Genomic DNA, 122,531 nt, shown 5'->3' with positions numbered 1-122,531 from the left:
TAGAGGCGCTTTGAAAGCAGGTTGGATATTTTTGTTTCTGGATAAAAAAAATAGCATCTCAGTGTGTATGCACATGGGTACCGTATATCGGCTACCGCAGACCTCAAAGTGAAGAGGGTGAGGGTATGGAAGGCGTTTCTCCCTTCCACAAAAAAAAAAAAAAAAATAGCATCTAGGTGTGTATGCCCATGGGTACCGTATATCGGCTACCGCAGACCTCCAAGTGAGGAGGGTGAGGGTATGGAAGGTGTTTCTCCCTTCCACTGGTGGAGTCTGGGATCGGAGTCTCTCCTCAAAATATGATGCATGATTCGGTAAGCTATCTTCATGCAGTTATAAGAGTTCAAACTGACATAGAAAGAAGTTTGAATATGGACAGAACTCCACGCTGATCTTTCTGTCAACAAAATAATAGCTTCTTCACAAACGTATCAACTATAACAAATTGTAAATATGAGCCAAATCAAACTTTAATACGATAAAATTTATTCAGCATATAACATCCAAATATTCCTAAAGGTCTGTAATAACTGTAAATAGATCAGAAACGTTGACAATTACAGCAGTTTGCATTCACCAGGTTTCACATTACAGATTTTGAAACAATCTAGCTTAAACAAGGAGCAACTTTAGAGGAGACGGTGGAAATTAATACAAAAAACGATCTGTGCGTAAATAGTTTTCTTCATGTTGGAATGCAACTGTAAACATTTTCTGGGTGTGGTAAGTAATGGATCCAAAAGATATTCTTAGAACAGATTCAACAAAGACACAAATCTAAACATCATACAAAGTATCATTTATTCAGCAGCACGTTAACACATTTTCTTGTGACATGTTGAAAAACTTTTTTTTTTTTCAAACCTAATGTGTATAGATAGTCAAAAGACAAACAGATTGTACAAATTCAAATCAAATGTTCTCAGTCACTTCACAAAGTCGAAATAACTTATCAAATTTGAATTACAAATGTACAATCTATGAAAAGTTGTTTGTAATAAAATCCCTCTGTATAACAAACTGAATATAACATCAATTGATTCTAAAACTTGCCTTATAAGGATACAATAACGATATCTAAAGTCAGTCTTCTTAAGATCTTCAAGTAGTTTAAATTTTGTTATCAGGTATAACAATGAAAATTTGAGTAGAAACTTAAACAAATAATAATGAGATTTCTCCACCAATGAAATTTATTAAAAGTGATATTTCTTCAGCCTTATCTTTGATGAAACACTACAACATTATTTATTTACTTCTAGAGAAACACATGACTGCTTAAGTACTTCATCAACTTCTAACACAATCCACAAGAGATTCTTATATCAACACTTAATCATTTCACTATCTGAATATTGAATTTGATTTGTCTATTGTGCTTTTATTTGCAAGAATGGCATGTTTAAGAGATTCTCAACAATGCAAAGATAATCAGGAATCACATATTTATAGGATTTAAACTAGGTTAAAGCAATGATACAAGTTAATTTTCAACATTACACAAAAATAATTTACTTTCAAAATTGTTTTCAAGTAAAAAACACTATCTACAAAAAGAAATTTGTAACATAATTCCAATTTCCGTATGTTTCGGGGTTAGTAGTCTGGTAACTTCTCTCCAGGGTATTGGACAAATTGGTGTGAATTTTGGCTGTTAAAAAGACCTTGGTGGGGTAATTCATCACAAAACATGGCACGTTGATAAATATTTCAGCAGCTGAGTAAACTATAGGTGATGAAAATAATCTGTAATCATCTCGGAGTGAGATGATGCTTATGTACAATGAGGAACCTTGTTATTCCCGACCTAATGGTTACAGCAAACGTTTTTTCACTATCTAATTTACCCTGAATCACATTATAACTTAATCATATAGCAAAATGGCCACTCATTTTTTTTTTCCAAAAGAAAAAAAACTGTTTTATAGGTTATCAAGATTTTGATATTACTTTACATAATATATTCAATGATACATTTCAAAGCTTGATATTCACTTTTTGTATTCACATATCAATTCTATGTAATAGGTACATTTACTGTCCTTTATCAATAGGCAATATGCCATTATGCAATAGGTAACAACAAAGCTTTTGTGTGTTTTTCCCTACATTTCTACAGTGGTAGTCATGGAAACGATATATACATTAGGCCTAAAATAGTACATGCTTTGCTACTACATGTTTATCAGTCAATTTGTCATGTCATTTTGCTAACAAGACAACATGACAAAACACTATTTGATGTTGTGCTCACCTGCGGAGCTTTAAGAGCTTTAATACTAAGCTTTTTTCAATATCAAATGATTATTAAAAGATCTTGTTTGATAAAGATCAAAGATTGGCATTAAAACGGTGGGTAACCAATTAAAACAAGATAAATAAAATGAATTACTTAACTTAGGGACGGACCTAGCGTAAATAATTGTCTATCAAATTTAATCTGTTTAACATTTAAAACACATGTATAATTATTTCAAATATAACAATGAAAACTATAGAAAATGTTTGTAAATATTTGTACAAAAAAGTAAAGCTCTCCAAAACTTTTGAATATATGAGATGTACAAAACAAACATAAATTGAATTGCTAACAAACACACCAAGTTATTCAGAGCTTGATCAGCTGTACATAATATCAGACTCATTTGTAAGAGTGCTACAGTTTGATCCTTATTAAAAGCCACTAATTTTAAAGAAGATGGATCTATCATTAGATCACAGATACGGTATAAATAGTAACATGGGTTTTATTGAAAATATACCAGTATGTATAAATGTAAATTCTACAATTTCAAAAGAAAGTGCCTTGTAATCAATCTTTTATATCCAAAGTTTGTTTTGTTTTTGGTTTTTTTTTAGAATAACAATGTTTGTGTTTCTGAAATTAAAAAATAAAATATGAGCACTATGATGTCTGCTTATGAATGTCAAAGCTGAAAAGCTTTGAACAACTGGACTATCAGTATTGTATAACAAACAGATGGCAGCCATACAGCTGGACCGAGTGGGATAATCTTACATTAGTGATATAAGGAGGGGATTAGGTTACATTTCAGTGTCACTAAACAGATGGTCATTACAGTCCAGTCCTGACGATTTACTGTTGTAGAATACAAATGATCAGAACTTTGTTATCACATTATTATCATTATCACAGACTGGTGGTATTAGGCATCTGAGAGTAAACGATTTAAAATGCTGGATGCTAAAAATCCCTACAATACTTATACCATATGCCCAAGGCCAACACATTATTTCTTACTGTAAGTCAGGGGTGGGCTTATCACAGAACCCAGGGGTTGTGACATTATTTCTTTATGTAAGTAAAGGGAATGGCTTATTATAGAACCCCTGGGGGCCAACACATTATTTTCGACTGTAATTCATGGGGTGGGCTTATTACAGAACCCCAGGGGGTCAACACATTACTTCTTACTGTAAGTCAAGGGGCAGGCTTATTACAGAACCCCAGGAGGTCAACACATTACTTATTACTGTAAGCAGGAGTGAGGGACTTATTACATGACAATGAAACAGCATTGGTTTACAATTTTATTACATACTGATTGACTTATTACCAAACATGGGCTTATAATTACTAGATAAATACGCCAATTACAATACAACCAGTAGTATGATAGCGATAACAAAAATCAGCTTCTGGCCTGCTGCAATAACTTGAATAAATTATACTACAGTGGAATAATACTTCAGGGATCAAAATAAGCATTTGAATGGAGACAATGTTGATTGGAGTTACAGTAAACTACTGGTACATGTAACAAGAACACAATATACTCTCTAAGAAGTAAAGGTGAATACACAATCAATATAGGTGAAATTTGATTTAAATATATTTTGTGTAAAAATACATGATTGAATAACATTAATTAACATAAGTATTTGATAAAAAGTAAATGTCTTTGAACTTTGATATCTTTAAAGCCAATAACAGTACATCTGTATACTTTGTCAATATCTAAATGCTGATTTATTAACATCAAAGTCTAAAGACAATTGTATCTTATATCAAAAATGATAACTATCACATTTCCTACATACATTAACTATATATAAAACATAGGCTTGATTACCATCAATCACAATTGCCTGTTCAGCTAGCATATCTTCACAACTTACACTAGAGGAGGCCAAGACAAACAAGAGTTATGTCCCTTCAATAATACTAATACGTCAATAGATGCTCAACTTCATTCAGATTGTTGCTATATCTTATGGCTTGGGAAATAAACCTCCAAAATGATTCATTTTGGGGAAAATCAAAATAACTTTCAATTTTAGAAAAATTATAACAATATCAAAATACATGTGTATATATGTGAGCTCTAGATGAGAAATATTTGGGACAAGGTCATATTATTTGTTTCTCTATATCAACTTAAGTGATATGAGATGCTAGATCCCATCAAGCTTCTTTTGGCAAGACTCACTCCAAATTTGGAAGACTTACCATTATTGGCTCTACAACATTACACAGAGCACCATCTGATACACCCAGTCAAAAGCTCAGAGGATCATACCTTGTTCAGATTTTCATGTTCTCAAATTGCCTTCAGCTGCTTTCTTAAATGTTCTGGCCAACTTGAACAAAAACTTCAAAGAATTGTAAGATGAGTTATGTTTCTTTTTAAAAATGGGCTCAATCGTACAAACTATCCTACTTTAAAACCATACATTTGGGAAAAAAACAACATTTCTCTGAGTGATTTGAAGCTAGCCAGTCATTTAAAATCAGAACCAGTCAATAATATATCACATTGTTATATGTAAATAATTCTATGAAGCACTGTCATCTTATTCCTCAACATCTCAGTGTGCCAGGTATGAATGGTGTTCTCTGTTCATAGTTCCTGCCCTTTTCTTCTGAAGCGGGTTATCAGCTTCAGCTTTCTTCATTGCATGAAATTTCCAGGAATTATTAAAGCATTCAACCTGACAATGATAAACACATGAAGTAAAGAATAATTCATCTCAATATGTACATGAAATATTTGTGTTGTTTCTTTCTTCTCTTTTCCTTTAAATTCAAAATGTTAAAATCATTCAGTACACTCATATATTACGGTAAAATTGAGAATACATGTGGGATCTAAAAATGAAATTAAAGCCTCAACATTAAAGACATTATAGATTTCATTTATAACGTGTATATGTAATATACATAAAATGGATTATTTCATAGTAAATACACCTGTACCTATGTACGCATTCTTTCCCAAAGAACAAATCATGTTTGGATATTTGCCTATTGCCATCATTTTACAGCAGTACCAGGTTGCCAATATAATAATGAGACTTGTCAATATAATAATGAGACTTGTCAATATAATAATGAGACTTGCCAATATAATAATGAGACTTGTCAATATAATAATGAGACTTGTCAATATAATAATGAGACTTGTCAATACAATAATGAGACTTGCCAATATAATAATGAGACTTGTCAATATAATAATGAGACTTGAGACTTGTCAATATAATAATGAGACTTGTCAATATAATAATGAGACTTGTCAATATAATAATGAGACTTATGAGACTTTCAATATAATAATGAGACTTGTCAATATAATAATGAGACTATAATAATGAGACTTTCAATATAATAATGAGAATATAATAATGAGACTTGTATAATAATGAGACAATATAATAATGAGACTTTCAATATAATAAATAGACTTGTCAATATAATAATGAGACTTGTAATAATGAGACAATATAATAATGAGACTTTCAATATAATAAATAGACTTGTCAATATAATAATGAGACTTGAATATATATAGACTAATATAATAATGAGACTTGTCAATATAATAATGAGACTTTTCAATATAATAATGAGACTTGCCAATATAATAATGAGACTTGTCAATATAATAATGAGACTTGCCAATATAATAATGAGATTTGCCAATATAATAATGAGACTTGTCAATATAATAATGAGACTTTTCAATATAATAATGAGACTTGTCAATATAATAATGAGACTTTCAATATAATAAATAGACTTGTCAATATAATAATGAGACTTGAATATAATAATGAGACTTTCAATATAATAATGAGACTTTTCAATATAATAATGAGACTTGTCAATATAATGATGAGATTATCATTGCAACTGATCCTGCTGTATTATGATGTCACTATAAACTTGTTAGCCATTCCATATTTCATCTGTTCCCATTACTGGATTTACCCAGTTGTATAAGAAGAGGTGAGTGTAAAACACCAATGAAAATAAAGGTATATTCTATGACAAAATATGCTATTAAACAGTATACCACGAAATTTTCTTTTGTCCTATTTACCTACAGTAATGAGGTGATCTTTTGTTCTACTTACAGGTATGAGGTGATCTGTTGTTCTACTTACAGGTATGAGGTGATCTTTTGTTCTACTTACAGGTATGAGGTGATCTTTTGTTCTACTTACAGGTATGAGGTGATCTTTTGTTCTACTTACAGGTATGAGGTGATCTTTTGTTCTACTTACAGGTATGAGGTGATCTTTTGTTCTACTTACAGGTATGAGGTGATCTTTTGTTCTACTTACAGGTATGAGGTGATCTTTTGTTCTACTTACAGGTATGAGGTGATCTGTTGTTCTACTTACAGGTATGAGGTGATCTTTTGTTCTACTTACAGGTATGAGGTGATCTGTTGTTCTACTTACAGGTATGAGGTGATCTTTTGTTCTACTTACAGGTATGAGGTGATCTGTTGTTCTACTTACAGCTATGGGGTGATCTTTTATTCTACTTACAGGTATGAGGTGATCTGTTGTTCTACTTACAGGTATGAGGTGATCTTTCTTGTTATCCTTCTCCAGTTCCTCAATCTCTGATGAAGCCAGCAATGCTAGTCTGATCCGGGGAATTACTCTACGTGCCACTTCACTCACAGATTTGTTTAATACAACCTGTGTAGTAAGATAAAACACACAATGTCAATTCATTTGAATGAAATTATAATAGATTAAATGAATCGCAGAATGTTTTACCTGAGGAGCAACCAAAAAATAAGGATTAGGAGAAATGACAGAAGTAATAATCAACATTTAATATAAAGTAAAAATATTGCTGTGAAAATTTATAGATGTACAGTATAACACTGTTAAAGCTAGTCCCACATGACCACACAAAATGCTGCTGAGTTGTAATTCACAATAATATTATAACCAATTTATTTGTTCAAACTAATAAAACCATAAAAATTCATGCTAATCATAGGCATAGTGTAGCACAAAAATCTTTACTAAGTATCTGTCTATAAGCATGTCATACCAATCAAGGTCTACCAGGTGTATTCACATGTATCACAAAACATGTACTATTTAATAATCTGCTAAGTCGGTATTCATTAAAATCATGTTTTACTGTATTTTTTTAGTCTGGGGTCTAATTTGATGTGTTTTTCAGATTGTTTAAATGATTGTTTGTTTCAACTTTGAGTAGAATTTGAGCAGAAAACAATGAGTAGTAAATTACACTGTATACCGACCAATTAACAATGTCAATCAACATACTACAAAACTACAGTATCTCCACCACTAAGAATACCTTTAGACCGTTATATACATGACTTACAGCATTAACGGTGGCCCATTCCTTAACGTAGTTGAGGATATCTAGCTCATCCAACTGTAAACCATCACTTCCCAATAGTTCCACTAAAGCATCCTCAGACAGCTCCTGGAAACCTTTGGACTTGAACACATTCTACAACAGAAAGATGTGAACCCGTAGAACTATCAGTGATGTATAAAATTATTATCTTTATGGTTTTTAACAAGTTTTTATTACAATTAGTCCAGAGAGCCAACACATAATCCCGGCCTCAAAGTATGGAGATATGGAGGGGCTTATTACAGGGCAAAAAGCCCATGGTACTAACACATTATCTCTATCTCAAAGTCATGTGGTAGGCTCATTACACTGCAATAAGCCCATGGGCCAACACATTTTCCTTTACTCAATGTTGGGGGATGTGCTTAGCATAGGGCAATAAGTCAATGACACTAACATGTTATCTCTGTCTCAAAGTTATGTGGTGGCTTTATTGCATGGCAATAAACCCAAGGGCCAACACATTACTTCTGACTCAAAGTCATGGGGTGGACTTATTGCATGGCAATAAAACCAGTAGTCAATACATTACTTCTGACTCAAAGTCATGGGGTGGACTTATTACTAGACAATAAGTCCAAGGGCTAACACATTACTTCTGACTCAAAGCTGCGGGATGGACTTATTACATGCAAATTAAGCCCTGAGGTCCAACACATCATCTATTATCTTATGGGATTATTGTCATGTATAGGCTTACTGCAGGATAAAATTGGTAGATCTTTCCTTGCATAGGAAAAATAACAGCGTAAAATATAAAGATCCTTTTTTTGTAAATTTATGAGCAGTATACATGTATTGTGATCCTTGAACCTGAACTGCAACCTATGAATCATCTGTTACACATAGTTCTGTGTTTGCACCATCTCTGACTTTTAATTCTTACATTAGCTTTGTAAGGTCACCTCTTAATTACTATCATGTGACTTATTGCTTTTTGAAGTTCTGTATCAAATCCATATGAAAACAATTGTTTGATCATGCAAGTATTTGACCCCTGACCTCTGTCTTATGAACACTTGACCCTGATCTCTCTGATTTCATCTAAGAAGACAATTCTGTGTTCTTTTAGTCATCTTGGCTGTATGTGACCCCTAATCTCTGTCATATGACCCCTGACCCTTACCTCTGTGTGTTCATCTATAAAGACAATTGTGTCGTTGCGTAAAACATCCTGGCCATATGTGACAGCTGCCTGTAAACACTCTGTTGCGTTCTGTACACTCAAATTCTCGACAAGGTACTCAGATGCCAACTGAGAATAGAAACAAAAATGATTTCAACGAATTCAGCAGAGGTTTCGGTGACTTCAATGCTTTTTAATCCTAAACAAGTTGACATTCAACTTCATCATGCTTTATATACATAACTGCATATAAAGAGTCATTATTGAACCATTGTTATAGTAGGTGTAATTTTCCCATCACATCCTTCTTTTTCTGAATGCATAAGCAATTCTCAGAACACTTCTGTTCTCATTTAACCATTGCTGGAACATTCATTAATCTATGTTCATAGATTTCTTTACTAAAATGATTTCTTTAGTTTTAATCGCAGTCAATGGCTGATTAATCTTTAGAACAATCTTTGTACAAACTCTAAAAGGATGTACATATTTTACTTGATACTGATTCAGAAAATCTTTTGAGAAATATTATGTCACACTTATCAAAAGAATTACTGAGAGCAAAACAAATCTGTTGGAATGATAGAACCTAGAGGAAAATTTTCAATACTTGCAAAAATATTGATAACATGTAATTATCAAAAGAATTTCCACATGCAAAATGAATCTGTTATTCTCTATTGGAAAGATAGAGCCTTGAGAAAAACTTCAATGTTTGCCAAAACAGTTTTTCAAAAAACAATAGCTTAACTCATACACATTAACAAGGGTGTTCCTAATAACATAACTTGTACTTACCCTTCTCAGCTCATCCAATCCATACTCTATGGATGTTGCCAGTATATCAATTCCCTAGAAAACAAGATATAAACTCCTCAGTTATTCAGGAGATGTTAAACAGGATATATTCATGCAATGAGTACAGCAGTACAAGGCTAGATGTAAGCATTATACACAAAGCACAATTATGTACTGGGTATGAAAGTAAAAAAAAAAAACGGTGGTCAAAATGTGATATATTGTAACAGTATTGGGAATTTTTTGCTTTGAACAGTATATTTTATGTACAAACTAGTTTGTTCAGACTCCTATATTCACTGCAATTCTACTGTTCCATACATATATACATATATAACTATAGTAAATCTTTATTTGTATCAAGCAAGACTTGTTGTTTGTTAAAGAGATGTTTTCTTTAATTACAAATAATTTCATAAAAGAGAAATTGTAAAAACCAACTTAAATTTTAAAATAAATCACCTTCAAAAAATAACAATTTCTTGTAATACATTATACAGATATATATTTTGAAATTCCATACCACTTTTCCGTACCAAACCAAGTCCCTCCCAAAAGCAAAGCAGAGTCATACCAGTCAGTTCTATAAAACGTTTTCAAACTAGTAACATTGTTTTAGTATTTTCCTTCAGTTAATCTAAACTCAATATTCTCCACCAACAAATTCAGTAAAGAATCCACCATTGGCACACAATGTTTACACAATTTAACAATAAATGCTATCATTAAAGATTTAATCACCTATGTATTCTTATCTGCATTATTTAAGCCACCAGGAAAATATTTCATTATAAACCAATTTCAAATGCTTGACCACACACAATTTGTTACAATTCTGAGTCTATACAAAGTTTAAGCTCCAGACAGATATTCATTCCTTAAGACCTAAAAACTTTGTTTCACCAAACCTTGTCCATGATTAACAAGTTTATGTACCCTCACAACAAACTTCCCACAGTTAAGCAAGAATTACTGAAACCTTGACTACAGGGCCGGCTAAACCATTCTCTAGACTTGGAGCTTTCCACAAACCAGGAGGGGTGAGCTTACCAACATCAGTAAATGACCCGCCGTGGAAACTTAAGTTATGCTGTGGAAACAATTCACATGTAAAATTTATCCTGTCTATGTTTGGCTGCTGACTTTAATTCATATATATATATATATATGATGATTATGCTGATGATGAAGATGCTCTTTATATTTGGAAAGAATCCTCCTATTATGGCAGTAAGAATGACATTTTTCTGTTTAAAGGAATCCTTTTATCTTAGTAAAAATCTCATTTACTTTTTATAAGAGATACCAGTAAATCAGAATCACAAGTTACTTTTAACAAAAAAAACCTGTTTGCAAATAAGGGATAAGGGGTCATTAAGAGTCCCTGCTATTCCTGTACTTTGCTAATGATTTCCAGCCACTGACCAAACCATCAGTAAGTATACTTAACCAAACTTACGATTTTAGGTGTAAGTGTTACACAGTTTGTGTAAAGAAACTCCAACATGGCTAGGAATACATCAGGTGACATATCAGACAAGACACATGGCACATCTTTATCTCCACTGGAGCCTCGCTGTGCTTGGTCTGCAAACATTGCCTTAAAGATTGCACATCGGGCTGACAAAATGGCTCGGTGAGCATATATTGGCTTTCTGTTTGGTCCAATTAAAAATTTGATATCACTGAAATGAATTGAAATATCATGTTAGGCAATAAAAAATTAGAAAGCTATTCAGATTAAATATTTGATTTCTTATCATCAATATTTTGAAGATTTCATAAAGGAAAAATTCTCCCATTACAGATTATCATAACTTTACATCTATTCAAAAAACAAACACTTGGATTTCCTTACAGAAATCCCTGCAACATTACACATCACATTGATGGAATATTAATTAAATTAGTAAAATTTTTACCTAAAGTTTAAAGTATTAACAAGGACAAAAAACTCTTCCAACAGATGAGAAATGCAAGCATGTGAATATAACTTACAGCACTAGTTACCTTATAAATTATGATAACATCACAATACCATGTGAAACCACTCTAACTGTATGCCTGGTAATAAGCCCACCAATGTGTATATTGCTCTTCATTAGAATTATTAACTGATGACATTTCATCATTTTATATAAAATTCCACTCCCTGATTTTCAGTGAAAAGTAGTGTATTTAGACCACTTGGCTTATTGTGTATAACTAAGGAGACATCATAAATAAAACATCTTAATTACTTTGATAGTAGAAACATAAGGCTCAACAATGCTCTGTCTTTTCCCATGATAAAAAGCAATGTTTAAATGTGATCTTGACTAAGGGAAACGTCAATGTCAAAAAAGAGGTAAAAAGTCATTCACATATACAAGCAAACATACCGAACATTGGAATCATTTAATAAACTCAACATTACATTAACAATGTGACATAGGATATAGAAATCATAAGTATTTGATATATATCAATAACTCACGCTATTTAGTAGTACAACAACTATATTTCACATAAGTAATGTCCCATTCCTGTGAAAATATCCGATATATAGGTCATACTTGATACAATTGTAACCGTAATCTATTTCTCTTTTTAGTATTTTATGAAAAGGACTTACAATATGGATTCGTAATCAGAACCTCTCTTATTTTCTTTTTTCATCTGTTGCGTTCAAGTAATAGATTTAATTTCAAACGCACTAAAGTTTATATGCTCGTGAAGTAACAATAGTCAATGCGCTATCATACCGTAACATAGTAAAGGTACGTGGGATAGTTTGCCTTCACTTACAAAACAATGCATCCATTGTATTATTGTTTTAATTGTACAACAAACTGATGTCACAACATTCATAAATCCACCAGTTATCTACTCAAAAAATATGAACTATCAATAGTTGTAGGTATGTGTAGGTCCTAAATAATAAAGAAACAGGGAACGACGATTAAATACAAATGGTACAGTTCAGTACCCGTACTGTACGATAGTCAAACTCGTTCTGTTAGGACAGGTGTTATGTAGCATAAATATGATCATAACATACCTGTGTTCTTTGTTGTTAACAAGCTTCTTCATCTGGATGGCAAAGTCCAAGATATGCCCCTTCATAATTCTTTCTCCTGCCATATTTATAAGTTACAGACACGAACATAAACCGATGATGAAGGTTCGTTTTCGTTTGTTGTCAAGCACCTGCTTCACAATGTACTCAAACAAGTAATGGTAGGTGCGTCAACCGAACCACTGAGTAATAGCGGAAATCGGCAATTATTTGGATTGTGAACCCGGAAAATTACAATGACCGTTATTAAGATAATAATTGTATTATGTACACAAATACAGTTTGTACTCTCTTCATGGAAAATATCAACATTTAGTATGAAACTTGGAACTGGATACAATTCGTCACTGTAGGAGTTATCGCTCTTTAATTATTTGAAGTCAAAACGGCATCCTGAAAATCGCATGTTGCAAATGGATCATTATTTTCCTGGTAACACACAACGAAAGACAATGGAAATAGTATGAGATGAAACGGAAAACAATTCTCAAGAAACTTACAAATTTTCATTAAAAATGATCCATGAACGAAGTCATTGAATAGGGTTAGAAATAGAAAGGTTATATAGTAAAATAACAAAACGTGAAAGACTTACGGCAACGTCACTGTAATGATATGGCTAAATTATGGAATTTATGTGCACGGTAGTTTTTCAATGTGAATACTGCATGATCCAGCTAATGAAACAGCAACAATCACGATATTAGCACATTATAACCAGATCAACGTTATCGATGCATTAACAAACACTGAATTCAGGGCAATATGGTTTTACATCAAAAAGTAAAAACGATGAAAATGAAAAACGCACCCGACTTTAATTGGAATTCATAGCATCAAGATTCAATGTTATTGAACACTGGTCTTAAAAATCTACATAAGTTACAAACATCTTCAATAGTTTATAGCAAACCTACATCTTAGGGAAATATGTTTTGTCAGTTTCAAAAACGCCAGTCATGTTTCCTTTGCGGATACAGAAGACTTATGGAAAAGAACTGTAAGTCTTTCTCACAATGAATTGGCAATATAGAAATTTCTATCTATACTGATGACATTATTCCCTTTAGTAGCTATACGCTTTTTTCAGCGATGTTTAAGGGCCTCAATTCTTCTTTTAAAGACGTCCTTTTCTTGACCGTTCAGAAAGTCCTCCACTGTATGTATGACGTTATCGTCTGACCGAAAATTGGAAATAGATGAAAGTCTGGTGGAACGAGATCATAAGAATAAGGCAGATGCTCAATCAATTCAAACTACAATCGTTAATTACAGCCGTATGCATGGCAATGACATACTTGTGAACAGGGGCGTTGTACTGGTGGAACAACACACATTTACTTAATTTCCCGCTGTGCTTGAATTTAATATTTTCTCTCAACTGCCTAAGAAGTGGTGCCTAATTTGTGTCACCGATTGTTTGTCCCTTTTTGCAGGTAATATACCATCAGAATCCCAGAAAACCGAGATCATAACCTTTCCTGCTGATGGAACAACCTTTGCAATCTTTGGCGGGGGTGAACCAAGGTGCTAAGATAGTTTAGACTGTTGTTTGGCCTTTGGGGTGAAATGATGGACCCATGTTTCATCCATAGTTACAGACCTCTGTAGAAAGTAAGCAAGACCTGCCTCAAAAAGGTTCAGATTAGCACGCGACAAAATCCGCTTAGTGTGCTTCTGATCAACTGTCAGAAATCTTGGTACCCGACAGACTGAGCTTTCTCATTGCAAGGTCTTCCTTAAGATTGGAAGGTACTCTTTCCTGTAAAATCTCAAATGTACTGGCTATAGATCTCGCTGTAACTCGTCTGTCAACAAGATCAATACCATGGACTTTATTGACAAGTTCTAGGGTTGCAACAGTGACAGGCCTTCCAAGACGGGCGTCATCACAAAGGCTATGCCTTCCAGGCTTAAATTCCGCCACCAACCTTTTCACTGTAGCATATGAAAGGGCATCACCCCCTAGTGTTGCTACCATATCTTTCTAATGCAAATATTGAATCACTGTTCTTCCAGCGATTTTGACCATTTTGCCTTGTTTACTTCAGAGTGCTGCTTCTTCGACATAAACTTACCAAATGGCACCAGTCTTCGGGTACACAGCCTTAAACAGTCAAGGAATTGTTGAGCTGGAAAAGGACATCCCTGCTTGAGTTCTTCAATACAAGGTTCACAACTTATCAGGTTTTTTGTTTAACTATTGAAGACAGATGTCCTTATTAAGTTCAAGATATATAATTCCATACACAATGTCTGAAATTAATGGTAATTTATAAACTGCAAAGGTAGGTGACCTCGGCATCAAGTGATGACTGATACTCAGTTACACTTCTCTCGATTCCTAGTAAGCTTCTGCTGAATTTCCATTCAAGACAATGTACACAATTAGGTACAGGACTCTTGTTATCAAGCTTAAGTACTAGTGCTACTTTTACAAATGACAATTTGTTCTTTGGAACATCAGTGTGAACAGTGCCTCAATGCATTGTTCATAAACTTCACTACTTCAAAAAGACAATTTAACATCGTTAATCATTGATGCGTCTGATAGATCTTAGGAACATCAGGCAGCCACCACAAACCCAGGTAGTGTTAGCCTTATAGGGAATTTCAGATGTTTTGAGATTAATTTTAAATCTGTGACCAGAATGCATATTTCTGTAGCCACTTCTTTTAAATAAACAGTGATGTGTCAACTTACACAAAAGGTTTCAAGAATTTGTGTACTTCAATAACTCTTAAAAAAAGCAGTATCAGCCATACGAAAGGGACATCATTTCCAAACTTAGGAAATCCAGGGATGATTTTGGTTGACTCCTTAGCATCGGAAATTTCACTTTCGTCAAAATTAAGATGAGGCTTTGCCACAGCAAGTTTATGCCAGCCTTTACCAAAAAAAGAAGCTCTTTAACAGCAATGGTATGCCATTACAACATCTTCCCATCAACCTAGTCTTAAGGATCTAAGGCTTTCTGGAAAATGTGTGTAATATTGGCCAAAACAGATCACAAACTAGATATGAAACCTCGTTGGAAAATCGATGAGAAGCAGAGATCGCCTGGTGGAGAGAGTCATGATTGGTCTTTCATGGAAAAGAGGCCGCAATACATGACAATATCACAATGCAATCATATATATCTTAACTGCTCAAATGTGAAATTGTATGCAAATTTTGTTAAATATCGCTTTGGAAAGTTAATGCTACTAGTTACTCTGTATTGTGTTTAGTACGGAAAAAAGTTTTTTTTTCTTTTCTTATTGTAGAACGACTTTTGAAACAAGATCTTGGAAGAAATACAATTGGTATTATTACTTATGCAGTCTTATCTAAAATGACTGAACCACTTTTTTAAAGTCATATTCCTTCATTATTCTGCTGTACTGTAATCAGATTACTATAAACAGCCATTGATCTATTTCTCCAATATCCTCATTTATGCCAGATTTAATTCCACTATACCACCATAGAAAAAATAAAGGTAGAATAAATATATGTTCTTTGGAAAATCATATTGAGCAATGTACTGTTTATAAACATCATTCCCTTCAAAAAAGAAAGGAGTGTAAATCATTGATGCTCCTGGTAAATCTCCACGACATCAGACATCCACAACAAACTTGTCTGCCTAATAGGGAATGTGAGACGTTTACAGTTTAATATGAAGTATACGTACAGAATACACACTTTCTCTTATCCCATTAAGGTGCTGCATTGTAGCTTTGTCATTGATAAATGATAAATAATTACACAAAGTAATGAAATTACAAAGATTAATGTCATTTTATTTTATCCACAAATGTACAACCAATTGTCATACACATTACTAATTAATAAGCTTTCCTAGTTATACTGCAATACAGTAATTTCATATTTGTAGCATAAAATTTTTATCAAAATCAAGTTTTTGGAATCATTTTTCTCATTACTGATGCAGAATATCAGAAATATTTGAAATTTTGATGCATATATAAACTAGCACATTTGTTAATGAAGAAAGCCTGCTCTAGTTTCAGTGGACAAGGGTCTGCCTCTCTCAGATAAGATGCCCATGGCAAAATGGTTTCAAAATCAGCAATTATGCAAAAGTAAAATTTTCAAAATATCTGAAACGAAATTCCACCCTAGGCATAAAATCAAGGTCTTTTTTTTCTAAACGCCAACATATATTTGTAACTCTTGCCATATATACAGGTTGCGATGACTGGTGTCATACTACACTCTTGGGTTGGTACTTTTATATAAATAGCAGATCAGAGAGGTATAACATGTACATGTCCATATATGGACACACTCTGTAATGACAAAGTAACTGCACTACTAAGTCACTATTACCTGTGTAGCATTAAATGTATATGAATATATAAGGACACAAACTGTAAAATATGGTCTTTTGACGCATATGTAAATATCTATAGAAAGTCAGGCCCTATATTAAGGACATATGGATAGACCCTGCATTCACTCCGGAAATCAACAAATATGTTAATAATCCATATAATCTCTTCACAATGAAACAGACTAGCATGACAAATCCTTACATCCTTAAATAATAAAACAGAAACATCTGAAAGCACTTAGAATTGGCATAAATTTGTTATATGGCTATACTGTATCTAATTTTGTATTGAAAAATGCTAATCACTTGTGTGTTTTTTATACTAGCTTTGATCATTAAAACTTTCTTAAATTATGATGAAAAAATAAGAAATTACAGATTTCATACTTGCCAAGAGTTTGAAGCACAAAACAAATTCAAATGAAAGTTAATTAAACTCTACACTAATTGTATCCATCGATAGGTTGAAATTCAAAAACACGTCATATAGTAATAGAAAAATCACCATGAAGCTTTGAAATAAAATATACATTGAATGAAAAATTATGTATATCATTTCTTTTCACATTTCATAAATGACGGCAGGCAAAGTCTATACAAGCCCTCACCTGAAACTGGAATCTGATTTCCTGTGGGAAAAATAAAAAAAAGTTGTCCAATCCTTCATTTCATGTTTTCTCTTATCTAAAGTCTTCCTGATACAAATGCTGTTATGTACATTTATGAGCTTATTTTTACATATGTTAATGAATGTTCTTAAAGTTTTGTCTACCTGTGAATTTCTGAACAAAGATTCCAGAACACATTTTCTTGACCTAAATTACATGTAACACCAAATTAAATAATACTAAATCTGTACCAGATAAACCCATTCTCTGTAATTTTTCTGATTTACATAATGGGAACACTAAGTAATATATATGTGTGAACACAACCACCAATAATTAAAACCCATCTTGTTTCTTGAAAAATGAATGAAAGACAAGCTGATACATTTCACAATATTCATGATTATACATGAATTATAAATAAACATTTTCAGGAAAAAATATTTTTTTAAAAAGGCATTTATTATCAATTTGTTATATACATACACTGTAGTAGAATTTATGACATGAAATCCCTGCATATATAAGACAGCAATGATAAAATAGAATTTGAAAAGGCAACTTCTGTATGAGACTTTTTAATTCAAAATGAAATTGAACCTATTTGAAATGTTTTATAGATATTTTAATTTGGAATATATATTTTACTTTATAATGTCTATTATGAAATAGCTCATTTGTAGATAATAATTATCAATCCATCTATTCAAAACAAAAAATGACTTTCAAGCTTGACACACTCTTGTTCAAGACAGGAAAGACTCAACACTTCAATCTCTCTAAGCTACATAAAAAAATCAATTTTTTGAAGAAAAAAAGCTTCTTAATACATGAAATATCGAAAACCCAATACCAAACCTTTTTGTGTGTGCAGTGTTTCTAATTTTTATGTCCTTAGATATTTTTCTGAAGTAAAAACTTTCAGGGTATGCCAGCAGAAATGAACACAAATTTATCCACATGTATTTGAAAAACATTCTACTTAATACATTTATTGATTTCTGTGCAAAATCAAATAAATTCTTATAAACAGCAAATTTTTCTAAATATCTGTATGCAGATTTTAACAAACAATCACAAATTTCATGAAGTGTGACCTTGAAAGCCAGGTAAATGGATATGGATTATCTGTCACCACAATAACACATACAATGCCCATGCAGTAATATATCATTACCAGATCATACTTAACACATGATTGATCCTGTTATATTGTAGCAGTAATTTGTAGTTAGCGATGAAAATGTAATATGTTAATAAAACCATATAGATTAACACGATAGTCATGACATAACAATACATTTATGGAAATTAAAGAACACTATGCCCTTGGTAACACAGTTCTGTTATGTTTCCATGGTATCACAGTATGTTAACTGTATATATGGTAACAGAATTATCACAGTAACACTATATTCACATTTTTTAAACAATGTCACTGTTTCCATGGTAACCCAAATTCTCATGGCATTACTGTATCTATGGTAACACAGTTTCTTAAGTAGCACTTTATCCTCTGGTTTAACATTTAAGTTTCTTGACACACATATTCCACATCGTATTATGTTTTATGGTATATGCGTAGATATATACAATAGGAATTGGACAGCAGCAAAGCCCCTATCAGCCCTCACTTGTACAATATAAATGCATGTAAAAGAGTGTCTAAGCATCATGAATGCTGCTGACAGACGTGCCTATGTAACCAAGAAATGGTTCTTTCAAAATTTATTCTGCATAGGATATCTGTAAAAAGATGTCAGTATTATTGGTGTATTAGCAGAAATAACAACTTAAATCCATTGTGTATCGTTACGAGAAGTATTGCATGAAGGATTACAATCTTGTAGTGTCTGTCCTTTACAATTTAACCAATAGCAATTGAGATACATGTAAGCCTTGAAAATTGTGTACCTTTATAACTATATATTATTATGCACCAAGACAAACTAGTTCTGAAAAAACATCATGTTACCGGTAATAGGTATGTCGTTATCTGTACAATGGTTGTGATTAACCCTAATACTGAACAGCTGATTCCCTACCATTTTTATTTGTTATCCTTGAAAACCATTATGTGTATAGTTCTGGTCTTTAGTGGATTCCTACTGCCTACAATAATAAACCTTAGATTAGGGTACACAAAAACATTCTAGCACCTTTAAATTACCTTGCTGTGCTTCAGAAGGCAAGAAGTAGGGACATACTGTTTGATAAAATGAAGATGCTCTCAGTACATATACCTTGTACATACATCTGATTTGAATTCCTTTTTATGTTATGGACCAATTACATAAGAATCAGAATTGTATTATAAATAAGTGGGTGGTGAAAAGAGTGTACTGTGTTTACTATTCATTACTATCCATACGTTCTTAAAATCATTTAAAACATTACCAATGATTTAATCTATCTAAAACTATAAAAGCCTTTTTACTTTCTTTAAATATACTCTCACATTTAAGAAATCAACACCACAGCTAGCCAATCAAAAGTAATGTAACATCATTTTTATGTTTGATGATTTTAAGCAATAGAAATGTTGGTTTGAAACAAGATTAAATTATTTCATCTCTGACAGACCTCTTAACACAGAAATATACAAATCCACATCTTAATTATGAACATCTATGCAAGATATCTAATGCTTTTGGGCAGTAAGATAAATGGCTGATACCAGATCATGAGAAGCTATCAGTGGACCACTCCAAAAACAAGTAAAAGTATGGTGGCTGTAAAATCGTTTCGCTACAACAATTCACAAACCACAAAATAAACTGTAAACTTAATTTAAACGCAATACATGATAGACAGTTTACCAAAACATATCATAAACTTAAGCATTAGACTAGTCTTTAGAATGAATACAATTACAGAAAACTGCCGTAGGACTTAAACACAATCTGTAATGTTACACCAAATGGCAACAAATGGCAAACTTTTCACCAGACTTTGGATTGGCCCACCAAATTTTTAACTGGAATCTTTATATAATAAATGTTCATCATTTGAAAAAAATACGTCAGAATTTTCCATTTGAAACCATCCATATTCACTCACCAATGCTCAGTGTATACATCATTGAGTATATAAGGTGTGAACGGTATTATGTACACACAGTATTTTGCAGACTTTCATCTGGAACATGTTGAAGTTGGAAGTGAATGGTGGACATGCAGTGGAATCATCAAATGGTTTTTATCAGAGGTTCAGTTATTCTCAACAGGTACTCAAACACATCAAACACACACACTCTGGTCATGACAGCAATGGAGTCACATGACTGGCATTTTGAGTCACATGACCAGGATGACTACGTAGTCATCAAACTCCTTTTGTAGTTTTGTGGCTTGTAGTAATCTTTTTAGTCTTGTGGCTTATGCTGGAATCTTTTCAGTACCGTGGCATAAGTTGAATTTTTTTAGTCCTATGGCCATTTACCCGTGTATTTGGAATCTTTTTAGTCCTTAGTCATTTACCCACACCATGTGACTTCTGTTTACATTGTGCCAACATTACTTCTGTATTGTGGTTCATTCTTTTTAAAATGTGACCCCATTTAATGTCATTTGTAGGTGATTATGCCTGGAAAAGACGAGTTGGATCCAAGAACTGTCTGTTCATATTACTGGGCAGGAGGTTCAGGTGGTGGTGGGTTACCTCCTGTTAACAACAAAATAAGAAAGAATCTGTCACCCTGCTCATTTTTAATCTATCACAAAGGATTGTTTTTAAAATAAATCCTTCCAGATTTACACTCACCATTTAACAAGAGATCCCTGATGGATTTTGGCATTCAGTGTTTGATCATTATGTGTTCATCTTTCTCTTCTTTTCTATCTTTTTTCTCTTAATTATGTAAAATCAAAAAATCCTCCAAAGTATAAGTGATAGTAATCAACTAGGGACCAAGGAGAACCTACTTGTGAAAGTTGATAAAGAACCATTCAGTACATTGAGAAATTGAAATAACATGCTTTCATTGTCTAAATTAATTATGGACATTCATCAGCCATTTTGTTTTCTCTGATCTTAAAGGGCACAACTAGTGACCAACAGGAATCAACAAATGAAATTCAAGACATATCAATCTAGTGAACACGGGTAACAATATATGCCTCAATAGAATCGTGGAGGTGTAAAAAGAATTTTTTCTAATTGTTCTTTGGTCTGATATTGAATGTACAAGACCATGACATGACAGGACTCCACTGTTTTGCTGAAAGTAAATATTTACCTTGACTCTGGTCAGCTGGGTTGTCTGTACTAGGTCGTCCCATCTGTTCCCTGAGTTGTGCCACTAAGTCAGGATGGCTTTCCTGTACTTGAGCAGCTAGCTGCTGACCCCTATAACAAAAAAAATTATACAAAATGTGTTCCGATTTCTAAAGTAATTTTTGATTATATTTGATATTAAGTCAACTTGCTTAGCTATGAGATATAAGAAAGCAATTAATATCTTTCTGCTAAAAACATTTTTATCTCTTTGCCAAAGTTTACTTTTTATTTAATACATATAATATTTAACATTTAATTATTTATGAATATACATTTTACAACCTACACATTAACTTTGAGAAATATCGTTTTACTACTTCTCACCAAATAGCGTAAACATTCTACAACTGTAAAAATCCAAGATGGCCACCTGTCGTCTATTTTGTTTCCAATCAGATTTACTCTTTTAAAAGCACAACAAGGTGCTAAGAAGAACCTATATATTAAGTTTCAGAGTTTTTGAGTACTAAAGAAAAGTTATTTACAGACAAACACATGACAATTCATGGACAAACAATGATCTGAACAGCTCATCTGATGATGGTAGACCGCCATTACTGGGAGACAATTACTCACACTTGTAGTAGTCCCATGTTTCCTTGACCGCCTCCTGCCTGGGCCCCCGACATCATGTTAGTCATCCTGTCATCAAATCATATCAAACAGTTTCAGATATCTTTTGAATACACTTACTCAACAAATATTAACCATTATATCTTATATCATTTATATCACAATTAATTATATAAATACATAAAAACGTCTTTGTCAAAGATTAGCCTGTATGTAAAACTTCATCTAATGATAAATACATCTTGATATCTTACTGTATAGTTGTTAATTTCGATGGCCTTATATTTCACAGAAGTCCCAATTTGGGCCAGTTCATGGATATTCAATTTTATGTCCATATATACAAACATCACTGTGAAAATGTTGACTGTTTATTTGATTTTCTGCTATCTGCATTGACCACAAACGTAGCCGAACTGATCACCCCCGAATATGATCAATTATACAGTAAACAGCAATTAAATTTTGAGCAATCAGTCAATATTACTTTGATATGCAACATATACAAATGTTTACACTTAGCTGAATATCTAAAATGTATTATTATAGCACAGTAATTGTGGTCTAGGAGGAAACTTTTACCTCTAGGATAGCTTTTCAACTTACATTTGTTGCAGTCCTGGGTCTTGCATGAATGTCCTAGCCTGTTAAATATCAAACATAAATATCATCATAATACAGCTTTTAAAAAAATGTTTATCAAAGCAAAAAATATCATAAACCACAGACTGATACCTTGATGTTGTTAATGAGGTGAAAATTTCAGTGTGTTGAACTTAATCATAAATTTTCCATTCACTATAACTTTTTTCTCATATGTATTTAAAGTGAGCATCATGCCAACACATTTACTTAATATAAAATATTATACAATGATACAACTGTATCATAATACCTCCTCATAACACTTTATAGAAATCTTTACATATCACATTTGTATAGCAAATACCTTCTTACAGGAGCCATATTTGTATATATGTACACCTGCCTAATTATAGAATCAAATCTGTTGAATAATTTCTTTTCATACAGAAAATCTGTATATAATAAATACTTTTCTATAACACCCAGATCTTGCTGTTTCCGTATGTTCATATTTCAGTGTAATCAACAACAAGCTTAGTTAGTGTTGCAAGCTACATGCATACTCTCCCGTGCAATAAGCATTTTTGAAGCTGATGTATTTTTAAAAACAGTGACCTTTGTAGCTGACCTTTTAACCATACACACAATCCAACACTAGGTCTCCTACTAAATTACCACTGTATCAAGTTTCAACCTAATTAGCTATCCCTAACTCAAGTTATTATCTAGAAACCAAAAATATATTTTAAGTAACAGTGGTCTTTATTGTAGATCTTTAACCTCAAGCACAATTCCACACTAGGTGTTTACTAAACTAATATCGTATCAAGTTTCAACTTAATTGGTCATCGAATCATGTTACCATCTGGAAACCCTTCAGACAGACAGAGATGACATTAAACACTACAGTCCCCTCTGGTTTCACTGACAGGGGAAATAATAAATGATCTGTATATTGATAACACTTGTTCCCTCTAGAATGTTTATGTGTACTATAACTTCCAACATATAACGTGTATATCATTGTCATATTTTCCCTTGCATTAGGAATGAACACTTTGATAACTTAACATTTTCTCTTGCACTGAAAATGAATACTATGATATCCTACTTTTTTCCCTGTGCTGAGAATGTATACTATGATAACTTACCATATTCATCATAGCTGGATTATTAAACATTGCAGCCAGGTCCATTCCAGGCAAGCCTGGCATTCCTGCTGCTCCCAGGTTAAAACCAGTCTAAAATATAAAGTCAGCATATGGCATATATAGATTATGATACTGTATTTATCCAGCAAAACAAACCTCAAGCCAAGTAATAATTCTACCAACATCTTTTGACATTTAGAAAAAATGATAAATACTGTATAACTCTCCAGTAATAAGCCCATTCCCTGATGAGTCAGTTAGAAATTGTGTTTTGACTCCCTGGGGTCCTGTAATAAGCCCATTCCCTGATGAGTCAGTTAGAAATTGTGTTTTGACTCCCTGGGGTCCTGTAATAAGCCCACACCCTGACTTTGAGTCAGTTAGATATTGTGTGTTAACTCCCTGGGGTCCTGTGATAAGCCCATTCTCTGACTTTGAGTCAGAGGTTATGTGTTGGTCCCATGGATAAGTGGAGACACTGTTATCATTTTCTATGACAAGATATATATTTGTTCAATACAGATCAGTTGCAATACCTGTGCAGCCCTTTCTTTTAATTTCTGTTCAGATATTTCCAGATTATTTTGATGAGTCTGGTTGCCAGGATCTAGATCAAGGGCCTTTCTGTAACACTCTAGGGCACTTTCATGGTCATCTTCAGCTGTATATGCAATTCTGTAAATAAATTATATTACATGTTACACGCAATGGATTGATCATTGAAAAACATACATGACAACATTCATAGTACTGCACATGATTTTCTTCATGTTGATTCCTATTTCTAAATTCAAGTTTTTCCTTAATTATTTGAATTCCATGCTCTTGATGTATTTTTCAAATCTTTCTTAGCATACCATCAATATTTGCTGTATTAAAAGGTTAATTATTGACATTTGGGAAATCAAACCAGATCCAAAATAATGAAATCTTCACTGTCCCTATCAGAAAATTGATACATGCATGTCCATGAAACATATGATTACCACAAGTCTATTTTTCATCAAAACTGAGCAGGTAATTTAAAATATATAGGAATGAAGAAGTGCTATTGGAAACAAAACTTCAAAGTCTAGGATAGCAAATAACACATGTAGTTGTATATCCCTAATCTATCTGAACTAACACTCACTATTGATCTTCCCTGTGCTGAGCCTATAAAGAGCATAAGACATTTGTTGATAACCTCCTTGCAATGAAACACCCACCACTTTTTCGAATTCACTAGCAATTGTCTATAAAGGAGATAAGATGAAAATCTGCCTTTCATGAGATTCTGTTGCCGATTGCGAGGCAGCAGAGTGACTACGTTGTGTGCTGTTTGTGCATGCCTGTTGTGGAAAAAGTGCACTGGCTAATATAGACAAGTAAAATAACTTTTCTGTATCAGTACCCCAGAATGAAATCTGTCTCATTCAATTCCATTCTTATTGAAGCATGGCTCTTATACAGGGAGATAACCAGATAGTCTCCCTTTAATGAACTTGACTCCATTATAAAAGAGGTAGACTGATAATCCTCCTAGTTTAATGAGACATTTATACCCATTCCAATCCATGCTTCACCTCAACATGGGTCCATAATGGGAGCTAAGGGGAAAGGCTCCCTTTAATAAGGCACTCCTTTCTTCCATAGGCTTTCCCATAGCATGCGTGTATAAAAAGAATGTAAGCTGATAGTCTCCCTTTAATTTAAAACTTACCCCATTCTTCCATAGGCTTTACTATAGCATGGGTCTATAGATAATGCTTGTTGACAATCCTTTATGGTGAGGTCATGTTTGTTTATTTTACTATATGCTGCTGCTCTGAAAAACAAAAGATCTTGGTAAGTGTTAAGTATCACACTATATGTGTACCTGGTAGATCTTTTTAAGACATCCTATCTTCCTAACTTTCTGTCACGCAAGTTCATAGTAACAATTCCATATACACAAGCAATGAAAAAGTATTTGAATTGGTATCATTCCAAACTAACACCTCAGCATTGCATCAATATGTTACTCAAAATTGTGAATATAAACCCTTTGATTTCTAGTTTAAACCTTTGTCAACTCACATGTTCAAAATTTATCTGAAACACAACACTAACAAATTAAGTTATATATCAGTAACCCACAACTATAAAAAACCCTTTTCTAAGGACACAATACAACTCATTTTTATTTTATTATTTAAATGAATGAATATATTAATCCAAATTGATTGTTTAAAATCAGATCCACAATCAAGTGTGATTTATGTCCTATGACTATTATAAACAGATTTTCTTTCTAAAGATATCCGTTATCAATAATTCATATCTATAAAGGGGGAACATTTCTAATTCAAAGTATTGATTTCACAGCAAAAACAGTTGTACCTGTTACAATAGTAGACTGGGTTTTTGTTGTCAAGCTTAATAGCTTGTGTATAATACTCAATGGCATCCGAATATTTCTCAGCTTTCATAAATTCATTTCCTGAAATAAACAAATAGATACTGTATCTATAAGAAAGAGTAAGAAAGGAAAAAAGATGAACCAAACAATTGTATCAAGGTTAAAAAGGAGTTTCAAGTTTAGTCAATCCATTGAACCAAATATTTAATTATTAACATTAAAACAAAAGCATTGATCTTTAAAAAGCATGTAACCTTTTGCTTTCTTTTCCTCTGCTTGTAATTTCTCCTCTTCTGTAGGCTCGTGTAATGATAATGTGGAAAAATCAGAATCGGGCTGAAAATAAACAGAAGACAAAAAATGGATCAATTAAGAAATAAATATATTATACATGATATCAGGTCTCATTTCATGCTGTTGTCTAATTTAAGCTTAATACTATGAATACCAAAGCAACGCATTCATCTACAATCACACTGTGTTAATCTTTTTTCCTATTATTTATGAGATCAGGATACTGCTTTTCATCTGTAAAAGTGATTAATTAACAAGTAACAAGCAACAAACCCTTATTGATTCTTAAAATATAAAGAAATTCAGAAGAAAATCTCAAAAGTATATTGGTTTACAATAGGTGATATATTGGAAAAATAAATCCCTCTCCCATCCTAAAGAAATGTTCCTGGTTTATTGTATAGAAAAGAACACAAATATGAAGATGTGAAGAAGAAAACTAGGTCTGTAACATTTTAGTGACAAACTAAAGCATATCAGTTTTTAAAAGATGGTTGGAAATACAAATTTGTACTGAAAGAAAACTCTGGACAAGACCAAAATGCTGACAAGAACAAAGAGCAGTAACTTTTTGAAATATCATAGAATAAAAATCCTGTTCAGGAAATATAATCTCATTTTGAGGTTTTAAAACCTACCAATTTTCAACGATATTGATTAAAAACAGAGGGAGGAGATATCTGGACAAAATAAAGACAATAAAAAAAATGGTGGACATACAAACACATGTATGTAAAATATGATACAGTCTTTAGAAAATTGTAAAATTCCAATAGAGAAGACACATTTTTTTGTATAATTATAAAGGCTACCAACTATAAGAGAAATCTGTGAAATGGATCAAACTGTTGTGAAGGAAAACACAACTTAATGTCAAGGTGATTCCATCTAATCAAGTTTGAAAAAAAAACAACAGATGAATACTGCGAGACGAGATCTCTGGACAAGATTAACATTATGAAAACAATAAGGGACCATTAACTCTTCCAAATTCGCTTGAATCAACTGCCATTCAAAAAAAAAAAACTTCATGTTTGAGAGGCATCTCTGAATAAGATTAACATTAAGAAAACAACAAGAGGTAGTAACTCTTAAAAATACAGTTGAACAATATGTCATTCAGAAAAAGAATAACCTTCATTTCATTGCCATTAAGTCTACCAAATTGGGAGGAAAATCGTAAAAATAAATGACAATGCAATAAAATACTATTTCCCATCTGATAATACAGTATTGCATTCTCAAAAATCTGGATGAGCATATAGAAAATGACAGTATGAAATAACTGGGACAAGTTTTAAACCATTCACAAGAAATATGGAAACGGTTATCATTACTATCATTTACAACCACACTCTACTAGTAGACACTGCATAAAGTGTACTTACCTCTAGACTAATTTGTGAGTTGAATATATCCAGGAGGTTCCGCTGTACTTGGTACTTAGCAATCTGACTTGGGTCTGCCATATCCAGCCCATAAGCATTTGACAGACACTGCAGTCCAACTGTAATCAACCATACAAAAAGTTCATCATATGTTACAAAATTCTCTCTTTTGGTAAATAGTTTTTCCTTCCAATGATGTCAAGAATGCACTCTGTGGTTGCTGCTTGAAAAACAATGCAAAAAGTCAAAATTGACAAAATATTCACATTTCCCTAATATACACAAATTTGAGGTTACTATGGCAACCATAGCTTAAACAACAAATAAAAATAATTACTAAATGTATAAGGGAAGTATTCTAAATCTGAAATACAGTGATATAAGTGTTTAATTATTTAAGAATTAGATGGATTGGGGGGGGCTAAAAAGCATTACAATTGTACATAATGCTATACAAAGGGCTAAAAATATTTATTCACATTTCAATTACAGCAAAATACAATAAATTTCAGACTTTTGAAAGTAGACAAAATAACAACATAATAAACTGACCTTCAAGACTCTCCAGGGAGTCTTCATCCAGATCCCCAGTTACTTTCTGATCCTCCATGAACCTCATTATGGAAAACACCAATTTCTTCACATCTGCCATTATTGTCTAATGAAACAGAAGATAATCCCAAAATTAATCTCATCTCATGTTAATTACATATGTATCATTTATTTTTCAAGATTCTTTCTGTCAAATAAGAGGTCAGTCATTCGAGTTCTATAAATGATGTCATGTTTTTGTTGTAGTAACAGCCAGGGTCTTTTTGAGGCTCCTTGTTGTAGCTGGTAGTTACCTAACTCAACAACATATGGGAGGTGTAATATGCCATCCAGAACAATCAAGGTAAAGCATCTTGGATAAGGATGCAACCAAGTCAACACAGACATTTTCCAGCTTCCTGACAACACAAATCATCATTAGATCTCCACATGAGGTTACATAACTAAACACTCTGACTAAGCTATTGCACTACTTTGTACAACCAATGCAAATAACCTTCCCCTCTCCTCATTCAGTTTATTCAGTATTGACCATGTTGTTCTTTTTTAATTTTTAGACATTCTATTAGAGGGATGCACTTACTGAAGACCAAGAAGATGAGAAGACAAAAGACCAAATGATCATGATTACTGAGCAGTTAAAGAAAATGTTTCACAACGCAAGTAACCAGTACCTGTAGAGCAGATTGGTCATGTCTTCTTTTAACTTCAAAAGGACAATAAATGGACATGAATGACTTGCTTGTTTACTATTGACGGATACAGATGTGGACAGAATGGCCAAATACAGGTTAGCCCTGCGTGATCCCGAAATATCAATTCATCTATGTTGTAATTAAATCAGTTTGTGTCCCTAATGTACACATAGATCTCCATACAGAATAAGTTTGAAACATAGAAAAAATTATCAAAAGTCAGACAAACACCTTATATTCATTCAAATAGTCTTGGCATACAAATTAGCACTAGCACTGTACATTACCATCCTATGATTTTGACATGGCAGTCATATGCCTTGCTATTTTAATTTAGAGAACACAAACGATAAAACTTTTCTTTCAATGTAACAAAAAGGAAAAAAGTCAATGTTACCAATTAATGTTACTATATATATTTAAGTAAATACATTTTACCTGTTATTTTTTTATTGCCATAGAATAAATCTCACATTTTCTTGATCTGCTTCAACACCAATGTAAAAAGGATTAGACCGAAGTAAAGTGCAGAAATGAAGTTGACCAAAAACGGATTGGTTTTGTCCAATTTCACAATATTAATAATTTAATCAATTTTTTTAAAACTGTTTATTGATGAAATATTGCTTTATTGTTCTGATAGGGAAACAAAAAGGCATGAATCGCTGAGAGTTTCTTATCTTAAATGACATATCCTTTGCTAAACAAAGTGCTTATGTGATTACTCATCATTAGCCTTGGATAGTGGCTTGGCTGACTGGAACTTTCTTATAGTATTGACTGTGAATTTTGACCTATCAATTGGTTGAAAAAAATATCTTGGACTATTAAATATCCTTTCAAGCAGTCTTGTGGAAAAAAGAAAACATCAAAAACAGAACATGCTAAAAATTGTACCATTGTCCAGTGGAATACCATACCTGCAGCAATATTATAGAAAAAGCTTCTGTAGATCTCTTTCAAGATCAGCTTATGCCAGCTATTCTTGATCCTCTAGTTCACTAAATAAATTCTTCTTTGTACATAGTTTTATTTTATAGCAAAAACAAAACAAAAAAAAATAAAATAGAAAACATATTTCAAATTTTTTTTCCCATGCATCCCCATGCACTCCAGGAAGTCTTCTTATTTCTTTGCTTAGAAGAAGAAAATTCAAACAAAATCAACGAAGACATATGTATACAATTTGAAACCAGTAGTGCCAAAAATTTGTTGATGGATGTAGATTTCAACTAATCAGGATAAAAGCAAATTTCGTTTCCTGTTAATCAAGTTTCTGGTTTAATACTAAGATATGGAAAGTTTCAGAGATTAAAGAACAACACATGAAAAAATCATTTCTTTATGACATGTAACCAGCGCTTGTGCAGCAAATGGTCATATTTACTTTACTGAATGAGGATTATGAATAAACTTGAATGACTTGTTTGTTACATTTGCAGGATGATGAAAACAGATTTGGCGAAGAGCATGCTACAGATTAATCACTAAATTTCAATTTATCTAGTGTATAAGTTAAATCAGATTGTGTCCGTACTGTACATGTAGATCTCCATATGTACATAATGGATTTGATATATAAAATTAGACAGAAATTCTTCGGTCGTGTACACAATATTCATTTAAATAGCCTCGGGAAGCACCTTTACAGATCAAGCAGTCTGACGACTTGACATGGCAGTCATATCAACATATGTCGACATCTTTATTTATTTACAGGATTTTGACGATAAAACTAAGTTTTCTTTTAATGTTAAAAGTTTATCGGTAAACATAACTTTTTAAAGTAAAAAATATTACCTGTTGCTGTTTTCCGCCACAGTATAAATCTCGAAATTTCTTGAGCTGCTACCACACCGGCGTGAAAAGAATTAGACCGGAAGTAAAGTGCAGACAGGAAGATAACCAAAAACAATTCAATTTTTCAATTTTACGACTTTTCCAAAATTTTCTAAAACTTAACTAATATTGTTGAATATTGTCTTATGCTATATAAGAGGTTATATTGGTAATTACTGATTATGATATTTTATATTCAATGAAAATAACGTGATTATTTTCAACAATCATATACCGGTCGTCAAACAAAAAGCACGCCATCTTTGAACGATTTCGTGGGGGAATCGTACAGAAAACGTTTACGCTATTCATGCGTTCGTTTGCGTAAAGCTTACATGCTAAGATGTCTTCCGAGAAGATAAATACCCGGGTCATCCAAGTGACTAATGTCGCGCCTGCTGCATCAAAGGATCAAATGAAGACACTTTTTGGTTACATCGGCAGAATCGATGAAATCAAACTGTATCCTCCTGAAGCAATCCTTCCAGATCCTGAGATGGACCCGATGATGTAAGGCATTTTATTTCCATTACAAAAGAAAAATTGATAAGGGCAGATTTATGGGGAACAGCCTAAGGGGCCATGTAACTCTCAAAAGTATATTATAAGATTAAAATGTTAAGTCGTTTTCGCGAAAGCGGGTCAAACGGTAGAACCGACTGCATTAATCGTTTTTGGGACGGTAGAGGTATCAGATTTTGAATATGTTCCTCGTCTAAATCTCTTGTCAGACCCTATCAAATCTATTCTGGAAATTAAGTCAGGTGCACCTTACTGCCGTCCTGATGTCTCGCACGAAAAATACGATATCATGCGTGTGCATACTAGAACACGGCGCTAACTAAGACATTTTTCTTTCTTGAAATGCCCTCATGATTAAAGTATCATGTTTTACAAGACACGTCCTGTCACACTGCTTCGGTTAAAACACAAAAAATCAATGTATTTCTTTCCATTTTGTGTCTGTGCCTGTTTCAATATTGCCTAGTAACCTGACTGGTGCACAACCATTACAAATACAAATAGCTTCATTATGATCTTTAATCAAGCACATGGTAATTTTAAGCATGTGTGAAATTAGCATACTGATCCACATTCCTCTTTAAACACCCCCAATGAATTACATAAAGTGTCTTCAGAAAATGTCATTTAAAATACTTAAGAAAGACGGCAGCATCAAAAGATATGTCCTTAATATGACTGTATTGTACATTTATACCAAATTTCATGTTGTTGTTCAAAAATTTGGTCGAGTTCGGTAGAGTTGAATTCTCTTTGGTCATTAGTGGTACATGTGTGTCACAGTTACAAGCAGTGTCTTCAAATTTATTATTTTGAAATATTTGATAATGTGATTGACATCAAAAGATATGATTTTACTATGATTATAATTGTTAATCATCCAAGTTTCAGTTTCATGCATGAAAAATTTACCAAGATATTGCAATTTTACTACAGCCATATCGACAGCTTGGCACACCTGTGATCATTTTATACAAATCGTGTGAATTATAGTGAAGTGTCTTCAGGCTGTATTTTTAAAAATACTCAATGAAGTGAGCAACATCAGAAAATGTTTTGTAAACATGTCTGCAAAGCACCTATGTAACAAGTTTCATGTTGATATTTCAAAAAAATTGGTTGAGTTGGGGATAGTTGAAATTCTCAGTCATCAGCGATACGTGTGTATTGTGTATCACACTCATGAGTAATGTCTTTAATCAAATATATTGATATAGGTCTACTTAAAAAAAAGTTGGTGGCTTTAAAAACTATGTTATTAGAATAATTACAATATATCACTATATGATTCTTCACTCAGTTTCATATAAGAACAAATGACCAGCATATAGTGTTTCCGATACATCAGCAATATCAGCATCTTGGCACACATGTACAAGTTTTTACAAATACATGCAGCATGGAACAAAGTTCAGCATTTTCAGGCTTTATGAAATACTCAATAAAATTAGCACAGGTACATTTGTAGTTTAGGCAAAGTTGCTATGTAAACATGATATGTGTGATTTATGAAGAACTTGCAGTCATACTTTTCAAAGGACCATATCAATAATTATAATCATCTATTTCATTCCCATTATACAATGTAACAGTTTCTTTTGTCACGATCTCGAAATTCCAGTCCAACAGCTAGTTCCGTAGAGCAGTGAAAAGTTTGACATGTGGCATTTATACAAATTTATGTGTCACTTTTTGTTTAATTGAGTCAAACAATTTTCAAATCCAAAGTTAGATTCAAATAATAAATAGTTATTATCAGCAATCCTCTTTGGAATAAACTGACCATTTACATGAGATTAGATGTTTTTAGTCATTCTATAGTAGTGACTAAAATTGATCTATGATGACCACATGTACAGCAGTCCATGACCACAGCAGGGAATTTACTAGACATTTTCAAGTATTACATAAGGGAAAGGTCCTTTGCAAGTTTGCGAATAAAATTCTGCACAATCAATCCCATTTAGGTACAACAGCTTTCTGAAAAAAATAGGCCAATGATGCTGGTTTGATACACAAAACATAGATGAAAAAATCAAACTAATTTCATATATTCACTTTATAATGACAATGTTGAATTCTACATTTTTGAATTCAGTATTTGTGGATAGATTTCAACATCTGTGATCAGATATAATTGGTTAGTGCCAACTGATTTTTTTATTAATAGTAGGTTAGCCTACCATTGCATAATCCTTAAAGATGTTAATTTTTAAAAATTGCATGGTTTTTTCTTTCTATTAATGCTTATGTTGTGTATGTCCAACTGATAAGTCCTGAGTACACAATAGCTTGAGTATTTGACACTTCTTATCCCCAAAGGACGACACACACACATTAAAAAAAACTTTTTGACCTAATACAAAGCAAAATACTATCATATTCAATGACTGTTTGATTGTGTTTTTCTTTTTTAAATTTGAATTTGAAAAGAAAGTAAATCAATGCATTAAAAAATTAAATTACATTAAATTAAATAACAAAAATAAGCATTTCACTGGGTGTATCACTGGCCATGGTGTGTGTGTCAAAACAGAATAAGCAATGAATAAAACTGAAACAATGTTTATTTAGCATTATTATTATGATTATTGTTCAGTATTTATAAATGAATACTAGTTGAAAAACAAATGCAAATAGAAAATAATTAGGAATTTTAGTGTTCACAAACAACACCACAGAAATAGAGACTTCATTGTTGAGTTTATCAGTGTTTACTTAAAATTTCCTCAAAAATTTTAGAAGCAATTAGTTGGTTTTTGGTAAACAACGTTGAAAATAGGGTCAATCTTTGATCCAAAATGTTTCTGTTCATAGAAACATGCTAAGTCAAACTATGGGATAAGTCAAATATTTCATTTGGTCCTGCTGACTTTGACTTATCTATGTTTTATTGTATGTAACAGAAACTTGACACATTAATGTATTGTTATATTAACAGCATATCTTTTGATGTCAGTAACTTAATTATGTATTTCAAGATATACAGTTTGAAGACATGGTTTTCAAGTGAGTTACACAATACACACTTGTACTGCCAATGTTTGAGGGAAATCCAACTCTCCCAAACTCAACCATTTATAAAAATATCAAAATGAAACTTGGTATATACTATGGTCATATGTACAAAATCTCTTCTGACATTGCTAACTTTAATGAGTATATATAATGATGCTCCACTACTACCCATGCTGTTTGTATAAAATATACACACATGTTCCAAGCTATTGATCTCGCTGTATTATTATAGCCATAACATGGTCTTTTTTTCATACATGCATATGATATTGAAACTTCATACACTTATGTATTATTGGTTTGAAAGCTCTAGCAGCATATCTCATTTGTGATATTTCTGCATGTTTTTCCAACAGAACATAACTGTTATTGATTTTGAATCATCAATGTATTAGGTGACAAAGTAATCAGTTCATTTTACATTACGTAATTTAAGCTTTATTTATCAATCTACCATTTCTGTTTACAGGCAAACAGAGAGCCATGTGTCTCCAAAGGTGTGCTACATCAAGTTTGATGATGTCACAAGCACTGGTGTTGCCTTGCATCTCACCAACACTGTCTTCATCGACCGTGCTCTCATTGTGGTCCCTGTAATGGATGGTAACTTTCAAATATACCTTATTGTCCTTAAAATGATGCCATTTTTTATTTGTAAAATATAAATGTAATATTACTGACATTGACTTCATATACACTTTTGTTACATCAGTGCAAATATTATTTATAAGATCACTGAGATACAAAATCTTAAGTTCACATCTCTAAGTATCGTGTTTAAGGCTCATAAAAATGACTTCTGTGAAAACAGTAATTTCACTTTGATTTAGTATTTCTATTTCACAAAGAAAGTGATTTTAGTTTTCTTCCCCAAACAAAAGAACATGTTTACAAAGAATGGAGAGATATGTTATTTTATCAAACTTAAATGCTGTTATTTACTGATACATTCATCTGATATATTCTAAGAAGTTTGAACCTTTATACAAACTGTAATTTCTAGAAATATGAGAAAAATAGCACTGTATAAGTTAAGCATATTTAAAATGTTTGTTTTGCAGGTAAAATCCCTGATGAAAGCATTGCTCTTCAGCTTGCTCCTTCTGCTGTGGCGGGAATGATGCCAGGACAACCAACATGGCCCAGTAATGTTATGAGTCAGGTAAATATAGATTGGGTGACCTGTACAAGGGTAACCTGTTATGGGTAAGGTTTGTGTGTAGCCCATTTGGGAAAAGGATAACATTTTGTCCTGGTTATAAGTCGCAACAGTTTGTAAGCCGCAGAGATGAATTTTACTGACTCCTTAGATTTGAACCACATATCAGCTGCAGGGGAATTTAAGCTGCACCCTTTCTTACAAAGTGGTAACCGTTGGGTTAACCATAGTTTGTTGATAGACAACAGATGGCAGTTTATCAAGATCGTCAGAGAAACATTTAATAAAGTTTGCTTATGAACTATTACATAAATAATCCTTCATTTTATTGATGTATTTCAAAAAACTAAAATTAGCAAATATTAAAGTAGTATAGTTTAGGTGCCCTCACAGAATGTCTATGCACAGATATAGGACCTGACATTACATATGGTTTACACTTTTGGTGTCTGAAAAGTATCGGGTCAGATTGCAAAGTTCTGGTTCTCAGACTGGTAATTTTGTACCTGTGTCATGAGCCCTATTATTAACACATTAGAGTAGCATGGTACAGCTAGAGATCATGGTAATGTATGTGTGCAAAACATTTGTGTTAGAATTTATTATACCTTCAATCAACTTACAAAGAAACAAAGAGAGATGAAACTTCGCACGGTTTTCAGAATTTTGCAAATAAAATTTCATAAAATCATCTCAGTTTTACTTAAATTAATGTTAACCGGAATGACTTTGCAGAGGATATGATAACTCATTTTAGCAAAGTACCTACATCGTGTGAATGTGAAATAATGTTCAAAATCAGAAGTCAAATTAAAAGCAAGCTCCATAACCATTTATACAACATCCCAGAATGCTTTCCCTACGAATGTATTTATTTAAGTAATAATCTCATGCTGGAATTGTTAACAATTCTCAAAACTTGAAAACTACAGTGGATGTAATGATAGAAATCTGAAAGAGATGATGCTGGAATTATTAACAATACTCAAAACTTGAAAACTACAGTGGATATAATCAGGGTTCGAAATTAACTATATACAACTAGCAAAATGCCAGCTAAAATCTGATAATTGCTAGCTGGAAAATAATGAAGTAGCAAAATTTTGCGAGTGGAAATGAAATAATCTGCCACAAAATGCCTTTCTCCGTCTGCCTTTAAATGAGTAAATAGGTTACAAAAGATAAAGTGACATAGATTATCAATACATTCGGAATTCCTCCAGTTTTTTCTTTGATAGTTATGTGTAAACCGAATAAAAAGTTGTCTTGGAAAACTCTACGATTTCTGTCTGCTCATCATGTGAAACGGGACATATCAGCTCAGATAACGAACTTTTCAAAAGGAAAGCATCTGACAGTGCTTGCGATGACCACGACAATAGTCAACAGCCAGAGCCTGGCTCTTCTGAAAAAAAAAATCGTCAAAATCAGGGCGCGTTTCTCTTGACGCTGCTGATATAAAATCACTGCCAAAACCATGTGCATATATGGCAGCTGTCAATAGGTGGTGGGTTGAGGGACAAAGAAAGAAACGACCCACCTTCTGCCAGTAGTGTATTTGACTTGGAATGGAGTGGAATGATCTTTGGGGAAATTAAAAGAACTGAATTGCATACGCGTTGGTAAATAAAATACAACAAAGTCCAGAACTCTGTTAAATAGTTGTCTTCATAATAATTTAAAAGTCCAGAACTCTGTCAAACAGTTGTCTTCATAATAATTTGTTGAAATGATCATAATGTGAACAATTTGTTAAATAATATAAATTTGGGTACAGTTACATTAATAAATGGATCTGTTCATATGAGAGTCAGATTAGATGTAGCTCATACATGAAAAAAAGAAAACTGATTAATTCAAAGTTTATATAGATTTAAAATATTGATACAGGTAGCAATCAGCCATTCTTATCCATTGTCTTGGATATCTTTTCCAATATCACTCAGTTCCTGAAAAACTCAATATATCAGTAAATAAAAGTCAAACTTATTCACCAAAAAATTGCTAGTTCATCATTTTTGCTAGTGGAAATTTTAGGCACTAGCAATGGTTTGCTAGTGACTAAAAAAGTTAATTTCGACCCCTGTATAATGATAGAAATCTGAAAGAGATGATTTCCTAAGACAGGATATTTTCTGTACCATCTGTCAATATGTTTTGATCTGCAGCACATCAGCTCTTAATGGGAAGCAAACCTGAAGCAAACCCAAGCATTTTACTAAAGAGTAGGTTACATTGTAATGCACTTAACTAAATAAACAATATTTAATTTTCCAATGAAAATTTCCTCATTTTCTTCAGATGACTGGAGTTGGGTCAAGCCAGATGATTACCACTTATGACCCACGTATGACAGCCTTGGGACTACCACAATACCCTCCTCTACCAGGGAACACTGACCCTACAAAGATAGAGGAAATCCGACGCACAGTGTATATTGGCAACCTTGACCAGACTGTAAGTAGATCATGATTTGACCAAGGAAATATATTGCAATGTATCAGATGTCAAAACAGGGATAGTTTTTGGTTATAGTTTCACACCTGTTAGTGCTACAAACATTTATTGATTTCAAAATAATTATTGTCACATTGAATTGAAAAAGACAGGAAAAACACTTAAGGTCATGGTTTCAGTAGTTGACTCAAATTCTTCAGACATATATTAGTTCAGGTATATTTAATATGGATAAAACCATGAAATAGTAAGGTCATTACTTATGTTGTTAAATCCTATATCAAGAAATTTTAATTCAGAACAGACAGTTTAAAAGAAGAACTGATATTTTCATTTCATTTTATAGTCAAACAATTTGGTTTGTTCCATAAAATTTTTGCATAAATCTATCCAAATCAAATGCATGCTTGAGAATTGTTTGAACTTTCTGATGCAGGTAGCTGCTGACCAGCTTCTGAAGTTCTTCTCTCAGGTTGGGGAAATAAAATATGTGAGGATGGCTGGAGATGAAAGTTTGCTGTCTCGCTTTGCTTTTGTGGAGTTTACAGACCAGAGATCTGTCGCCACTGCTCTCACCTACAACGGAGTTGTGTTCCAGGGCAGGCCAATCTCGTAAGTCCCAAGAGGATACATTGATCATAAGAATTCAGTGTCTTATTTGTGTTTATTTTAACTTGTTAAAGTATGTAAACAACATTTCAGTTTCCTAATGCTGTACAAAAATGTATTTGTCAATGGCACTTTTATAAAAGTGTGCTTTGCAGGATTACTTGATCACTCAGAGTGTTATGAAACTTTCAAAAAACCCAATTATTCCATGTAATTATAATCATGAAATAATTATTTATCATAAAATAATTATATATCATTACAATCAATTGCTATTTATAATAATGATTGTTGAAGTATGGTTCGCTGAAAAATTTTGATTGGCCCAACTGGAACATATAGTCTTGGTTTTATCAAACAGCCTGTTAAACTCCAGGAGTGGAATACAAGTCATTTGAGTTTCATGGATATGTCAAAAAGACAGCGTCAAAATGATTTTCAGGAAAAAGACGAAAGGCAGTTTCATTTTCAAATCCTGTCTTATAGTAATTGCTTGTACTTTGACTAAATAAGCCCTCTCCCCTACTGATACCTGACTATTACCTAGAAGAACAATTGATATTTTTTTTTTTTTTCCTTTGGGGGAGGTGGTGGAGGGAGAGCACAAAAGTTGGGAAAGGTCTTAATTACGGTAAAATATGGTATTATGGATGTATGTAAGATGACAGTGATGTTCATCATTATCATTTTCCAGTTATCAGTCACTGTTGTTTAGTATTAATAAATTGATACTGAATTGTAACTTGTTTCAGTGTCGGTCATGCAACCAATGCCATTACAAAACCTATAACTAAGACCCAGCAGGCAGCCCAGCGGGAAATTGAGGAAGCCATGAAGAAGGTGAAGGAGGCTCAGTCTCTCATCACGGCGGCAGTTGACGACAAAGGTAATGCTGCATCGTGAAAGCTCTTCATCTCTTAAAGGCAACACAGTTTGAGGTTTTGTATTTAAGGCATATGTGTTTGGATGTTTCAAGTTCAAGAATAATGAATTAAACACACACTCAAATCTTCATACAATTTGTTTGCTTCCACTAGATTTTCCAGTATAATATTTACAACTGTCCAAGATAACTGCCACCCACATCATTTGATTAGAAGTATTCAGTAGAAGGAATATAGAGTCTTTCCAACATGCGTATTATTTAAGTCCAAAGGTTTGTTTTACTGAAAGTTTCCTGATATTTATCTAGATCATAAAATATTCACTATGTTGATCTAGAGGTATACAACTCAATTAGTTAATTCTACCACATGAGTGATATTGTCATGAAATGTCTTATCTGAGGTTTATAATTTAACAAATATGTTATTTCATCATCATTCAAACTTATCTAAAGTGTTGCTTGACTTTTTTTGCATTCCAAAAAATTCAACCAAACATTTTCACTCTTACTTTTTACAGGACGAGACAGAAGTAGGTCACGCTCTACTAAACGTTATCGGTCTAGATCACGATCAAGGAGGCGCAGTCGTTCTAGATCTAGGAAGCGTGACCGTTCTCGTAAAAGGTCTCGTTCCAGAAGAAGATCTAGATCAAGGTCAAGAAGGAGATCAAGGTCACGAAGGTCAAGGTCAAGGCGGCGATCTAGATCAAGGTCAAGGACTCGAAGAAGGTTTGTTATATAACTTCAAAACTTCCACAAATGGTTTTAGTGATATAAGAAATTTTTTGTTAATGTTTCCTCTTATTCAGCAGAGGATGAAATGAAAACACAGGAGGCAGGGTATAGTTACTAAAAATTTTACTAATTCTAAAATGGATAACTATAGTTAATATGTACAAGAAATGTATCTACCCGGTAATCTATGTCGGAGGTTTTCAACTCAATAATATAATACAAAAAAACTGTGAACAATGGAGAAAATATTCAGGTCTTGGATAGATTTTAGCAGTTTGTGAAATTGATCCCATGTCATTGGAATCTTAGAAATTGTCTGTGGCAGGCATTGTTCGTTTACAACACAAGAGAGTAGTTTCAGTCAAGTGACATATTTTCACTTATCACCCATCTGATGGCAATTTGTTCTAACCAGCACATTTAAGGTTTATAATATCTCAGTCTTTTGAAACAATGTTAGTGATAACATAAAATGTACATGATAAAGCATTACTTTCTAATGACCTGTTGCATCTGGCAGAAGATGTTATGATAAAATGATCCTTTGCAATTCATTGAAACACAGAGTACATAAGATGACATGCATTATCGGATACTTAGAGATAAGGTTATTACAAAATTTCTGCTTTAATGTTTGTAAAGATGGCATGTCCCCTTCAGAACTACTGAACAAAATCCCTATAATTCAGTAAGTTTAAATGTTTTGTATTACATTACCACTCTTGATGATCAGTATAAATTATCATGATTTCACCTTAGCCATGATAATCCAATATGTTTATTGTGTGTGCAAATCATTACTACAGGTCACGAAAAAGGTCACGTGACCGATCTCGTCATAGGAGTCGATCCAAGTCAAGAACTCGAAGCAAACGTTCCAGATCAAGATCAAGGTGAGTGATTCAAAAATATGGTGTAATTCTAATGTGTGCAGCTTATCCACGTGAAAGGCATACATTCTGAAATTGTATCAAGTGTTGCTCAAATTTTGATCTACTTATCCAAATTGAGCATGATGATTAACACAGATTAATTCTAAAAACCAAAAAATAATTCTCAATTTTGTTTGACATCTCTGATTATATAGAGACAAAAAAATCTAAATTGAAGATTGCTTGCTTGTACAGATTTGGATGATTTTTGATCAGGATTTGAGCAACCAATCTTGGATAATAGAGCACTGTTTTGGAAACAAAGTGCTTTATTTCAGTTATACTCTCCCCACAAAAAATAATTCAAAACTGCTTGAAAACTTTGAAGAAAATTAAAGAGCACCTTTGAACAACCTGGTCATGACATTGCGATTTGATGCAAAGAACTGTTGTCTCCCTAACTATATCTGGTTGTTGAACACCTCAGATTATTGTGTAAAATAACTCTTATGTGAATAAATTACTATTCAGGTTTACCTAGAATAAAAAAGTTAGCTGATCCTACTAACCTAACTTGTTGCTTTCTAATCTGTAACCTTTAGTGCTTCTTGTTAGGTTACAAGTAAACAATTTTACAATTAAACACTACAACAATAACATCATCACATTTACTGTTTCACATGCCAAGGTTTTGTTAATCCTTACACAGTTTTTTCAAGCTTTTCGAGCCAGGTCTGATATGTTTTCTCATATTCCAGAATATTCTGATAGTGATAGGTAAGATTTTGTCTCGTTTCAGTAATTGTTTACTTGACCCTTAACATTGTCAAAGTCAAATCACGAATATGAAGGGTCGAGGCATAAGTGAAATGGGTATGTCCTTTCAAATAGAAGAATCAAACTTACATTTAGGTGTAAATAATGTGTTCAAGTTTCTACTGAATGCCTTATTTATTTCAAATATCACATCCTCTAAACTACTTCAGCAGAAATAGACCCTTAGAGAAATATACGGGTCTGTGCTAGCCGAGTCATTTGAGCAGTGGCCCATATGACCTCAGGTGAAGATCCAGGTGCAAAGTTCGTATTGTGCCAGTTTTTTTTGCATCTCAGGAAGCTGAAAAACATCTAGCTCTATGCAGTCTTGGTTGTGTCTTTGGGCAAAATATTTGCCCATATTACTCTGGATGGTATGCGACAGACCTCCCATATGTTGTTCAGGAGGCCTTTCCTCAACATGACACTGGCTGTTCATGGGGCAATGAATCAAGCAAACAAACAAAATTATTCAAAAGCAGAAATATAGGCTTCTCTTGGGCGTATCTTTAATTTTATTTGTTGTGTAAACATTATCACATGTGTAATATATAGATACATATGAAGGTGACTTGTCATGTATTACAACATGGTCATGATAACCTTTTATATCCTGTATCTACTATCATCTCTGATGCAGGAAACAAGTTTCTAGATACTATATCTATATCCTGACTTCACTTTAATTACATCATAAGAAGGAACTGTTGCACCCACTGAAGGTCATCATTACCAATTGCAATTGTAATTTCATTTACAGAAAGTTGTTTGCATATACATAAGGACCAGTGTTAATCTTGGGATGCCGTTTTATAGATATGAATGGGGCAATATATTTATAGGTATATATCATAACATACTGATGCTGTGTCACATTACACATTACAAACACGATACCGTCTCTTAACCTTGGTCTCAATTATTTACAAATTTTGGGCTGTGTTTCCACCTTAAGATAATGTAGGATTTAAATCCAAGCTTGAATGCATGTGCATTACAGTGAATATTTGTCACATACCATATAGGGACAACTTCAATCAAGACAGAAGCCATTGAGAACGAACTTTTAAGTTTCTAGATTTAATAAGAGGAAAGTGTGTTACTACTAAAATTTCTTTGTAACAATAAAAACTAATGATATATTTATAATTGTATTAATTGAATAATGTTACCAGACAAATTTCTGTTTGGTATCTTAACAGTAAATTCTAGTTGATCTGTGTCCAAATTTTCTAATTTTTGTTTCCCAACAAAGTTTCTTCTAAAATTTAGCTAGCAAACAAAGTCAGTGGAAGATGTTATGTTTAGGTAATAGTGCTGAGTTCTAGGAAATTGTTTATTACAGATCCAAGCAGGGATCAACTGAAAAGTGAGTTTTAGTTGGAAAAAGAAAACAATAATGTACAGAGTTTAATTGGTTATTTTAAATCTACCCCAATGCATGCTGTTTCTACACTGCAGGTGTTTAAAAATGAAAAATCTTGACAATTTATTGTGTAGAACTTTTTTATTAATTTGATTCAAGAAGTGAAAAGGGATCATATATGTATTGTTAACTTGTAGTTTACTAGTTTATTGTAATTAACAGTAAATAAATACTAAATATGAAACAGAATTGATTGCTGAGTTAATGTATATTTGTTTCTCAAAATTTTTACCGGTAGTTTATTTATTGCAGATCCAAGCAAGGGTCAACAGAAAAGTGAGTTTAATGAGACGGAAACCACATTTTTCATTCATAATTTCAATTTTGCTGTAGAAATAAACATATTTACATGCGAAAAAGTGAAGAAAACTTTTTGACATTTTTTCTTTAGTTAAAAAATAATTTTTATAACACATCAGAAGTTGTTGTTCACAATGGCTTGAAGAATAGTTTTTAAATTGTAACAGACTCTTCTTTCCTTTTTAAAGAAGTACTGACGAGAAAGGAAAGAACTATTTCCCCACCAGGTAAATAAAGTCCTAGTTTATCTACTGCTTTCCAATCAATCTCACAGATTTACTAAGTGAAATTTTAATACATTATATTATATACACTTATCACTAAAAGTAGTTAAATCCAATGGGAACACATCGTATTTGATGGAGAAATAAAAGAAAATACTGAGCAAATGATACACTCATAGTATTGTTGAACTGCTAACTAGAAAACCAGTTTTAATTTCATTATACATTTTCTGTATTGAGAAACCAGTTTTTTTTTTTTAATGATGACTCAGGCAGGGTTTCTTTGTTTCCTATGCATGTGGTGGTGAGCCCCTCTAAATGTAAGCTTTGTTTCCTATTTAGGGGTCCACTGCGGGGTCAAATCATCTTCCCAATCAGGTAGTATGACCCCCTCGCTCAATCCATCAAATTTCTTCTCTGTCTTAATTTTCTTCGCGTGCATGTCATCTCCTAGATCAGTGTTGTACCAGGTACATGTGATTTAACTTTGGTTCCCCAGATTTAGAATTAAACTTGTATAGCTTGTAGATAGCTATCGGATATGTCCTTGAAAAGTCAATAGAATTGCAGTGAGGTAAAAAAAAAATATAAGATACATTTTTTGCTATTGGTATCCAGTTATATTGTATTTGAGTGGATTGAAAAATCTTAAATTTATTGAGGAAGAATTTGCATTTATCGCAGTAGTTTCAATCTGTATCCAGGGATTCCTGAAAGGTTTAATCAGTCATGCTCCTTTGCAATACAATTATCCTAACAATGTTAGAATTTAACACAGCGTGAAATGACTTCCCAGAAGTGATTAATTTGACACTGATTAACATTTTCAAAGTGGGGATTTGGATGACATTTGGCATTTATAGGAAAATTCAAATGTTCACTTAAGCTAAATCAATACTTCTTTTCACAAAGGATAAAACCTTACCATTGACATTACAAATTTAGTTCTTTATATAAAAAAAATGGGAATACAAATTTTTATTTGGTTTAAGGGGGGAGGGAGAATGGAATAGTTTCATAAAAGACATACATCTGCATTTTGTATTGACCAAAACCTGTGTGATCAACTAAGCAATGGCCTAAAGCAGGAAAGTGTTTCATATTTGTTAATTATTAGTAGCTATGTTATTGTGATTGGAACATTTAAATGGGATAATTAATACCTAAATTATAAGTGCACACTGTTGTCATTGAGTATTGAGCTATATAAAGAGATATCATTTAATTTTTGCAATAGGTCTATGTATCTCCCATATATTGCTTGACCAGCTTAGATCATGAACATGTTTAATCCGCATGTTGATCTGGAAAGGGAGCAGTTTAATCTAATCTCCATGTTGATCTGGAAAGGGACCAGTTTAATCTAATCTCCATGTTGATCTGGATAGGGACCAGTTTAATCTAATCTCCATGTTGATCTGGATAGGGACCAGTTTAATCTAATCTCCATGTTGATCTGGATAGGGACCAGTTTAATCTAATCTCCATGTTGATCTGGATAGGGACCAGTTTAATCTAATCTCCATGTTGATCAGGATAGGGAACAGTTTAATCTAATCTCCATGTTGATCTTGATAGGGACCTGTTTAATCTAATCTCCATGTTGATCTTGATAGGGACCTGTTTAATCTAATCTCCATGTTGATCTTGATAGGGACCTGTTTAATCTAATCTCCATGATGATCAGGATAGGGAACAGTTTAATCTAATCTCCATGTTGATCTGGATAGGGACCAGTTTAATCTAATCTCCATGTTGATCAGAATATAGAGCAAAAAATGGATCCCAAGGTATTGTGCAGAAAAACAGGGCTTTGACAGCCGTAGTAAAAAAGTGTCCCATATTGCATCTACAGTAGCCAATCTAGACAAATTACCAGTGTCAACACAGATTTAACATAATGATATATACATCTACAGTTTCTGGTGTCTGATTATAGTCTGGTTTTAGTTTGAATGATATCATATACCCTTTTATATTAACTGGTCCTTTTGTGCTCACCTAATCTGAATTTCTTTTGTCCCTTCTTTAAAATAACACTAGTAAAAAATGACTAAATGGATTTTGACCAAATTTGGTCTTGATTATCCTTTAATGATGGTGACCCATTGTTTTATGGAGCAGCTGATCTTTCTCATTCCTCAATCTACCTCACCAGGGCCCAATCTGTGTTGCCTTCTGCCAAAATTTGGTATTAATACCATGTAATATGAGGTTGATAATTTGGGAAGCACATTTTCTGAAGCATCTTATAACTAGCAAAAAATTTAATGCTGTAACAGTGAAAGAATTGCATTGTGTAAAGCTAAACATGCATGACTTCAGTATTGGAAAGCTATATGCCCAGTTGACCAGTCAGAAATGCCTTGATCAGTGTATTCTGCACTGTTAATCAATTAAGTTTTCAGAGTATGCTTTTGAAATGGTCCTCACTTTTGAGAATACATTTAAAATTATTTGAAAGGTTGGAACATTTTCTAATTTGGAATTTTTCAATTCTTAAACTTGTATGTTTCATAGATTTTTCATTTCAGATTTGAGAAAATAACGTAAGAATTCATAATTATTACTTCTGATAAACATTATTTGGAGTAGTTCACTCTGATAGAACCGCGAAAATTGTAATAGATGTGTATTAATTCTGATATGAAATGCTATTTTGAGCTTTAGCGTAGATTATGCATTAAGTATACATGACTTATAATGAGCATTTCATCACCATTTTGTAATGTTTTAGTGATGTTGTTGAAAGTGACTTTCACAAATATTTGGTAATGGAAGGTTTCAGCAGAGGGTCAAACAGATGTATTGTGTAAGAGCAAATCAAAGCAATGTCAAAAAGATGCTTTTCTTCAGGCCCAAGAATATTTCAGTCACCAGAATTTTTAATTTTAACTACAATTGTAAGATGCGAGTGTTTGAATTTGTGTTATGCTTTTAAGGTGACTGTCATGATAATCCAAGTTAAATGATAATCAAAAAAATAGTTTACTTGTAATATACACTGCTGTTTAAGTTTAAGCTACTGAACAGCCTATAGAGACAAATTTACCCCATAAAATTGCAGGAGTTCGACCAGCTTTATAGTTAGTTGTATGGCGAAATAGTCTCACTGTAAAATATATTGTCTCCCTTACAGATTTGGGCGCCAACTGCAAAGATTGTAGTCAAAACAATTTATACAGTAGTAACACTACAAAGGAAACTATATGATATAGAGGTCTGACAGCTCAACCAATATAAGAGAGGGAATATGTAGGAACAAAACACAGTCATCAAATATGCTTTTATGAAATTGTTATCTCGGCACAGACTAACAAATGATGATTTAAGGATCTTTAGTGTTTGATTTGGCTTAAAGTCATAAATTTTACCTGTTAATCTTTACCAGTAATTGGTAGCAAAGAGATAAATCTTTCTTTTCCCTACCAGGGGAAAAGACAGCTAACATGTGCTTTGATACTACTCACAATTTAGGGTAGCTTAGCTTTGTCATTTTATATAAAATAACTTTGTCGCAACTTTAAAATGTCAGCTTCATGAAACATTGATTTTTTTGAGTATATGAGAAAAGTAATCAAACATGGATCTGTTATGTGGACAGGAATATGCCAACCTTCATGTAAGAGTTTGGCTGGCCAACACTCAACTAGCCTAAAGCTGACCAGCCAAGCTCTTGCACTGGGGTTTAGCTATCCCTGTCCACAGAGCAGATCCATGTAAGATTATATAATCTTGTATTTTGTAATCATTGTCATATGACTGTCTGAGAAAAAGGTGTTGCTATCCAAGGGAGTTAACTCATGAGAGCATAACGTTAGTTTTACCAGGAAACACATTGTATTAGAATGTGTTGTAGGCATAGAACAGGTTTTAAATATGGATTCTACAGTAAAAATCCTTCATTTTCCCAATCTTACCTTTTTCACAGGTGTTCATTAGATTTTAGTTCACATTACTTGTATGTGTATTGCACTGCCATTACTCCTGAGAAACTAGCACCAATTTTATATTTAAAGTGTAAATTCATGACTTTTAGATATTTATTATGAAATGAAACTTAATAGATCTATGTTTTTATTTTGCAGGCGTAAATCAAGGACACCTCCAAGAGCTTATTCTCGACGCTCAAGGTCAAGGTCAGAGAATTTCCAACATTGACTAAAATAATTATTTGTGTTGTAAGATAAGGTTGTCTGAATTCACAATGTTGGAGATCGGCTCTATATATCAGCAATATACAAAACTGTAAATTAGAATTGCACCCATTCTGATGAAAAATTACATTGCATTTTTTGGCATCTATTTGAGCCATCTTTGCTTACTACAGTGTGTTTGTATAGTGTAAGACATGGTAGGTCACATGGCCACTGTAACAGATTCTCTTGTCAACACTAGTACATACACATCATCTTGAAGGAAGTTCTGAAAGGGACAAAGTGTTATGATAAAGTATTTGATGTGACATCCACGAGTAGTAAATGAAGACTAAAAAAAAATGTTGAAGTTTTTTTTCTGAAATGATTAATGTTGTTACATTTCTTACTCTTCCTTGTTTTATTACTCAGATAAGTTTCAAATAAGACATAGGATCAGACTGGTTGTAAGAAAATTTTGTTCTTTGTACTTTTAGAAGTCGCAGAAGAAGCCGTACACCTAAGCGTTCACGGTCCAGAGAAAGGAAGAGGTCACTGTCACCACCAAAACTAGAAAAGGAAGATAACAAGCCAGGCAAGCAAAAGGATGCATCAGAGGCTCCTCCAGCACTTACAGAGTGAGTAGCAAAGCTATCATAGGTTTCTTCAAAATTCATTTGGTAGTCACCAAATACATGGAAAACATCAGGAGAAAGAAAACAGTAAAACAATATTGTTTGTATCCTAGAAAATATCAAAATTCTTGGTGATAGTATTGAAATTAGTAATGGTTTATACACAAGCGATTTTTAACATAGTTAAATATGAGAATGTAGGTTTAGTAGAATCTATGCAATTACACTCCAAAGAGACTGAAAGCGCTGTTCCTGTTGGGAAAGTTCAGCTTTTCACATTAGTGTTAAATTTGTTTATTCTTGCAACTCCTTATTCGCTAGACTGTTACACACATAAATGTGACATTGAAAATTTGAAAATTTATGTGAAAAATAGTCACATCTTTCTTGAACTCTGCAATATAACAAAAAAGTATAATTATAGTAATAATAATAGTTATAATTTTCCTTGAAACAGTAGAAATTCATTTGTTACATGTAGGAAATAGAAGTCTCCATTTTGATGTGTTTTATTTTAATTTAGTTCCCCTACAGAACCAAGCAACACTACAAAACCATCCCAAAGGTAAAATATCTTCGTAACAAACTCATGAAACCAGTATCTGAGTCAAAAATGGAAAGAACACGGAAAGTTCAGTGTCTGAGATTAGGGATCCTTTAGTAGGGTTCAAAGTTCACATGGTTGTAATAAAAGCACATTTACATTGTAGTTGTAATTTTTATTGTGATTACAGACACTTAGATTTAAGTTCGTTGATAATGAAACTTTTAGGGTTTTACTGAACTGCCATGTTAAAGCTTGAATGGAAATTGATGTCTATTATTATGATAGCAGCTGCCTGAAAAAAATTCTACGCATTTCTGATTAGTGTTGTTGTATGCTATATTTGTGCGAGATTTTCTGTAAATCTTGCGTATTTGTTTGTGTTAGTTACATTGTATATTTGTATATTGTGGTATTTGTGACATCTGTTTTTGAACAACTGTAGCATACCTTGTGACTGATTGTAATGGTATGGTGTTTACTGTACCACTGTAGCATACCTTGTGACAGAATGTGATATTTTGGTGAATACTGAACCACTGTAGCATACCTTGCGACTGAATGTGACCTTGGGACTGAGACAGTATGGCAAACATTAATTTATAATGTCTTAGACAGGAAAAATCTTTGGACCTTAAAGCACTGAATCATTCTCAGCAATTTTATATCATTGACATCAAATAAGGTGGGCAATTCTATGTAAAATTTGAAATACATGGAGGGGTCTTGAGACTCCATGCCCTTTGGCCAATTCCAGTATTATTGCTCTAAGGAAAACAAAATTAGAAACATTACTTCAGTAACATTGTCATGTTATTTTACAAATTGTAACTACTGTCTGATCCACTGGTAAGCCCTTGTTACATCTAAACATCTATTTTGTCATATGTAGTCCATCCCACCCTTCAGACGAGGTCAAACCAGAGCCTAAACTCAGGTAATCACAATATTTAGCTTTGGTTATGTCTGTGTTTGTCACTTCAATTTTCTATACAAAATTTGCATGTACATGGTGGTGGGGTTAACAAGTAAAAATATGCTGACACATAGGAACAAAGTCTTGTAATATTTGATATGTTTGTCGTATTTGTACATATTTTGTTTGTAAGAATCATGTGGTATTTTCTGGCAAAGAATATGATTTTGGTTGAAATTCAAAAAAATCTACTTAATTACATCATTGTCAATGTTATATCTTTGTCACAGTAATGTTTACCAAGGATAGAAAAGTAATTGTGTTAATTCACAGACTTGTAAGTTACCAATCATCCTTTTTGTTATGTAGAGTTATCTGCTCTTGTGGGAAAGCATTAATTGTTACTTCATTAGTTTGTGTGAGAAAACCATGTCATTTTCTCGTGACATTATTTCTCACAAAAAAATTCTTTACATGCTCACAATAGCAGATAAAGGATGGAATTCACAATTAGTGAAGATGGTAAAATAGATATGATAGATGTAAGTGGCTGCTTTTGTTTATCCGTTTGACCTACTGAACCAGGGTTTGATTATTTGATTATGAAATAAGGACTGACCTACTGATCATATTTTGCTCTCTGATGGACATAATAAAGCTTGATATCTGCAGGTCCGTCCTGATTTATGCATGAAAGTTGGAATTGAAATTGCTTTGTTACAGTAGAAAACATCACAAACTGATGAAATTCACAGTAGAAACATAGAATAGGTGTAATAGGTTATACATAGTAAAAGTGGTGTCAGAGTCGGTCAGTAATTGTTGTATTAAGGGCTGTTTAGCAGCATATTTCTTATCAGCTTAATCATTGTCACATAGTTTATTGCATATGGTTAGATCACCAGCTCTGGGCAGTTTGATGGAGTAGCCGTCTCGCCATTCCCACTTCAAACGCCTGTATATTTTTGTAATTGTTATACTGTGTTTGTTTGCATGTATTTTTTCATTGTACCTGTACACTTTTCAATTTTCACATCAGTTTTGCTTCATCCCTCCACATTAACTTTGTTTTGGTGTTATTTCCTCTAAGATGTTGTTAAATTACTATTCTGTAACATCATATATTTTCTTGTGGTTCAATTTTGATGGACATAAATGTAGCTCAATAAATCCTTAATCTGTCTAATAATTTCAACAATTCATGGACATTTATCAAAGGATTAACAGTATTCTCAAAATCAAAGAAAATAAAACCCTCATGACAATTAATGATTTAACAGTTAAACACTAAAGATTCTGAATCTCAAAATTCATAATGCAGAATTTCTTTGTCATCAATGCAGATATTCTTGTCACCAGCAAAGGAATTAGTTTTTCAGTTTTTCATAGATGCGAATATGATTCCAATGTTTTGGAAAGAAGATGTTTATTTCAGCACAAGAGTTCAAAGCTTAAACAATATGGTCAGAACTGCCTTTTGCCAGGATATATCTTTTGTGCATTATTCCGACAGTAGGCTCTGTGTTGAAATAACTTTGATTTCCTGTTGCATGAGTATGGTACCACCATCTTTCATTGGTTAATTAATGCCTTTTGAATGTTCTGTATTTCCATAAATTTTGCTCTTTTACAGATCTTCCAGTGAGACACGCAGCAGGAGCCGGAGTCCTGTTAGAAAATCTCCAAGTCCACGGAAATTGTCGCGTAGTCCTCCACCTAGGAGGAGCTCTCGCAGCCCCAGAAAATTGTCTCGCAGTCCTGTGAGAAAGTCCTCCCGCAGTCCTCGTAGAAGTCCTCGAAAGTCATCTCGCAGTCCTCGTAGAAGCAGGCGCTCTCGCAGTCGAAGCCGGAGCAGAGGGTGTGTATTTTTACATTAATGAAAACAAAAGATAGACAAATGATCTGTTAATGAAGTCAACATCTGAAAATTTGTAAATGGGGAATGCAAAACCAGTTAAATTGTTTAACATTTCATCCATACTCCGTTTTCCATAGAAAGACTGCTTCATTACCTGAGGTGTGTGCATGAGATTGCTTATCACGTTTGTAACAATAGAAGTCTGCTTTTCACTCTTGAAGTTTAATTCTCTTGGGACTATCCAACTTAAACTTGCACTAAAGTCAACCCAATGAAATCTTGATGACTTCTTGTTATTGTTCAATTTTTTACTTTTCTTCTTATTCTTTCGCCATTCTTATCTGCAGTTAATTTCAGAAAGTACTCTGTGGATTCACATAAACTTTGAAAATATGATCAGTATGATATCTAGTTGTGCACCTTAATTTTTCTCGAATGTGTAAGTTTCCAGATGGCCGTTGGGGCATGGGAAGTTGGATGGGGGTTAGGGTGATTTCTGCTATTGCTTGTAATTGCAATTCTACTTTTGTCTTACTTTTCTAGTCTCTTGGTAAAATGTCAAAATGAAAAAGTGCACCTTGAATAGTGTAAACATATAGCTAAGCAGGCGATACTAAAACTTAATGGCATGTATCAATAGAAATTTTGTTGAAACATAACATGATGCTTTTCTGCTTCATATGTTTAATGTAAAAGACAAAATAATCTGCTTTTTGTAATTCATTGAAAAATTGAACCTGTGATGATTATAACCATGATCTCTTGTAATTACAGGAAGAAGACAAGTAAGAGGAGTCGTCGTAGCAGGAGTACATCTCGCCGTAGATCCCGTTCTTCTTCACGTCACAAGTGAGACAACTTTATTATCTCAATATAATTTTCCCTCCACCTATTTCAGTTTAAAACTCAATGGTTTGAAGTAATTCAGCATCTGTTTTGGCATCCTATTTCAGATTTTTCTATGGTATAACTCTATAAGTATGCATCCTAAACCTTTTTGGCAGATACATTTATTAGAGGTCTAAAATTAATGTTACTGTGTAAATTAAGTTTCTTTCCAGCAAAGCTTTTTTTGTTGTCGTCCATGTAGATTTCAGATACTTTAATATGAAAGGAAGAATACTTCACTTCAATATTGAGTGTCCATTATTGAGGCAAGCATTTGCTGTGGTAATAACTAAAACAAAAACTAGAATTTTACATTTTTGTCTTAGCTGCAGTTGGTGATTTCTATTCTTTACTGTATATATACACTTAGGATAACAATTATATTTCAACTTTGGACAACTTTACAGAAACATGTGAATAATAAATACTGAAGCTATAAACAAAGAAACTGCAAGATGTTGCAGGCTTGCAGTAAATTGTAAGATGTGGCAAGTTTACAGTAAATTGTGTGATGATGCAGGCTTGCAGTAAATTGTAAGATGTGGATAGCTTATAGTAAATTGTGTGATGTGCAGGCTTACAGTAAATTGTGTGATGTTGCAGGTTTACAGTAAATCGTATGATGTTGCAGGCTTTCAGTAAATTGTGTGATGTGGCAGGCTTACAGTAAATTGTGAGATGTGGCAGGCTTACAGTAAATTGTATGATGTTGCAGGCTTTCAGTAAATTGTAACATGTGGCATGCTTATTGTAAACTGAAGGATGTGCTAAACTTATGTTAAGTATTTCAAAATAGCCACAGCAGGTGTTATTATGTGGCCCAAATGGGTTAACATTTACCATTCTATGGTAAATCATTGAGTAGAAATGGCAAGACGTCTGCCACACTTTCCCACTTTGTTGATTAAAAGTATGATGAATCTGTATCTGTTGTAAGTATTTGCTTTTACCAGTGGTGACCAAATATGTTTTCAGGTCTAGGAAGGACAAAAAGCGTGATCGTAGCAGAGACAGGGATCGTGACCGTGATCGTGACAGGGAAGGGAAGAAGAAACGTCACAAGGACAAGGATAAGGAGCGTGACCGTGATGACAAACATAAGGAGTCAAAGGCCAAGGATACAAAGGTCATACGTAATTATGATGAAGAAGAGAAGCTGCTTGAGAACAGTAACAGCGAATCAGAAGAGAAGCTTGTGAAATCAACACCCTCAGACATTAATCTACAGTCTGTAGATATGGATATGAGCGATTAGTGAAATGATGTTACAGGGACTGATTTATCCTGCGAGAAGTTCAGGATTTTTAGAAAAAACTCTTGCACATTTTCAATTTTCTTCTTAAAAATTAGATTTCAGTTTAAGAATGTGGTTTTTTGTTATGTATACTACAAAGTTACCCAGAATTTGTATTCTGATTAGCAATACAAATTACTGATCAGTTGATTCTTGTGAACAATTTTCTCTGCTATAAAGACACTTAGCCTCCATATAATGCTGGTTGCAAGGGCTCATATTTGTTGGCTGATAACTTGCCCTGATAAGAAGCTTTGCTTTCAGTCTTATAGTTTCTTAACACATGATGTAGTCTAAGAAAATTAAACTGTTTAGGAAAATGTTTGCCAAAAAACTACCATACATCACACTATGCCTTATTATTTCAATATGAAAACCTTGGCAAGCTTAAATTCAGAAATTTGTGGATATATTCAAAGAAAATTGTGCAAGAAACATAAAAAACAGAAATGCTGTCATTACAATTTTCATTCTGTATTAGTAAAATCATCAAATCCAGAGTACATTTCTTTGTTGTTTTCACTTGCTAACAGTCATTAAAAGGACACTCAGTTGTTTTATTGTTTTATTTCATCACTATGGTTGAATCATTTTAAACATAGCTGAAACATTTCAGTCTCTCATGTGTTGCATTCTTCTGTCCCTTTTCATAATTAATGAATTCTATTGTTCTTTAACCCATATCTGGCAATAAACACTGCTGTGTTCATAGACAACTGTTAAAAGATGTAATTTTCAATTTTAATGTCTTATATTCACCAGCAGTGTATATTGCTTTTCAATAGAATTAATTCCATTGTCCTGTGATAAGCCCACCCCCGACAATGAGTTTGAAATAATGTGTTGACCTCCTAGGCTTATTGACCTGTAATAAGCCCACCCCTTAAAATGAGTCAGAAGTAACGTGTTGACATCCTAGGCTTTTTGTCTTGATTAAGCCCATCCAGGACATAAAAGGTCATTTTTTGATGACCTGGACTTATTAGCTCACCTGGCCAAGTGAGTCTATGCCATAGCGCAGCATCTGGCGTCCGTCCTGCATCCATCAACTTTTCATTTAAACGACTTCTTCTGAAATACCGAAAGGCTTAAAGTTATCATATTTGGCTGGAAGGTTCCTTTGATCAAGCCCAACAAAGTTTGCATAAAGAAATTACCTTTACCCATATTCAAGGTCACAGAGGTCAAACATGTTAAAACCTTTAAACGACTTCTTCGAAAATACCGGAAGGCCTAGAATCATTATATATGGCTGGAAGGTTCCTTTGATCAAGCCCAACAAAGTTTGCTAAAAGAAATTACCTTGACCAATCTTCAAGGCCACAGATGTCAAAGGTGTTAAAACCTTTAAATGACTTTTTCTGACTAACCAACTATCTAGGATAGTGATGTTATTCTAAAATAGGTTCTAAATGATGCCTGGTAATATTTGAAAACAGAAATGACCTTGAACCATATTGAAGGTCACAACGGTCAAATGCGTTAAACCTTTGAACAACTTCTGCTTAACCAAAAGGCTAAAAGTCGTAATATTTGGCCAAAAGGTTCCTTTTATGGTGCCCACATAGTGTGTGAAAAAATAACTTGACCCATAAAAATATTTAAGGTCACTGGGGTTTAAATTTGGTAAAATCATTAACAACTTCTGATTGACCAAAGGCTATCATATTTGGCCAGTAAAGGTTTATATACAAATGTGTAGAACCTTCCAATGACTTATTAAAGGAATATATTTGGCTGGAAATTTTCTTGGCATAATTTGGAATAAATTATAAAGACCTTTCATGTGATGTCACACTGTTCCGAAAAGTAGATTAGGCCAAGCTCCCTGGAGGTCTGAGAGACTTGAGCTAAGTAATGAGAAAAACTACATGTTAGCCAATTACTTATGCTCTATTCACAGCATTAAAATACAGAAAACATGATCGGAAAGAGAATTGCAAGAGCTACATTTTATTTCATAATTATAGCATAAATAAATAAGAAATTCTAAGTTGATCCTATTTGCTATGCAGTATTTAGGGGCCTGCAGTAAACTGTTATCAGTATATCTCCAGTAACCGGGGCTTCACTGACCATGGTGGCATCACTAATGATATGCATGAAATGTTTTATTATTGGTTTTGAGTTAGGATTATGGTTTATAATTATATGTACCTTAATTTTTCCTGTCTTTATATTTAATTGTTGCTATATATTGTGCAAGTCTCAAATATGTTGTATCTGTGTTTGTAAACAATGATCTAAAGGGCAAGTAAGCTTCTGCTGTCCTGGGTCATCTGTCCAGCTATAACTAAGAATTTTTCTGCTATATTGTTTGACCATCTTCTTTCCTTGATTTAAAAGAAAGCTATCAATTATATTTAACTGGAAACATAAGAAAATCTCAATTCAACTTTGCACAGACGAGGGGGTTGACTAAGTGACAGAACCCATATGGAGTAATTTGTCATATTGCTTTAAGCATCTACTGTGAAACATATGCACAGATATAGTACTGTTGGTCATAAAGATCCAGGTAAGCGATACAGGCCCTCTTGGCCTTTTGTTGTAGGATACTTACATTCTGAATGTTGGTTCTCAAAATGAATCAAACAGCTGAAAGCATCAAACAGTCTTTAATATCATTATGAAAACACTATGAATGAAAGAAATGAATTCACTTGAAACAATGAACTAGTCTTGCACACAATCTACCAGTTATGTTAATACACCAAGTACTTTTTGTATTCTAAAGATAAGTTCCCATCACCCAACATCATGTTGATACAAGACAAAACTAAATACTTTCTCTTAACAAAATAATGCACCACTTCAATAAGTTCCTTAATGTCATGAAAAAAAGCCCATTCAAGCCTTTCGGCTTGAGCTGCATTTTAAGGCACATCGAAACTCAACATTTTCAGTTATCTCACTTCAGAAACTGAACAATTCAAGTCTCAAAATCAATTTGATTTAATTTGAAAATAATATGTATATATATTTCAAGATGATAATTTGCCAGAAAATATGTACATTTTGTATCTACATGTACACGTTTCACATTCCCTTGATGAAACTGATTAATAAGTGGATCAAAATATAATCAACATTTTGCTTGAATTTATAGCATGGATGTTTTTATTATTATTATTTTCTTGGGTAATAATGACTTGATATCTGAACCACTTACTGTAATGAACTGAATAAATGTTTTAACAAATATTGTTTGTGCCAAAAATTCTGAAAACAAAATCAATAGGATTATCTACAGTGTCCAATCTATGGAATTTTATGGAAGAAAAACGCATATGTGGTAATAATCAGCTAATACAAGTATCTATGGAGATAAAAAATAACTAAGTAATATATATGTAAGATAAGTTGTTTTCAGCCCAAACTGCGACAACATCAAAGATTAAAAGACAGTAACTTGCCCACTAGGACAACATCCCATATACTTGTACTTGAAATTTCTTTTCATACTTTTTCATGAATATGCATGATCTAGATATTATTGGCATAAGCTGAAGCCATACATGTCCCCCCAAAAATAGCAATTATGATAATTCAATTTAAAAGGATGATTCCATTAATGTTGTATAAAAAAAGATGAAAAGTACATATGGAATGACAATCTATAACCTTTAAAACCATCCACAAATTTTCTCTTGGGTGACAAAAAAAACAACATCCAGACATTTAAAATTACAATACAGTTAAAAAAAAGTTCATGCACGTGTAGCTCTATCATAATGTAGGTAACACAACAAATTTAATTTTTTCTAAAATCTTTGACTTCAAAAGTAGGAATTTGTTTTAGCTAGGGGCCATGATTCAAAAGTTTCCAAGGGGAAATAACAAAGTACTATAAATTTGTTACAAATGATACACTTAAACTGACCTAATTGGTAACTTTCAATCATCTACATCAGTTGAGACAAAAAAATTAACATTTTCGAACTTCTTGTTCATATGACCACAATTTTCTCGAAGTTGAAAATTGAAATTTAATCTAAAATTTTAAATCTAAGGGAGGAAATCTACCTCTTCCTTGTGCTCAATGTTCCACAAGTAACTGACTAAAAAACATGTAATCACTTCTGATAGTATTCATGATGCACAATATCTGTCATGACATTTATTTTCATATCTTGCTTGTGTATCAAAAGTTCATTCAGTTGGTTGTCATTGAATTGTCAGCAGCTACATACAATATATATATCCATTCCTTTGCATCTTAAGAGTATTCAACAAATGTTTTTTAACAGTTTTGTGAATGTTCAAGTATTTGTCTCTTTGGTATGAAATCACTATAATGGGTTTTTATTTTCTAAATCTGTCTGATGAGAGATAGAATCCGTTTTTGCTAGGATGGAGTTGGAAGTAACCGTTACCCCATCAGACCTCTGGTGTTACTTGTTCTCATTGAAGGCCACAGTTACGCCCACTTTTACCGAATGTATTTGATGTGGATGTGTCCATCACTTTGAGCAATCCATAACCAGTTTAAGTTATCGATTCCAACTGCAGTTGGGTACATCAGTCCTTCATCTTCGGTCATCAAGAACTTCTGGAACTTTCCATCTCGTGTTAACTTGTGTATGGCGTGATTCCAGAAGTCCGAAACAATCAGATGGTCGTCTTGATCTCTACATAGCCCTCTTGGATGGAATGTATTGGCCGGATCTGGTCCTATAACTCCCTTGTATTTTGTTGCTGTTTCAACATTAGCGACACATCCAGGTTGGTACGGCTTTGTTGGAAGTTCTTTGGAAGTATTCAGAACATAGACGGCTTCTGCAGTGTGGACGCTGTAGATGAAATCTTCTTTGTATTGGCAACATATATTTTGTACGGTTTTTGATTTAACGCCGTTCTTGTCATATTCTTGAAACATCATTATATTGTTTCTGAAAGAATCATCAAACCTTTTGACGGATAGAATCATGCCGGTGTGCGAGATGCGAAGACTTTGCGATGGATGGAACTGGTCATGTTTAAAATCAGCAAAATGGCGCACTTGTCCATCTGATGTGACTCGTTTGATTACGTAACTGTCTGCTGGACATATATTCCACGATCTGTCATTGGAGTAATGTATTTAACATTGGTCATCAGTGGTTCGAAGTTCGTCAAGGTGCAATCAACCTCTGTCGAATCAACAAGGTATAGCTTGTTTTCTGTGACTACAAATGCCCTCTTTGCATCAATTGGAGACATTTGATTGATTTGTGAATCACAAAACTTGAACTTCATGATTTTCTCGGGATTGCTTTCAGAAACAACTCCAGTCACATGGCCAAACCACTTCTCCAAATGGTCAGCAGTCCCTGGTTCCATTGTGAATGTCACCTCATTCCCTTCAAGAGAAAATTCAGACATATTCCTGGTTGACGCACTGGTGGCTTTTTGAAATATTTCTAAGACATATACAAGCTTCTTGCCGTCAAAATCTTTACTGCTCAACGGATTTTTTCAAAAATGTTCAAAAATCGCTCATCTTTCTGCTTCGAGAAGGGACTTGTCCAGGTTTTGAAGTTGTTTTTCCTGCTGTGTTGTAACAATGGATTGTTGATGTTGACTCCAAGATTCCAGCATTTGTGATAGTTCCATTTTTCTGTCGTCGATTTCGGCCGATACATTTTTACAATTTTTGCGCACATTTTCTTTCTGCATTGTTACGATTCTGATATTCTGTTGTAGTGTTCTTAAGGTTTCTTCCTGTGTTTTATTCATACGTTCATTGAACTTTTCCCGTTTTTCTGTGATTATATCATCAATTTCACAAAATTTGTGATTAGAGTGATCCCCAGCTATGACACATGATGTACATACAAGTCGATCACATGATTTACAGAACATGGATACTTCATTATGTTGGTGTATAAAACAAAACATTTTTTCCTCCTTCAAATATTCTATAGCTGTTGTAAGGCTTTCTTCAGATACGATATTCTCGGTCTGTTCATTGCTACATTTGTCTGCCATCCTTTCAATCTGGGTGCTGAAATAAGCAGAAATGAAGCAGTTTAAACGAAAATAAATTATCGACAGCAAGAGAACGTTTACCAATAAACAAGCTAGATATCAATCTGATAGAGTTGGCTGCTAGAAAACAACTATAAGGTTAATATATGATAGATTTATTGACGATTCCTGTGATGGTCACATAAACCCTTTAGAGATACTTTAGGTGCTGAATAGGTTCCGCTGCTCTACAATCATTGTAGGTAGCATGCCCAGCATATGTGGTGCAAGAATGACAAGGAGCCGCAAAGCGTGGCATAACCCCCGCACCTAGCTGTTGGTATAAAACCATCATATGATATATATACTTGTATATAACGGAGTAACAATTTGTGACATCACTCAATTATGTCCGCTACTATCACCTGAAGATCTAATACAGTGAAAGCGCTAGTGCAAAATGTAACGTCTTCTTTTGTCAATTACCAAATAAATTTTCTCACATCTACTTAAATTCAGCATTATATATTTACAGTGTATATAAATATATCTTGTATAGCAAACCTTATAGTATGAGTTAATATTTTGATGTAGATCCTGTGTGTTTTGACTGTTGATATTCGAATAGAGCTTGGTATTGTCCATGAATAAATGTATACAACATTCTATAATCTCCGGAGCAATTCAAAAAGTCACAAGAAATCGAGAAATTTGATTGTAACAGAAAAAAAATCAATAAATGTCCTCAATAAATGACACAACTAGGGCACTAAGCCAATATATACAGAAAGTTTTGTGGGGTCGAGTGTTGTGGTTTTGAAGTTGTAGCCCAGAAAGGAAAGTAATCACTAGATTTATGGTTTTTTTCAGATATGTTTCCATGTTGACACACAACTATATATAATGAAATGTCGTCAATAGCAAAAGGCACAACTGGGGCATTAACTTAATATATACAGAAAGTTTTGTTGGGTTGAGTTTAACGGTTTTGAAGTTATGCTCCGGAAAAGCCCTCGAACCCATGGACGGACGGAACCCAAATTAATATCCCCTACAAACGCGTTTCGCGGGGGATAAAAACGGTTAACACCTTTGTGTGATAGTGGTAGGCAACTAAGCTGGGGGTATGCATGTCTTTTTTTTTCTATTAGTAAGTAACGATTTGCTTTCCTATTGATCGGTACATGTTAAGCTCTGCTTGATCTTTATCAATGGCGGTAAGGACTGGGTGGCCCGTTGTCAGTATAACATGACAAGATGTCATGTTTTTCGATGTAAGGACGTGAAATCTAATTTAAACAAAAAGAAGCAAATTAAAATGGTAGCTGATATTGATTTCAACCATTTTATTTCGGTAAAATATGTTGTTCATAACCCAAACTGTCACAGATTAAAATCAACATCATTAGGTTGCGATAAATCACAATTCAAATTATGAAAAATAGCAATAATTTGGTAATTTGTGACGTCCTTGTGTGGAAGAGGACACTTGAGTCAAAATATAAATATGAATCGTATAACAGTATGACCTATGACCCGATTAATCGGTACAGTATTTGGACCTTGCGACCTCGGGTCGGTATATATTTCTAAGAAGCCGAGATTACAGATCGTCCACTGTTGTCATTGCCTTGCCCTTTTGAAACAGTAATAGAAATTACTCTAGACCGAATACAATGGGCCTTACGTGTGCTGTTTAGTGATGTAACAGCCAACTTATATCCGTGTGCAAAAATCAAAATTATGCTAATTTTAATCGAGAAAAATACGAAGCGGTCTCTGCTTTCCGAATAACATAGCTGTGTATTCAGCCTTCATATGAGGCTGGTTTCCAAAATAGGAGAATTCTCTGCACTTCGCTCTTGACTTAAAATATTTCCGGTACAAATGTGGCATAAATTACTTACAAGATAATTAGTATGAGATTTTATATAATTGATCAACCTTTTTATACAACACAACTTCAGTTTCGTTCATTATTGCTTTACAGACTACAGCAGGTAGATCACCTGAAAGCCCATTGGTGGCGTGGCGTTATACAGCTGTACTCTGACTGAGACCGCTGTATTAGCATTGCATGGTAATAAAGTTGGAACGTATCAATGATGAATAATAACATTCAAAACTGGAAAAAAAACACTGGATCCATATGGATATATAATTAATTGTTAATATCTTGCAAAATACCTTTGTTTCGTGTTGAAAACTGTATTCTTCTGCCCAGACAATTACGGTGTATGAATAAAACTTCCTTGTTACTGCACATTGAACAAACAGCTATATCAGATTGACTGACTGGTAGAAACATGAAATGGGTAGGCGGGGCTTGTATTTGGAGTTTCTAGCCTATTGGAATATATTGCTATAACCTTGGCGTCTTGGCAATACCACATCACGTAATACAAACATGAAGTGATAATGTATAGATGAGTCGTTTAGACGGACTGCTGTGTATATCTAGTAGATAGTTATATTGCTTTCTTACCAAAGTATATCTATTTTTTTTTCAAAATAAAGGATTTCATACCTAATCAAGGAAATGAATGATAAAATATACACACATTTCCACGTAGCGGCAAAGCTATAACCAACACAGTTCACGCCTCTATGTGAATATCAACAATCACCGGAGTTTTATTTTAACATCTCAGTGTTTTATTTATTTATTTTTCTTCATTTACTTATCTATAAGTTTATCGTTCTATATGATTCGTTCGTTCGTATATATATATATATATATCGAGAGAGAGAGAGAGAGAGAGAGAGAGAGAGAGAGAGAGAGAGAGAGAGAGAGAGAGAGAGAGAGAGAGAGAGAGAGAGAGGAGGGAGAGAGGGAGGGAGGGAGGGAGGGAGAGAGAGAGCAATTTAAAAGGCATATGTACAGTTTACGACTGACATTTGTAATCATTGGTGTGAATATGTACTGACCGATTCACTTACAGTGAATGAAACAACTAAGGGTCAAAGATAGTTTTTGGCCTGTAATTAAAGGCAGTGCCTGCAATACATTGGCACTCTGTATGAAATCAAAGTACAAAACAATTTAGCAATAGTGAGAGATCAAAGCACTGATTGTACTGATTTCCAAAATAATGCCGTATAACGTTTATTTTGAACTGTACCGAAAAAAAAGTTGAATTTTTGGAAAACATTACTTCTTGTTATCAATAATAAGTGTCCACAGGACCACAGGAGGTTTTTAAGGAAATTTCACGATTGTTTGAAAATATTACATTGAATTCTTAGGTTTTTTTTACATGATTGACCCCTGTGACCTTGAAAGTGGGTCAAGGTCATCCATATTAACAACAATTATAGACAATTACATTAGCTTGATATGTATGAGATATCAAGTCTCTAGGTCTTTCCAAACTTGAGAAGAAATTTCGTAAACGTTGGCACCCTACATTGAAGATTTGAAATTTGACCCCTAAGGAATTTGGTCTTTTGTGGAAGTTTTGTTTATACTAATCAAAAGCAAGTCTCTACAGAAGGTCGCTAATCAAATCACGTAACTGTTTTCCTCTTAAAAAGTAAGAAAACGTCATTCATTGATATTAATATAATTTACCCCCGTGACATAGAAAGTGAGTCAATGTCATCTATATTAACAAACCTAATAGACAATTACTTTGGCATTATGTGTGTGAAATATCTTTCCAAACTTGAGAAGAAGTTTCTGGCAGTTCAACTGAGTGATCAGGCCTTTGTATTTTACCTGTAGCATGTTGGAATAACATGCCAATTACCTAATTCTATGGCCATTTAAATAAATAATTTTGGGTACCCAGCATGTCTCGTGCCGTGGCAGTTGGCATTCACATAATGGTATGGATTTAAGTTTTAATGGATCACATAGGCCACATTGCAAGGTTACAAAGGACAGTTGCTTTTTAAATGACCTTGATTTTTAGGCTAAACGTACTCAGTACGAATAGCCTATTGCGACGGCCTTTCAGACAAAATTTACCGATCCTGGCCTTCTCATTGGCTGAAATATCGAAAAGCGTTAGAGCCCTCTAGCGGCAATTTATTTTCTGTGTAAATAATGCCGCGATCTTTCAAATCGCTATTTTAAAAGCATCCACATTTACTTTTTTTAAACAAACAATACGATTACTATATATTTAAAACAAAGAAGCACAGTGTGATTGAACTATTGGTAAATTTTGAACAATATATTTTACGGAATTTGCTCACGGACATCCCCGACCTCTGCTGCTGAAGAAGATCGAGCTGACGTGATTCTTATCGCCTGCTGTGAATATTCCTAGAAAACAACAATATTTACCTTAAGTAAGCAAAAAATGGTTTCTTGTATCTTCAAAGTTTATTGTAACTGCATGACTTGATTTACAGTGTATTTACTGTATGGCGGGGCTTATGAATCCTTCTCAACATGACGTAAGCGTACAGAACAATGTATGTGCGAGTTGGCGCCATGATAAGATGCTAGTCTTGGGCTTGGTTTGAATTATCAACTAACAGCACTTATAAACAAACAAAACTAACAAACAGAACATCAATTTTAATTTAATCCTTGTCGTTGTGGCGAGATCGTCTTAACATATAACATCACTTTACCTCATTAGACGTCACAAAATTAGACTGTTCGTCCTACGGGCACACCTGCCGATAAGACACTTTTTCAGGATTTTCACACCCACCGCCGTGACACTTTTTCAAGTTTTTGAAGACAAAAAGTTTGCGCTTCGTAGGCAAGGTACATTTGGTGCTAATGATTTATGACTAATATATTTTTAATACTGTACTGATCATGATGTTGACTTTGTTATGACTCATATTTTTTGTCTTTTAGTTTTATTTGATGAAGGTTGATTGTGCTGATTTCTCAAGGTTTGTTAATGTGTTTCAAAGTTCCTTGAAATGAAAATATTCCTTCAAACAAAGCGCGTATAAAACAACACCCAAAATATTCATGTTTATAATTTTCAATTAACTAGAATGAAATATTTCCTTAACATATTTATTCATTTTGCGTGTCATGGTGACATTATCTAATGCATTGGAGATCAGAAATAGTAGTAGCTATAGTGAAAATATTGTAAATTTTGTATATATATGGAAGTCTGGTTTAATCTCATAGAACTATGTCTTTATAGATATAATTACTGGAAGAAAAGTCTAACCATGACACTTCAAGGAAGATAGGCATGTAAATACATTAAATGTAATTATTTACACTTTTATCTATCTGAAATGCTGTGTACACCTTATCTACTTTCCTCAACCACAAATATAATTATAATAAGTAAGGACTATTACTTTGCAATACATTTGAAATAAAGAAGTAGGTATAAAGTTCTTTCGATTTGTCTAAATCCTCATATTGATTGGATAGTAATTGTAACATCTTGGGTATTTCAAAGGTTTTATTTAGTCAACTTCATCATAGAGCTATTTATCATTTGGCTTGTTGGCGATAAATGTATGGTTGGTTGTGTGTATTTTTACCTATTTTGATTTGTTCACATTATTGGCGTCAATTTTGAAATAAGAATTAAAGAATCAAAAATCGCTTAAAATTAAGAAAAATAGCCTCTGGTTCTCTTATTTTAGTAATTTTTGCATTCCAAAGTGTAGGAGTATGGGGAAAGTAATATAGCATAGCGATTATTTGTAAACATTTCCTACTACGTTTAGCCTCTCAGTACTGTCAGTGCTTTGATTTTATATGGCACAGAATGTCAGAATTGATCACAACAATAAAAATCACTGTTCGATTTTAGGACTATGTAAATTCGAGTAAGGCAGACGGTGCGAAACCGTTGAGAGTCCCTCGATTCAGGGAATTAGCATATACGCCACTTTAAAATAAATTGGCCTATCGACAACTCAAAGATAACCAAGCCTACCGAAAATCAAGGGAGGCTACTCTCACCATCTCCGACAAACAAAATGTCGTCTGCATTAAACGTCATTCCCGATGATATCGGACTTAACTATACTTCTGACGTATCATTGAAGAAAAAAATAAAAGCGAACGGTTTCGTGTCTGGGTCGTACTTTCAACGAGTGTCCTTCCAAACAATAGACGATGATACAGTTGAAGTTAGTGGCCATGAACCACTATCCACAATGAAAGAGCAGTTTACAACATCAAAGCTTTTTATGAAGAAACATACTGAATTACCTTTGGTAAGGCCTTTTTATAGTAAGCTTGCAATATTTTGGACCGGGCCCATATATATTATTATACCAAAAGTGACATACGTGTACATGCGTAAATAAAACTGAAATGCACAACATACAAAACTACGCGTCATGTCGCCACCATAGAAATATATTTGTGTTGGTGACCTATTTAACATCCTGGATTCCCGCTCTTCGGTTGATAGACGAGAGATCAGAAGCTATAAATCTCTTTTCAAATTTGAAAACGACCCCATAGCTGAAAGGAAAACTCCTCTTTTCCAAATCGCTTTTATTTTCTCTCTGAAAATGTCACCATTAGTGGATAACCAAAAATTGTCAGTATCAAACACATTTTAAATGAATCCAGTTGTTTGATCCCAACTTATCTTAAGATACTTGGTTTGAAGAAGTCCCATTTTATATTACAATGTACATGGCAATTGCTACTACAGGCCAACAATTATTGAGACTTCATGTTTTCATTTTCATTCGAACTCGCCTTAAATCAAACATGGCCGACAGTGTCACACTCGGCGTTCAAAATTTCACATTATGACGGCTCAGAGCTTTTTCGGATTCCATACGAAGGTGTTAGTTTGATACTGATAGTGCACGCATTTGTACATTCACATACATATTCTAAACGAACCCGGTACCCGCAAAATATACTTCAAATGACATGTCACATCAATCGGACCAGCTTCTTCATCTTCTGGAGGAATTTAAAGCTCCATCAATAGTGATGATTATGCTCTGTTATGCGCTAGGGTATGACGGGAGAGGGTTTTTTTAACAACGGTTTTTATTAATGTATTTATTATTCAGTTATTTTGGAGAGTATAATTATTAGGTATAAATGCTATTGTGGTGTGTTAGGGCTTCATCAAAGTATAGACTACGTAGTAAATATGTGCCCTGCAGTTCTCGTATCTTTAGGTAATCCCATTAGGAATTCCGCCTTTGTATTGATTTATATCGGATGTTTGTTATTTCCCGTGAGCTGTGCGCAAGGGCATGTTATACTGTTCCCCGTATGGCGTATAAATATAGGGTAGGATCTATATTGTCGAGGAGATTTAGATTCTACCTTGGATATATCTAACCAGGCCCCACTTGTATAAAATATCTCAATTTCAGATTTCCTCAAGCCCAGATTTTCCTCAGCTAATATCTTCTTGAAAACATCTTGTATGAAAATTCCGCAAGGAATTTCAGGAAATCCTAGCCGATGCCTTCCTCCTGTTCCTTGAGAAAATTTTATACAAGCCGTTTTTGAGGAGATATCAGCTTAGGAAAATCTCGACTTGAGGAAATCTCAAGTAGAGATGTTTTATACAAGTGGAGCCTGGTTTGTTGTTTCGGAATGTAAGAGTTTGTGAAGTTTTGAATACATGTCGCCTTTCTAGCCTAGTGGGCTAGTGGAAATTTCCTAGTTGAGTGTCCAGCTGGAAACCAACATTACAACGTATTTAATTTCATGATTATATATGACTTGTGAACAAAAAATTCAAGTAAGGTTGTCTACTCTCTTTACATCTCATCAACTAATCTGCTTGTCATACTGGTTCATGAGAAGTTTTTGCAAAGATCTTTTATTACAATTTATCAAGATTGTTAATGGATGCAGGCTTACAGCCTCTATGTCCTTATCAGATACTTTTAAAAATTAAAGTGTACATTATTTCAGGTATGATATTACGGGTTATCAGTTCAATGGTAATATTACCATTTTTCCAGATAAGATAAGTTAACATGCAATTATATTTACCATTTTGATTGATGAAATACTGTCATAAATCATTTGTACCATAGAAACATACATTAAAGTGATAGAAGAGTTCATACGCACGTGTATTGTTTTTTTTCAGAATCAGTCAGCTTTGACTAAGGTTAATATCTGAATATGATATTATTGAACAACCCAGTCCACACAAGATTCGAACCAGATATACCATATTGAAATACCTGCAGATGAAATCTTCCAACTAACCATGGTGTTCAACTATCCTGAGCGGTTTCTTGAAAGTCTTTACTGTTTGTGGGAGGATGAAGTATTTTGTGATATCCGTATCCAAGTGGGAAATCAAACATTTCAGGCCCATCGCATCGTGTTGTCAGCAGGATGTGACTACTTCAAGGCCATGTTTGAATGTGGGCTGATGGAGCGAAATGCTGACTGTATAGAAATCCATGATATGGATCCACTTGTGTTTAGCAAGCTTCTCAATTTTATATACACAGGTAAGTACATGCATCTGTTAAAATCTTGTCCCGATAATGAAGTCCATACAGGTAGTTTACTAAAGCTACAGTACATGATCAGTATTGCAATATCTTCCTGTTTTTATTTGCCTACAGAACCTTATATCTCTTGAAGATTGTACTTTGTTTAGGTTGTTTATGTGATCACCAGCCAGAACAAAGGTTTTATGATAATACATGTACATACTGAATAAAGAAACTTCAAAAGGAAAGAGCCAATGTCAGGTGTAAGTAAATGGGTGTTAAGGAGGTACTTTGCAGGTAGCATTCTTGACTTTGTCATTTCAGCCTAAATAAACCATATTTTGACCTTACAGCACCAAGACAGTTGGTGAATCAACATAATTAATGAACTATTCTCTTTTTTTTTCACTAACAGGAAAGGTTGACATAAAAGAAGACAACTGTCAGGATGTCCTTGCTGCAGCAAATATGTTTGGACTTCAGGAGATAATTGCCATTTGTTGTGTTTTTCTGAAACAGAAGCTTCACCGTGAAAACTGTCTTGGTATGAAAGATTTACATAACTCAGAAACAAAATAAAATTTCAATCACAAATTAGCATTTCTCCAGACCAAAACACTCCATAGATTCCCTGGAACTTTAGATTAAAATCTGTGGACATGTAATAAATTATATGGCTTACACTCTATAATAAATCTTTTGCATTATTTTTTTGCATTTATTGCTCCATGGATAGCCACAATCGTTTAGGGTAGGGGAACACATTGTAGTGACAATTGACTACTTCAGTGAACAACATATAAAGAAGGCCTGCTGCGTTTTGATTTCTGTTTTAGAAGTACAATATCAATACTTACTTTTAAGACCAATTTAAGGTAATAACTTGATTTTTTTAATTTTCTCCTTTCATTGCAGGTATTTACCAATTTGCTGAGACACATGCTTGTGAGGAACTGAAGGTGGATGCTGAGAAATTTATCAATAATCACTTTCTACACTTGTCAAAGGAAGAGGAATTTTCAGGTCTACCAGTTGATTTACTTATTAAGCTTTTGAAAAGTGAGTACCTTTGTATAGAAGATGAACACCAGGTCTTGCAGGCAGGGCTCAACTGGGTCCTTCATGATCCCTCCAGTCGCAGGAAACATATATTTGATATTCTCCATCAGGTACGAATCCCAATTATTCCAGAAAAACAGCTATTGGACATACTGGACAGTTGCAGTGATCTTAGTACAAAAGTTGTTATCCAAAAATTTGTACAAGATTTTCATTTAGAGAGACAAATTTCGTTGAAGTTGCATCAAAACAGGATTAAACCTCACATGCTTAACCCAAGGAAATGTGCTAGGAAGAACATCTATGTTATAGGGGGAAATAAACAGTCTGATGAATGGAGATGGAGTGATGGTGTTACCGTGCCAACTGTAGAAAGATTTGATACACTCACCATGGACTGGACAAGTATGAGTGACATGCAATTTCCAAGGAGTAGTCATGGTGCTGTGGTTTTGAATGGACAGATATATGTAGTAGGTGGAGAAAATGATTCATTGATCTGTGATAATGTAGAATGTTATGACCCAGCTAGTAACAAGTGGAGTTCTCTCCCTTGCTTAAACTATCCACGATGTGGTCTTGGCCTTTGTGTGTCTAATGATTGTATTTATGCATTTGGAGGATGGGTCGGAGAAGAACTAGGTGACAGTGTGGAAAAGTATGACCCTGAGACCAATCAATGGACTATTGACTGTATTATGCCAACTCCAAGACATGCCATGGGTGTTCTGGAATGTGGAGGTACCAAATTATCTTGTATAATGATAATCATTCACTTTTGAGTCTATAGAAAAAATATTGATCTGAGTGGCAATCTGTTCGTTCTTTGTGAAAGTTTTGTAAAAGATATTTCATGAACTCTTCAGCAAATTTATTTCATACATTAACACATTTATATTATTTTATCGCACATCAAAATCTAGACTTTAAAGCAACACGCATGATCACTTTGGAAATATAATCATAGTTTAGTGTAGAGATTTCTAGTTTAACACCTGACAAGATGAGATGTTGGAATGCATGTGTCAAGGTTATAAAATCAAACGTCACACTAGCTGGAAACTGAAAGTATGTATACAGAATATCTACTGAACCTCAACATAATTGATATTTAACCCAAAGTATTGGAGCAAAACGTTTGGTGATCATTGGTCAAGGACAAAAGGTCAGACAAGAATTTTGCAATGAATAAAAACACAAATACATGATTTACTGATTTTGGATGTAGGAGTTTATCTAGACTATGATACATACATATATGTAATCTATCAGAAATTTATAATTGAAGGTGTTTGTGACATATACTGGAAAATAATAAAATTGGAAACACTTCTGAGTAGTAAAGAAAAAGTCCTTTCATATTAAATCAGAAACCTTACAATAAGATTCAGTAGGCCTATTCATTATGAGACATCTGAAGATTTGATATGAAAGGGATTTATATTACCAGTAAAAATACACATACATTTGTATATGATAAATGAAGAATAATGACAGTACGGACAAATACATCGTCAAATTTTGGAGGCATTTGTCATAACTGTCATTGTTATGTCATTGACCTTATAAATGTTTAAACTTTTACAATGTCATGAAATACACATACATACTTTTCCATTTTATAAAAACCAACTATAATTACTTGACCTTTAGACATAAAACTTCCCCCGTAATACAATAGACACAATTATTTACAACATATGATAATTACAACAATCACACCCGTACTCGTTCTCCCTCTCAATCATTGATGATGAATAATGTATATCCAAATGGGTTACTAAATAATTTATCAACACTAAATGTATCTGAAGTCACAAGCTTCAACAGGCATTTCTGCCACACATAGATATGTAGCCTCCTCAACAGCCTGGTTCATTCATAGACTAGGCAGTCTCAAATGCTCTCATGTAATAATATTGAAGTTGACAATGAAACCACTATTAGTCACAAAGGCCAATAACAGATATGACACACTAATAGATCTCTGTTAAACAGGCATATTATATGACACATTCACGTTTAACACTATTATAGAACTTGTCATGGATTTCACATAAAGCACTCAGCTGTTTGAGTTTTCAACTAATTTTATCATTATTTTTTTTTAATTTCAGAATATTTTATTGTCAAGATTTTGATGACAAATGGAATTGAGCAACAGGCATAACCTATGAAAACCCTTCCCATGAACATAAACATAAACATAAACAAGTATTCTGACACATCAATAAAAAAGTCAATAAATTATAGAATGATATTAAACATTGAGACTTGAACATTAGAATCTAGAATATACTTTAAAATGAATAAATAAATTAGTTAAATGAAAAAAGGAAACACAGCCATCAGTTAACATTAATTAGTGAAAATTTCCTTTTTAATTGTGTCAAGATTGAGTAGAAATGTCCCCTTAAATGGAGATAGGCACTGACTCAAACTCTCCATACACTCTCACAATCCTGTGCCCAGTCCATAAAGGTTCCAGTTGATGATAAGACATCCACTTTCATTTGCCAATCTCTCTGTTCACCTGTTCACATATGCATAACTTACCTAATGGCAACTACATACTTCATTGAAAAAGAGAGCATTATTCAAATAACCCTACTTACAATTATTGCAATGGTATGTGATATTCTGTAGAAGCATACAATTTTCAGAGAAGCTAGTAACAAATGTGGATAAGCTACAACAGGTGTATTTTTAAGAGATGTAAACAAAACTGTAATTCTAGCTCAAACTTGGAAAAGTAGGGACAAAATATCAACAAAAGGAAGATTTCATAAAGACCCTTTAAAAATGCAATAAGTAAGGTCATATCCAGGTTGTCAAAAAACCAACAAGCATGATACAACTGCAGGTGTAATAAAAAGCATCAAACAACAGCAAGCATCATGATAATTAATGAGCATCAAATAACAGCAGGCGTAACAACAAGCATCAAACAACAGCTAACAGACTAATGTGCAATTAACAATAGTATATTTCCTAATGAGGTCAGTGAGGGAAGATAATTTGTTTTTTTAGTGACAACCAACAAAAAAATGAATGTAAATTAAACATATTTAGTGATATGAAATTGACACCATACTAAGGCGTTACATACCAATAAGAAGATATGATCTTGGTGTATTGCATGAACTTGCATTCACTCCTAACTTGTCAGTGGTTAAACATTTTATTCATATATTTTTCAAATATATATCGATCATTCTCAAATTTCATATATGTCCCCTTGTTGTGCCTGTGTGATTTTGGGACTGACCAGAAAAAGAAAATGGCTGTGGGGCCATATTGGATTTAGCAGTTATAAGTTATCATTATTATTGTTTCTTAAGATGAATTTTCAAATTTCATATAATGAAAAGCAAAAACAGAAAAAAGAAGGGAAAAGATCACAGTTTATATAAAAAAAAATACATTAAGATCACCAAGATCTCTTGCTATTCTGTTCCAGGTCTGATTTATCTGATTGGAGGTTTGGACGCAGATGAAACTGACTTGACCTCAGTAGACAGTTTTAACCCTGTAACTAAGGAGTGGCAACAGCTGCCAAGCCTCAAGGTCGAGAGGTCCCATCTGGGCGTGGCTTCTTTGGATGGTATCCTTTATGCCATTGGGGGATTAAACCACTCTGAGGGTGACCTCATGTCTGCAGAAAGATATATACTTGACTCTGTAAGTACATCTTAGAATTATGATAAAGGTCCATTCTAATGATCTAGCCATAAGCTCATGTCATGTTATAAGCCCAATATCTATCACAGGTTTATCAGAAATCTAGACAGATGCTATACCATTGCAGCATTTAATGGTTACACAACACACACACCCTTTCAAGTGAATGTGTTTTACAAGTCAGTTTTGCCGCAGTTTGATCTCTATGACAACCTTCTCATTGTGTTTGGCTGGTAAAAATCATAACTGTCACTGTTAAGGGTTAAGTATTAGAAGGTCTTTGTAGTGGAAATTTGTTAAAAGTGATTGGATGTGCCCACTTTAAATGCAAACTATTAAAACTGATCCTATGTTTATAAATTTGTTGCTACTACACTGGTTCTTTGTTTTTTCTTTCCTCAGGATGGCTGGGAAGAGATTGCTCCTCTGTCAGACAAACGATCAGCTCCTTGTATGGCCGCGGTAAATGGTCATCTCTATGTGATTGGTGGACAAAAGTGGACAGACCGGTTTTCAAATTATAGACATTACTGCAGTAATCCTGTTACACTGGACAGTATGGAATGTTATGATCCCAAAAACAATGTCTGGTCAAAGTTGCCCTATATGCCCATGGACCGTTGTAGGGCAGCTGCTGTGGTCCTTTAACCTAACCTTTACTGGCAGTGGGTCTTTAGCCTCACTGTACTGTCAGTGTTCTTTAGCCTCACTGTTACTGGCAGTGGGTCTTTAGCCTCACTGTTACTGGCAAGGGGTCTTTGGCCTTACTGTCACTGGCAGTGGGTCTTTAGCCTCACTGTTACTGGCAAGGGGTCTTTGGCCTTACTGTCACTGGCAGTTGGTCTTTAGCCTCACTATTACTAGCAGTCTTCTATAGCCTCACTGTTACTGGCAGTGGGTCTTTAGCCTCACTATTACTAGCAGTCTTCTATAGCCTCACTGTTACTGGCAGTGGGTCTTTAGCCTCACTGTTACTGGCAGTGGGTCTTTAGCCTCACTGTTACTGGCAAGGGGTCTTTAGCCTCACTGTTACTGGCAGTGGGTCTTTAGCCTCACTGTTACTGGCAGTGGGTCTTTAGCCTCAATGTCACTGGCAGTGGGTCTTTAGCCTCACTGTTACTGGCAAGGGGTCTTTGGCCTTACTGTCACTGGCAGTGGGTCTTTAGCCTCACTGTTACTGGCAGTGGGTCTTTAGCCTCACTGTTACTAGCAGTGGGACTTTAGCCTCACTGTCACTGGCAGTGGGACTTTAGCCTCACTGTCACTGGCAGTGGGTCTTTAGCCTCACTGTTACTAGCAGTGGTCTTTAGCCTCACTGTTACTGGCAGTGGGTCTTTAGCCTGACTGTTACTAGCAGTGGGACTTTAGCCTCACTGTTACTGGTAGTGGATTTTTAGTCTTACTGTTACTGGCAGTGGGACTTTAGCCTCACTGTTATTGGCAAGGGGTCTTTGGCCTTACTGTCACTGGCAGTGGGCCTTTATCCTCACTGTCACTGGCAGTGGGTCTTTAGCCTCACTGTTACTGGCAGTGGTCTTTAGCCTCACTGTTACTGGCAGTGGGTCTTTAGCCTGACTGTTACTGGCAGTGGGTCTTTAGCCTGACTGTTACTAGCAGTGGGTCTTTAGTCTTACTGTGACTGGCAGTGGGACTTTAGCCTTACTGTCACTGGCAGTGGGACTTTAGCCTCACTGTTACTGGCAGTGGGACTAGTCTTGCTGTTACTGGCAGTGGGACTTTAGTCTTACTGTTACTGGCAGTGGGTCTTTAGCCTGACTGTTACTAGCAGTGGGTCTTTAGTCTTACTGTTACTGGCAGTGGGACTTTAGCCTTACTGTTACTGGCAGTGGGACTTTAACCTCACTGTTACTGGCAGTGGGACTAGTCTTACTGTTACTGGCAGTGGGACTTTAGTCTTACTGTTACTGGCAGTGGGTCTTTAGCCTGACTGTTACTAGCAGTGGGTCTTTAGTCTTACTGTTACTGGCAGTGGGACTTTAGCCTTACTGTCACTGGCAGTGGGACTTTAGCCTCACTGTTACTGGCAGTGGGACTAGTCTTACTGTTACTGGCAGTGGGACTTTAGTCTTACTGTTACTGGCAGTGGGTCTTTAGCCTGACTGTTACTAGCAGTGGGTCTTTAGTCTTACTGTTACTGGCAGTGGGACTTTAGCCTTACTGTTACTGGCAGTGGGACTTTAACCTCACTGTTACTGGCAGTGGGACTAGTCTTACTGTTACTGGCAGTGGGACTTTAGTCTTACTGTTACTGGCAGTGGGTCCTTAGCCTCACTGTTACTGGCAGTGGTTCTTAAGCCTCATTGTTACAGGTGGTGGTTTTTAGCCTTACTGTTTTATGGGAGGGCGGTTGTAGTTCTTTATAGCCTTACTGTTATTGGCATTGACTGTTTTGTAGGAGAGTGATTGTAGTTCCTCTAATAACCTCATTGTTCCTGGCACTGGTTCTTTGGGAGAGCTTAGCACATAGTGCTGCTTTTGGTGCTTGTATTGGTTTGGAGCAATGCTTTGGTAAGATTTGGTGCTTGTTACCAGAAAAGGTTTCGTAGAGTTCACCATTAGTTAACAGACAAGCTTCTGTAATATTTGTTAATGGTCTGCTGTTGACAGTATTGTAAAGTCTGTACCTAAATGAGCTTTTATTTCTCAGCAGAAATGTTTTGCTGGTAATGTAGTAAGTATGAGAAAATTTGGTGTATATGAACACACATGATGTATATACACAACATAATTTATATGAACAATCTAGTCAGGTGTATTAACACTATATATATATAATGTGGACACAAATAATTAAGAGATAATCAGTAAATATTTATAAGGGTGTTAAGTCTTATGAAAAACAAAATTTCTATACACATACATAAGTTTAAAACAGATAATGCATTTTTATCAACAAATTTGATGCCTTTAATAGTCCTTATGACATGGTCATTTGGCAACTCTTTAAGCATTTATTTTGTCATCTTTTTTGGTGAATGTTCGGATCTAGTTGCTAGTACGGGAAATCATTTGCATTTTTGCTCGAGTTACTATAACTGATTTATGTGTGTTATAGCAACACATAGGAAAATAAGTTGTAACCAGTGCCCTGATATAACATTTCATGAATGTTGTTAATGAAAGAAAACTTAATTATGAGACTGTGTTAAATCCCTACTAAACCTATAAGTGCTCTTCTGATGCTCTTTATGTGATGGCATTGTTACATGTGTGTTTGGATATTTATGCTATTGTGTTTGGTCATCAATGGTGCAAAATAAAATTCTGAAAAGTAAATTTGATTTGATATATTTATGTTCTCTTAAATGGTCATGATTGAGAGAATTTACTATTGTAGTCATGTTGATTTGAAATTTCATATATCCACGGTTTTCTGTATTTTTAGTTAATTTTACAAAATAGTCATAGGAGTTTGAATATTTTATAAACTTGGTTTTCTGATCCATACTGAGGTATTTTTCTTTAAGATGACTTCTAACAGCTTTGCCTATCAAGCCCATGACTTTACAAATTCTAGACTGTTCTGAGGACGGCATACCTAGTGTGCCGAAACTAGTCAACTAATAAAGTTACAGAAGATCTTCATTGGCGTTGTCTGGTCCTGCTTACCGATTTTTTAAATTCTAGATTTGTTTTTATTATATATGGAAAAGGTAATAATGAGTCAAATTGTTAAGAGGCTTGATGTTTTAAGGATGAAACATACTGGGGCCATAGTGGACAAGACTGGTTTCATTGGTTACAATGCCTCCAGGTCACTGGCAGACAATCTTGGGGCTCCTGGAGTAGAAATTAGAACACCATGTCAAAAGCTTGATAGACCTTGCAGAAAGTATGTTCAAGTACTTACCCAAACCACCAGGAATTCATGGTGCAGTGTCACTTTTCAACAACACACCCACAGACAAAACACTCGGTATCATTGAGGTCCGCCTAGAGCAAGACCGATCATGGCCAAAGAACACCAATCTCCATATCCAAGACATCATGGGTTTTTTTTCAGAATTGGTGCTTACAACAACATACGTTTTCTTCAGAAATATCGTCTATCAGCAACGGACTGGCAGCCCATGTCTCCGATTTTATTCATGGAGCTATTGGTGAAAGAGGCAATAGCCACGGGCCCCGATAGAATAAAACCCTAGTCTGTAGAAACAATATGTTGATGACAATGATAGTACTATGCTGTGTCTTGAAACCATAAAAAAATGACGGTACTACCAAAGAATTAGTTTACACGAAAAAGACATACACAGACCAATATCCAAACTTTCAACACCACACCCCTTTAACAGAAGTTGGACGTTGTACGAACTTTACTCGGTAGATGTGAAATGATTGTCACAGAAGAACACGACAAGAATCAAGAATAATACCTCATCCATAGGGACATGAAAACATGTGGATACCCTGACTGGACATGCCAGAAAGTTATCAACAAATTTGGGGAAAGCAAATAAAAGCCTGGGAGATGAAACATTATGGAAAAGAAAAAAAATGAAAGGACAGGTAGTCACGACTGCCAGAAACCATTCAGATGATTGATCATGGTCACTGTATTTCAACTCTCCGAAAGGGCCTAGTCCATTCTTAGGATAAAACATCCACAGAAACCTTCCCAGAATGTATATACAAAATTGGGTGCAAGAACTGTTAGGCGTCTTATATTGGAGAAAATGGGTAGGAACTTTGGAGTCCGACTTCAACGAATATCAAAAAGATGTGGAATCTCGAGAAGACAAAAGGTTCCACCAGATCAGTGTTGGGAAAATTCCAAAACAGTCGACAGGGAAATCAGTTTTTTTCCAAGGAGGCTCTCTGGGTACAATTCAGCGTGTAAAACTACCAAATAGAGACAAAATGCATGGACCTCATACTTTCGCACATCTATGACCAAGCGTTTAACAAAGCGACTACGGTACATTGTTACCATCTTCTGTACATTTTTGTAATATGTTACCATCTCGTCACACTATTTTATACCTTTGTGCACATAGGATTATAGGACAGCCGAAACATATCATTACCATGTCCTACATTACTCATATTAGTGCTAGTACGTTTTACATAGGTAATTTATCTGATAAAGGTGACAGTGAAGTCATCTAAAGCCACACTTTAATTTTCTACTGGTCGTGTTACGAGAACATCTGTGCTATAAAATATAACTAGTTTTAAAGATATGTTTGGAGTATGAAAGTAATCTATCGACAGACACTGCAAAGGACAATAACTTTTGGAAATATATTTTGAATAAAAATGCTTTTCGAGCGAACACAACACTATGTTGTGATTTTTCAAGACTAGCAAGTTTCAAAGAAATTGATGATTAAAAACTAGGGAGAAGACATGAACTTTTGAACAGTATAAAAAGTATTACAATTCTTTTCATGACATGATTTTGCTGATGTGGTTTTGCTGTGGTGCACCTTCCCTTACAAGAAACCATAATTCTCATTCGTTCTTTATATCTTTATTTGAGGACATCACATTGCATATCACGTCATGAAGCTATGACGTCACCATGGACACAGTGTGAAACTTTGAACACTCGATCATAGCTCCACTTGGTCGTACCAGGGACGTATATAACACGTAGTATACATCCCTGGCCCCACTTGTATAAAACATCTCAACTTGAGATTTCCTCAAGTCAAGATTTTCCTCAGCTAATATCTCCTTGAAAATATCTTGTATGAAAATTCCTCAAGGAATTTCAGGACATCCTAGCCGAGGACTTCCTCCTGTTCCCTGAGAAAATTTAATACAAGCCGTTTTTGAGGAGATATCAGCAGAGGAAAATCTCGACTTGAGGAAATCTCAAGTTGAGATGTTTTATACAAGTGGGGCGTCATGTAGTATTACGCTTGTTTAATGTAGTGTGATAAAAAGGTATTTTATCTTTTTTTTTTGAAATAAAAATAATAATAACACCATTTTAAAGAAATACGCAAGATGCCGTGCAGACCAATGCATAAATGATTGTCAAGTACATTGCACCACACATAGGATTGGAATATTGGTCCACGTTTTTTCTTCACCTACAAGAAAACTTGATTACCAGTGATTTCCTCAGTGTCTTGGGGATGTTCTTTTAATGTACGAAATCTTCAAAATCAGCTGCTTGCTGGTATGGAGTGGTGAATTCTATGGTATCCATTTGTTAACATTATCAGTTCGTAAAAGCTATTTAAAAGAATTATTGAGATATGATGTAAAATGTATTTAAAAGTATGTTCTTAACTGAAAACTACCAAACGCATCAAGGCCAGGACGAATAATAATCTTAAACATTAAATTCAAATTGAAATTAAATTTAAACTGTCGTAATCTTAAAAAAAAAGAAGATTATTTTTGTTTGTTTGAATGTAAATGGAAGAGCCGCCAGGTTTGTTTACAAAATCGCACCTCTCTTCCGGACTATTGATGACCCGATTTACGTATATTATAGTAGAATATATTCAGTAACTTCCGGTTCGTTTCAAAACGATTTTGTTTTGCCATGTGCATCTTTATTCCCAATAGGTAAGGTTGTTTAACATAGTTTATTAGATATGAATTGTTTAACCGTATTATTTAGTCGTAAGATTATGTAAAGACACATATCATACAACTTGACTAAAAAATGGTGACTGGTCGAAAGTGAAAACTAAAGAAAGACAACATCAATACCCGGTGTTCTTCGTAGGACTACACAGTATCACACAATCTTAATGTTGTTAGAGCGATAACATTGCAGCTAATTCTTAACAATATGAAAATTAACAAGAGTTGTAGATTAAATTTCCCAGATTACTTCGTGAATGCAGCATGTACATATATATAATGTTTGCTGGATAATCTATCGACTACGGTTATATCATTGCTGTCAACTCTTCCTTGATGTACGTTTATCTTTTGGAGTTGTATTGTATTGCACGTTTAAGATGGGTCATGTGCACAGTATACAGAGTTTTGGCACATGTCATCATACAATGTTCATTCATGCACATCTGCGCTGTTTTGCCAACCATTAACCATATAATCCTTTTTTGTGATAAGAGAATATAATAGACAATCATGAAAAGTTGTATTGGGGTAAAACAAATTCACGTGGAAACCTTTCATGTTGTCATATTGTACATGAAATTGGTATCGCGCCATAGAGAGGATGATCAATAATGAAATCTGTGGTTGACCCTTCCAGTGCGAATTGTATTACGGTACATGTGTCATAATAATCTCTAAAAAGACCCAACCATGAAATCAGGATTTGTAAAGTGAATGTAGTTGTGAAATAGAGTCGAAATTAACCCTTACAACAATTGTACCATTTTACAATATATATGAACCAGATATTTATCATGCAACTGCAAGAACGCTTTTTGGATGCATTGTTAATCCAGCAGAAACACTACAATTAAAGTTATGATTAACTATTTGAATATTTAGAATGCAAAATGATAAGTGAAATATGAAAAATTCATTTTCAGGAATAGAGCACACATTCTGTCATGAGTACTGCACAGGTTCCATCAAAGGGTCCCACTAAAGGACCTAAAAAGGGATCTTTGACAGTAGAGGAAATACAGGTGGACAACATCACTCAGGTAAGAATTATGTTTCAAGTGAAAAAAAAAAAAATCAGACAGGTATCACCATAACTGATGAGTTTATATGGCGCATAAATAGCTTAATAAGTATGTCAATAACATCATTGCTACTTAACAACATTGCACAGGTATGGACAAATACGGGCAACAAAAATAAGGAAAACAGGTAAAAAATGTATAATGGGTAAGAAAATTGAAATGAACTGTGTAGGTTAGGGTGATGCTTGGTGCAATATAGTGAACACTACTTCAATTTAGTGTCATGACTGGGATGTGCCTCATACACAAGTACTCTTTATATGTCAATATTCATGATAACTTGATTGATAAAGAGTTTAAATAACCATTGAAAAATACTAATAATGCAAACAGTGATGAAAATGGGACAAAAAGAGGAAAGTATGATAAGTGATTGTCATATGTACTTTTAGCAATCATGGTAATTTTAGAATGTCTGTGTTGATTAAAGGATTTTTATTTTGTTGAACAGTTGGCCCGACAACATTGGTCCCAGGAAGCATTGAAGAATGGTGTAAACTTCAACCCTCAGGTAAGTATTAGGAAGACAAAGCAAAGGTTTTGTAACTTCTTCATGTAGAGAGAGAGAGAGAGAGAGAGAGAGAGAGAGAGAGAGAGAGAGAGAGAGAGAGAGAGAGAGAGAGAGAGAGAGAGAGAGAGAGAGAGAGAGAGAGAGAGAGAGAGAGAGAGAGAGAGAGAGAGAGAGAGAGAGAGAGAGAGAGAGAGAGAGAGAGAGAGAGAGAGAGAGAGAGAGAGAGAGAGAGAGAGAGAGAGAGAGAGAGAGAGAGAGAGAGAGAGAGAGAGAGAGAGAGAGAGAGAGAGAGAGAGAGAGAGAGAGAGAGAGAGAGAGAGAGAGAGAGAGAGAGAGAGAGAGAGAGAGAGAGAGAGAGAGAGAGAGAGAGAGAGAGAGAGAGAGAGAGAGAGTGCTTTTCTATAGTTTTTGTTGATATAAAATATCAAGTTTCATTTCATTTTATAAATTATGCTGATTCCAAGTGATCTATGTCGGCATTTAAAAACAATTTTTTTCTTACAGATAGTGGCAGATATCTACAGAGAGGAACTTCAAGGAACAGGGTAAGTATTTGATCTGTTTGAAATAGCAAACACTAATTCACAAATTAAATATAACAATTAGCATAAAGTAGAGTTTATTTTTTCATCACTGCTGCACATGTTCAATCAGTTGAAGGTGCATGATTACTACAAACTAAAACAAAAACATGTTGGCATTTTGACTTATATTTGTGAAATTTTATTTGCAGGTTTTCTGTAAGAAGAACAATGATGCTAGAATTCAGGTAAGAGTATTGTATACATAAAGGGCATTTTATATACAATATTCAAAAGAAAAACATATTCTCCAAGTGTTAGAAAGTTTTTTCCATGAAATATTGCTGTATAGGTATTCTATTTGTTATTGATTTATTACTTATACATGAATAGAAACCTTTATTTCGTGATAATAACAATTTTTCTTTTGTGTATTTTAGTCAATACCTTGAAAACTACTTGTGGCCAAACTACAGTCCTGACAAGGTGAGAATTGAAAGACAATTTTTTGACCAAAATCTTTGTTATCTATTTCTTAAGCTTACTCCAATAGTAAATAACCTACAATTATAAGATGATGAGAATTTAAAGACAAATGTTTTCCACCATATTCTTTGTCGTCAAGTTCTTAAACTTTGTACATGTAGTAAATAACTTAAACAATTATAAGATGAAGATGATTTAAAGATAAATGCTTTCCTCTGAAAACCATATCTCATCAGATTGCCTTACATAAAGTCATATTGGTTCTAGGTATGACATTTCAGGGACCACCTCCACCGAGGTTAATTTTCCCTGTCCTTGATCCATATTATTATCACCCTGTCATATAAAATGATGTTCAATGTACAGAACTACTTGTTTTGTGCTCGAAGTATTCAATGCTGTTTTAGTGTACCAGTTGGAACCATCCAACTTTTGCAGAATATTTCGGGACAAAATAAACATCTGAGATGTTAGTCAGCTCAGTAATTAACTGAAAATGCATCAAGTTCTTTGTCAAATTTGTCTATACATTACATCTTCCATTCTAATGATGTAGGTAATTTAATATTTCTTGACTGAAGTTAGGCATGTTGTTGACACCTCAGTCAGCAAATATCATGTACAAGCCAAAGTTCAAATCTGTGCCTTTTGTTTTACTTTCTTCAACATTTTTAGTCATCATATAACAGCTGCCCTGCGTCAATGCAGCTATCTTGTATATCTTATAACTGCTTCTGATATGGAGTTACGCCCTTTGTTAATTTTTTCTCAGACCAAGGTTTGTGAGGTGGTATGGGGCTATTGATTGCTGGAAATGCTTGATGTTTTTATTTTTACAATATATATATATGTAATTATTTGCAGTCCAACAATGCACATATCACATCTACAGCTCTTATGGTGAATGAGAAATTCAGAGAGAGAGTTCCGCCATGGGAGGTAAGACAAAAAAAAATAAATTTGGTAGTCAATCAACTCCAAATTGAGAAGGAATTAAAATATGATTTCATGTTTCCATTGAAAGGAGTATTACCTGAGAAGCCAAGATTTTGAAAGGACACTATGTTAGAATGATTTTCTCAAAAGAAAAGTGTACCTTTTATGTTGCATGTTTCAGTTTATAACAACAAATTTGGTTAACCCCTCGTGCTGTAGTTATTTAAATTTTTTGTTCATATCAACCTGTTTCCTACTTTAGTTTTGTTCAATATTTTCAAGAGATCCATTTATATTAGATCAGGACATCAGTGTATTACCGACACATATAGATATATACATACAAAACTTGCCTAGAAAATTTTTGGTTTTGGCATTGATATCCTTACACTCGGGTCACTTTCAAGTAAGTGATTGAAATGGTTGGGCCAGTTGAACCTGGAAGAAAAACACTAGCTATAAATCGGGATTGAGACTTGACTGCAGAATATTTGGCACTAGCAGTTTAAGGGGTCCAGTTGTACCTGTCTGAAACTAATTTGCTGAATATCGTTAGTTTTCAGAATTTCAGCACATATTTCCGTGAGCATTGTGCTATAAAGTATGTGTGAAATGCATGGTATCTTATTTTAGCTCATTATGCTAGACAGGAGATTCTTAAAATGCTCATTTTGAGCTCTACATATATCAGTTCCAACATCCAGTACATGTGCGTTTGTGTACCATGGAATAATTCCAGACCACCTGAACTGTTTCAACAGGGTTTCAACAAGCTGACCTAGGTTTTAAGGATTGCACCTTGTAATTGCATTGTTTGACACTCAGCATTTAGGACATTATTTTTTTTGCCAGGAAAAGAAGGAACTATATTTCAATAGTTCCAATTAAACATATGGTTAGTAACCATGGTAATTTCTCATTGAAGTTGGTGCTTCATAATTATCTGATTTTACGGGGATATAATAGTTTTTATAAATCATGAAATTACCTATCAAGAAAGTAAAGGAGAGAAAGTAATACCATCAAATTTGATATTAACACTTTCACCTGTTATAAAATGAAGATAATGTGACTATTTTGTTACAGATACCACACTTGAATTTCTTGTCCAGATTGACAAATATGTTACTATTATTTCAGTGTTTCAGAGCCAAACCAGAAAACTTTGAGGAGTTTTTTCATCAAGTATTGAATGTGTGCCTGGCTGAACACACATCCCTACTGGAACATACACACTTACTCATGTTCCTAATTCACTGCTTCAACAGTCTGGTGAGTTCAACTTATCATCTATGATTAATTCTCTGTCTTATCTCCTAGAATTGACAAAGGAGTGTAGACATTGTTGTTTCTCTGTTACAAACACTATTTCTGCCATTTTGTGCTTTCATCACTAAAAGTTGACAACGGAGTGTAGATATTGTTGTTTATCTGTATTGCATCTAGTGGTAGACAAAGTTTCAAACTTTCAGTCAATGAATAAGAATTTCTTGAGACATAACATAAACATGTTTTGAATATGAGGCAGCAATTGGGATGGAGAGAATAGGAATCCCATTCTGATTAACAGATTGTTTTTAAAGTGAATATAAGAGTGCCGGAATCAATATAGTTCACATGTAGATGATTACTTTGGTCCCTGTGGTAGGTTTCGTCTTGCCAGATAGATAATGTCCCCCAATGTTATAGCACTTAATTGTGATGGAAACATTGACTTTTACCAATATTTCAATGCTCATGAAGAGTTTCAAACTAAAATCTTATGGAGGGATTTGTAATTTGGTAAAAAATAATCCAAACTCCCATATAATGTCCCTTTAAATATACCAGTAACATGCTGTGTGCATGATTTACATACAGAATTATGTATTATCAGGAATAAGTGTTGAACTTCACTTACAATAGAATATTCACTCTCATGCAAGTCCAAGGACATAATCAAATTAAGAAAAAACCTGGAAAATTGAGGTTTTCTTGTATTTTCCATGTATCTCAAAATAAGCCAAGGATCAGGGTTAGGCTTTTTATTTCATTAAGGACAATGTAACTTAGTAGCTTGGTGGAGAGCTTAGAAAAGACAAAAATGTGTTTGACACTGAGAAGTGGGACCTATAACATATCTCTTACTTTCCCTTTCCTCTTCTTCATTTTGCTTGTAGTGGTGTTGCTAAGGGCACTTGAGGTAGTGTTTTAGGTATATTATTATCATGCATATGTAATATCATACATGTCCAACATTTCACTGAGATGATGATGTATTAGGTTATCATCTGTGGCCAGTGTTGTCTTAGAATCATTTGTAATGTAACATAATGGTTTTGTTTTAGCTCTTCATGTTTACTAGGCTGAATAGGATTAGTCATTTAGTCAGGGCAAGTCATTTTGTAACCATTCTCATTGTTATTACATACATATTTTTTCACAGGAAATGGACCTGATTCGAGAACAAGTCCAGAAGTTGGTGTCTCTACCAATATGGGTTAACCTTCTACCAGTATGTATTTTTGTGCTGTGTTTTCAGATCTTTGTGTAATGAAATATGAAAGAAAGATAGCAGGAATAACCTGGATTGTAAGGCCATTGTAGCATTAGGTCAAGGTCATAAATTACATCCTGATTACATGATACTGTTGTAATGAAATTTTGACTGCTGGATTGGCTGAGCTTTGGTTTCACTTTTCATTATAAGAAAAGTAACTTTTTCAATTTGTCTATGATCCTTGTAGATATATTTCATTATTTTACAGTTACTTTGGATATAAACTGGCTTTTAATGGTAATGTTTTGATTTATGTACATGTGACTAAAAGACTAATGTTGAAGGTCATTTGTAGAGGTCAGATCAAATGATACAAGTTTTTTGACACTTCATAGTTTGATAATAAATGTGCTTTTTACATTTAAGATTGTCGTACAATGTTTTTTTTTGTGTGTTTCAGGGAAGAAGAGAAGAACTGTTCAAAACAAATGCTAAATACAAGAAATTTTACAACCTCATACAGAAAAATGATGCTAAAGTTGGTGCAGAAAAGTTAAAAAGACTACAGTTTGAGCGGAACTTCATGTCTAATTTGATGAAAAAGTTCTTTAATATCTTGGACTCAATAACAGAATCAGGTATTAATAATTTATCAGTTCAGATGTGTTGTGTAACAGTACATAAAATTCGTATATATTCAAACTGCTTGTGCTGAAAAGCCAGTGAAATTCTGTTAGCTTAAAATTTTAACTTTATTGTAGTCACAATCAGAAGTACCATATTATATGCAGCTTAAGTTTTGGATAAAATATATGATTTTGTTCACTTTCATGTGTAATTACCCACAATTTTCAAATTTGTAATGTGTGTGGCAGTACTTTGTGCCTCAACTGTGTTTACCTGGAGGTTAACTTCAATATAATGTGGTTTGATAGAGTTAAACTTTGGGAAGTTTTATAAAATTAGTTGATTATTTCTGATGTTTTCAAAACTTGTTTTAACATCAATAGTCTGAAATTTAGATTTGATATAGCATTTACCACTTTGTCCATTAAAACAGGAACAGAATCATGGGTGGTGTGTTCTACTTTTACAGGAAAGTTAGCCCATACTAAAGTACAGTATTGTGAACGCTTTATGGAACTTATGATTGACATTGAGAGCCAACTACCCACACGACGATTCTTCAATGCCCTAATGGACGATGTCCACCTAGTAGTCAGGTGCCAGATGTCCATGTTGGTCAAAAGAAAGGAAGGAAAACTGTTTGGTGAGGTAAGCTGTGAACTCGCTATTATAACCTTTAAGAATCTAACACAGGTAGTTACAGAACCTTTTATATTTAATCAATTGTCTTGGAATGCAGTCATTTGTTGATAGAAACAACTTTTCCAAATCATCTGCAAGACCTTAAATTTGACGATGGATAGCTAGTCAAAGTATTTAGAAATGAGTTATATCTGTTTTATAAAGTCTAAAGTGAAGATCTTTTTTTATATAAACAAATACCTTAATCATTTTGTTGTGTGGATGTAAGTAAGATCTCTGCAGTTTGAAATAAATCATGAAACGAGGAAAGTTTCTAATGAGTCAACAAAAGACAGGATATGATATGATGTATTTCTACTTTGTATCAAATATGATGATAAGCAGATGATAATTTCACTTCAACAAAGAATGTTTTCAATTTTATCTGAACTGTAATATATGTCAACTTTCAAATTTTGTAATGTCTTTGGCTAGCTCCTTGAGATGCTGCAACGGTATGCTGAGTTTGAGATTGATGACCAGACAGGAGAAGCTCTAACAATCCATGACAGAATAGACCTCCATTACAATAGGGTGCTAGCTCTACAGGTAATCACATACAAAACTCAAATTGGTGAGCAGAGTTTTTTAAACTTTAAAAATTAACAAATCTGAAAAAACCAGATTTGGATAAAAGAAAATTTTGTGAAAATCTATCAGAAGATTTACTTCATAGAATGATACTTTTGAATGAGAGCCTGAAATATGTCTCCACACATTCAGAACTGTACAGACTTCATGATTGGCTGACATGGATGAAAGTTTCATGCACACATTTTGTTTTTGTATAAAATCAACTTGATTATTGAGCTGTCGTCATAATTTTGTCAGATTTTTGTTTTTGTTTGAATTTTGTTTTCTGGGGAAGGTCTGCTTTCTAAACATAAGATAGGAATATGTTATTGAAGGAAGAAGGCAGACTTGTTCAGAAAATTGTATTACACAATATAAAAACTATATCCTAAGGTTTTAAGTGTGAATCCAACAAAGTTTTTTTAAATATGGAAATTGATTAATGAATTGTAAAAGTGTTTGATTAACGTAGTTTTTAATAATGATGTATTTTGGGGCTTATCTCTTTTTTTGTATAAGGTTGTAGTTGTACTATGTATTAAGATTTTAATGATTAAAATAAGTTTGGCTATATTACTTGTTAATTGAGCCAATCTCAAATTCTTGTCCTAGCTATTGCAGGTATTATCATGATCAGTAAAGGCCTGATGTAAATTGCACTTGCTGAGCTTCATTTATCCAACAACAGACTGGAAACACTGAAAGGAATATAATGTAGTGTTTTATGTTATGAGGACTGAAAATCATTTTGAAAAATCCTTAGTGTATTTCAATGCTGTAGGTTTTACAATGCAGCCAGATTAGATTTGCTATTTATCAGTGGCTTCAATAGGTTAATAGGTAGAACCTTTGATTGACTGTACCACCTAAGGTGATGGTTCAGGCTGTGTGGTTTTGTCTGTAACCAGGTGGTTTTGTGTCTCAGGAAGTTGAGAGGACAACCGTCTTTTGCAGTTGTACACATGTCCTTAGTCAAGATAACCTGGTTTGTTCTGGATGACATGTGAAGGGCCTTCCCTATGTTGTTCAGTGAGATAGTCACTGGTTACTGCAACAAGACCCTATCTCAAAGTGATTATAGCAATATACCCAGTACACAAAGTTGAAAACAGATAAAAAATATTATTTTGGATGTCTTTTTATTTTTGGAGTATTAATGTATAAAAATGTTGATGGTTAAGCCCTGTGTTTTGTTTGAATTGTAGAAAGTTGCCTTTCGATACTTCTCAGATGACCTGCGAAGTTTTGCCATTTCCAATGTTGCAAGTGTAGACAGCAGAGAATCCTTGTTGAAATTCTTCAAATGTTTAAGGTACTTTGTGATGAATGTAAATCTTTTAATTAAGCCATTCTTAGATTATTTGTGATTAAGAACCAACGATGTCATCACTAGATGAAACTTTTCCTGATTATGACTATATCAAGTGCCAAGGAACCAATTTATTGAGCTCCATCATTAGCTATAATGGCTATAGTTGCTTGGGAATTTAGTAGTATTCCGGTTATATCTTGTAATTAAAACACCATTTTCAAAGAAAAGAATTCTAATTCCATCTTGAAAGGAAACTAGGTGTACGGCACTAGGTGTAGGGCAACGAGAGTGTGAAATATGTTTATAAATCTGCATTGTGTTACAGAGAGGAGTTTTATGTTGTCTAAATCCCCTACTGACTGCATTTGTTTATTTTCTCTATCTTAAACTTACAGCAAATCAGACCTACACAGAGTCCTGGCCTACATACACCAGCTACCGATGATTAAAGAGGAAGAAGAGTCGACACAGAAAGAGGATTACATGATGGAGCTGTTGGTATGTGATATAATAATAATACTGATTTACTCATTGAGGGGTACTATCAATACTGTTTTTTTTCTGAGCTTGATTTAATTGCAAATGAAAAAAAATACACGATGTTATGACTTATTTAAAGCTGTAATTAATGTACCATGATTTAAACATAACCAACACAAAGTCTTGAAATGAACAACTAAATTAAACATGAAAATATGTGAGTTGGAGATGTGAATTATGAATAATTGCATGAGGGGAGTTTTAGAATAAACATAAAGGTTTATGTGAAGGGGTTGGATTATTAATAAAAGATAAATATATGGGTGAGTGTGATGTCTTCTCAGTTTCTTTATGTTTTCTTTGGTAAATGTTTCTATGTTTCTGTGTTTCATACTACAAACATTTGATCACAGTAAGTATCTCCATCCATATATTAAATCTGTCAGGTCACTCGTCATGAGAAGAGAAGATCCCAGCTTGAACAGATCAATGAAATGCCACTGTATCCTACAGAAGACATTATTTGGGACGAGAACATCGTACCAACAGACTTTTACTCTGGGGACAGTAAGTATGAATCAACCACCGACCAGCAGATCTGGATTAAAGTTGACACTGAAATTTCTTCTGTAAAGAGATAAGACTGATGGAAATATGTCATTGAGAATATTATCATATTGTTCTGTTTTATATCCCCCATATTTTTACCTTTTCTTTCTATCTGTGATCTTGGTTATTCAAGATTTACTGTATACATTTGAAATGCTAATGAAAATAAAAAATAAAAAAAAAATTAGTTGTTTTCTAAATTGTTTCAATGTGACAGCAAAGACTGCTTTTATGATATACGACGATTACTTCTAAAATTGATTTTTTTTTTTCAGGTTGTCTTGCTCTGCCAAAGCTCAATCTGCAGTTTCTGACATTACATGATTATTTGCTCAAGAATTTTCATCTGTTCAGATTGGAATCTACATGTAAGAAATTTTATTGTAAAACAAAGTGTCATTTTTGTTGATGGAAAAGTCTTTAAAATGAAAAGATTGAAGGAGTGAAACACATTTCTTCATGCTAGGTTGGACAGATACACTAGGTATAGTAAATGCAGAATTGGAACCTAACAGACCAGCAATCGTTTCTCCGTTCAGACCAGATATATGTAATCTGAAACCTGAAAAATGATACATTCCTCCATCTTTACAGATGTAAAGTATCCTTAAATTTTACCTTATTTCTATTACAGATGAAATTCGACAAGACATTGAAGATGCTGTGTCTCACTTAAAGCCATGGTAAGGTTGGATGGTGAATTCTTTAGTAAAGTGTTTTAGTTATACTGAAATAATGTTGATTAGATTTCACATTTCTTTAGAACTGAAATATCTGTGAGCTTTTTGCCAGAAACGTTCCTTTACTAGGATAAATAAGATACCCGTTCACTAGATTTCTATCCTGTTACCGGTTAGTGTCGTCGTTGTTGAAGTGACATGTAGTTACTGTATAAGTAAAAATTAACAGGAAGGCAGAGGATGGCAGCTGTCTGTTTGGTGGATGGGCACGAATGGCACAGCCAATATCAGGCTTTAATGTTGTGGAGGTAAGTTATACTCTTGTGGTATGTGGTAGTATCTGACTCTGTGTTGGAATAATTATATAATGGCCCCACTCTTTTAGAAATTCAGGCAGTTATATTTTAGTTCAATGTTTTGAATTTTTAATTGATAACACAAATTTCTTTAATGTCAAATGTATGTATTCGACATTTGCTGCATATATTTATCTTAACGGTCTTAACTGCACTAAGACTAAGAATTTAGACTTTTACATTAAGATTCCCAACAAAAAATATTAGATATCTTTCAAATGTAGATTTATTACATTGCAAGTCTTTGACTGTCTTTGATCTTTAGGTGGCAAAGCCTCTAATTGGAGAGAATCATCCAGCCCAGGTACGAGCAGATGTCACCGTCAGTCTCAGTGTGAGGGAACATGTTAAGAACGAGTGGGAAGGTAGGTTACTTCTACCAGGGTTTAGAAACATTTAAAATGTTCTTTTGATATTGGTAATAAATGTAACATTTCTGTAGAGTATTACTTTTTCTTTGAGTTCTTTCTCTTTTCAATATTTGGAAATTTCAAGTGAAAACAAAAATACCTATTTCATATACTATTTGTCTTCAAGAAAAAATATCCCCTAAAAGCCTTATAAAATGAATAAACAGTGTTAGAAATCCTATATGTTGAATGGATGAAGAAAACCCATTTCTTTTGACATGTTTATGAATACTTATGTGTTTATGTACAGGGCTGAGGAAACATGATGTGGCATTCCTTATCACACTGCGACCTACTCTAGCTATCCAGCAAAAATACAACCATGAAATGCCCTTCATTCCACAAGTTGGACTTGTGTATGTCAGAGGCTGTGAAATTGAGGGCATGCTGGATGCAGAGGGCAAGGTCATTGAAGAAGGTAATACCAAAGAATGATTAAATATGAATCAATATGATTGAAGAAAAAATCATATCATCAACCAAGCAAGTCATAACCACAGAAACACTGAGATTTATAACAAGGATTCAAGATGGATGATAAAATCAATTAAGGACTGTAAATATTTTCCGAGTGTAAATCATATATATATTAAAAGTAATAAAAGAAATTTCTGCCTGATTTGTATTAGGCTTCAGATTCAAACTTAGAAATGCTAATGATATTTCTGTCCTATTCATATACAAATTTATTTGTTTACCCTTTAAGCAATGACTTTGACTTTGTAATTGTTGGCCATTTTCCAACATAAGCAACTTTGCTTTTAAAAGTCTATTTTTCTAGAAAGGTTGGACAGATTTTGATTTATTTTACATTATGAGCAATGCCATAGCAAACTTGTATATCATCAGCCACCTAAGCAGTGACTTTAACAGTAAGAGGTAGAAAAGTGTCATGAAATAACATGTCTGTCATTACTTTGTATTTGATTTTAGGACCAGAGCCTCGTCCAGATATACCAGGTGACATGAGGACATTCAGAGTCTTCCTTGATCCTAATCAGTATCAACAGGACATGGCCCGTGCTGTGGATGGAGATGAGGTAAAACTTAGACATTGATTGTCTAATGTTGACACTCCTGCAGTTTCATTTATATCTGTTTTTGAAATAAAACTATTGGACCTGTTGGTTGTTTTTATCCAAGCAACAATGCCATTTAATCATTTGTAGTTTTAAATGTCCTGTTTTTGGTGTCTGGTCATTAGTTGATATAAAAATTGTAAATCTTGATAAGTCTCTGAGAGGAGGCAAAACTTGTTCTTCATTCTGTGATATTACAATTATAATATGTGACACTAACAAGCCATACTTGTTCCAGGATTGAGCTAGTATAGGCTTTATCTATTGGTCAATCCTGTAAGTTGTTTTATCAGTAAAAGATGTTTAAAATATGGTTTAACTGTTACAGGATGTGTATGAAACATTTAATGTGATAATGCGAAGGAAACCCAAGGAGAACAACTTTAAAGCCGTCTTGGAGACAATGCGTGATTTGATGAACACATCCTGTGTTGTTCCAGACTGGCTTCACGACCTTATTCTCGGCTATGGTGAACCGAATGCAGCACATTATTCACAGTGCGTAATCCTTCTGTCACTTAATGTAGGCAATTAGACAAAAATGAACAAGATTGAAAATCTGTCTTTTTGATACAAAAGGTAAACAATTGTAGTAGATTCAGACACTTAAAACATTGCAGTTTTTTTGTTATTTTGAAAATTAACACTTATTGGTCATGAGTCATTCCTTTTATTTCAACAGAATGCCAAATAAGATTACCTCCCTTGATTGGAATGACACATTCTTAAACATAGACCACCTGAGGGCCAGTTTTCCTGACCACAGCGTAGGAGTCTGCACAGATGATGTCAACAAACATGTACCACCATTTAGGTACGGTATAAAGTTTCATTGCTTTTCAAACGATTTTTACTCCTGATTTACAAATTGAAATTTTAAGGACAGTTACTTTATGTAAGCAAAATTAATTGGTATTGAAAACAATACTTGATATATTTTAGATTGCTTTGTTGAATTGGTCTGTCTTCTGTTATACAGTTAATCACTGTCTGGTACTGGTCTTTTATTTATAAGCATATGGATTGGCTTGCTCTTCGAATATATGAAACAAGAAAAATGAAAATCAAGTAAAAACATGTAAATGTAGGTCATCATGCTAATTGTGAGTTTTGCAATAAAGGAACAAATTCAGTTTACAACACATCAATACAAACATGTAACCTTTTTTAGCAAAAGGGTCTGGCAAAATATACCACGGTATCATTAGTGGATTTTCCAACTTAAGTAACTTTAATTTTAAAAGTCTTCTTTTCTAGAAAGGTTGTACATATTTTGACTAAATTTTGCTTAGTGCAATGACATGGAATAACCTTATACATCATCAAACTGTCAATATCATTCATCAAAACATTCTAGATTAGCATTGCTTATAGTTGGGACTCATATTGATGCAAGCAATCACACCAAATGTTGTTTCTTTACTTTGAAAATTTCATTGATGGCCATTTTCAACCAGTGAGTATCTTTCATTTATCATTCATGCAGGTTAAAGTTCCCGCAGGAAGAGGAGACAGGGAAGAGGAAAGCTGATACAGAAGATGCAAAAGTGATGAAAAAGATTATAGTGGAACCACACACCATCCCAAACAGAGGACCTTACCCCTACAATCAACCTAAAAAGTAATACTATATGTTGTATTCAATTTGAAATGAAATAAGACACACAAGTAAACTCTATCAGTGATAGGAGATCCTTTTTATTATGACAGTGGATATTAAGATATTCTGCTTTTTCCCTGTGGTAAATATTTTTACAAGACTTTTAGTTTCTTGCACAGATGTTGCTATATTTTGTATTGAACTAACATTATATTCATTTCCAACATGAAATAAACTGACCATGGTTGACAACAACAACAAAATAATGCAAATCAACAATTGAAAATTCCTTTATTGGTCGATTTCTGTCTAATGTCAAATTTATTTTTGACTAAATTGTCCCTGTAACTTGACAGACAAGAATCTGGTCATTCAAATAATTGTGGCATGAAAAATTAGAATTAAAGACATCAGATATATAAGTGGAATAGGAGTTTGTTTGGCATTAATGATACAAATAGATTTACAGACAGTATGTGAAAACTGTTAGATAGGAGTTTGTTTGGCATTAAAGATACAAATAGATTTACAGACAGTATGTGAAAACTGTTAGATAGGAGTTTGTTTGGCATTAAAGATACAAATAGATTTACAGACAGTATGTGAAAACTGTTGAATAGGAGTTTGTTTGGCATTAAAGATACAAATAGATTTACAGACAGTATGTGAAAACTGTTAGATAGGAGTTTGTTTGGCATTAAAGATACAAATAGATTTACAGACAGTATGTGAAAACTGTTCGATAGGTGTTTGTTTGGCATTAAAGATACAAATAGATTTACAGACAGTATGTGAAAACTGTTCGATAGGTGTTTGTTTGGCATTAAAGATACAAATAGATTTACAGACAGTATGTAAAAACTGTTCGATAGGTGTTTGTTTGGCATTAAAGATACAAATAGATTTACAGACAGTATGTGAAAACTGTTGAATAGGTGTTTGTTTGGCATTAAAGATACAAATAGATTTACAGACAGTATGTGAAAACTGTTAGATAGGTGTTTGTTTGGCATTAAAGATACAAATAGATTTACAGACAGTATGTGAAAACTGTTCGATAGGTGTTTGTTTGGCATTAAAGATACAAATAGATTTACAGACAGTATGTAAAAACTGTTCGATAGGTGTTTGTTTGGCATTAAAGATACAAATAGATTTACAGACAGTATGTGAAAACTGTTAGATAGGTGTTTGTTTGGCATTAAAGATACAAATAGATTTACAGACAGTATGTAAAAACTGTTCGATAGGTGTTTGTTTGGCATTAAAGATACAAATAGATTTACAGACAGTATGTGAAAACCGTAGAATAGGTGTTTGTAACAATTGTATGTTTATGTCTCCAGGAACCAAATTTTGTTCACACCAACCCAGATTGAGGCTGTGCGAGCAGGGATGCAGCCCGGCTTGACAATGGTTGTAGGACCCCCTGGGACTGGTAAAACTGATGTTGCTGTACAGATCATCTCCTGTCTCTATCACAACTTCCCCGACCAGCGTACAATCATTGTCACTCATTCCAATCAGGTAAGGTTTGACAACAATTTTTGTAGACTTCTAGATTTAGAATCATCACAACTTTGTAGACAGTTTTATGTCACAATACAGGCTCATTTAAATGTGATACCAAAGTTAAATATACATTGCAAGAGACTGTTTAAACAAAAATTTATCTCTCAAAAAGAAACAGAATAGAAGATTTAGTAAAGTGTAAAAGTCCTGCACTTGAAACCTTTGAAATTCTTCAAAGTTTTGCAGTTTTGCGCATTTTTCTTTGTCAGAACTCTCTCTCTCTAATCCAGATTGATAACCAACCAGTGAATTCAGTTAAATTGGCAAAGGCAAAGTAGAATATGAGAGTTTAATATACTACTATGTTGATTATTGAAATATTTGTCTGTACATTCTTTGACAGTTTGGTGTATAAGCTATTTGGTTCCATTGCAAACATGGAATCCATGTAATTCAACAGTACAAGTCCCATGCTATTTATGCTTTTTATCAACAGAAATCTTGAGTTCCAATTACATTTGCATTGTGTGTAAAAGTCAACACAGATGTCACCCTGAGATATTGGAGTGAAATATTAATGTTATGACTTCTGTTGACCTTTAGGCTTTGAACCAGCTGTTTGAGAAAATCATGGCCCTTGATATAGATGAACGCCATCTGTTACGTCTTGGTCATGGAGAGGAGGCCTTAGAAACTGAGAAAGATTTCAGTCGGTGTGTAGGTCGATTAATTAACAAAAATTAAGATTTATTTGCACCTTTTTCATTATCTGTGCTAATAAAGAGCACATCTTTATTTAAATCTTGTACATTACAGTTTATCAGGAAGCTTTCTTATCATTGATCAAAAATTAGATTTGATGCTAAAATTTTACTAAAACTTTGAAAAATTGGCAAACTTTTATATCGTAACTTTGAAATACAAGCACTATATACAAACTTGGGCAGGTATAAAAAAACAAATACCATTTTTTGACAAGTATATTCATATGCAGATGGATTCTATTAAGTATCATATTTGTAATTGTACTTGTGATGTGTTAATGTCGGAAATAAAATATTGTTGATAATATCTTGATGGATATCATTGAGAAAAGTTCAAACCTAGTGTTATGTAAAATAATGTACACAAATCTTTGTATTATGTTTTATTTCCCCTTTAAAATGACAATTATTGCTAAATGCTTATGAAAAAGTTACCAAAACTTAACCATCCTCTGTATTGTATATGTTATATATTTCGTAAGGTATGGCCGAGTGAACTATGTGTTAGCACAACGCCTAGAGCTGCTGCAGGAAGTAGGGCGGTTACAGGACAGTCTGGGCGTACCTGGTGACCTTTCCTACACATGTGAAACAGCTTCCTATTTCTTCCTTTACCAGGTAAGTAAACATCTGTATACAAGTCAGTGATGTTAGTTGGTTCTCTAGGAGAGATGTAATCTGAAAAAGAACTAAACAGAATCGGATGACTATTGAGATGTTCTTATGTTTCAGGTTTTAGCAAGGTGGGAGGAATTTCTCAGCAAGCTTCGTCAAATTAAGGTAAGAACCAGGATAGTTACATGTCTTAAATGGAATATGCTTAAAAATCAAAATAAGTAGAGATGATTACTTTAAAAAAAGATACATATTATTTGACAACGGTCAACTCTGAATTTGATATGTTTTCCATATAATATATAATAATAGGTCTTAATGTTTGCTAACCAAACATAACTAAGATTTTACGGAAAAAGAATTGATATTGTTATTATATTTGACAGGATAAGGAGCCAGAAAACATCAAAGATTTGTTCCCGTTTACGGTATTCTTCAGCAACGCCCCACAACCACTTTTCAAGGGGCGCTTCTATGAACAAGATTTAGACATAGCAGAAGGCTGTTTCAGGCATATAAAGAAGATCTTCACACAGATTGAGGTATATTGTAACAGATAGGCTTCTTAGCATTTTATATTGAGCATAGATACATATCTGTATTTTGTGCCTTCAATCATCAACCATTTACCAAACTCTGCTGTTCCATATCATTCAATTACCTTTACATATGTCACTAAAAACATCAAGGCACTGCTGTGCTTCCAAAGGTAGAAACATATACAGAAAAAGGTTTAGTTGTTGGGTTCTGAACAAAAAAAATCTGTATGTTGAGCAATGATTATCCAGATAAGCTCTTCTGATTTTTTGTTACATCTCTTTTTTAGCAATTCCCATGAATGAGATTATGTTGCAGAATGTGACGGAGATATATAATTGATCTCAGATATGTATCAGTATTTAAATAGACTATCTTAATCTTTGTTGTTTAAAGGAGTTCCGAGCATTTGAGTTACTACGCAGTGGTGCTGACAGGGCAAATTACTTGTTAATTAAGGAAGCCAAAATCATCGCCATGACCTGTACACATGCTGCACTTAAACGTCGTGATCTTGTAGCAGCTGGTTTCAAGGTAGCTTTTACAAATTAGTATTATTAACTTTTTGTGATGCAGAAAATTTTTATACCTACTGCAGTTTTGGATAAAACCTCATCAGGTTCAGGTATTATCATAGTGACTGGTATTTAACACATTATACTTTCTCTCTCTTGATAGAACACATATTCCTACACATTGAGCTGCCTTATAGAGCTTTAATTTATCTTTGGCATACTTAACATATGTCTCAGTATTGCTCTAAAACTTTTGCAGAATATTTGATAAGACACACAATTTTTTCCTTTCAGTAAGTAAAATATTTTGAACTAAAGAATATATTTTGTTTCAGTTTGACAATATTTTGATGGAGGAGTCAGCCCAGATTCTTGAGATTGAAACATTTATTCCCCTCCTACTACAGGTAAGTTTGTCTATACTGATCATACAACATTCATTGCCTTCCTGCTACAGGTAAGCTTGTCTATACTGATCATACAACATTCATTGCCTTCCTGCTACAGGTAAGCTTGTCTATACTGATCATACAACATTCATTGCCTTCCTGCTACAGGTAAGCTTGTCTATACTGATCATACAACATTCATTGCCCTCCTGCTACAGGTAAGCTTGTCTATACTGACCATACAACATTCATTGCCTTCCTGCTACAGGTAAGCTTGTCTACACTGACCATACAACATTCATTGCATTCCTCACCCTATTCGTAATGATCTTACTACTGTGGTAAGTTGATATGATTGGTCCAATTAGATATTAAATATACAATATATTTGTTTTGTATCAATTGAAGTATTTCTTCTTTATTTTCAAAATGAGACCAACCTTTTCAACCAATTTATTCATAGCCATTAAAAGAACAGATTTTAGTTTTAAAAAAGCAAGTTTAACACTACCTGATTTTACACATCTGTATGATGATAATACTATAAACCAGTCTTAGAAGTAACAAACTTTTATAAAATCAGTGTGTTTAAAAGTAAACCTTACTAGAATATCTTATATCTTGGTAGAACCCAGAGGACAACATTAACCGTCTGAAGCGCTGGATCATGATTGGAGATCATCATCAGCTGCCACCAGTCATCAAAAACATGGCCTTCCAGAAATTCTCAAACATGGAGCAATCACTCTTCACACGCCTTGTCAGACTGGGGGTGCCCACAGTCGACCTTGATGCTCAGGGTAGAGCTAGGTCAAGGTCAGTTGAAAAATAATTTTATTATTTTGGTAAATCCACTGCAGTGCATGTGTTAAAATTTGCTCTACTCAGTTATTTCGAAACATTTCTTCATGTTGATAATATCAGTTGAATAGATGTTCTTATAACACAACTAGCAGAAGATTTAAATGTGAGATTTTGATGACTACACTGTCACCTTCATCAGACAAATGACCAGCATGATGTGTTGGAGCAAGATGCATGTAGTGTACAAGATGGTATGGAATAGGTCTCAACATCTTGTTATATCAGTGCTATTATGCTTCACACTGGTCATTTGTCTGATGAAGGTGACATTGAACTTATATATTATCCTCTGACAAGTATTTGCCTGATGGGCAATGAATAGCAGAATTCTAAAAAAATTAAAACCTTAGAACACAGAAAAAAGTGATTGTTATCAACCTTACTCATTAAATTGTCGCAATAATGACTTGTTACCACTGGAAAGTGAAGATGTCTACCTACTGGTAATTTTAAGCTGGATGTAATTGTCAAACATGATGGTTTTATTTACAGCATTTCAAGTCTGTATAACTGGAGGTACCGTAAACTAGGGAACCTACCACATGTCTTGGTGAACCCAGAATACCGACTAGCAAATGCAGGATTTGTACATGACTTCCAGCTCATTGACGTCCAGGACTTCAATGGTGTAGGGGAGACACAACCCAACCCATACTTCTTTCAGGTCAGTTCCTAAACATCTCAGAGTTTCTTTACATATATAGCTTGATATGATACTTCCTGTCACACATTACTTGATATGATGCCAACACAATAGTTCTATATCTATTGGTCAGTTATCACTTTGACTAGACCTTGTATTTAGGTCAGTTTCTCGGTCGAGAATAGGATGAATTTTTACACAGGTTCTTTTTTCATGTCTAACTTTGATTTTTGTGTGTTTTGAACTAAACTTTCCCTTGAGGTAATATCTACTTTATTGAATTTTTGGTTTGACTTTTTGTTCGTTTTCCATCTAAGTCGGAAACATAAAAAAATTGTCTCAACATCTGTAGCATGAATTTGTAACTTCATAAAGGAGTTCATTCTTATAACATGTGAATTTGAGTTTCCATTTATTTCTATTTTGAAAAAGTTTACTGAATTAGAATTACTGTACTGCAATTTACAGACATATAACTTTACACTTCATTCATTTTCAATGTAAAATATCTTGATGCCCAACAGAATCTGGCTGAGGCAGAGTATGCTGTGGCACTATTTATGTACATGAGGATGCAGGGCTATCCCGCTGATAAGATTGCCATCCTTACTACGTACAATGGACAGAAACATTTGATACGTGATGTTATCTACCAGCGGTGCGGAAAGAATCCCTTTATTGGACAGCCACACAAGGCAAGTTACCCTGGCATGTCAATTGCAAATTCTGTTGATGAAAACCAAATTTAAGTTGTTTTTTTACCCAAAAATGTTTTTTGTCACCTGTCGGAATATGTTTGTTTATTTTGAGAGTCAATTATTTTGGAGAATACTACCTGGTGTAGTTGATTGTTGATAAATCTTGTGCCAAATATTTTACTGAAAAATAACTTTTTTAGTAGGGATATGCATTTGATGTTTTGTGAAAACAGTAGAACTGTTCCTAAGTTATGTTTGTTTATCTCCCTTTACAGGTGACCACTGTGGACAGATACCAGGGCCAGCAAAATGATTACATTATCCTGTCACTGGTCAGGACCAAGACTGTTGGTCACTTACGGTCAGTCTGCAAGCACTCTTTCATTAATAAGTCTATAGCAATAATTCATCGCCACAATCCATAGGACAAACGCTGGACAACCGTCTTAATCTCTGTATTCAGGACTGCTCAGATTCCTATACCTCTAAACTTATATTTTTTTTATGCAAAATTCAGTTTGATTCATGCCTTTAAAAACTGTTGCTTATCCTGAATATATTGAGCTGTTCAAGGCTTTGGTTTTAAATGTGTAGTGGTAAATGTCTGTAAGAAGACTAAGTCAGTTCCTTGTTTAAAAATAGAATATACCCAGTGCAGATTCAAGCATAGATAAAAAGTAATATATTATTTGATTTGTTTTATATTAAATGAAGAATCGATTTGCCTTTGCACCTGTTTTTTAAATTTTGAAATTGGAGGTAATATTCTAATATTTTTCCTGAGATTAAGGATTATTTGTGAGTGATGAAATACATGTGTATATGTATCCTTTGTTTGCTTCAGAGATGTGAGACGTCTGGTGGTGGCTATGTCTCGAGCTAGGTTGGGCCTGTATGTGTTCGGCCGAGTCAGTCTATTCAGTAACTGTTTTGAATTGACTCCAGCCTTCAATAAGGTAAAATATATCCACTCCTGTACCAAAATTTACTTTGGAGGAAAACATGTTTTAGAAAGACATTGTATCAATATTGTAATATTTTCATTTATTTTGTGGGTGTTCTTAATCCACCAATTCATGTTTCCATGATCTGTTAAAGTTAGAATAAGATTGATGGAGCTATGTTTATCCATTAAATCAGGTGCCCACAAAATAATGTTTGTTTAAAAAGGCAAGAAAATTTAGCCCCATGAAAAAATATTAATGTAAGGATAATAGATGTAATTAAACAAATATTTGTTATATAATGGTCCTAGTCCAAAATCTATCAGAGGTATTGAAATCTAGGCAAAGAATATAAGGCTTCATGCATTTTGGGGAAACATGACATTAATAGATTCATTCAGCCAAATTCTTTTCAGTCCGTCCATACTTCAAATTAGTGAAGGGATTTTATTTGATCATGGATTATCCAGTAAGCACTTTCTTGTTGCTGTTTACTAATTTTTGATTGTTTTAACTTTCAGCTAATGTCACGTCCTCAGAAGTTACAGATCGTTCCTCAAGAGATGTATCCCACCCAGCGTAACGTTAGTGACATATTCTTTTTGTTTAACTAGGAAATGTGTTAAAGATAAAATTGGGATAAACCCTTTTATTATCGGTATCTGGTTGTATTCTTGAATAAAAAAATCTCTTTATATAATATTGATTTGAAAGTCATGTATAAAAAAGGAAAATATTTGAATTATTGCACTTGTGTTATAGTTCAAGATTTTTTAACTGGGACTTATGTATAGGATTGAATGATTATGGCACAATTCAAGTTAATATGAAAAATTAAAAATACCCACTGCAATTTATCAAAACTTATCTTAAGTTACGCACAAATAAAAAGAAATAGCAGTATTATTTGAAACATAACTGTTATAATAAATTGAATGTTTTTATTTTTGTTTTTAGATCACAGAGCCACCAGAGGGCAATGTAATGGTGATGGAAGACATGTCTCACATGGCACAGTTTGTGTTTGACCTCTACAACTCCAGGGTCACCATGATGATGAGTCAGCGTGGCATGTCAGAGGTACATACACAGACAACATATTACTGTGGACCTTATAGAAACACTCTGAATGAAAACTGATTTTATATGAGGATGACAGATTTAAAATCATCATTCTGAATTACCTCTGTTCTTCAAACAAAATTGATATGAAAGTAACCAGAATGATGTTTAGTACAGGTTTTTAGATTTTGGAAATATTAATTTGATATATTTAAATTCTGAAAGCTTGAGGAAACTGCTTGATAGTTCTTAATCTAAATGGTGATATTAAACCAAAGAGCACAAACTGTCTCCTTTCTCAAGACAAATTTTCTAATTGCAAAGTTTAAAGGAATACTTTTTCATACTTTTAAGTATATAGAATTTTTCCCATTTTCACTGAAAATAGAATTAGTCCATACATATTTACTTCAGCTTAATGTTTTCAGGTCAGATTTGATTTAGAATTTTTGGATGTTCTTTTTTATGAACACTTGCTATGATCGTTTGATTTCAGGCTCAATCATTACAGAAACCTCCAAAGAAAAGCTGATGTTCCAGATAGGAGAGTGTCAAATAGGAACAATAAAGCCAAAAGTGTCTGCATCAACATTCCCAAATGTTGACAGTGTAAACAACAAAACATATCAGAGGCATATATCTAGATCATTATTGTATTTTCTGGTATGTCTGTGAGACCACAGCTCAGCAGACAATTTTTAGCATCATTGCTTTATATTTTGTTTGTGACTAGCTGGAACAGTTCTGCTATAAATACAGGCTTCTACTGAATACTAGATTGATGTTGATGGGAAAAGAACTTGGCAATCTGGAAACTTCACTGCTAGAGATTGCTGTTGATTACAGGGAATTGTTAAGTACTAGAAAGTCTGTGTATGTGAGAAAAGGAACAGAATAAAAGGGATTAGGTATCAAATTAGAGTTACATATGAAGTTAAGTAAAGAGGACAGGACAAAGTAAGGATGTGTATAAGGTGTGTGAATGTTAGAGGCTATTGCCCACATCAGTAGAATGAAACTTGAAGTGTGTTTAAGCTGTGACAATGTTAGAGCGTATTTTACACATCAGTAGACGAGGAAAGTGATGTGGGTCAGGATATAATTTCATTGAGTGAAATTCATCTCGCCTTCATCAAGGTGACATCCTGTACTAGGGGATTCATTCATAACAATTATCATATTCATCATCACTTATCACAGAATAAAAAGATGAACAAATAATTTCTATTCTTTTTTCATTTCCATTTATTATCAAATACAATACAAAATTACAGTTCTCAGCATTTCTTCATTATCAAATAGGATATTGTTTACCATGGGGAATACTACCCATTCTGTATTCACCGATTTTGATGAATATGAATATAAATTGCATAATTGCCCTGTTATCCCTTTATCAATGTATATGCTTACTTAAATGTGTAATGTGACCAAACTGAGCTCTGATTGGCTGAAGGTTCCCATAGTTGCTATTGTGATGTAATTCCAGTTTAGATTGTGTATCAGTCTAACGAAATGTTGTTTTCATAAGCAAAAATATATGTTATGGTACAAGAGTAATCTCATATTATTTCCATTCCATATATTCAGTTTACCTCACCAAATGCAAAAATGCCAAGTCTTGTTTTATGAATCTCATTTGAATGAAAATGAATGGAAGATCTTCATGATACCTGGTAATGTGCATGGCCATGGTGTAATCTTCCATATTTCAGAAGCTGAAATCAGGGCCACTTTGTTTTATGGTGTTAATGGTTCGACTGGTTAGACCAGATTTACTGTCTAGTGAATCTTGAAAAAGACTTTCATGGCCTGTATTAAAATATAGAGGTCCTGGATATAATCTAAGGTCTTATGAAGAGAGAATTATCTCTATGCTGTAGTATTAATATACATTTACAAGCAATTTCACTATTTTCAAAGTTCCTTGTAGGTTAGTAATATTGTTCCTTTGTTTCTTACTTAAACCTCTTCAGAAAACGAAATATATTGACAAATTTAGATAAATAGATGATCTTTTAAAATTACATCAGCTAACAAAATCAGCTATTATATGTTAATGGCTAATATTACTTGAATGTACAAATATTACACAGTACAATAATTCTGGGTAAAAGGGACAAGGGCTGGTATGAAACATGACTCTGACTGTATGGCCATGTTTGATATATATATATATATATATAAACTTGACATCAGCTGGGATTATAAGGACAGGGTCCAGTAGTAAAAATGTATCATTATGACATTTGGTCTAAAACTTCACTTTGGCAAGATGAATATTGATACAGTTATCAAACATTTTTGTGCCCTCTATACATACTGCCATGCATTGTTTTTAAATCTATGCATTCAATTTTAAAATACTGCACTGAAATCAATTGACTGCAGGCACAACGCAAAGCTTCATCTCGCATGTAGTGTTGGAAAAACTAGCTATTTGCACATCAGAATCAGCCTGTTAAAACCACTGACCATTAAAAAATCACAGTTATTTGGCAAATTATTTATAAATAAACCATTATATAGATAATGTACACCACACCAAAATAATTGGAATCAATTTACATAACAAATAGCAAATAATGTGACATTAATTATGAACAAGTTTTGACAGTGGTACTAGTCACTTTAGGAGTAACCAAAAGCCGAGAGCTATGGCTATCATAGTGCTGAAGGACATAATGTTGAGAAGGTATGGCTAACAACCCTTAGCAAACATGACTGGAACTATGGCAAACTGAGAGCTCATGGGTAACAAAGTTCAGTCTGCAAAAACTCAGCCATTCAAATATCCATGGGTCAGCAAGAATTGGGAGTTACATAATTTGGGCCTATTTTTACCATCTTACCAAAGCCGTTGTATAGCAGCAGACTAGAATCATTATACTCTATGTTATGTTATTATATGGTTCCAGTTAAAACTAACATTTGGCAAGAACTTCTGAGCAGAAATGACCATGGTCATGTGACCAAACTCCAGACTGGTCAAACTGGGAGATAAGGGTAGAGAAACTTGACAAGAAGACATACGGTGTTCTGTGATCATGTTTGTTTAGCTCCGTGATGACCAAGTACTGGTCAGTAGGGGGAACATACATCTCCTAAATCTAAGTGTAACTGCACACGTGTGTAATTGAGTGGGTTTGGATGACAGATCCGTTTATTAAACTCAAGTAATTTAATGTTAATATCAAGATTATGTGAAACGTGATTCATCAATACGAGAAATTTCAATAATGAAAGTATATACTATTTGGCATACTAAACATTTGATATAAATGAAAGTATATACTATTTGGCACACTAAACATTTGATACAAATGAAAGTATATACTATTTGGCACACTAAACATTTGATACAAATGAAAGTATATACTATTTGGCATACTAAACATTTGATATAGCTTCCTCTTTCCACTTACTGCCCTTTAACCTTTAGTTTTGTGCTAACTTTACTCCAATTTCAATGTTTAGCAAATTGAAAACTTCAATATCAAAAGAAAAACCCTTGAAACACATTAATGATAGCCTGTCTTATGACCTTGGTTACAACTTTCAAATCAACTTTTGAATTGACTTAATAATTTGTGGGAAAACGTTTGTATTGTATAGTTACAAAACTTTTTTTAATATTGATATGTATTCTAGTTGAAATTTGATGTTCAATTCAAGAGCATATATTTATTTCTGGAAAGCTTTCTTCGTGAACAATGTCTAGTCAGTTTCCAAATATATCTTGTCGAATATCAGGGCGTAGGGCTACTTCTTCAATGTGATTACGTATAGCCCACATGGAAATTCCATATTCAACCCTGCAGGCTATAGGAATATAGCATCTGAGTTCCTGAGGTATCGCCCAGTAGAAGGAAGGCAGTCCGCCTTGTAGCATGATTAGAACGCGTGGACCATTCGGGGTCAACACTATTCCAGGTGACCCCGACCCACCTTTTTGCAAGGTTGAACTAATGCATAATCTGTCTTTTTTATTCACAATAGCATACGCTTCGGAAACCTTGTATTCGTTTTCCCCATTGAATTTAAGACTTTCCTGAATATTTGGCTCATTTTCTTGGACCCATATCTGTGCTTGCTGCAATTGTTCATCAGAACTGGACAGGATTGGCACGTGTGGATCGATCGTTCTTTCGTCGTGTTCAGCATGTCCAAAACCAATAACCGCTGCAAGTCTGCCTGGGATGTCATTTGTAGACAAAGGAATGAGAGGTTCAGGGAGATTCTGATCATTCGTGAGATTCAAGGATAGAACAGCGTAGTCGAGATCATAATCATATGCTTCCAGGTATGGACGAAGCCTAAATACTGATCCAGGATTGAAAATCACGACCGTGTCTTCCCGGGCGAGGTTGTCCAAATTCCACATATAGCCATCCATTGTTTTCTCAACTGCAGTGTAAAGAATTATCGCAATCAATTTTGAAATCTGCCATATATTTCACTTCAATTAGGAACAACTAATGGTCAAAAACCATTATAACAGCTTGTTCTCTTGATCATTCTAAAGATTTGATATAAACAGCCGGGTAAAAAAGCGAAAAAAACGTTTTAAGTATTTCAGAAAGATCAGTTTGATACATGGAATTATTAAGGATAGATGGACGGACCATTGCCTTGTCGAAGTAAGATTTCAGCAATACACTCGACGCTGGTGGACTAAAGCTTTATCGACATTTTCTCAAAAGAAACATACCATCAATTCACGTGACTTTTAACTTTATTGATGAACATGTAATTTCAATGTTCTCGTCATAAATATGATCTTTTCTGGTCTTTTACTAAGTTCGTCTTAACTCCATTGTGAAGTTGTGAACTTTTGAGGTTGTTGAACCGACAAAACATCTATGAGTGTTCTTTTGATATGATAGCCACTTACGTATTATTTTGTTGACAAGATGGAATGTGGTCAATACTCTGTTCGCCCCCACTCTAAAGACAGTACAGGTTCCGTAGTCTGACTTTAACATCCCAACTGAACCGCAACAAGATAGCAATACCTTCATGACCGTCTCTGTGAAAGAGTCGTCATAACTCTTCATGAAAACGTTTTTTCCAATATTGGCAGTAGCGTCTGTAAAAGATAGCATTTTTCACTCACATTATTGTTAGGTCACCTAGCCCGAAGGGCTGGGTTTGGTTATGTTGTGGAGAGGCGTCTGTGGTTTGTTGTCTGTCGTCAAGTTTCCAAATTAAACAACTTCTCAATAATAAGAAGGCCTATTATACTATTATTCAGCTGGTAGGTTACTAGGATGCAGCCAGACAAAGTTTGTTAAAGGAAATTACCTTGACCTATATTTAAGATCAAAGTTAAAAATCATCAAATAACTTCTCAACAACTAAAGCTATGAAAGTCAAAGATGTGGAATAATGTATTCCTGAAAACAATAAATACAAGGTGACCGATGCAAGCCTATTTAGCTTCTTGTTCAAAAGATACAAATTTACAAAAAGAAATCGGAGGTTAAGCTGTATGCGATACATTCTCATATCATGAATGACCCTCGTTGAGTCCGAGTTGTAATACAATGAAGCACAACCATCACTGACAGATTAACAAGGATCTTTAACTATGAGGTATGGCTTACTGATATGTTAGATTATGTAAAATATGGCTGTATGAACGTAGGTTTTTTAATTCTTGCCTTGTGGAATAATTGCCGATCTTGTACGCTGTCTGATGCTTAGTCGTGGAAATTTGGGGAACATTTCGTGTTGGCGTGTTATCACTTCGTTCGAGATCGAAACTCCACGAGGTGTTCCTATAATCAAAGAGGAAACAAGGGCATAGCCATCGAGACACCCCGTCCATGTTCACTTGTAAAATGTATACATGTAAAGTGAGCAACATGGAACTGGGAAAGATATCAGCCAATGAGGTCACATCAGCCTTATTACATATGCACAGAATTTGCCGATAATCAAACTTGAACAAGGGTTTAAGGTAACAAGTCTACCAAGCAAGTCTCATCATAATTCATTTATTCCTTCAAAATTATCATGTTCCGAAAACATTTAGTTAGAGTGCAGAAAGATACCAGCCAATCAGGTCACAGCAGTCTCCTAAACTATGCATAGAATTTACGATAATCGAACCTGAACAAGGATTAAGGTTGTAAGTCTACAAAGCAAGTTTCCTAAAAATTCCTTCGTAAGATAATGTGCAAGATTTTCCAGAGAGTGATTAAAGAAATCAGTAAATCAGGTCACAGCAGCCTCATTAAATATGCGCGGAATTAGCCGTTAATCAAACTTGGGCAAGGGATTAGGGTAACAAGTGTACCAACCAAAAAATCCTGAAAATCCTACCATTCCTTCACAAAATATCATGCGTAAAGCAGCATCCGGACGGACGGAAGAACGGACGGAGGGATGGACGGAAGTTTGGCGGGGGAAAGTGACGCGATGCGTTCGTTTAAAAAATATCTACTTTTTTCTGACTATCAATGTCTGTCGATTTTACTGGTAAAATTGTTAACGGTTAGAAACCAAGTATTACGTCGACTTTGTTTGTTTTCATATAAGGAGGCTAAATTTGTTTACTAATGACCGGGAACGAAAACTTCACAGCGCTATTGTAACGGCATATTCTACACATGACCTTACTTCAATGGTGCAATAGTTTCAACTTGACCACTTTTGAAATTAAAATATGTCTAACGATGTTCTGATGATACAACCCATGTTGTACATCTGCATTCATATTCAAAAGCGTTTTTATGTTCCCGACTGGGAAATGCAACACTCTGGGATCATATTTAAAAAAAGAACACAGATTGCTACTAATCAAGAACAATTGCTCTATTTTGTATTGTAATTTTTTATGAGCCTCTTCTTCAACACTGACTCAAAACTTACGTTCCGAACGGCTTCCCTGGTCAATCTATGGAAAACAGAAAACATTAAATCAGAATTCAATAGTGCAAGGATAACAATTTCTCGCTATTGATGAGCTAGCATAATGAATATCACATTATGGTTCTGTAATATTTTTTCAAAATGTAGGAAACGTTTTTACTAGAATTTACATTGAGAAATATTTATTTAGTTGCAATTCTGCGATGATTCTTTTACTGCTATTTACACGATCTTCATTTATATGTAGATATGTGGTATGAAAAATTGTTGGTCAGAATCCTTCTTACGTGTATCACATTCATGCTTACTTTTATATTTTCTAGTTTGAACCAATGTTGGAGAGACTTCAGTCCAATTACGTGACGTTGACTGGAGGTCCCCTCGCAACATTCTAACTCTCTATACTTCAACAGCGATTCACATTCCACAGGGTTGCTCTCTGCTTTTTTCTTCAGCGTACACTGTACACAACTCCTCACACGAGCAACTTTCTGATTTCTTTCTATTATAGAAACGCATGTGTTCTCTAGAAACAAGCGTACATCTACGCCAACTCCATGAGGAATGTCGGTTTCAGTCTGTGAATACCTATACACCACTACTTGTACAAAACCTTCGTCAAGATATATCAGTATTCTCCAACAGCTGTCAATCTTAAATGAAGCTATGTCCCTAAAGAGAACGTTTTTCTCTTTCACTTTTACAAGTGGCCATTTCTCTATGCATGCAGCCATTAGCTGGCTAGCAAATACATTGCTCATTCCTGTACTTTGCGTGTCGAGGCAGAGGACACATGTCTTGACTTGCAGATCAAATTGCAACTCTCCAAGAACGGTAAGGAGTTGTGTGGTTTTTAACATACATGGTACAATCCAGTAATCAGGTCGTGTCATCGAATACTTTGATATTAGATTCAATTTCTCCATGAACATTAGCACGCTTTCTATCTCAGACGTGTTGAGGTTCACATCGAAGTTTTGAAGAATTTCTTTCACGTATTCTGGGAAAAGCTTCGCTTCAGTGTTCAGCATGTGTTGCATTCTGTAGAGACTGGGCGAGCAGATTCGCTTAATTACTTTCTCGGTAGCAATGATGTGTTTGAAAGTATTGATTGCCCATTGCAGATCTATTATGATTAAGTTCGTCTCACACATTCCATCAAAGAAGAGGACTAAGCCTTCCGCATGTAGGTATTTTAGAAAAGCAATTATCTCTGCATTTGACTCCATGGGACATTCGGTAGCTGCGTTTAACTTACAAAGGAAATCGAAAGTCAAAAACTTTTCTCCTTTTGCTTTAAATTTCATAATTTCATTTTCCAAGGACAACCACTTTGTTGGAATAGGGCGTTCCCACTTATCTTGAGATTTGGCCGCATCAAGGAGAGCCGTCTTTAAATATCTCATCGCTGGATCAATTGTAGTATTATCTACTACATATAGGCCAGCAAACTTAGTTTTTTCTATGCAGTTGAGTTCGGGAATAGAAAGGACACCCTGCAAAGTCTTCAGTCCAAACGTCTCTTTCTCTCTGTCTGTCTGTAAACAAATATCAACATGAATTTCACCAATACTATTCCTAGGAAATAAATCAATTACAGTTACAAACATATTCAAATGCGACAAAGTAGCTACCAGTAATCGAATCAGGTATCCGTTCACTTGTCACACTCAAGAGGTCGCCAGCACAAACAAATTGTACATAAAGTGACTATACTGTACTGAAACTAGACAGAGCACAGTTGGATCAAGACGTGCACGAATAAATATTTAAATTTAAATAAAATATTCCATTACCTCATGTCATACTGAATCAGTTGCAAGACAGTTTAAAAAGGTATGTCACACTCACAACTCACTTTGAATGGGAGCTTGTCTTTATGTGTTCCGACCAGAAATACTGGTGGGCAGTGAAACACCATCTTATCCCCATAGTCTTTTCTTATGGTAGAATAATCAAGAATTGATGCCAGCCAGAACCGTGCTTCATCTGGAAATAGTAAACGTCAAGTCTCGATAGGTCTTACTTTATATGAACAGTCTCGTATGAATTTTCATTACATAAACTATGTTTAAACTATGGAGCTAGAGTACCTTCCGTCTAAATTTTGACTTTTCTTTTCATCACTTGAATTTAGGCCATTGGCATCACTGACGAGTCATAAAAGTATGAAACAGTTGCATGATGCAGACTACTATAACTCTAATATTGTATTAAAAGACGCCATTCACTTGTCTTTTTTGTACAATCTTGTATACTGGTTTTTAAGGTCAAGTTCACTTGGTCATGGATATAAATATAGAGTGTATAACGTACCTGTTACAGATTTGTGAGCCTTCTCTGCTTCATCAAGGTCAACCACAACGATGAAGACACATTCAGGTGCAAGGAAAATCTGATGAGAAGAGTAGTAGATTTGTTCACCGGCGAAATCAAAAAGGGATATACTGGCATGGTCTTCATTTAGGAAATCATTGGATATACGAGACTCAAGCGTCGTCATAACAGTTGGACTCTCAATTTCCGGTAAAAATTCCACAGCATCTTCAAATTCGTCATCGCTGTCATTTTGTCTTATTTCAGTCTGTTTTTCGGGGGTTGAGCTGTTATTTTCCAAGTTATCACTAGAATCCCTCGCTGGTTGTTGCACAGTTTGGGTTTGATTTCCATTCGTAGTATTGATTTTGCGAGGATCTGTCGAATTGATGTCGTCCATCGCTTTTGCCAGCTTGTTGATAGGACTATCAAGTTCTGCACCTGGTGGAAGCAACAACTTTAACTTGTCATTGTCAAATTGAGTATGTGCTATTAAAAAGTGCGAGACAATATCTGTTTACACATTCATCTTGATTGGATCGCTGCCATTCAATGATGTAAACCAAAAACGGACTTCAGTGCCATAAAATCTTCGTGAGCTGTTGTGGTAGTGATTTGCTATATAATAATCCTTCGTTATATTATCAAAATAATACATTTTGAAACCTACCTAAGAATTCAGTTATAGGCTTTGATAGGTATATGCATTCTTTCAGTTTGCAGATAGGTTTTTCTTTCATACTAGCATGAAACAAAAGAATAATCCTTTTAATTCTTAAATAAAAGAGTAAACGGCATAAAGGTATGACTATAAATCTTAATGTTTCTCTCCTAGTCATTCTTAAGTATACAACGAAATCAAACCTTTGTTTTGTACTTTCCACTCAGCAGTTTGAAGATGAACTATTATCTTTTGGATGAAGAGATCTATGCCCTCTGTACTTTCAATTCCCTCAAGATCTTCATCAAGTAATCGCCGACATAAGGAAGTTTTGCCAGCTCCCTTGTGTCCCAGAACCATTACTCGAACATGACGATCTGGCGTCGTTCCACTTTGCAGAGCTGTTTTATATCTAAACACGGTATCTGCGTCAAGACGTAGCAACGATGGTGGTAATTCTATAGAAATAGACGAAGGCATTACACAAACGTGTCAAAGCAAAGCATTGAAAGATTCCAACTTGTTTCATATAATTGACGTACTGTCCAAATGCACTTCATATGACTTGTAATTCCAAATAAAAAGCATTTTTTGTAACGTTCATAATTTAACTTCCATTTGTTCTCATATATACTCAAATACATCAATAAGAGGGGCTGGAAAAAAAGTTAATTTCAATGTCATAGTGATTAAAAAAGGGATGAGAACTCCAACTGTGAACCAAAATGATAAAACTGGAAAAGAGGATTTTAAAATCCTATTATGAATTACGATAACGCTGGAAAAGAAGAGGAATGTTAATAAACCCATTTATAAATCGTAATAATAAAACTAGAAAAGAGTAAATTTAAATCCAAACATGAAAATGTTAGCGCGCATAAATGTTTAGGGTAAGGGTTTTCGGTTACTATGAATCAAAGTACTAAGAATACCGACTAATTCTTACAATAAACACAGTTCACCCTTGTGAAATTTCACTGACCATCATTCAAGTATACTATAGGCTCAATATCATGATCCTGTGTCGCTTGGTAATTGCTAAAAAGCCATTTAAAGATTTTAACGTTTGACTCCTGTGACCTTAAAAGTTTGTCAAGTCATCAATCTAAATACCAAGACTCTATACCATGTAGAACTTGAAAAGAAGACTTTTTCAAAAATATTTCTCAAAATAGCTCTTCTGAACTTCTGAAAAAAATCACATGAAACGTATTTTCTTGGTAAATATGTAGTTTATATTTGTTTGGCCTTTTTTGTAATGACGTTCAGAGACAAAACTTACCTTCAAATAGCTTAATTGCATGAATGCTGTAAAGTGAACGGTTTTTGACTTGCCTTTTTAAGACCTACATTCCAAAAAATGGTTTACCAACACCTGTAGGTATATGGTGAAAAGCGCTAATCATAATCACGAAACTGGGAATAAAAGGATGCAGTTTTATGAAGATACAAAACATTTATGTGAGTAGCATCATTCAATACAAATTCAGAATTAGATACAGTTGTGAGTACTGACAAACATGACATATCATACAGTTGTTTCGTGTTTTTATGGCTTATCAGTGATTCATACGACCTAAAATTTGGAAATCTTTGAAGCATTTGAGGAAAAATCCAAGGTGATCGAAAGAAACCTATTTGTTACGTTTTTATTATATCTGACCAACTGAAACATAAGGACATTCCAAGATCGTAGTTTTCGGCCGACAACCGCAATTTTAATGATAAACTAAACAAAACAGAAAATTAAGTAGCTATACAGTCTTAATGTTACTACGATTCGATCGACAGAATCATCAAATGCAAGTGAAAATACGATAAAAACATCGGGCATCTTAAAAAAGGTAGGTAGAAAAATGTTTCCTCTCATATCGATCGCTGTGGTGTCAACATACAATATAAAAGCTAGATAAAACCGACATAAAGTGAGACGTTTACCTTAAACACACTGTAAATTAGCAACTTACAGAAATAGTGATACAAATACAGTTAGAAAAATTAAAATATAGTAAAACTGCCCAGCAAAAATGTTAAAAGAAAGCTTTATGCATGTTAATAACTTACAAAAAAACAGTCGTAACTTTCGGTATAGGAGTTTCAACGCTTCAGACTCTTTCACCCGATAATAAATGGTTTTCATTTAAATTCATGACGTTGATAGAAACATAGTTTTTGGTTAATTAGAGAAAAAAAATACAATGGCTGAGTGTTATGACAAAGTTTGTTTATTGTTGCCTTGGACATGGTCAAGGTTATCAATTCTCGACAATTTTGTCAATCTTTGTGGCAGAAATGATAATTTTGTGTATTTTGATTAATCAGAAGTAGCTAGATTGCTTTCATAACTTTGTTCTTGATTTCATTTCTTTTAGCAACTGTTGTCGGACCAGCCAAATACTATGACTCCATTCTAAATGTGTGTTTCTTTTCAGAGGAAAATTATTTATAGGCAATGTTGACCGACTACGTAAAGACGTCGCGCCACAGCATAAGTTTTGAGCATAAAGGCAATGATACAAGAAATATCTACTAAAGAAAGCAGTGTGCATGTTGTTAATATTTTTAGATACATTATCGAATCATCACACCATTTTTGAATGAGAATGAGTAGATGCTATGTCTAATGTATTCCCTCTTAAAAGTAAAATGGCATGCAACTGCCTACCAGCATTTCCCCTAGTATTGCCAATCTTGACAAATGCCCTGTTTCGAAATGAATTGTTTCTTTTGACTCGAATTCAGAATTTTAAGGTGTCCCTTTATTTTAATAAATTTGCGCGTGGTATGGCAACGCAAATATAGACAGTTGTACAAGCTTACGAAAAATCTGTTGATCTGTTAAAAATTGAAGAGAATATGGACAATATGTCCGTCCAATAAATAGTACTTGAAGAGCTTACCAGAGCAAAAAGCAAAGACATCGTTTAGGCTTTCAATATCAATTTAGATAGAGATTTCGATTTTTTCAAAATACATGTAACAAGAAATATTCTCAAAGTCAGATCAACAGATATTCCTTCTAGAAAATGCATCGCTGAATACTTCCCCAAAACCTTATTGGCAAGCAGATATCCATTGACATTCTAGAATACCAGTTTTTAATCACCTTTATTTATTAAAAGTAAACACGTAATGCGGCGGCGACGATAATACCTGACTTTTGGGTTAAAGCGTGGTTGATCAAAAAATGAAACTTTCCGGTCTGTTGTTTTTATTTCCATCGTGACAACATACATTCACAGAAATACGCATCGACACGTGAAATTACATCCCTACAAACAATGGATTTCAGAAACCGCATAGGTTAGAGCTAACTAATCGAGACTTTCTACTTTCCAAAAAATACAAGACGTCTGACCGACCTGTCTTAATTTCAACGAGGGCAGTCTAGTGGAGTAAAGTTATACAAACCCAAACGAAAAATCACGTGACTGGCTTGACTAAAATTAGAGAAAACTTTTCTAGTTTGTGACAGATTTCTAGATGTTACTATAGTACACGCTTGAACTGCAGAAAAAAAATATATTAGATCAATCTATTGGTGCAAAAAAAAACAAATAGATTATATAAACGAAATTCCAAATCATCGTATATTACCAGCAGCCTGGATTCTCGTACGCACTGCTTTCGCCTTATCCTTTACTTCTTTACAGTCTACTTCCAGTAAGACGTCAATACTGGTCTCAATGATTTTATTCATCTGAAATGTTTGTGGTCACATTTGATGATTTGATGAAATTTTCATTGGACAATAGGTAAACAAATGAAAAAACTAATAAACATTTTATGAGGGAATCAACAATTTTACAACACAACATATTTGTTTTTGAATTTTGAAATCAGTATGAAAGTATAAACAGTACGTGGCGTTGACCGGCAGAATATTGGAAAGTGTCATAATTCGTCGAAAATGACGTTCAGAGGCCAAAGAAACCATCTTGGATATCATACCGACCGAAAAATAATTTAATGGCAATCAGTTGACTATTGGCACATTTTTGTCATGAATGTTTGATAATTAGAGACGGGGAAAATCACAATGGATATGTATTATTTCTCGGCACTTTTCTGTCATACAACAATGATATACACTGATACCCCATCATGCCATGCTTCTCCTTTCACCTGGGCTTATATATATCTGGACATTGCAACTATTCACAAGAATATCAACAGATTGAACAAAATCCAAACAAATTTCCATATCTATGTCGTTCATGCGCTATTTAATTTCCCAATGTAAAGAAAGAAAACACAGATGTTACCCCACCAACATCGTAAAGGGAAAGTTTATGGGAACGTCACAACATATACTTACTCTTAGAAGTGAACATGATAAAAGTAATTGTCATGCCAAAATAATATTCAGTATCGTTACAGGATCTGGCCTTGCCTCAAGAAACCATAAAGAATGCTAACAAAACAAAGGATCGAGTTCCTATGACGATGAAGCGTTATGACAAAAAAATTACTCATAAAGTCACTTTCATGCGTGACGTTTTATTGGATATTTCATATTATACTGTTGCTTTATATTGTGAATTTTATTCTAAAACAGAGTGATCAGTACCTAGCAGTTATAGATTTTCCGATTTGATACGTAATACTCTTTTTATTTTATCCTGGAAGGATGTGTAGTTTAATACATTATTTTAGTCATACTGTATCTAATTTTAAAACAGGTCAAAAGACCTTTGTAAAGTCGTTTAATTTCATTTTCAGATATACTGATGACGTGTATGTCCACCACCAGAATTCGAAATCAAGGAAATGACATCAGCTGCTTATCTCGATCTTATCCCTTCAATGAAACCAAAATGGACAGCTTTCTTCCAAGTTGTATGATATTCTATTATGAATTTCCCATTTCTGGACAGCAACATTCCTGCATCCGCAACCTCTATTTTTTACATGCCGCGATATCATCCACTGACGGACAAGCTCGTAACACAGGTTTTCAAAAGATGCAAATTGATGAAAGTTATGGGGAATGCTAACGGTCGTCACAGTGGTCTCATTGTAAATATTTTATTATTTTATTTCTTTGTGCGATATAGAGGTGGACGTGTTTGATGTGCGTTAGTTCGTCTGTTAGTTCCGTTATTGTTTACCTCGTTCTCCTTTAAGAACGTGACATTATTTACTTGGATTGACCAAGATTGACATGGCAGGTGTCGTCGATGAAGCAGAAGACGCTTACTCTTTCGGAACACGTGGTTATATTCTTTTTTTGTAATTTTTCAGCAGTATCCGTGTAAATGTGTCTTTTGCACAGTCCTTTGAATTATTAGTTTACTATGTGGTATCGATCCTCGCTATCTCGAACTCATGTAATTCTAAAACACCGTTGAATTCCGTCCAACCCGACCAAATTTCACACTAAACATTCGAATAATCCAATACTCTGACTATACTATAACGGTCCCTCCGATTTCAAGATTATGAGGTTCGGTTGTATTTTGAGGATTATACTTCCAATAAGATAGAGAAATGAGAGATGGATTGGGTTTAATTTCTGAAAAGTTGGGCAATAAACAATTAGTGTCATTTTACCTGTAGAGCCCGTTTTGCATACAGCGAGCAACACAAACTGTCTATGAGACGCAATGTTGACAACGTTTCTTCTTCAGTCGTCTGATTGGTCAGGTCTGATTTAACACAGCTCTCTGCCACCTCGGCAACCTGCTTGATGATACCATTGTCAAAAATCATCTTTCTGTTTTCCTCTAGGATGCACAAGCCATCTAGAGTATCAAATAGTTCTAAAACTTCGGTGTAGTAACCACTCGCTCTGTCCACTGTTACGTTGTGACCACTGTTTGGAATAGCTCTTTTCAAAAGACCTATTATGTATTCTAAATACTCTTCATTTATCTGGAGATGTTTGACGTCTTCCTCTTTCACCATGTGTGATAAGGCCATGTATGCTGCAAGCTTGACCTCTGCACAAAAACAGGAAATATTTCAGCCTAAAAATGCAACATATATGATAAATTGCAATTGAAGATAATAGTGTCACAAACACAGTTACTTAGAGGAGAGCACAATCCAACTAAAATCATATCCCTCATTGTCCTGCGAGCATTCTAACATGAAATGAAGTATATACATTTCTATTACAAAGTGAAACGGGGAACCTATTTTAATTAGATAAATATTTGAAAAGTTTTTGCCACAGATTTGAAACTTTAACCATTTGCTTACTGTTAGAAGATGTTTGTCTCAGAATAGATGCAATGGTATATACTCCGCCGAACTCATATAACCTTTCCTTCTTGACACCTGAACGAGCGCACTGTTGTATCACGTCCAATGACGAAAATATCAAATAGCTGCCATCCTAAAAAATTAATGATTGACATTAATTCACTTGCTTTACTTGCCTTGTTATGCTTCATTAAAGGCCTAACTTTCATGTATCCAACGATTTTATGGAATGGTTATTATGGTCATTACTTTATCCTTCATTAGTTTATCTTCACTATTTCCAAATTCAATATTCTACTAATTTCCGTTATAGCCTTAATCAGACTCTTATGTCGTTATAAGTATAACAGTACAAGCAACAGAGGAGAGCAACATACAAGAGGAAATGTTTGGTGGATATTTCTGTATCTCATATAGTGTTCTGAGAAATTATCGTGTTATAACGAATTATTACTTAATACCTTTGAATTGTGCTCTGGTAATAAAAGAACTTGTTTCAGATCCTGCACGACGTAATGAAGGTAATCGGTACATGTCACGGCGATAGCAAAAGCTTTACTGGCGAATGCCAACCGCCATATCAGTCGTCTGGATAGGTAGAGGATCTTGTCTACGTCATCACAATTATCACTGGCAGCAACGGTCTCTAGCATGATATTGGTCAGATACTTGTTCTTGGTACAGTTCAGCGCAAACTTGAAACAGTTAACTATTGCTCTGACAAAACTGAAACATACAAATGTTGTGAAGATGCATGATGATTTTCAATTCTTTCTGAAACGAATACTTGCTCTATAATGAATAAATACCAGGCACATGACGTTCAGGGAGAACTACACATATAAAATGTTTAATTATTAATTAATTTCAAATAAGAACTTGTTGCCAAATAATGCCCCCGCTCCCCAATAACAATAGTTTTGGAGGGATTGTCCCAACAAGATTCCTCCAAGAGGTCTTCATTTGGTCACCATGGCAACCAAATAGAAACTTTTTTTTCAAAAATGATATTGTATTTGTCACCCCCACCCCCTTTAATTTTTTTACATGTCAATTTTCAACTTAATAAAATAATATCTTAATTTTGACCAATCAAACAAGATATTCCACAACGGAAAATCTACAAAAAGGGGCATAATGCTACCAAATGTTGTCAAAATTTAACGAAAAGCGAAAGGACACAAAGTTTATATCATAAAGATGTAGTATGCAAAGTTTGAAAAATATATGGTGTCAGCCTTTCTTACACTTGACGCAATATTCTGGACAGACGGACTGTCGGACGGACGGACGGACAAGGTGATTCCAATGTTCCCCCGAACTTCGTTGCGGAAGTATAATTAACATAGTCTGAACATGAGATTCGAATCTTACAGGTCTACATGGCACGCAATTATCGCAGAGATTGGTGTGAATACGATATATCAAAAGTTGCTTTGTAAACATTTCAAAATATTTCGTAAGTTTCTTTACTCCTGAAGTTGTGTACTTCGTCAAAGAAATGCATACATTTTTATCTTTTGCTTTCATGAAAAATCTATAGATAAAGAATATGAATCGATTTGAATTATTTTGGGTTAGTTTTGGAATATGTTTAAACTGTGAATATGTAAGTTGAGAAAAGTTTTTTTTTAAATTACTAAACTTTTTTATCTCTACAAGAATGTTTGTTTGCAACATTTCATAATATTGAATTGTTAGTGTTGTTGTTCTCTTGTAAAAACGCTGGAAATTACCTCTCTTACAATACTGAAATATACATTGGCAATACCTTAAAAGGCAATCTTTGTGTTAGAGATAATGAAAATAAAGCAATATCATTGACATTATATGTCGATATAAAAAGATAAAAAAGAAATAATGTTAAGTCATTTACCTAAGTGGTACAAACATAATGGAATAAAGAAATCACCATACCCAGAATTTGCCAGATGGTTACCAATATATGTAAGGTCTTCTCTCGTGGTTCTGGCATCTTTGAGAATCGTCAGTATACCTGTTACCCAGTTCAGAATATCAGGCAATGATTCAATGCTGGTGTTTTCAAGGTCCCTCTTGCAGTCGTCTATGAACAAGTCCAAATTCTCTTCTTCGTCTGTAACGTCGATGTTACATGAATTAACATACAAAAACGCTGTTAGTGATGAAGTTAGTATGAATCGAAAATACCTACAGAAAAGGTGTTATAAATATGTATAAAGAAAACAGAAAGAAAATAAGCTGGATTGAAGTACGATAAGCGGTAAATATCATAATTTATTTTAAAGTATGAACTAAAAGGGCACACACATGCCTTTGAATACCAGTCAAGCGGAGACAAAGAGAGAGAGAGAGAGAGAGAGAGAGAGAGAGAGAGAGAGAGAGAGAGAGAGAGAGAGAGAGAGAGAGGAGGGGGGTGTAAATGAAATGAAAAACGAAATAGCACAATTTGTTTCATTAGCGAAACAGAATAAATCAATATGAGGAAAGTGGTGAGTTTCCCATACTAGGGCAGGGAGTACAGGTCAAAACACGTGGACCTTCAAATGTCGCATGACATCAAAGGCATCAACTATCATATACAAGGCTCCATCTGTTAAAAATAAAAGATAAATAATTTTCAGTTATCTTTTTTTGTGTAAAAACGAAAACTTAAGACCGATATTAACATATATCACCTGCAGCGTATTCCAGCTCCCGTATCCACCTGTCCCTGCATGACTGGGTATCTGCTTTCAGTACCAACTGATTTATTCCGAAGGACAGGTCACCAATGGCACTAATTGTAAACTTCTCCTCTTTCTGGTTGATATCGCCGCTGTGAAAGGTTTTTCTCCAATCTCTGACAGAAAATTTATTATTAAATGCAGCCTTCGCATGATTTTATAAATGATATTAAGAAATAGATATTGTTTCTTTTTACATTTTTCGTTAAAAGCGGTTCAATATTGACATCACATGTTTATATTCAGTCAACACCTTAAATATGACATTCAGTTTTTCTATGTATGTTTATGTACTGAACAAAACCCAACATTAAAACCAAAGCAAAATGAATGAAAATTTAGGAGCGAGGGTGATATTTCATTTCTTAATCTCTCATAAACATTATACAGGTTATCGAATCTATCAATCACTGAAGTGATTGATCCACTTAGAATTGTGCCTAAACTGCTCGTCGTCAGAAAATATAATACAAAAAATCTTCAGTTTTAAGCAGTGGTTGCAGACATGGCAAGGACATAACACATACTCTTCATAGTAAT

The 122,531-nt window shown here is 34.0% G+C and overlaps 5 protein-coding genes and 1 pseudogene across 10 annotated transcripts; 3 read left to right on the top strand and 3 right to left on the bottom strand.

Moving 5' to 3' along the window:
• Nucleotides 1–4,337: 4,337 nt before the first annotated feature.
• Nucleotides 4,338–12,707, bottom strand: LOC132550369 (BTB/POZ domain-containing protein 19-like). The gene is made up of 7 exons (XM_060214421.1): nucleotides 12,625–12,707; nucleotides 11,044–11,269; nucleotides 9,585–9,638; nucleotides 8,787–8,915; nucleotides 7,622–7,753; nucleotides 6,829–6,954; nucleotides 4,338–4,953 (listed from the first exon to the last, which is right to left on the bottom strand). Exons 1-7 carry the CDS (start codon nucleotides 12,705–12,707, stop codon nucleotides 4,831–4,833), a joined length of 873 nt encoding a protein of 290 aa, XP_060070404.1. The 3' UTR covers nucleotides 4,338–4,830.
• Nucleotides 12,708–16,402: 3,695 nt separating this feature from the next.
• LOC132550338 (small glutamine-rich tetratricopeptide repeat-containing protein beta-like) lies at nucleotides 16,403–31,358 on the bottom strand. Its single transcript, XM_060214383.1, has 12 exons — nucleotides 31,287–31,358; nucleotides 28,792–28,897; nucleotides 28,240–28,358; nucleotides 26,812–26,893; nucleotides 26,539–26,638; nucleotides 25,880–25,984; nucleotides 24,714–24,852; nucleotides 24,178–24,267; nucleotides 23,048–23,085; nucleotides 22,445–22,510; nucleotides 21,828–21,937; nucleotides 16,403–21,253 (listed from the first exon to the last, which is right to left on the bottom strand). Exons 2-12 carry the CDS (start codon nucleotides 28,889–28,891, stop codon nucleotides 21,216–21,218), a joined length of 987 nt encoding a protein of 328 aa, XP_060070366.1. The 5' UTR covers nucleotides 28,892–28,897; nucleotides 31,287–31,358; the 3' UTR covers nucleotides 16,403–21,215.
• A 231-nt stretch (nucleotides 31,359–31,589) lies between these two features.
• On the top strand, nucleotides 31,590–55,177 carry LOC132550346 (splicing regulatory glutamine/lysine-rich protein 1-like). Of its 5 annotated transcripts, XM_060214392.1 has the most exons (19): nucleotides 31,590–31,835; nucleotides 35,335–35,468; nucleotides 35,927–36,027; nucleotides 38,326–38,481; nucleotides 38,918–39,093; nucleotides 39,843–39,976; nucleotides 40,495–40,705; nucleotides 41,518–41,604; nucleotides 43,745–43,768; nucleotides 44,078–44,101; nucleotides 44,314–44,352; nucleotides 44,692–44,727; nucleotides 48,438–48,488; nucleotides 48,983–49,123; nucleotides 49,644–49,685; nucleotides 50,557–50,601; nucleotides 52,214–52,438; nucleotides 53,213–53,287; nucleotides 54,302–55,177. In XM_060214392.1, the coding sequence occupies exons 1-19, from the start codon at nucleotides 31,669–31,671 to the stop codon at nucleotides 54,579–54,581; spliced, it is 2,148 nt and encodes a 715-aa protein (XP_060070375.1). In that variant the 5' UTR covers nucleotides 31,590–31,668; the 3' UTR covers nucleotides 54,582–55,177. The 5 variants fall into 5 exon arrangements, with proteins under 5 accessions (XP_060070375.1, XP_060070376.1, XP_060070377.1 ...); XM_060214393.1 differs by lacking the exon at nucleotides 43,745–43,768; XM_060214394.1 differs by lacking the exon at nucleotides 50,557–50,601.
• A 3,875-nt stretch (nucleotides 55,178–59,052) lies between these two features.
• LOC132550317 (uncharacterized) lies at nucleotides 59,053–60,590 on the bottom strand (annotated as a pseudogene).
• Nucleotides 60,591–67,247: 6,657 nt separating this feature from the next.
• On the top strand, nucleotides 67,248–76,988 carry LOC132550340 (actin-binding protein IPP-like). 2 transcript variants are annotated; one of them, XM_060214386.1, is made up of 6 exons: nucleotides 67,248–67,313; nucleotides 68,594–68,966; nucleotides 69,367–69,495; nucleotides 69,867–70,751; nucleotides 73,471–73,691; nucleotides 74,094–76,988. In XM_060214386.1, exons 2-6 carry the CDS (start codon nucleotides 68,717–68,719, stop codon nucleotides 74,337–74,339), a joined length of 1,731 nt encoding a protein of 576 aa, XP_060070369.1. In that variant the 5' UTR covers nucleotides 67,248–67,313; nucleotides 68,594–68,716; the 3' UTR covers nucleotides 74,340–76,988. The 2 variants fall into 2 exon arrangements, with proteins under 2 accessions (XP_060070369.1, XP_060070370.1); XM_060214387.1 differs by lacking the exon at nucleotides 67,248–67,313 and adding an exon at nucleotides 67,474–67,493.
• A 3,198-nt stretch (nucleotides 76,989–80,186) lies between these two features.
• LOC132550339 (RNA helicase aquarius-like) lies at nucleotides 80,187–104,435 on the top strand. The gene is made up of 39 exons (XM_060214384.1): nucleotides 80,187–80,237; nucleotides 81,185–81,301; nucleotides 81,795–81,854; nucleotides 82,359–82,399; nucleotides 82,588–82,623; nucleotides 82,816–82,861; nucleotides 83,726–83,800; nucleotides 84,938–85,069; nucleotides 86,223–86,291; nucleotides 86,737–86,914; nucleotides 87,373–87,551; nucleotides 88,020–88,133; nucleotides 89,363–89,469; nucleotides 89,865–89,967; nucleotides 90,396–90,516; nucleotides 90,834–90,926; nucleotides 91,193–91,241; nucleotides 91,468–91,546; nucleotides 91,860–91,959; nucleotides 92,255–92,422; nucleotides 92,938–93,044; nucleotides 93,412–93,581; nucleotides 93,766–93,897; nucleotides 94,570–94,704; nucleotides 96,030–96,210; nucleotides 96,799–96,908; nucleotides 97,442–97,577; nucleotides 97,692–97,739; nucleotides 97,961–98,116; nucleotides 98,508–98,645; nucleotides 98,962–99,033; nucleotides 99,644–99,831; nucleotides 100,372–100,543; nucleotides 101,047–101,217; nucleotides 101,496–101,581; nucleotides 102,065–102,176; nucleotides 102,686–102,748; nucleotides 103,122–103,244; nucleotides 103,723–104,435. The coding sequence occupies exons 2-39, from the start codon at nucleotides 81,206–81,208 to the stop codon at nucleotides 103,756–103,758; spliced, it is 4,182 nt and encodes a 1,393-aa protein (XP_060070367.1). The 5' UTR covers nucleotides 80,187–80,237; nucleotides 81,185–81,205; the 3' UTR covers nucleotides 103,759–104,435.
• The last annotated feature ends 18,096 nt before the right edge of the window (nucleotides 104,436–122,531 follow it).

This window comes from Ylistrum balloti, unplaced genomic scaffold (assembly GCF_031769215.1).
Source record: "Ylistrum balloti isolate Yb309-2 unplaced genomic scaffold, AGI_CSIRO_Ybal_v1 Utg370120, whole genome shotgun sequence".
NCBI lineage: Eukaryota > Metazoa > Mollusca > Bivalvia > Pectinida > Pectinidae > Ylistrum > Ylistrum balloti.
Note: the sequence above shows the minus strand (reverse complement) of the source record. Positions and strands in the feature narration are given on the sequence as shown.

What these genes read in the sequence shown, in the direction of transcription:
- LOC132550369 (XM_060214421.1), bottom strand. Translation starts at nt 12,707, where the DNA reads ATGGCAGGAGAAAGAATTATGAAGGGGCATATCTTGGACTTTGCCATC. An exon ending in GTTAACAACAAAGAACACAG is followed by an intron (nt 11,270 to 12,624) that starts GTATGTTATGAT and finishes AATTCATTTCAG; the next exon opens with TGATATCAAATTTTTAATTG. An exon ending in TTATAGATGAACACACAGAG is followed by an intron (nt 7,754 to 8,786) that starts GTAAGGGTCAGG and finishes TTTCTGTTGTAG; the next exon opens with AATGTGTTCAAGTCCAAAGG.
- LOC132550338 (XM_060214383.1), bottom strand. Translation starts at nt 28,891, where the DNA reads ATGGCAGATGTGAAGAAATTGGTGTTTTCCATAATGAGGTTCATGGAG. An exon ending in ACTCACAAATTAGTCTAGAG is followed by an intron (nt 26,894 to 28,239) that starts GTAAGTACACTT and finishes GTTTATTTTCAG; the next exon opens with CCCGATTCTGATTTTTCCAC. An exon ending in CCCAGCTGACCAGAGTCAAG is followed by an intron (nt 21,254 to 21,827) that starts GTAAATATTTAC and finishes TGTTGTTAACAG; the next exon opens with GAGGTAACCCACCACCACCT.
- LOC132550346 (XM_060214392.1), top strand. Translation starts at nt 31,669, where the DNA reads ATGTCTTCCGAGAAGATAAATACCCGGGTCATCCAAGTGACTAATGTC. An exon ending in AAGAACTATTTCCCCACCAG is followed by an intron (nt 44,353 to 44,691) that starts GTAAATAAAGTC and finishes TTTCCTATTTAG; the next exon opens with GGGTCCACTGCGGGGTCAAA. An exon ending in GCTCCTCCAGCACTTACAGA is followed by an intron (nt 49,124 to 49,643) that starts GTGAGTAGCAAA and finishes ATTTTAATTTAG; the next exon opens with TTCCCCTACAGAACCAAGCA.
- LOC132550340 (XM_060214386.1), top strand. Translation starts at nt 68,717, where the DNA reads ATGGTGTTCAACTATCCTGAGCGGTTTCTTGAAAGTCTTTACTGTTTG. An exon ending in TCTCAATTTTATATACACAG is followed by an intron (nt 68,967 to 69,366) that starts GTAAGTACATGC and finishes TTTCACTAACAG; the next exon opens with GAAAGGTTGACATAAAAGAA. An exon ending in GGGTGTTCTGGAATGTGGAG is followed by an intron (nt 70,752 to 73,470) that starts GTACCAAATTAT and finishes ATTCTGTTCCAG; the next exon opens with GTCTGATTTATCTGATTGGA.
- LOC132550339 (XM_060214384.1), top strand. Translation starts at nt 81,206, where the DNA reads ATGAGTACTGCACAGGTTCCATCAAAGGGTCCCACTAAAGGACCTAAA. An exon ending in GTGCTGTGGATGGAGATGAG is followed by an intron (nt 93,045 to 93,411) that starts GTAAAACTTAGA and finishes TAACTGTTACAG; the next exon opens with GATGTGTATGAAACATTTAA. An exon ending in TTGTCACTCATTCCAATCAG is followed by an intron (nt 96,211 to 96,798) that starts GTAAGGTTTGAC and finishes GTTGACCTTTAG; the next exon opens with GCTTTGAACCAGCTGTTTGA.